Raw genomic sequence first — 143,744 nt, 5'->3', positions numbered from 1 at the left:
GAGACCTGGAAAGTTCTGTCCGACAGATAGTTTCCGATGATTTTGACGAAGAAGATTGGGAAGTTGGAGGCTTTAACACGAGACTATTGTACCAGACATTGTCGAACACTTTTTCGGCATCTAGCAATGCCATGGTAGATGTTTTGGGTACGGACTTGTTCCGCCTGATGATGTTCGGCGGCCTTCATGTTTCGTGTGCTACGGATCGCAGCTGTCGCCTGATCGGTCGTTATTTTCGATTCCTCGGGGAGAACAATGGAGGTTTCAGAGACACTTGTCATGATCTTCTCGACGACAGGCTCATGGGGACTCACCATGTAGCGACCAAGATTGTGAGAATCTACGAAGTGTTGACCAAGCGTATTCGCCTTTTCGGCAGATGTAATTAGCAGAGATTGGTTAAAATCCGATGGTCTGAGTGGAGGAATGCGACGCGTTTATTTTTTGACGTAGGACTACGTCTTTGATTTCTATATAGGGGGGTCACATTAGATTGATATTCAGGTTGCCCAATGAATTCGTGCTCAATTCCATTTTTCATCGTGTAGGTCTCGCTACTAACAATTTATGTAATTGTGGTCCAGGATATCATGATATCGAGCATGTTGTTTGGTAATGCGATCGGTCATTTAAGGCTCGATCTTGTCACTTCTTGACAATTTATAGCCGCGCTGAAACTCTTTCCAGAATTCAAATCACTACTTCGAGGCACCCGTTTTAAGTCCTTGGAATACGTCAAGAGAATCCTCGGATAGAATTGAAATTGATTCCGGAACATGAAATTGAAAAATATTTTGATAATTGGGTTATCCGTTACATAAGTGTATCATTTCAGAGGGCGATACAATAAAATGGATGATATAAAATATGGTTTATTGACCGATCTTTTGACAGAGTACATTCCATTTTCCTTGTTTTTAAAATTCTAATGTTGCATCGATCCTTTTCAATATTTTTTTCAAAATTATTATCATCTCGCAGCTCGAAATTTCCCCGGCTAGTAAAAATGCTCGTAATTCTCGTTCGAAAAATGTTATCCTTGTGAGTGACATTTTCAACTATAAATAAAAGAAAATTGAAAGAGCACAATCATAATATTTCACACAAACCTCACACAGCGATGCCGATTGGATAGTTTTCTTGTTGTGCACTTGATCATAGTGCTGTTTGAAATGAATCCTCTTTTTAAAGTAAATCTATAATGTATGTTGATAAAAGTAGTGCAATAGAATACTCATAGATTCTTCAAACTTGTAGGAAGCTTACCCCACAACACTCAATCACCTTATCTTCGAAATCCTCCTTGGGTAACGTGCTGAATTTCTGCAAGAGTTCAACCAACATTCCACGAAGATAGCTCAATGCGTGCAAAAATAAACTGCGGTAGAGTTCCTTGTGCAAGACAACTGAATCGTACTCCGTCAAGAATTTTCTCGATTCCTTAATCAAATCCGATAGCTTGAAACAACATTAGCGAGAACAATTAAGTACAGGCTTTTTATGACCAAATTCTACTATGTACCAGAGTTTGCTGCAAATCATCCACTGCTTGAGACTGTACCGCCACCATTTCGGGGTGAAAAAAGCGTAACCCGATCCGAATGCTTCCGAAGATCGTAATGAACTGACAGAGGTTTGGCTACATTGCAAACGCTCGGTGGGAAGATAGCTGAAAGCATTCGAATGCGAACGAAGAACAAATGAAGCATCTGAAATGTTTTACTGTATGCTGGAAGCTTCCCATCAACAATGCATATGACTGTTTGCATCGAATCGATTAAGTTTTTTCCACAAATTAGCACATTTTGCATGTAGAACAAAAGTTCTTATATTTCAGCATCAATTACTATTCGCCTGAAAAGAATCAGGACTCGTTGCTGTTTTCAGTAGAATTTTTTAAACAATGTTTGATGACCTATCTTTCTTCATCACCATTTTTGATCTTTAAGAGTGTATTCATTGGAAACTTTTGATGTTTTCTCATCTCTTATCACTGCTCCTAGCATAAAGATCAAGACACAACAAAACATCCTGAACAACTATGTTTAAACGAGTTTTAGAAACAGGATTATTGCTACTTATTGAATTGGAACAATATAAAACAAGCTGTTATTTTAAATAATCTGTTTCGATAAAGCTGGACGAATTCGTTTCTGCATGATTTCAAGGGTGTTTATCATCGTAAAGCTTTAAATTCGTAGAACACATTGCGGAAATATTCGCTTCAGATTAATGATAAAAATAACCACAAACTGATCGCGTGTACTGTTCGTCAAGCAATCGTGCCCTGATTGCAAGTATCAATGAATTGGTGCAGCTCTAATTGGCAGTAGTGCTCACGATGTCGACAATGAAAGATTTTTTCTTGCGGCCCTCATTTGATTCGGCCGAAGAAGCTCACCAATGGGACAAGGTTCAGTGACAAAAATTGTCGACAAATCCGGTAGATTTTTAAAATGGATTTATTTTTCAGTTGCAGAAAACTGTCAATCAAACTAAACAATTCTACGAAGACTTTGATCATCTCGTTCTACACAAGGATCTATTTGGCACGTTCTATTATTATTACCTCCAAGAAATTCGCTTCCGGATCATACAGATTCTAACTGATTTCACGATCGTGGAATGGAGAGAGCCAAAGCCGGATCGCGAACCGGATCCATTCGCGGGGTTTGGTCCACCTGCAAGCAGTAAAGCCGTGGAGAAGGAGAAGGAATTCATCATTCCAGAGCACGGAATTCGGGTCAAAGGATACAAGGAAAAGCTTCCCCTCGAATGCTGTGGCCAGCAGTTCAAAACACTCGAAATGCTCCGGAAGCATTACTATTCGGTGCACGAGAAGCATTATTTGCATGAGGCTACCACCTGTGAGGTACGAAACACGAATTGTATTGAACGATGATGGGATGTTAAAAACATTAACTCTATTCATAGATCAAGGCTGCTATCTTGAAAATGTGTGTCTTCCGACACTTGCTAGATGAGTTCGTCCGCAGTGGCATCAAATCAAATGGAACATTAAGCTTTTACTTGTTGAAAATTCTTAGGAAAATTATACCTGTGATACGATATTGATTGGCCTTGTTAAGTGTAGGTTCAGTGTCACCTAAACTGCAATAAATATTTTGCTTCTTTTTCTTTGTTCACGGAGATTCTAAATCTTAAGATTCATTCGTGTCCGAAAATAAATATTTATAAACGAGAACGCTTTGTTATTTGTATTGTTCTGGTATGATGATTCTAGGTATTCTTTTCTATGCCGTGTAACCTCTAAAATATCCAAGCTGTGCCTAATTCTAATGTACCTAGTATAGCCTAGTATAGTATACGTTCTGTCATTCGTTTGAAAATTTATAACTTGAAAACAAAATGAGATGAAAAGCAAAAATATTTTTTTATAAAAGTATCTACAGCTAACATTGCAAAATTATTCGAAATGGTCAACCCTCTTCTTCACACAGAGTCCTAAACCCTTGGGTCAATCGTCAATCGCTGCATGGATTGTTGTAAGTGGAGGCTCGCGAGCTGCCTTCTCGATAGAAATCTCCAACAATTGCAAATGTCGATGATAAATCCAATGAATTGAGATCTGGGTTACTGGATGACAAATCATCTGCGGAGATGACGCCTGTTAAGTTTGTTGCTAGTATGGTTTCTGAACATTTTATTTGAGTATTTTGTATCGCTCCAATCGTATTTGTTTCAATCTGGACACCAAAAAAATGACTCACACATCGCCTGTACGCACCAAGTTGTAAATCTTCACGCAAAATGCGACTTATGATGCGCACGTTCAATTCGACTGCTAGACGCTTCTGTTTACGTAGAAGATTGTGCCGAGCGCTACGAATTCAGAAATCGTAAAACAAAACCATCGTCTCGTTTTGAACGATCGTAAAGTGAAGTTACGCGAGTTAGCTGAGGCCGTAGGCATTTCAAAATAATGAGTGGGCTACATTTTGCACGAAGCTTTGGACATGAAAAAGCTATCCGCATGATGGGTGCTACGTTTGCAGACCGTCGACCAAAAACCGAGGCGCGTTGGTGAGTCAACAGCCGATTTGGCGTTCTTGAAGCGTAATCGAGTGGATTTCTTTCGACGTTTTGAGACAATAGATGAAATGTGGATCCATTACTACACTCGTGAGTCCAATAGACAATCTGCAGAGTGGCACTGAGGCATATTTCGAAGACTTAGACGTTTCGTACTACAGGGAGGGGATCGAAATGTTGCAAACTCTCTATACCAAGTATATTGCCATCGAAAGAAACTATGTTGATGAATAAATGCAGCTTTGCCCAAAGAACGATTGTTCTCGTTAAAGAACCTGGGACTTTTCAGTCAGTGCACTCGTGGCCGAGTGGTTAGCGTCTCACATTATCATGCCGAGTGTTTGGGTTCGATTCCCGTTCTGGTCGAGGGATTTTTCGTCAAAGAAATTTCTTCCGGCTTGCACTGTGGTCACGCGTATTCTAGAGCTTGTCCCTCGGAATACATTCAAGATGTGTTATTTGTAGGGATTGTTAACCGGTTTTACTGGTAATACTGGGTCATTTTTCATTGCCGAATTACCGGTAATTTTACAATCAAAAATTTCGGTAATTTTCATTTTTATACCATAAATAACATTGGCCTTTATGCCACTTCAAAATATTACTCGAGAATCAAGACAAGATCGAAAAAACAGAACTAAAGGGTGTGTCACATCAAATTGCATCACGGAAAAAACGCTGTAGAATTTTAATTTTTAGGAATTATATCTTCAGCTTTCGCATATAATCAGATAAGATTGTATAGATCACGTTGGCCATGCTTCACTGTCAATTTTTCGTAAACTTGGAAAAATGTCGTCGAACGAAAAAGAGCGTCGTGAATTAATCCTGCGCACTCATTTCGAGAATCCGGAGTTGTCACATCGGGACGTCGGTAAGATGCTGGGAATCGTCCAATCCACGGTCAGCAGAGTACTAAAACGATACTTCGAGAACCTAACCATCGACCGGAAGGTGAAGAACGGCAAAAATGGATGCTCCGTCAGTGAAAAAGATCATAAGCGCGTAGTTAAGCAGTTTAGACGTGAACCGAGAAGTTCGGTCCGGGATGTCGCCAATAAGCTGAATTTGTCAAGTTCATTCGTCCAGCGGACCAAGCAGCGGGAGGGCCTGCGTACATACAAGTTTCAGAAGGCTCCTAACCGCGACGAAAGGCAAAACATGGTGGGGAAAACGCGAGCCCGGAAGCTGTACACCGAAATGCTGACGAAGCCGCATTGCCTGGTAATGGACGACGAAACCCATGTCAAAGCGGACTTTCGTCAGTTGCCGGGCCTGTTGTTCTTCTCCGCAGAGGACAAATTCAGCGTTCCGGAGGAGATTCGCAAGCAGAAACTATCCAAGTTTGCCAAAAAGTACATGGTGTGGAAAGCGATCTGCTCTTGCGGAAAGCGGAGCGCCCCCTTCGTGATGACCGGCACGGTAAACGGGCAGGTTTACCTTATGGCGGGTTTACATTAGGGAGATCTATAGCTATAGATGGATTTATTCACGAGAAAATAGGTGTAAACGGGTGAGAATAAATATGATACACTTATTCGAGGTATATATAACATGAATAAATTCAGCATATGTAAACGCTTGTAAATTTCTCACTGGTTAGAAATCATTAAAGCTGGATGCAGAATATATCACTAGTCTAAACCCACCCTTAAGGAGTGCCTACAGAAGCGCTTACTACTATTGAAGCAGCACGAGGGCCCGACCATCTTCTGGCCGGATCTCGCTTCGTGCCACTATTCAAAGGACGTGTTGGAGTGGTACGAAGCCAACGGGGTCACCTTCGTGCCAAAGAAAATGAACCCGCCCAACGCGCCGGAGCTTCGCCCAATAGAGAAATATTGGGTGATTATGAAGCCGGCCCTCCGGAAGAACCCAAAAGTTGTCAAATCGGAGGCGGACTTCAAGAGAAAGTGGGTTTCTGTTAAAAAAAAACTACAACCTGACGTTGTACAGAACCTTATGGACGGGGTAAAGTGGAAGGTGCGAGCATAGGGGCTTGGGCTCGAAGTATGAATAAAAAGAAAATGCCAAAAGTTGTTTAATAGTTTTTATTTTACTGTCTAAAATTTTCAAAAGGATCGGTCTACTGGGCGAATTTCTACAGCGTTTTTTCCGTGATGCAATTTGATGTGACACACCCTTTAGCAGTGTTGCGTCGATTTTACGATCTCTGAACTTCAGTTCAAAAATCGCTACTCGATCTGAAAACGAAACACAGCATAAGCTTCAGCGATGAAGAACTGACAGCGGTGAAGGAACTGGTTGATGTCCTTAAACTAGTTCTGGTCGATGTTAAACTGCTATGGCGGAAGAACCGCACCCTTCATGAAGCTGATGTAGGATTGCAATTTATGCTAGAACAGCTATCGGAGCCACCATCATAAATTTCGAAGCAGCTGCTTGAAGCCATGATTGCAGAAAAACGATTTGTTTTAATAAGTTCCGATCTAGATTAGAAGACGACAAAATTAACATTGTTTGTGTTTTAAGTGTTACTTTAATCAACAAACTAAGTAGCAAAAACTTGAAATTTGTTGGACCTTAAGTTAGACTTGAGTTTGTTGGACCTTAAGGATTTGCGGAGCCCATAGTAGGCACCACTTCCATTGACTATGCGTCTTCGAATTTGTTGTTGTTGTTGTTGTTGTAAGTTGTTATCAACGAGCCAATGTAAATAAATTCCTCTACGAGCTCGTCGCCGATCACAAAACTACTTCCAAGAAGAATTTTGTTGCGATCAGTCCCTCCTGCTAGCATGTATTTTGTCTTAGACGCATTGATCCCAAGCCCAATCAGCCCTGCTTCGTGTTTCAGTCGGGTATACAAGTCGGCTACCGTCGCATGTGTTCTTTCGATTATGTCCACGTCGTCGGCGAAGCAAATAAACCTACTAAACTTGTTGAAAATCGTGCCCCGCATATTGAAGCCCGCTCTCCGCATAACACCTTGTCGAAGTCCTTTGTGATTCTCAAACGATTATTAAACAATAACTATTTGTACTACAGTTAAGTATCATACATTGGAAGTAATGAGAATATGTCTCCTACTAAAGGGTTCACAGCTTTAAAGAGTATTCGCTATATTTGTCAAGATATTACAAATAGTAGCTTTCTCCGTTTCTGGCCCAATCTCACCCTCATCGACGGTAGTATAAAGTATCAAATTGAATCACGGAAAAAACGCTGTAGAAAATAATACATTGGGTATTTTCTCATGGATATTTTCAAAAATATTCCAATCTGAAGCATTCGAATTCACTCAGATGGTTTGTGGTTTAAGCTTTAATATATTCTGTAGAATTCATTTGTTCTTTTTGGGCTGTGCGAAAGATAACTGTGACATCTTTCAATGAACACTTAATGTAGGTAGGAATTTTAGTAAAAGCCTAGCCGACGCATAGCGGTAACGACTGAATATGCTCACAAAGATTGCTCCCCACTTAAACGGTTGAATTCGGATGGCATTTTTGGAACAGCTGAGCCACCTATCATGACTTCGTCGTCGCCATCAAGTCATTCATTCGTAACTTACATATAATCTATCCAATCCTTGACAAATGCACGAACAATCATATTGTAAGTTGATTTGTGATCTGCGTTGTGCAACTCGATAGATCTATAGAATGTATCTTCCACCTGAAACTCTTTTTCGTAAAAAAAATTATATAATACCGAAGTGTATATCGATATTATGAAGAACCAAATGCTTCCCTGGATGAAGTCCAACTTTCCTGAGGATCAATGTGTTGACCTACAACAGAATGGAGCACCATGTTACACGTGAAATCGGACCCAACGATGACCGCCGGAAAACATGAAGTTTTGGCCGAAAGTCTGAAGTCTGCCATAACGCACACATGGCAGTCTATGTCGGAGGATTACGTTAAAAAGGTATGTTATAGTTTCCGGGTCCTTGAGGATATTTCAAATTTGAAAGTACTTCAATGCAATCGGTCCATTAGATTACATCTAGCGACTCGTGCAATGATTGGGATTTCAAAAATTAATTTTGAAAAAAAAATACCACAACCCATAACTAACTACATCCGGTTGGAAAATATTGGTCGTTAGTCAGGTGAGTGGTGATACCGCAATGGAACTCACCGACAGTGTTGCCACATTTAAATCTGTACCAGAGGGGTTAAAAATCTTCCTCATCTGTACTTTTTTTTTTCAAAAATCTGTGCCATCGAAAATATTTGTTGCAGAGAAAAAACTATTATTAAAAAACCTCATTCATTTACTACAAATACTACATTTATATTTGCATATCATTCGAGTGTTTAATGATGCTTATTGATGTTTTCAAGTTTGAATACTATAATTTATTAAATCCTCGAGCTGCCGCCACGATGTTTAATCAATTTTTTGATCTCAAAATAGCGTTCATCGTATCGTTGCTGAGCCGATTTCGAAGCTTATTTTTGTTCTAATTATATTCAGAAAAAAATCACTCGACAGCTGCCGAGGAGTGAGGCACAGTGAGAACGTTACAAACAAGACATCGAAGCGCCGAAAATGCGAGCGAACCGTCATTTCTTCATAGACATCCAATTCCTGTCCGCCAATCCTGCACATGCTCGTTTTCTGAAAATGTGATTTCCTTACGGAGTAATTTTATCTTTAGGGTACAAAATCAATCCGCCAGATCTTGTATATTTCCATTGTAGAATCCTGGAAACGTTTCTAACACAACGTTAATGCTGGTCAAATTGGAAAAGTTTCTGGGATTTAACATTGCCACAGACTTGAGCGTTGGATCAACAAAATCGAATCTTTTTCTCATTTGCTTAATCATCTCCACGGAGAAACTGCGATTAATATCCTTAAAAATGATCTGCCTTTCGATGTCCATTGTTCTGATAGTTTCTTCTGCTGCTATTCCAACCTAAAAATTCTTTTCGTTTTTCAAATGATCTTCATATTCATATGTTTTTCAAATGATCTTCATTTTTAATAATTGGATATTGAAACAACGTTAGATTCCTCGCAGATATTGGTGAGAATGATTAAATAAGATTGTTCAGCTCTTCATGTAGCATCGTCAATTCAGGTTTTTTCAGGTTTCTGGGGATCCTTGTAAGAAATTCTGTCCTTATGAAACTGATCAACCTTTGTAAATGCTTTCACAATCTGCAGCACCAAGCGATACTGCGGCGTAAAAGTCATCATGTACCTTAGTGTTGTTTTGTTAAAATGTACGAAATTTTACAAGCGGAAAAAACTGTACCAATCTGTACTGTATTCTGTACCGTACAGAATCTGTATCAAAAATAACGAAAAAATCTGTACCATTCCAGATAAATCTGTACGTGTGGCAACACTGTTCACCGGGCAAGAGGGAGTGGAGGTTTCTCAGATCAAGGAAATTATCAAGACCCGTAACCGCAGTGTAATATGGTCTTTGTAACAATACCACTTGTATTGTGCCCTGGCAGGACTGAGGGTAATAACTAACATTGTAATAGGCGTAGCGTTCAGGTTTGACTCGCGCAAAATGTCAATACAAATTAACCTTGGGTAGAAAATTCCAGAATTGTGTAACAATGAAACAATTGGTGTGTTTTGTTTGAAAATACCTGTCACGAGTAAGTTACAAACAAAATTGCAGTTAAAGAACATTTAATAGTAAAAATAAGTTTTCCCTTTATTAATCGTAAGGTATAATTTCAGGTTAATAATATGTCGTTAAATTATTGTAGTTGCCTTTAAGGGGTTCCCTTAGAACTCTAGGACTGGGACAAGATCGTGTTCGTTTTCCGCAACAGTCGCCTCAGCAAAAGTAACAATTTATCATTGACAACTCTTCCATCTCTGATATACCTTTTGCAGGCTTTATGATATGCACGAATTTCGTCCATCTGAAACAAATAACATTGAAGCATTCTCTGTTGAATCTATTTTCTCTCATACCTCTGGCAATGAAATTACTTTGTCGGCCTTCCTATGTGCCTCCTTGTAGTGCACAGCGAATTCCTCGTTGTTCAACATTTCTTCCTGCAATACATAAAAACATTCATTGCCTCTGTTTCAAGTAAGTTTAAAATTAAATCTGATCGCTAAAAATAAAATTACAATACGGTTTCATCTCTAGCGAGTTCAATGGTAAACATATGATTCACGTAGTCAATCATCAGATAATAGCACATTTCATAATAGATTTTATATCTTACCCCACAACATTTTATGTGTTGATACAGGTAATCATCTCGCGGTAACTGATTAAGTATAAACTGATGCAACAGAGTTATCAGTGTTCCTCTGAACCGATTCAGGTGTACCAGGTACAACGTTCGGTACTTGGTCCTATTCTCTACCATTCTATCGTACTGATTCAAGAAGTCCTTTGTCACTTGAATGAATTCATGATACTGGAAGAAATACCTTATGAAAATTAGTTTTCATTGAACAATCACAATCCAATACCAATTCAAATTTAGTTTTATATGTTTCGGTTTCCTCGTCGGCGGATTCCTCCTCCGGTTCCTCTTCGCTTTCTTCTTTGGGCTCCTCTTTCACTTCTTCTTTGACTTCCTCATCAGATCCGGTTGGCGAACGATTTTTCTTTTTCATCACCATTTTAGGAACGGGAAATGATCCTTCTCTCCGATATCAGTAGCACAAAATTATTATGATACGAGAAACCTGGGACTAATCGTGTTCAGCAGATGGTTGAACTAATAATGAGGTTTTCAATTTCTAGACAACTGGTAAAGCTTAATGATGATGAAAACCTTCTCGATGCACGATTGGCAGACGAGATGTGTCATGATGTAGTGCATTTCGGATCATTTGTCGTTTTGACGAGACGAATGACGATCAACTACGAGCAGCAAGCGAATGATGTTGGTTCTAATTTAGTCATAGGGGAGTTATTTTACGTTCGTACTCAACTAAATGTAATTTTCAATGTCATTCGAAATCATAGTTATGAAGAAAATTTGTTATTTTAAAACGGGCATATTCAACTCCACAATTATTTATTCCAATGAAATTTTCGGGAGATCTTTGAATGTTCATTGGTGGCGATGGTATACTTCTCGTGGCTCCAGTTTGCAAACAGAGTACTGGTGAAATCACACATTGAGTATTTAACTCCATGGTTATGAATGACTACAGTTTTCTGTATGAAACACGAAAAAAATTCGTTCTCGCAGAACCTTTTCGTTCTTGCAGATCCTTTCTCATACGAAAAAAAACCAATTTGAACTTGAAACATTTAGTGTAATGATCATGATGTGTCCACTCCAAACGCGTTCATGTTCAAAAGATATTTCAACAAATCATTCTGTTGTCATTCTGATTCTGTTGTGTCTGTCTGTCCGGACCGTGGTCCCTTGGGCATTGCAAAGCTTTGATGCAAAAATGAATATTTAACAAAAAGCCAACATTAAACTCTATTTTCAAACTGGAGTCACGAGAAGTATACCATCTCCACCAATGTATAATCAAAGATCTGCCGTAATCTTCATTAGAATAGATGAAACTGGACTTGAATATGTCCATTTTAAAAGAACAAATTTTGTTAAAAATCATAAAATAACTATGATAGCTATGATCGAATTCATTATATTTCATTTTTAGAATAAAAAACATGTAGAGTTGGCCAAAATATGTGAATCATAAATAAAAGGCCATAGCTTGATATCACATTCTTGCTTTTAAGGTTCCTTCACAAACATACAGGTGAAATCAGGATAATACCGACACCCTTTATTTTTTCTAATTAAAAGTTACGTTTGCAAATTTGTCCTTTGTACACACTTGCCATTTCTTACGTTTCGAGGCACCCTACAGCTGCTGAAGTCGCAAAATCCGTGTAAAATTTCTCCAGTATTATTTTTTTAGTGTTTTATTCGGAAAGTTTGGTAAAATTCGATACTTTTTGTGAGTCGATTGAGATTCATCTTAGATCATTTTTGCTTATCGATGTTTCAAAGCTGCGTTTTGAAATTTCGCAAACGACTCAGTGGTTGTCAGGGAATATGATCTTATTTATTTCGTACCCAGACACTTACACACGCGTACACAGACATTTACTGATTTTATCGAACCGAGTCGAATAGTGTATGATACTCGGTTTTCCTCGCGATTTGTAAACTCTTTGTTTTACATGTATAAATTGAGTGGAATGGTAAATACAAAAAATGTGTGTGTCTTCTATGATCAATCCAATTATGTAAAGTACAAGATTGGTCCCGAAAAAGTTAATTAAGGGATCTTGAAAAGATACTAAATGTCATGTTAAAACTTTCTACAGAATACAATTTTCCCCTTCAATAATCCTGGTTCACCATGACTGCTGACATAAAGGTGATCACAGCAAACGAGAGCTGGCCCCTTTCTTTCAGCTTAACAACACTGCAAATTGTCAATTTACTTCTTGTATGGCACTAACGTTTCCAGAGGAACTTCCGCCGTCTCGACGCAGGTAATACTGGCGTACACGCCCTGAATGTATGCAAGCTCTATAATGCGCGTGACCACAGTGCAAGTCGGGAGACATTTAATAGACGAAAAATCTCCCAGTCAGAACAGGAATCGATCCCGAACCCCCAGCATGATAACGTGTGACGCTAACAACTCGGCCACGGGTGCAAAAATATACCGTCAATATACTGTCGCAAGCTATTTTCATGTAAGTCATTCGCCTAATTTAGCTATACTAAACCTGCGGTCCACCGATCTATTATGGTTGGACCGTCTGGCCCGTATTTTGTGTTACACGAATACTTGAGAAATCATCTAGAAAGCATGAGATGAGAATAATGGAGTTTGACGTAAGGAGTGTATCGAACAGTAGTCTTAAACGCTCAAACATCAAAATAAAATCTTAAACGTTCAGAAAGTGTATACAAAAGTGAGTTGATTAAAGAATATTAAGTTTACATAGCAATGAAATGAAAAAATCGTGCTTATTGTTGATTTCTAAAAAATGATCGAACCTTAGATTTGACTCCACTCATCAAAATCTGCACAGTAGTCTTTGTGCACTTTCTGGACACTGAAGACCAATTCTTCATGAAGTCTGACATATTAGGCTGTCAAAAAAGTCCTGCGGTATTTCCGCGAGGTGTCGTTGTAAGCGCGTGGTTCTAGTTGTATTCATTGTATCGAGTCATACAGGGTGGGCCATTTAAAGTGGAAGCATCTGGCAACCCCATAACTTTTGACAGAGATGTCAGATTAACAAATGTCATACCGCGTTGGAAGCGTCATTTCAGTACAATTTTAACCATGGAACAATACACACCTAAACAACGCGCTGAAATTGTTCAGCTGTACATTCAAAATAACTTCTCAATTGTGGTAACTAAACGTGCGTGGAAAAATAAAAACAAAGTTAAAACATCGCCTGGAGACAATACTATACGTCGATTATATGCCAAATTTATATCGTCTGGTAGTGTTGGTAATGCCAGTCATCTGTCCAGACAACGACCAAGACGTTTCGACGAGAATATTGATGCCGTTCGAGCCAGTGTTGCAGAGACTCCATCGACAATGATAACCGATTTTTTATTGCCATTTGTTCGTGAAAATGAATTGGACAATTACTGGTTCCAACAGGACGGCGCTACATGCCATACAGCGGCTGCCACGACCAAATTATTGCGCGAAATGTTCCCCGGAAGATTAATATCGAAAAACGGCGATTATGACTGGCCACCGAGATCACCTGATTTGACGCCTCCTGACTTTTTTTTATGGGGATATTTAAAATCCAAGGTATACACTGGTAAACCAAGGACCCTGGCTGCGCTGAAAGACAATATCCGACAAGAAATTGCTGCCATATCGGCCGAAACATTGGGCAAAGTGATGGAAAATGCCGAAAAAAGGGCACATTTTGCGGTCAAGGCCAGAGGCGGTCATTTACGAGATATCATAATCAAAAAGTAGTTAGAACAAATCTCCTTGGACCAAAATAAATGAATTTCAAAAAAAAAATTTAAAATTCCACTTCTTTACTTTGCTATTGCAAAAACAAATCTTTCCACTTTAAATGGCCCACCCTGTACTATAGCTTGTTGGAAAGGTTTTTTTTGCGCGCTATAATATAGTCCTTGACAGTGTTTTGTTTGGTTAAGTCGTTCGTGAGTATGGCAGCAATTTCTTGTCGGATATTGTCTTTCAGCGCAGCCAGGGTCCTTGGTTTACCAGTGTATACCTTGGATTTTAAATATCCCCATAAAAAAACAGGAAGTGGGTTATATCTATGGTATAACCGCAAGGGTGACGTAGGACTATCGTTGATTTAGAGATCATTTGTTTGAAGTTGAATCTAAATCCATTCTGAATGAATGAATAAATGAATATTTGGGGGACTTCGTAAACAAGAGCGTTACGTTGGAGGCACAAGGTTTTATGCATCCAATATAGGATACGAAAAACCTTGTTCTGAAGAATAATCTTCAGAAGCTTTCCTGCTAACTGTACTTGATTGACAAATCACAAACCCAAATGTATTATATGGATATTTTATGGATAGAAAACATTAAAATAAACTCTTTCGCTTGAATGTAATTTTCAATTCCAAGGGGAACTGGCAGATTATTTTCAGTAACGATTAGATATTTCCACATTTTCCTCGATACTGGAGGCCCACCAGTGGTTAATGCTAATTCGATAACCATCTGTTAATAGCACTTGCTTGAGACATATTTGATCACAGTGTTACATGGATAGAAAACATTCAAATAAACTCTTTCACATGAATGTATTTTAAAATTCCCAGAGGAACTGGCAGATTATTTTCAGTAATGATTAGATATTTCCACATTTTCCTCGATACTGGAAGCCCACCAGTGGTTTATGCTAACTCGATAACCACCTGTTAATAGCACTTGATTGAAACATATTTGGTCATAGTGTTACATGGATAGAAAACATTCAAATAAACTCTTTCACATGAATGTATTTTTAAATTCCTAGAGAAACTGGCAGATTATTTTCCGGATCTTTCTCGATGCTGAATGGCATCCAAACGGAAAAATTTCGGGCGTGTATGTGTATGTGTAGCGGCTGCTTCGATGGTCACCTTCTCTTCTCCTGAAGGATCGGCTTCTCTGTGCTCCCTCACAGTTTCAAACAAACTGCTCGCGTTTCAGGGCAGATCTCGATCCTTCGCCGTCCAGCATCCTCAGCAACGATGTTGTCTTGTCGATGTCCTCACGAAAAATGAATGCGTCTCACCACCAGAATATCGCTTAAGTATGCTTTTGTGCGTGATTGAATCGAGAGAAGGCGTGGTTTACGATGGCAATTTGGAAGGCAAACTAGAGGGGAATGAACTCTCTGAGCTCGGAACTTTCGGCGACTGAGCAATAATCGATTGCGGGCGCATACAATATTGAATACGGAAATATCCTACTGATGAGGAAGAATAATCTTCAGAAGCTATCCTGTTAATTGCGATTGATTGAAAAATCACAAAACCAAATGTATTTGGTCACAGTGTTACATGGATGGAAAACATTCAAATAAACTCTTTCACATGAATGTATTTTTAAATTCCCAGAGGAACTGGCAGATTATTTTTAGTAATGATTAGATATTTCCACATTTTCCTCGATACTGGAAGCCCACCAGTGGTTAATGCTAATTCGATAACCATCTGTTAATAGCACTTGCTTGAGACATATTTGGTCACAGTGTTACATGGATAGAAAACATGCAAATAAACTTGTTCACATGAATGTATTTTTAAATTCCCAGAGGAACTGGCAGATTATTTTCAGTAACGATTAGATATTTCCACATTTTCCTCCATACTGGAAGCGCACCAGTGGTTAATGCTAACTCGATAACCATCTGTTAATAGCACTTGATTGAAACATATTTGGTCACAGTGTTACATGGATAGAAAACATTCAAATAAATTCTTTCACATGAATGTATTTTTAAATTCCTAGAGAAACTGGCAGATTATTTTCAGTAATGATTAGATATTTCCACATTTTCCTCGATACTGGAAGCTCACCAGTGGTTAATGCTAATTCGATAACCATCTGTTAATAGCACTTGCTTGAAACATATTTGGTCACAGTGTTACATGGATAGAAAACATTCAAATAAACTTTTTCACATGAATGTATTTTTAAATTCCCAGAGAAACTGGCAGATTATTTTCAGTAACGATTAGATAATTCCACATTTTCCTCGATACTGGAAGCGCACCGATGGTTAATGCTAACTCGATAACCATCTGTTAATAGCACTTGATTGAAACATATTTGGTCACAGTGTTACATGGATAGAAAACATTCAAATAAACTCTTTCACATGAATGTATTTTTAAATTCCCAGAGGAACTGGCAGATTATTTTCCAGCAATGATTAGATCTTTCCGGAACTATCTCGATGCTGAATGGAAAGCCAAACGGAAAGAATTCCGCGCGTGTATATGTGTGTAGCGATGTCTTCCCGGGGAACCGTTTGTGGCATCACTCTCCTCCTGATGGATTCCCTTCTGGGCTAGGGTGCACAAACAGGGGACACCGTTCATCCGCGCTTTCATGATAAACGAAGAGCTTCACCACAACAGCGACAACATGCTCCCATCGCTGTTCAATTAGAACTGAGTGGATTTCCGAGCGGCGCTTGCTTATATACCGATTGGTGATTTCAATAGCTTGTTTTGAAAGCAATTTTAAGACTATTGAAACAAGTTTTTGGATCAAAAAGTAACAAGTATAGAACGCGTAGACATTTTATTTTTCGAATGAAATGTTTATCATACCATTTCGTTCAGTTGTTTAAGAGCTATTAACGCTCAAAATCTCGGTCTCCGGCGTAACGCTTTCGTTTTCGAAACTTTGATTTTACACCCCGGTATAGAAATGAAAGACGTAGTCCTACGTCAAAATGTACGAGTATACGAGTATATGAGTTATGACATTGCGCGTGAGTACAGGAGGGTTAAGTGATATTGGTGGATTGAACACATTTTCCTATCATATTTCAGTGGCCGAGTAAGAACAGTGTTAAAATATCACTGCTAATCAGACAAGCGCAAATCGGTCGCTCGAAATGCAAATACAGCTTTCGTTCTACGGACAAAGCTCAGCCGTATTCTATTCATTGAGTATAAACAAGCCGTTCGCGATTTCTAATTACTGAATACTGTAATTGCAAGTTTATTAGTCTTCTAGCTACCGACCGGACGACAGCGAGATTTTCTCGAGGCCGAGTGTTGAATTTTTTCCCTGTTGGATGTGAACCACTGCGTCCATTATTGTGAACTATTGTGGTATGCCCTATTTTTTGCTACTACACTCCAAGTTTACCTACTGCTTATTGATGAAGAAGTAGTCTAAAAGCTATAACGAGACATGTGCCAATCGGGAATAATATGTTTGATGAAATTTATATTCCTGATCGACGACACAACTAAATTGGTCTTTTTCAAGACTAGAGGCAAATGTACTGGCGCATTTTAAAGCTTCTATAATTACAAACATCATCATCATCATCATCATTCAAGTCGTCTTGCTATAGCTATCAAACAGCAGTCTTTCTTGATGCGGTTTTGCGGTTTTGCTCTATTCTAGGAAAGAATAAAAGATAGATATCGCACAGTGTGGTGCAATTTTTGTTCGGTGCAGGCACCGCGTCGATTTGCATGCCATCTGATGAAGAATGCTTTTGTATTTTTGCATCACATCATAGTTGAATCTATATTGAGGTGTAACTTTCAAATTTCTAAAACGAGAGCGCAACGTTTAGGGTGCAAAGTTTTGAGCGTTAATACATCTTCGTCGGTTGAACAAAGCGAGAATATTCATTCGAAAGATAAAAGGTGCAGAAATAATGCAGGTTACTTATTGACCCAAAAACTTGTTGCAATTGCTACATATTGTGCTCGCCCTGACCAATCGCGAGTACGAGAAAAATGTCGCGATGCATACTGAGTGCATTACGTGTATTGTTCTGAGTGCGTGTATTGTTATCGCAAGAACAAGCACGAATCATGAATAGGCTGACTAAAACGTACCGTTTTGAACGGGACGTTACCGTTTTTTCGACCATGATTGATTGTCGTCACGTCTTTTTAGCAATTTGTACCGTATTTTCAGAATGAAGAAAAAAAATTTACTTTACTTTTCATTAATTTCAAATAATTATTTTAAAATGAACATCTTCAGTATGTATTCAAGAGCTTGGTATATCGATATTTGCAGATTCGCTGTGAAAGTTAATGACTATTTTCACATCTATAAGGTTCGTGCAGAAACATTGAAGATATTTTATGATTTTGTTGGTTAACATTATGCTAAATTGCTTGAGCATGTCAACAGACGATTCTTTCCTATGGACCAACTACCGATAGATTTTTTGTTTTTTTTTTTCACGGATTCCGCTCCTATTTTCCATCACAACAAAAATGCCCTGTTGTACTATGCGATTTATTTCACAACCCTTGCCTCAAATTATGGTCACTTTTTTCCAGAGACCAGTTAGTAACCTTTCAAACATTTATTGTCCATATTGAAAGAGGTGATGTATTTGTTACTGAAGTTGCAATTCTGATGATTTTATTAGAATTCTTCAACATAAAAGGGAAAACGTATTTTTGGTTAGTGAAGTGGAAAGTGTTGTTAACATATTGCGGACCGCACGTTTTGAGGCGAAATTGTACGCTTCATTTGTTCGAATTCCACGAATGAGATCGTTTACTTCGGTGTGGATGAGACGAAGGTGAGCCATCGGTAGGCCTTGTTAGATTCCTGGCAAACCATCCGTAACAGACGGAACGCGAAACACGAGAAAACTCGTGAGCGGTTCGTAATATGGTCAAAGTCTTGTTGATTCAGATGAAATACGTCAGGCTTAATTTCTTAAATCGGTGGACAAATTTTAAGAATTTGTTGGGGTACATTGAAAAATGAAAGGCTTTAGGAGATGTCTAGGAGAAGCACATCAGCAAATAAATGGACTGTTGGATTGGAATCAAAAAGCATTAGTATAATTCTTCCTGTTCACATATATAAAAATATTTTGTTTGATGTGTAAACAATGAATAAATGAATTATAATCAATGAGATGAAAAGAAGAAACAAAGAATTCGTGCAAGTTACAAATCGATGGGTTGGGTATATTTAGGAACAAATTTCTAGAATGTAAGGAATTTGTGAAACTTACTGACTATATTTTGTGTCTGCCTAAAGGGTGTGTCACATCAAATTGCATCACGGAAAAAACGCTGTAGAAATTTAATTTTTAGGAATTATATCTTCAGCTGTCGCTTATAATCAGATAAGAGTGTATAGATCACGTATAGAATGTATAGAATGCTTCACTGTCAATTTTTCGTAAATTTGGAAAAATGTCGTCGAACGAAAAAGAGCGTCGTGAATTAATCCTGTGCACTCATTTCGAGAATCCGGAGTTGTCACATCGGGACATCGGTAAGATGCTGGGAATCGTCCAATCCACGGTCAGCAGAGTACTAAAACGATACTTCGAGAACCTAATCATCGACCGGTAGGTGAAGAACGGCAAAAATGGATGCTCCGTCAGTGAAAAAGATCACAAGCGCGTAGTTAAGCAGTTTGGACGTGATCCGAGAAGTTCGGTCCGGGATGTCGCCAATAAGCTGAATTTGTCAAGTTTATTCGTCCAGCGGACCAAGCAGTGGGAGGGCCTTCGTACATACAAGGTTCAGAAGGCTCCTAACCGCGACGAAAGGCAAAACATGGTGGGGAAGACGCGAGCCCGGAAGCTGTACACCGAAATGCTGACGAAGCCGCATTGCCTGGTAATGGACGACGAAACCTACGTCAAAGCGGACTTTCGTCAGCTGCCGGGCCTGTTGTTCTTCTCCGCAGAGGACAAATTCAGCGTTCCGGAGGAGATTCGCAAGCAGAAACTATCCAAGTTTGCCAAAAAGTACATGGTGTGGCAAGCGATCTGCTCTTGCGGAAAGCGGAGCGCCCCCTTCGTGATGACCGGCACGGTAAACGGGCAGGTTTACCTTAAGGAGTGCCTACAGAAGCGCTTACTACCACTATTGAAGCAGCACGAGGGCCCGACCATCTTCTGGCCGGATCTCGCTTCGTGCCACTATTCAAAGGACGTGTTGGAGTGGTACAAAGCCAACGGGGTCACCTTCGTGCCAAAGGAAATGAACCCGCCCAACGCGCCGGAGCTTCGCCCAATAGAGAAATATTGGGCGATTATGAAGCAGGCCCTCCGGAAGAACCCAAAAGTTGTCAAATCGGAGGCGGACTTCAAGAGAAAATGGATTTCTGTTCAAAAAAAACTACAACCTGACGTTGTACAGAACCTTATGGACGGGGTAAAGAGGAAGGTTGTAACGTTTTTCCGCTGTCAATATTAAAAAAAAGAATAATTGCCGAATATTTTTTTAAAAAAAAAAACAACAACAACGACATCTATTAGGGGTCCAGTTTTCCTCAGGTATCCATTATCGATAATGACTATCGATAAGGGAACGACGTACAGTTTCACGGCGAAATCGTTTGCAAGAAACTTTCGGGCGGAAATAAGTCGCCATTTGGCATGCTACGGCCTCGGCCTACTATTTTCAGGAACTCTCGGCCATTTCGTTTGCGGAGCGGTCGGAGAGTGGAACGATTTTTTCCTAAAGTGAAAGTACAAAAGGTACTTAGTGGAGATGTTGTTTCGATAGATAATAGAAACGGTAGTTTTCAAAGTACGTTTAGTTTATATAGATTTATTTATTTTTTGTTTCATTAGTGAACTGAAATTACAAAGAAAATATTATTGTGTTCCGCTTGAATTTTATTATACAAGGATAGCAGGTAATTCCGCTTCTCTCATTCCCATTCCCAAAATTATGAGTTTCCCTTACCGTTGAACAGAAAGCCTGTTCAACAGGCGGCATACGTGGGACGGAGATATTCCCCGATTCAATGAGCTCTTTCGGAGCACGATAGGTTTTTATTCCAACCGCAACGAAACGGATGTGTGACATTAAGGATCATCCTACCGGCATTCGACGAAGTCGCAGTGTCCCCCAGCGACCGCCATTACACGCTGGGCTTTTTGATTTGTGACCCGACCGCAATATACTGTGAGGTAGTTGCTGGAAGAAACATACCGGTGGCATACCGACGATAAATCGGGCTTCATCTGTATCCAGCCTGTATCAGCGCACACAGCATAGCACGCAGCCAGTCAGCAACGTCCGGTAAAACCCTGCGCGCAGGTAGGTGCTAACTTTACGCATGGCCATGTCGTGAAACGTAACACGTTACACGTTACGTTAATTTATGTTGAATTTCTTAACTTGGAGAAATTTGGGAAGAGAGAAGGATAAAAGGGAGAATTAGGGTAGGAAGAGAAGAAGGAGAGAGTAGGTAACAAGTAGAAAATAAAATTGTAAATAGGGTTCTAAACACTGTTTTCTTTCCTTCATTGAGATAACATTTCCTAATAGATTTTATTCATTTCTCGAAGATTGGTGATTGATTCGCTCTCCCAACGCTTTCATTCGGTTTGGTGAGATTTTTGAAAGTGTTTCTTTGTGCGTTCGTGAAATCCGCGCATTGGTCGGACATGATTTCTTGCAAGAGAGTTCACCTGTAACTACGTGACCTCTTACTGGAATCGTACGTGATCGTTCGAGGCTAACTTGACCCTGAGCTATTCTTGTAGTTAGTCGGGCATTAATTCAACACGACAGGTGGTCTCCCTACTGGGAGTGGCGCTAAAGCCACCGTGTTTCACTACACTCGCGTGTCGGGACTTCGAACGGTTACATTGGCGCCCAACGGAAATTCGTTTCCTTAACTCACAGATTTCTACGTTATTCACCATTACAAATTATAATCACATATATTAGAATATTACAATCATTTTAGTTCTTAGAATATTATATGATTTTACCTTTTCCAATATTGCGTTATTTTGTACATAAACATAGTTATAAGCTTTCTCATTTTTCTTTTTTTAAATCTATTATTCTATTATTTTTAGCTTTAAGAATATATTTTTTCCTACGTTCTGAATTATTTTCCAAAGAGTAAATTTTAATTGGATTTCTAATCGTTTGAACTGAATTTTTGAAGTGTCCAAGATGAGTGGTCCTTATATTTTACCAGTAGCGGATCATCTCACTGAAGATGAAATTAATTTTGAGCTTCGTCTTAGACGACAAACTATCGATCCTCGTGAACATCTAGAAGATAAAAAGAGACTTTTAAGAAGATTATTTATTGAAGAGAAAAAAGAGCAAATAGAACATCGTGGTACTTACAATATTAGAGATGAATCTAAAACAATCGAATCCAATGTCTGTTCAATAACAGAAACGTTGAAGAGGAAATTTGACCGTGCGCTTATCTCGAGATTGCGCCATTATCTAATCCGGGCAGCATGTGCCTCTACGAGTGATGAGAGCCAAGAGACGCTCAAAAACAAGCTATGCAGTGTCATTGAAGAAAGTCTGAAAGAGTTTAATCAAAAGATACATATTAATTCAGGTAGCATAAATGATGAAGAAGAAATAGAGAAAGAAGAAAATGCTTCAGCACAGGCATCATTAGAGGAAATAGCAGAAGGGAGCATTAGTAGTGGCATTCAACAAATGAGATTATTAGAAGAAATTTCGAGACCAGAAATAAAGACGAAATTATTACAAGCAAATGTTAGAAATGTTGGGCATAAAGGAGCTATTCCAAAAGATTTATATGTACGAGATCAAGAGAAACATGTTAGAACTGTTCATGAAATCGCGCCTCGTGAGATACTAAGTCGTAATAGAGAATATAACAGGAACGAAGAAAAACGTTATGATGATAGAAATGAAGAAAAACGAGTAAAACATGATAGTAGGGAAAATGAACGACATACCACGCGCTACGATCGGACAGAGAATAAACATTCTCACCGAAGAATAAAGCAAACTAAACATCGAAGATCAGACATATCTAGTAGTTCGGATAGTGCAGAGACAGAAGGTCGATATTCCTATCCCAGCTCATCAGATAGTGAGCATGAAACCCGCAATAGTAGACGATATAAAAAGGAAAGAAATCGAAGAGATAATCTTAGATCTAGGCGATATTCAAGAACACCAGACAGAAGTTCGAGTAGAAACAGGAAACAGTACCGAAAATCAAGAGTAGAAAATTGGGATCTCACTTTCTCAGGTGATAGTAGATCGATACAAGTTGAAGATTTTTTGAACCGTGTAAAAAAATTGGCACGTCATGAAGGAGTTTCAGATAAAGAACTGTTACAAAACATTCATAACCGTCTGAAAGGTGAAGCTTTCGACTGGTGGTTCACCCGTGAGGACAGGTTCACTCATTGGCACAGATTCGAAGAAGAAATTCGTTTTAGGTATGGAAACCCAAATAGAGACCGTGGTATTCGAGCTCAGATTAGGGAACTGAAACAAAAGAAAGGCGAAACCTTTGTAGCATATGTTACTGAAATGGAAAAATTGAATCAGTGTCTTCAACGTCCTTTTTCGTCCAGAACAATTTTCGAGCTAATCTGGGAGAACATGCGCCCACATTACCGCTCTCGACTGTCCGTTATGGATATTCACGATCTAGAACATTTGATAAGAATAAATCATAAAATAGATGCGAATGACCCGAACTTCTTTAGACCTTTGAATACTGTCAGAAATGAAATTCACAACATCGAAGCTTATAGTTCTGAGAACGAATATTCAGAGGAAGAAAATATACAGCTTAACACGTTACAGAGAAAACAGAAAGTCTGGAAACCGCAACAAATGGCAGTAGAATCCGGCCAGTCACAGCAATCCAGTTCCAAGAACATTTGCTGGAATTGTCAGAAAAATGGACACTCGTGGAGATCTTGTAAGGAGCCAAAACTGGTCTTTTGCTACGCGTGTGGTAATTTAGGACGAACTACTAAAACTTGCGAGAAAAATCACCCAAGTTTTAGCACGTACAATGTTTCTGAAACGCGCCCATCAACAAACTGAATGCGGGGTGTTTGCCTGGGAATTCAGTCATCTCGCATATAGAACCAATTCCCAAATTTCGCAATACAATGATTGAGGAAATAACATCAATTTTAGAACTACGTGTTAACCCTAACGTCTGTCCTCATATAAAGATTAACGTGCTCGGGACGGAAATCGTAGCCTTACTCGATTCTGGAGCAGGAGTCAGTGTTACGAACTGCATGAATTTAATAGAAACACATGGTTTCAAAATTTTGAAGTCCAACATAAAAATATGCACTGCTGATGACACAGAGCATACATGCCTTGGTTACGTCAATATTCCTTACACCCTTGGAACCGAAACCAAAGTTATTTCAACTCTAGTGGTTCCTCAAATACGAAAGCCTTTAATATTAGGAATGGATTTTTGGAGAGCTTTTCAAATTCGTCCCATGATAGCTTCTCAAAATAAAATCGAAGATTTGGAACTCACGTGGACATCAAACATGGCTGAAAACCCATCAATTAACTATCTACGAATCGAACAAAATATAGCTTCGGAAAAAGCAGAGCTAATTTCATTATCAATCCATTTTATGGAAACAAACAATGAGGGAGAAATTGTAATGAAGTCTCATCCTGAAGAAGATGATTCACTCGATATACCCACTTTAGATTTACCGGACGATACAGACCATGTAATCGATACAGTAGAAACTGAGCATATACTATTAAATAAAGATAAGAATAGGCTTAAAGAAGTTTTGAAATGTTTCGATTGTACAACAGAGCATCGCCTAGGACGCACATCGTTAATCACACATGTAATAGAGCTTAACGAAGGTGCTAAAATAAGGGAGTTACCTATGTACAAATACTCACCCAAAATGTGGGAGAAAATAGAACCAGAACTGGAACGCTGGAAAACTCTGGACGTTATTGAAGAGTGCACTGCAGAAATGGCAAGTCCTCTAGTGCCCGTCAAGAAAGCCAATGGGAAGATCCGCGTTTGCCTCGATTCACGTAAAATAAACTCGATCACGAAGAAAGACGCTTACCCTATGCGTAATATGACCGAAATATTCCACCGTCTGCAAAAATCGAAGTACTTCAGTATCGTTGACCTTGAAGACGCGTATTTTCAAATACCTCTCGAAGAAATATCCAGGAACTATACAGCATTCCGAACACCCAAAGGGTTGTACAGATTCAAGGTTGTTCCATTTGGACTCAAGAATGCACCTTTCACTATGAGCAGGTTAATGAACCTAGCCATAGGGTTTGATTTAGAGCCAAACGTTTTTATTTATTTGGACGATGTTATAATTGCTACCGAAACGCTTGAAGATCACTTCCGTTTACTACAGATTGTAGCTTCCAGACTTAAACATGCTGGACTGACTATTTCCGTTGAGAAAAGTCGCTTCCTGCGCAAACAAGTTAGGTACCTTGGATATTTACTGAACGAGAATGGCTTGTCCATTGAGAGTACAAAATTGGAACCAATTCTAAATTATCCTCGACCTAAAAGTATACGAGAAGTGAGAAGATTATTAGGTTTGATTGGATTTTATCAAAAATTTATAAATAAATACAGCCATATTACTTCACCTATCACCGATTTGTTAAAAAAATCTAAGAAATTCGCGTGGTCTGAAGATGCAGAGAAAGCACTTTGTGATTTGAAGTCAATATTAACATCGGCACCGGTTTTAGCAAACCCGGATTATAGCCGCCCGTTTCTCATCGAAACAGATGCATCTCAATTAGCTGTTGGTGCTGCTCTTCTTCAAGAGCATGACGATGGTAAACGCATAGTCGGATACTATAGCAAAAAATTGTCAAGTACTCAGCGTAAATATTCAGCTACAGAAAAAGAGTGTTTAGCAGTTCTGTTAGCAATTGAAAATTTTCGACACTACGTTGAAGGAACCACGTTCACTGTGATAACCGATGCCAAAAGTATCACTTGGCTATGTTCAATTTCAGCGGCAAACGCCAACTCCAGATTGTTGCGTTGGGCCTTGAAATTACAATCTTATGATTTCGTGATTCGGTACCGAAAAGGCAAAGACAACGTACTGGCAGATTGCCTATCAAGAATAGAGTCTATTGAACAAGTTGACCAAGAATATGAACATCTTACGCAACAAATAAAACAGAACCCTGAGAAATTTAAAAGTTTCATGGTTTCTGGTAATAAAATATACAAGCATGTCGATGAAAACGGAAAATTTAAAGACAAGCGTTTTGAATGGAAGTACTACCCAACGACATTGGAACGTACTGAAATCATTCGTTCTATACATGAACCTTCTCATCTTGGGTATGAGAAAACGCTAAACAGGCTTAAGGAGAAATATTTCTGGCCGAAAATGGCAACAGAAACGAGGAAATATTGCAAAGATTGTCTACCTTGCAAAACATCGAAAGCGATTAACATAAACCCGACACCTCCGATGGGCTCACAGAAGAAATTTTGTGAGTACCCATGGCAATTCTTGACACTCGATTACCTGGGACCTTTCCCATCTTCTGGCAAGGAAAGATACACTTGTTTACTCGTGTTAACCGACGTCTTCACGAAATTCGTCCTGGTAGAACCATTCCGCCAAGCAACGGCTTCTTCACTGGTAAAATATCTCGAGCAATCCGTATTCCTCCTATTCGGTGTCCCAGAGGTTGTGTTGTCAGACAACGGAACGCAATTCTGTTCAAAAGAATTCAGCAATCTACTGAAACATTATGGAGTGAAGCATTGGCTCACACCCTCTTACCACCCACAGGTGAATAATAGCGAGCGTGTAAATAGGGTCATAACGACTGCAATTCGAGCATCCATTAAGGATAATCATAAGCGATGGTCCGATAATTTACAACAAATCTCTAATTCGCTTTGTAATTCAGTGCACGAATCAACAAAATACTCACCTTTTTACCTAATGTTCGGTCGTAATCAGATTATAAATGGAACCGAATATGAGAAAATAAGAGAGACCAATCCCCAAACAAGTGATAGCGAAGAACAGGATAAACTTATGTCGGATGTCAGGAAGAACTTAGCCGAAGCATACCAAAAACAATCCAAATATTATAATCTACGATCAAATAAAAACGCACCAACATATCAGGTGGGGGAGAAAGTATTAAAAAAATCCACAATACTATCAAGCAAAGCCAAAGATTACTGTGCGAAACTCGGACCAAAATACACGGTAGCATTTGTGAGAAAGTGTTTAGGAGATAGCTATGAATTGGTAGACGAGAACAATAAAAACCTTGGTATATTTCATGCCAATTATTTAAAAAAGTTTTAGATAAAGTTGATCAAGCTATGACATTATCCAAAGATGGAAATGTACGAGAAAGAAAGAAAATATGTCAGGTAGATTGAGCGAATTAGATTTGTAAACCTATGTTAGCCTTGTTTGTTTACATAGCCTAACCTTATCGATGTCATCACCGAAGCGGAACATCGTTACAATATCAATCATGCAAATCTAATCTCATCACTTTTTTAGCATCGCTCACCAACCTGAACATAAAAACATAACAAAAGTGTCGATATAGTCGATGTCAATGTTTTTTTGTTCCTAGTGTCGATGTAGTCGATATTACACCATCCTCTTTGTTCTAAACCTGAAAAAAAATATGGAGAAAAAACCTGAAAAGAGAACCTGAAAAGATCTGGAAAATAACGCAGATATTAGTAAACAGAAAAAAACAACAAAATGATACAGATAATCAAATAGAATTCTTACCTTTTTTTTACAATATTTCTCAAATTTTAAAATTTCCTAATCGGCATGTGCATCACTCCAGAGCTCCAAATACTTTTCACGTAACGCAATGACAGTTGTACCGATGACAGTTCGTATTTCGATCACAGGGTATAGCGTTATGCTGTCAGTTCAATTCGATGTTTTTATTCCGCGTAGAGCGGTGCGGTATTATATATTAAGTAGTACACTATTATATGAAAGCATATACTCTGATGTAGGTCAAATTGGTATTTGATGAGCAGAATTATTTTTTTTTGTATTAAAATATATCAGATTTATGGACAAGATAAAGTCTTTTGCAATTCCTATTTCGGTAACAGAGTTTCCAGTGGGTCGAAACATCAGCGATGAAATATTTCGATGAGGAGAAATTCAGTTCAAACGAAGCATAGCAGAATTTTTTAGTTTGGTCAAGTTTACGTAATTGAGTATATCAATTGAATTGTTGTAGCATACATCTTGTGATTGATCTGACATATGTGGTTGTAGAAAAAAATATCTATGATCTGGATTATGAAAATTTGATCAATTAATTGATCAAATTTTCATAAAACTGTGAGGGGTGATGTAACGTTTTTCCGCTGTCAATATTAAAAAAAAGAATAATTGCCGAATATTTTTTTAAAAAAAAAAACAACAACAACGACATCTATTAGGGGTCCAGTTTTCCTCAGGTATCCATTATCGATAATGACTATCGATAAGGGAACGACGTACAGTTTCACGGCGAAATCGTTTGCAAGAAACTTTCGGGCGGAAATAAGTCGCCATTTGGCATGCTACGGCCTCGGCCTACTATTTTCAGGAACTCTCGGCCATTTCGTTTGCGGAGCGGTCGGAGAGTGGAACGATTTTTTCCTAAAGTGAAAGTACAAAAGGTACTTAGTGGAGATGTTGTTTCGATAGATAATAGAAACGGTAGTTTTCAAAGTACGTTTAGTTTATATAGATTTATTTATTTTTTGTTTCATTAGTGAACTGAAATTACAAAGAAAATATTATTGTGTTCCGCTTGAATTTTATTATACAAGGATAGCAGGTAATTCCGCTTCTCTCATTCCCATTCCCAAAATTATGAGTTTCCCTTACCGTTGAACAGAAAGCCTGTTCAACAGGCGGCATACGTGGGACGGAGATATTCCCCGATTCAATGAGCTCTTTCGGAGCACGATAGGTTTTTATTCCAACCGCAACGAAACGGATGTGTGACATTAAGGATCATCCTACCGGCATTCGACGAAGTCGCAGTGTCCCCCAGCGACCGCCATTACACGCTGGGCTTTTTGATTTGTGACCCGACCGCAATATACTGTGAGGTAGTTGCTGGAAGAAACATACCGGTGGCATACCGACGATAAATCGGGCTTCATCTGTATCCAGCCTGTATCAGCGCACACAGCATAGCACGCAGCCAGTCAGCAACGTCCGGTAAAACCCTGCGCGCAGGTAGGTGCTAACTTTACGCATGGCCATGTCGTGAAACGTAACACGTTACACGTTACGTTAATTTATGTTGAATTTCTTAACTTGGAGAAATTTGGGAAGAGAGAAGGATAAAAGGGAGAATTAGGGTAGGAAGAGAAGAAGGAGAGAGTAGGTAACAAGTAGAAAATAAAATTGTAAATAGGGTTCTAAACACTGTTTTCTTTCCTTCATTGAGATAACATTTCCTAATAGATTTTATTCATTTCTCGAAGATTGGTGATTGATTCGCTCTCCCAACGCTTTCATTCGGTTTGGTGAGATTTTTGAAAGTGTTTCTTTGTGCGTTCGTGAAATCCGCGCATTGGTCGGACATGATTTCTTGCAAGAGAGTTCACCTGTAACTACGTGACCTCTTACTGGAATCGTACGTGATCGTTCGAGGCTAACTTGACCCTGAGCTATTCTTGTAGTTAGTCGGGCATTAATTCAACACGACAGGTGGTCTCCCTACTGGGAGTGGCGCTAAAGCCACCGTGTTTCACTACACTCGCGTGTCGGGACTTCGAACGGTTACAAGGTGCGAGCATACGGGCTTGGGCTCGAAGTATGAATAAAAAGAAAATGCCAAAAGTTGTTTAATAGTTTTTATTTTACTGTCTAAAATTTTCAAAAGGATCGGTCTACTGGGCGAATTTCTACAGCGTTTTTTCCGTGATGCAATTTGATGTGACACACCCTTTAGTAGTATCGCATCAGCTGCAAGGATTTTTTACGATAAACGATTTTGTTTACACAATAAATCTTTTTACCAAATATTATGTCTTTTTGTAGATTGTTTTTGGCTTGCCTTCTCCGTTTTCAATCTTGAATCAACCATCTTCAGCTGCGTATACAAAACAACGCAAGCCCATCGATCCTTTTCAGGGACTCTAGAAATTTTGACTCAAAAGTTATTCTAGAAATTTCGATGCATTCTAAAAATTTATTTTATATTTATGTTCTGGCTGGATAAACCTTTTGTAAGTTTAGGAGTATGTACGGATTTCTTGAAGATATTCCTTTGATTTATAGTGGCTCTAAACTTTCTCAGCTCAAACGCGTTTAGCCTTGAGAAAGACCATTTTGGAAAACTAAAGAAACTTGAGAAATACTATTCCGAAAGTCTCGCTGCCGTCCGGTCGCTAGCTGGATGACTGATAAAACGTGCGTGACTTATTTGTGTTTTTTTGACGTAGGACTACGTCTTTCATTTCTATACCGGGGTGTAAAGTTTCGAAAACGAAAGCGTTACGCCGGAGACCGAGATTTTGAGCGTTAATAGCTCCTAAACAACTGAACGAAATGGTATGATAAACACTTCATTCGAAAGATAAAATGTCTACGCGTTATATACTTGTTACTTTTTGATCCAAAAACTTGTTTCAATAGTCTTAAAATTGCTTTCAAAACAGGCTATTGAAATCACCAATCGGTATATAAGCGAGCGGCGCTCGGAAATCCACTCAGTTCTAATTGAACAGCGATTGGAGCATGTTGTCGCTGTTGCGGTGAAGCTCTTTATTTATCATAAAAGCGCGGATGAACGGTGTCACCAAGACCCTGTTTGTGCACCCTAGGCCAGAAGGGAATCTATCAGGAGGAGAGTGATGCCACAAACGGTTCCCTGGGAAGACATCGCTACACACACATACACGCGCGGCTATTAACAGGTGGTTATCGAGTTGGCATTAACCACTGGTGGGCTTCCAGTATCGAGGAAAATGTGGAAATATCCAATCGTTACTGAAAATAATCTGCCAGTTCCTTTGGGAATTTTCAAAATATATTCATGTGAAAGAGTTTAATTGAATGTTTTTTATCCATGTAACACTGTGACCAAATATGTTTCAATCAAGTGCTATTAACAGGTGGTTATCGAGTTGGCATTAACCACTGGTGGGCTTCCAGTATCGAGGAAAATGTGGAAATATCTAATCGTTACTGAAAATAATATGCCAGTTCCTCTGGGAATTTTCAAAATAAATTCATGTGAAAGAGTTTAATTGAATGTTTTCTATCCATGTTACACTGTGACCAAATATGTTTCAATCAAGCGCTATTTACAGGTGGTTATCGAGTTGGCATTAACCACTGGTGGGCTTCCAGTATCGAGGAAAATGTGGAAATATCTAATCGTTACTGAAAATAATCTGCCAGTTCCTCTGGGAATTTTCAAAATAAATTCATGTGAAAGAGTTTAATTGAATGTTTTCTATCCATGTTACACTGTGACCAAATATGTTTCAATCAAGTGCTATTAACAGGTGGTTATCGAGTTGGCATTAACCACTGGTGGGCTTCCAGTATCGAGGAAAATGTGGAAATAACTAATCGTTACTGAAAATAATCTGCCAGTTCCTTTGGGAATTTTCAAAATATATTCATGTGAAAGAGTTTAATTGAATGTTTTCTATCCATGTAACACTGTGACCAAATATGTTTCAATCAAGTGCTATTAACAGGTGGTTATCGAGTTGGCATTAACCACTGGTGGGCTTCCAGTATCGAGGAAAATGTGGAAATAACTAATCGTTACTGAAAATAATCTGCCAGTTCCTTTGGGAATTTTCAAAATATATTCATGTGAAAGAGTTTAATTGAATGTTTTCTATCCATGTAACACTGTGACCAAATATGTTTCAATCAAGTGCTATTAACAGGTGGTTATCGAGTTGGCATTAACCACTGGTGGGCTTCCAGTATCGAGGAAAATGTGGAAATATCTAATCGTTACTGAAAATAATCTGCCAGTTCCTCTGGGAATTTTCAAAATAAATTCATGTGAAAGAGTTTAATTGAATGTTTTCTATCCATGTTACACTGTGACCAAATATGTTTCAATCAAGCGCTATTTACAGGTGGTTATCGAGTTGGCATTAACCACTGGTGGGCTTCCAGTATCGAGGAAAATGTGGAAATATCTAATCGTTACTGAAAATAATCTGCCAGTTCCTCTGGGAATTTTCAAAATAAATTCATGTGAAAGAGTTTAATTGAATGTTTTCTATCCATGTTACACTGTGACCAAATATGTTTCAATCAAGTGCTACTAACAGGTGGTTATCGAGTTGGCATTAACCACTGGTGGGCTTCCAGTATCGAGGAAAATGTGGAAATATCTAATCGTTACTGAAAATAATCTGCCAGTTCCTCTGGGAATTTTCAAAATAAATTCATGTGAAAGAGTTTAATTGAATGTTTTCTATCCATGTTACACTGTGACCAAATATGTTTCAATCAAGTGCTATTAACAGGTGGTTATCGAGTGGGCTTCCAGTATCGAGGAAAATGTGGAAATATCTAATCGTTACTGAAAATAATCTGCCAGTTCCTCTGGGAATTTTCAAAATAAATTCATGTGAAAGAGTTTAATTGAATGTTTTCTATCCATGTTACACTGTGACCAAATATGTTTCAATCAAGTGCTATTAACAGGTGGTTATCGAGTTGGCATTAACCACTGGTGGGCTTCCAGTATCGAGGAAAATGTGGAAATATCTAATCGTTACTGAAAATAATCTGCCAGTTCCTCTGGGAATTTTCAAAATAAATTCATGTGAAAGAGTTTAATTGAATGTTTTCTATCCATGTTACACTGTGACCAAATATGTTTCAATCAAGCGCTATTTACAGGTGGTTATCGAGTTGGCATTAACCACTGGTGGGCTTCCAGTATCGAGGAAAATGTGGAAATATCTAATCGTTACTGAAAATAATCTGCCAGTTCCTCTGGGAATTTTCAAAATAAATTCATGTGAAAGAGTTTAATTGAATGTTTTCTATCCATGTTACACTGTGACCAAATATGTTTCAATCAAGTGCTACTAACAGGTGGTTATCGAGTTGGCATTAACCACTGGTGGGCTTCCAGTATCGAGGAAAATGTGGAAATATCTAATCGTTACTGAAAATAATCTGTCAGTTCCTCTGGGAATTTTCAAAATAAATTCATGTGAAAGAGTTTAATTGAATGTTTTCTATCCATGTTACACTGTGACCAAATATGTTTCAATCAAGTGCTATTAACAGGTGGTTATCGAGTTGGCATTAACCACTGGTGGGCTTCCAGTATCGAGGAAAATGTGGAAATATCTAATCGTTACTGAAAATAATCTGCCAGTTCCTCTGGGAATTTTCAAAATAAATTCATGTGAAAGAGTTTAATTGAATGTTTTCTATCCATGTTACACTGTGACCAAATATGTTTCAATCAAGTGCTACTAACAGGTGGTTATCGAGTTGGCATTAACCACTGGTGGGCTTCCAGTATCGAGGAAAATGTGGAAATATCTAATCGTTACTGAAAGTAATCTGCCAGTTCCTCTGGGAATTTTCAAAATATATTCATGTGAAAGAGTTTAATTGAATGTTTTCTATCCATGTTACACTGTGACCAAATATGTTTCAATCAAGTGCTATTAACAGGTGGTTATCGAGTTGGCATTAACCACTGGTGGGCTTCCAGTATCGAGGAAAATGTGGAAATAACTAATCGTTACTGAAAATAATCTGCCAGTTCCTTTGGGAATTTTCAAAATATATTCATGTGAAAGAGTTTAATTGAATGTTTTCTATCCATGTAACACTGTGACCAAATATGTTTCAATCAAGTGCTATTAACAGGTGGTTATCGAGTTGGCATTAACCACTGGTGGGCTTCCAGTATCGAGGAAAATGTGGAAATATCTAATCGTTACTGAAAATAATCTGCCAGTTCCTCTGGGAATTTTCAAAATAAATTCATGTGAAAGAGTTTAATTGAATGTTTTCTATCCATGTTACACTGTGACCAAATATGTTTCAATCAAGTGCTATTAACAGGTGGTTATCGAGTTGGCATTAACCACTGGTGGGCTTCCAGTATCGAGGAAAATGTGGAAATATCTCATCGTTACTGAAAATAATCTGCCAGTTCCTCTGGGAATTTTCAAAATAAATTCATGTGAAAGAGTTTAATTGAATGTTTTCTATCCATGTTACACTATGACCAAATATGTTTCAATCAAGTGCTATTAACAGGTGGTTATCGAGTTGGCATTAACCACTGGTGGGCTTCCAGTATCGAGGAAAATGTGGAAATATCTCATCGTTACTGAAAATAATCTGCCAGTTCCTCTGGGAATTTTCAAAATAAATTCATGTGAAAGAGTTTAATTGAATGTTTTCTATCCATGTTACACTGTGACCAAATATGTTTCAATCAAGTGCTATTAACAGGTGGTTATCGAGTTGGCATTAACCACTGGTGGGCTTCCAGTATCGAGGAAAATGTGGAAATAACTAATCGTTACTGAAAATAATCTGCCAGTTCCTTTGGGAATTTTCAAAATATATTCATGTGAAAGAGTTTAATTGAATGTTTTCTATCCATGTAACACTGTGACCAGATATGTTTCAATCAAGTGCTATTAACAGGTGGTTATCGAGTTGGCATTAACCACTGGTGGGCTTCCAGTATCGAGGAAAATGTGGAAATATCTAATCGTTACTGAAAATAATCTGCCAGTTCCTCTGGGAATTTTCAAAATAAATTCATGTGAAAGAGTTTAATTGAATGTTTTCTATCCATGTTACACTGTGACCAAATATGTTTCAATCAAGTGCTATTAACAGGTGGTTATCGAGTTGGCATTAACCACTGGTGGGCTTCCAGTATCGAGGAAAATGTGGAAATATCTAATCGTTACTGAAAATAATCTGCCAGTTCCTCTGGGAATTTTCAAAATAAATTCATGTGAAAGAGTTTAATTGAATGTTTTCTATCCATGTTACACTGTGACCAAATATGTTTCAATCAAGCGCTATTTACAGGTGGTTATCGAGTTGGCATTAACCACTGGTGGGCTTCCAGTATCGAGGAAAATGTGGAAATATCTAATCGTTACTGAAAATAATCTGCCAGTTCCTCTGGGAATTTTCAAAATAAATTCATGTGAAAGAGTTTAATTGAATGTTTTCTATCCATGTTACACTGTGACCAAATATGTTTCAATCAAGTGCTACTAACAGGTGGTTATCGAGTTGGCATTAACCACTGGTGGGCTTCCAGTATCGAGGAAAATGTGGAAATATCTAATCGTTACTGAAAATAATCTGCCAGTTCCTCTGGGAATTTTCAAAATAAATTCATGTGAAAGAGTTTAATTGAATGTTTTCTATCCATGTTACACTGTGACCAAATATGTTTCAATCAAGTGCTATTAACAGGTGGTTATCGAGTGGGCTTCCAGTATCGAGGAAAATGTGGAAATATCTAATCGTTACTGAAAATAATCTGCCAGTTCCTCTGGGAATTTTCAAAATAAATTCATGTGAAAGAGTTTAATTGAATGTTTTCTATCCATGTTACACTGTGACCAAATATGTTTCAATCAAGTGCTATTAACAGGTGGTTATCGAGTTGGCATTAACCACTGGTGGGCTTCCAGTATCGAGGAAAATGTGGAAATATCTAATCGTTACTGAAAATAATCTGCCAGTTCCTCTGGGAATTTTCAAAATAAATTCATGTGAAAGAGTTTAATTGAATGTTTTCTATCCATGTTACACTGTGACCAAATATGTTTCAATCAAGCGCTATTTACAGGTGGTTATCGAGTTGGCATTAACCACTGGTGGGCTTCCAGTATCGAGGAAAATGTGGAAATATCTAATCGTTACTGAAAATAATCTGCCAGTTCCTCTGGGAATTTTCAAAATAAATTCATGTGAAAGAGTTTAATTGAATGTTTTCTATCCATGTTACACTGTGACCAAATATGTTTCAATCAAGTGCTACTAACAGGTGGTTATCGAGTTGGCATTAACCACTGGTGGGCTTCCAGTATCGAGGAAAATGTGGAAATATCTAATCGTTACTGAAAATAATCTGTCAGTTCCTCTGGGAATTTTCAAAATAAATTCATGTGAAAGAGTTTAATTGAATGTTTTCTATCCATGTTACACTGTGACCAAATATGTTTCAATCAAGTGCTATTAACAGGTGGTTATCGAGTTGGCATTAACCACTGGTGGGCTTCCAGTATCGAGGAAAATGTGGAAATATCTAATCGTTACTGAAAATAATCTGCCAGTTCCTCTGGGAATTTTCAAAATAAATTCATGTGAAAGAGTTTAATTGAATGTTTTCTATCCATGTTACACTGTGACCAAATATGTTTCAATCAAGTGCTACTAACAGGTGGTTATCGAGTTGGCATTAACCACTGGTGGGCTTCCAGTATCGAGGAAAATGTGGAAATATCTAATCGTTACTGAAAGTAATCTGCCAGTTCCTCTGGGAATTTTCAAAATATATTCATGTGAAAGAGTTTAATTGAATGTTTTCTATCCATGTTACACTGTGACCAAATATGTTTCAATCAAGTGCTATTAACAGGTGGTTATCGAGTTGGCATTAACCACTGGTGGGCTTCCAGTATCGAGGAAAATGTGGAAATAACTAATCGTTACTGAAAATAATCTGCCAGTTCCTTTGGGAATTTTCAAAATATATTCATGTGAAAGAGTTTAATTGAATGTTTTCTATCCATGTAACACTGTGACCAAATATGTTTCAATCAAGTGCTATTAACAGGTGGTTATCGAGTTGGCATTAACCACTGGTGGGCTTCCAGTATCGAGGAAAATGTGGAAATATCTAATCGTTACTGAAAATAATCTGCCAGTTCCTCTGGGAATTTTCAAAATAAATTCATGTGAAAGAGTTTAATTGAATGTTTTCTATCCATGTTACACTGTGACCAAATATGTTTCAATCAAGTGCTATTAACAGGTGGTTATCGAGTTGGCATTAACCACTGGTGGGCTTCCAGTATCGAGGAAAATGTGGAAATATCTCATCGTTACTGAAAATAATCTGCCAGTTCCTCTGGGAATTTTCAAAATAAATTCATGTGAAAGAGTTTAATTGAATGTTTTCTATCCATGTTACACTATGACCAAATATGTTTCAATCAAGTGCTATTAACAGGTGGTTATCGAGTTGGCATTAACCACTGGTGGGCTTCCAGTATCGAGGAAAATGTGGAAATATCTCATCGTTACTGAAAATAATCTGCCAGTTCCTCTGGGAATTTTCAAAATAAATTCATGTGAAAGAGTTTAATTGAATGTTTTCTATCCATGTTACACTGTGACCAAATATGTTTCAATCAAGTGCTATTAACAGGTGGTTATCGAGTTGGCATTAACCACTGGTGGGCTTCCAGTATCGAGGAAAATGTGGAAATAACTAATCGTTACTGAAAATAATCTGCCAGTTCCTTTGGGAATTTTCAAAATATATTCATGTGAAAGAGTTTAATTGAATGTTTTCTATCCATGTAACACTGTGACCAAATATGTTTCAATCAAGTGCTATTAACAGGTGGTTATCGAGTTGGCATTAACCACTGGTGGGCTTCCAGTATCGAGGAAAATGTGGAAATATCTAATCGTTACTGAAAATAATCTGCCAGTTCCTCTGGGAATTTTCAAAATAAATTCATGTGAAAGAGTTTAATTGAATGTTTTCTATCCATGTTACACTGTGACCAAATATGTTTCAATCAAGTGCTACTAACAGGTGGTTATCGAGTTGGCATTAACCACTGGTGGGCTTCCAGTATCGAGGAAAATGTGGAAATATCTAATCGTTACTGAAAATAATCTGCCAGTTCCTCTGGGAATTTTCAAAATAAATTCATGTGAAAGAGTTTAATTGAATGTTTTCTATCCATGTTACACTGTGACCAAATATGTTTCAATCAAGTGCTATTAACAGGTGGTTATCGAGTTGGCATTAACCACTGGTGGGCTTCCAGTATCGAGGAAAATGTGGAAATATCTAATCGTTACTGAAAATAATCTGCCAGTTCCTCTGGGAATTTTCAAAATAAATTCATGTGAAAGAGTTTAATTGAATGTTTTCTATCCATGTTACACTGTGACCAAATATGTTTCAATCAAGCGCTATTTACAGGTGGTTATCGAGTTGGCATTAACCACTGGTGGGCTTCCAGTATCGAGGAAAATGTGGAAATATCTAATCGTTACTGAAAATAATCTGCCAGTTCCTCTGGGAATTTTCAAAATAAATTCATGTGAAAGAGTTTAATTGAATGTTTTCTATCCATGTTACACTGTGACCAAATATGTTTCAATCAAGTGCTACTAACAGGTGGTTATCGAGTTGGCATTAACCACTGGTGGGCTTCCAGTATCGAGGAAAATGTGGAAATATCTAATCGTTACTGAAAATAATCTGTCAGTTCCTCTGGGAATTTTCAAAATAAATTCATGTGAAAGAGTTTAATTGAATGTTTTCTATCCATGTTACACTGTGACCAAATATGTTTCAATCAAGTGCTATTAACAGGTGGTTATCGAGTTGGCATTAACCACTGGTGGGCTTCCAGTATCGAGGAAAATGTGGAAATATCTAATCGTTACTGAAAATAATCTGCCAGTTCCTCTGGGAATTTTCAAAATAAATTCATGTGAAAGAGTTTAATTGAATGTTTTCTATCCATGTTACACTGTGACCAAATATGTTTCAATCAAGTGCTACTAACAGGTGGTTATCGAGTTGGCATTAACCACTGGTGGGCTTCCAGTATCGAGGAAAATGTGGAAATATCTAATCGTTACTGAAAATAATCTGTCAGTTCCTCTGGGAATTTTCAAAATAAATTCATGTGAAAGAGTTTAATTGAATGTTTTCTATCCATGTTACACTGTGACCAAATATGTTTCAATCAAGTGCTATTAACAGGTGGTTATCGAGTTGGCATTAACCACTGGTGGGCTTCCAGTATCGAGGAAAATGTGGAAATATCTAATCGTTACTGAAAATAATCTGCCAGTTCCTCTGGGAATTTTCAAAATAAATTCATGTGAAAGAGTTTAATTGAATGTTTTCTATCCATGTTACACTGTGACCAAATATGTTTCAATCAAGTGCTACTAACAGGTGGTTATCGAGTTGGCATTAACCACTGGTGGGCTTCCAGTATCGAGGAAAATGTGGAAATATCTAATCGTTACTGAAAGTAATCTGCCAGTTCCTCTGGGAATTTTCAAAATATATTCATGTGAAAGAGTTTAATTGAATGTTTTCTATCCATGTTACACTGTGACCAAATATGTTTCAATCAAGTGCTATTAACAGGTGGTTATCGAGTTGGCATTAACCACTGGTGGGCTTCCAGTATCGAGGAAAATGTGGAAATAACTAATCGTTACTGAAAATAATCTGCCAGTTCCTTTGGGAATTTTCAAAATATATTCATGTGAAAGAGTTTAATTGAATGTTTTCTATCCATGTAACACTGTGACCAAATATGTTTCAATCAAGTGCTATTAACAGGTGGTTATCGAGTTGGCATTAACCACTGGTGGGCTTCCAGTATCGAGGAAAATGTGGAAATATCTAATCGTTACTGAAAATAATCTGCCAGTTCCTCTGGGAATTTTCAAAATAAATTCATGTGAAAGAGTTTAATTGAATGTTTTCTATCCATGTTACACTGTGACCAAATATGTTTCAATCAAGTGCTATTAACAGGTGGTTATCGAGTTGGCATTAACCACTGGTGGGCTTCCAGTATCGAGGAAAATGTGGAAATATCTAATCGTTACTGAAAATAATCTGCCAGTTCCTCTGGGAATTTTCAAAATAAATTCATGTGAAAGAGTTTAATTGAATGTTTTCTATCCATGTTACACTGTGACCAAATATGTTTCAATCAAGTGCTATTAACAGGTGGTTATCGAGTTGGCATTAACCACTGGTGGGCTTCCAGTATCGAGGAAAATGTGGAAATATCTCATCGTTACTGAAAATAATCTGCCAGTTCCTCTGGGAATTTTCAAAATAAATTCATGTGAAAGAGTTTAATTGAATGTTTTCTATCCATGTTACACTGTGACCAAATATGTTTCAATCAAGTGCTATTAACAGGTGGTTATCGAGTTGGCATTAACCACTGGTGGGCTTCCAGTATCGAGGAAAATGTGGAAATAACTAATCGTTACTGAAAATAATCTGCCAGTTCCTTTGGGAATTTTCAAAATATATTCATGTGAAAGAGTTTAATTGAATGTTTTCTATCCATGTAACACTGTGACCAAATATGTTTCAATCAAGTGCTATTAACAGGTGGTTATCGAGTTGGCATTAACCACTGGTGGGCTTCCAGTATCGAGGAAAATGTGGAAATATCTAATCGTTACTGAAAATAATCTGCCAGTTCCTCTGGGAATTTTCAAAATAAATTCATGTGAAAGAGTTTAATTGAATGTTTTCTATCCATGTTACACTGTGACCAAATATGTTTCAATCAAGTGCTACTAACAGGTGGTTATCGAGTTGGCATTAACCACTGGTGGGCTTCCAGTATCGAGGAAAATGTGGAAATATCTAATCGTTACTGAAAATAATCTGCCAGTTCCTCTGGGAATTTTCAAAATAAATTCATGTGAAAGAGTTTAATTGAATGTTTTCTATCCATGTTACACTGTGACCAAATATGTTTCAATCAAGTGCTATTAACAGGTGGTTATCGAGTTGGCATTAACCACTGGTGGGCTTCCAGTATCGAGGAAAATGTGGAAATATCTAATCGTTACTGAAAATAATCTGCCAGTTCCTCTGGGAATTTTCAAAATAAATTCATGTGAAAGAGTTTAATTGAATGTTTTCTATCCATGTTACACTGTGACCAAATATGTTTCAATCAAGCGCTATTTACAGGTGGTTATCGAGTTGGCATTAACCACTGGTGGGCTTCCAGTATCGAGGAAAATGTGGAAATATCTAATCGTTACTGAAAATAATCTGCCAGTTCCTCTGGGAATTTTCAAAATAAATTCATGTGAAAGAGTTTAATTGAATGTTTTCTATCCATGTTACACTGTGACCAAATATGTTTCAATCAAGTGCTACTAACAGGTGGTTATCGAGTTGGCATTAACCACTGGTGGGCTTCCAGTATCGAGGAAAATGTGGAAATATCTAATCGATACTGAAAATAATCTGTCAGTTCCTCTGGGAATTTTCAAAATAAATTCATGTGAAAGAGTTTAATTGAATGTTTTCTATCCATGTTACACTGTGACCAAATATGTTTCAATCAAGTGCTATTAACAGGTGGTTATCGAGTTGGCATTAACCACTGGTGGGCTTCCAGTATCGAGGAAAATGTGGAAATATCTAATCGTTACTGAAAATAATCTGCCAGTTCCTCTGGGAATTTTCAAAATAAATTCATGTGAAAGAGTTTAATTGAATGTTTTCTATCCATGTTACACTGTGACCAAATATGTTTCAATCAAGTGCTACTAACAGGTGGTTATCGAGTTGGCATTAACCACTGGTGGGCTTCCAGTATCGAGGAAAATGTGGAAATATCTAATCGTTACTGAAAGTAATCTGCCAGTTCCTCTGGGAATTTTCAAAATATATTCATGTGAAAGAGTTTAATTGAATGTTTTCTATCCATGTTACACTGTGACCAAATATGTTTCAATCAAGTGCTATTAACAGGTGGTTATCGAGTTGGCATTAACCACTGGTGGGCTTCCAGTATCGAGGAAAATGTGGAAATAACTAATCGTTACTGAAAATAATCTGCCAGTTCCTTTGGGAATTTTCAAAATATATTCATGTGAAAGAGTTTAATTGAATGTTTTCTATCCATGTAACACTGTGACCAAATATGTTTCAATCAAGTGCTATTAACAGGTGGTTATCGAGTTGGCATTAACCACTGGTGGGCTTCCAGTATCGAGGAAAATGTGGAAATATCTAATCGTTACTGAAAATAATCTGCCAGTTCCTCTGGGAATTTTCAAAATAAATTCATGTGAAAGAGTTTAATTGAATGTTTTCTATCCATGTTACACTGTGACCAAATATGTTTCAATCAAGTGCTATTAACAGGTGGTTATCGAGTTGGCATTAACCACTGGTGGGCTTCCAGTATCGAGGAAAATGTGGAAATATCTCATCGTTACTGAAAATAATCTGCCAGTTCCTCTGGGAATTTTCAAAATAAATTCATGTGAAAGAGTTTAATTGAATGTTTTCTATCCATGTTACACTGTGACCAAATATGTTTCAATCAAGTGCTATTAACAGGTGGTTATCGAGTTGGCATTAACCACTGGTGGGCTTCCAGTATCGAGGAAAATGTGGAAATATCTCATCGTTACTGAAAATAATCTGCCAGTTCCTCTGGGAATTTTCAAAATAAATTCATGTGAAAGAGTTTAATTGAATGTTTTCTATCCATGTTACACTGTGACCAAATATGTTTCAATCAAGTGCTATTAACAGGTGGTTATCGAGTTGGCATTAACCACTAGTGGGCTTCCAGTATCAAGGAAAATGTGGAAATATCTAATCGTTACTGAAAATAATCTGCCAGTTCCTCTGGGAATTTTCAAAATAAATTCATGTAAAAGAGTTTAATTGAATGTTTTCTATCCATGTTACACTGTGACCAAATATGTTTCAATCAAGTGCTACTAACAGGTGGTTATCGAGTTGGCATTAACCACTGGTGGGCTTCCAGTATCGAGGAAAATGTGGAAATATCTAATCGTTACTGAAAATAATCTGCCAGTTCCTCTGGGAATTTTCAAAATAAATTCATGTGAAAGAGTTTAATTGAATGTTTTCTATCCATGTTACACTGTGACCAAATATGTTTCAATCAAGTGCTATTAACAGGTGGTTATCGAGTTGGCATTAACCACTGGTGGGCTTCCAGTATCGAGGAAAATGTGGAAATATCTAATCGTTACTGAAAATAATCTGCCAGTTCCTTTGGGAATTTTCAAAATATATTCATGTTAAAGAGTTTAATTGAATGTTTTCTATCCATGTAACACTGTGACCAAATATGTTTCAATCAAGTGCTATTAACAGGTGGTTATCGAGTTGGCATTAACCACTGGTGGGCTTCCAGTATCGAGGAAAATGTGGAAATAACTAATCGTTACTGAAAATAATCTGCCAGTTCCTATGGGAATTTTCAAAATATATTCATTTGAAAGAGTTTAATTGAATGTTTTCTATCCATAAAATATCCATATAATACATTTGGGTTTGTGATTTGTCAATCAAGTACAGTTAGCAGGTTAGCTTCTGAAGATTATTCTTCAGAACAAGGTTTTTCGTATCCTATATTGGATGCATAAAACCTTGTGCCTCCAACGTAACGCTCTCGTTTTCGAAGTCTCCCAAATATTCATTTATTCATTCATTCAGAATGGATTTAGATTCAACTTCAAACAAATGATCTCTAAATCAACGATAGTCCTACGTCACCCTTGCGGTTATACCATAGATATAACCCACTTCCTGTTTTTTCAATCGGTCATTCAATTTTAGTGATTTTAATTATTGTTTTCGGGTTAAAAGTGACGTAATGTATTTTTCAGCATTTAGAGTTGTGTTCTTGGGTGGAAAACTGAAAGTAAAAATTTGTTTTGATGCAATTGCTTTCGCTTCTGACGCCAACACACAATAGATTCTATTTGAATTTTCTGTTGCCGTTCTGCGTGTTCTGAGATGTTTAGTTCCGCGTTGGAGAGGCAATTTTGCTGAGAGACACTGATAAACTACTTAAATTTTCAAGAAGTTCAGTGCTCCAGTGTTCTAGATAGCGAGCAATCAACAGTACATGTTAATGTTTAAATGTAAATTTGACAACCTACTCAAATTGAACGCTTATCATTCATTGGACTCATTGGAAGCATTCATATATCGACCCCTGTCATTGCTAGCAAATGTTTGTATCAAAAAGTTTTATTATTGATTTCCTTTAATGTTTGTTCTCGCCGGCAATAATTTCGTAGTTCTATGTATACAATGCGTCTTGGACAACACCCCTCTTTATTATTTTTTTGTGGCCCACGACACCATGACTAAGATGTGTTTAAAATGAAAAAAAGGTTGAGTACCGCTGGGGTAAATGCACTCCAGGATTATTATCAACTGTTTGGGGGCGGACACAACGATAAGAATTTTTTACACTGATGACATATTAAATATATTTGATACTTTAATGGATTTATAACATCGTTTTTCTTCATCGTAATACATAGCTCAAGTTTTAACATACTTTTCATTATCCGACAAATAGTCAAATGACGAATTGACATTGGTAGCTCGTATACTTGGGATAACATCGTGTATTAACAGATTAACGAAGTCCATGTGTTGGTTGACTAAATTCCTTTTAAGAATACACTGCTGAAAATGTTCATTGCAATGTTCGGAACCGATGGTATGATTTTGTGTACAAAAAAGGCACTGTTTGACGGTTTCACCGCTCTGGACAACCGGACACGCCGTTTCTCTATGCCAATTAAATGGTGTATTTTTGCTGCAAATTCCGCAACGTGATTTACGCATACAGTTGCTCAAACGATGGCCGTATCGTAAGCAGTTTGAACAACGAATAGGACTTCGTATTAGCGGCTTAAGAACCAGATCTTTATCATTAATATTCAATGTTTCTGGTAGTACCGTACCTCGTATGAAGAAGAGAATCTGTGATTTGTTCTCAGAAATTAACTTTTCTTGTTTGCGTAGTATTTCATGGTGCGTAATAATTTTCAGGGATTCGGTATTGGAAACTTTGCAAATTTCGACTGTACCTGCAACGGCGACGAATATTATAGGAATAAATGCACGAAATTCTGCGAATTGTGTTGAGACGAATTCATTAGCATGTTCCCAGTTATCGAACATCACAATGCCCTTCCAAAAAGCTGTACGACGAAAATACGGTCTTTTCTTGCGTTTCGGTGTTCTCGGATTTATATCAGGTTGTATATCCGCTGCATATCGATCCATGAATTCATCCACCCTATTTTTAACTATAGCGGTGAATTGCTTAGTGGAGTGTCTTATATTACGGTTTCCTGAAAATTTAAGAAATAAAACACTGGAATTCTCGCCACATAAATTCCAAGGTTACTTACTCAGGTGAATCATTGTCCCGAACATTGGTAAATCGGCGTTTTTGGGTCCGTAACGTGGTGGTTCATCCCGAATTATCGCATAGTTTACTACCCCCGGAGGATTCATCCTGATAACAATGTTTATGTTTATGATTACAGGAAACAATCGACCCAACAGTAATGCACAACCAATTCAATAAATTTCCCTCTGTTTCCGACTCGAATCTGTACTCCGAAACAATAAAAATATGACAAAAGATTGCGTTTGTATAGGGTTTGTAAAATCTATTAATTTTATAGCACCGCTGCTCATTCGATATAATCGATGAAAAATCGACATTTTTATCTCGATTTTGATTTATTACATTCTAAAATTTCGACGTAATACTTATGACAGACATACAACTGTACTAGCGTTGTACTTCGAAAATTGTATGTCTGTCGCCATATACAGCGCTAGAACCATGCAAGTAACCCGGTACAATCGCTGTACCTGTACCGACCTGTTTTACCGCTGTACATGGCTACAGTTGTACTGTGCGCAGCGCCATAGACGGTTAGTGGTGGGTAGCATGAAAAAACCGAATCAAAATACTTGGTAAACCTTCTTTTCATTGACTTTCTCTTGAGTTAATAATTCAGATCGGAAACTTGTTTGTTGTGTTTGATAGTGTAGACGCTAAATAAAAACCTTTTTCATTGAAATATGTGATGAAAGTTAAAAAAATTTCTGATTGTCAGTTTGACATGCGGTACAATGTACAACCAAAGTATGTCTGTCATGCTACGATGATATACCTGTACAACGTACAACGCTAGTACAGCTGTATGTCTGTCCATCATATAAGTTGATCAAACATTTTCTAATTACTAATAATGGCATATCCATATTGTATAGTCGGACTTCTGGTATTTGGTATAACAGGCGACCCATTGTTCGTTATCCGTGTCAAGCCTAGGGTTGTATCTCACGGGTTTGCGTTGTTCCTCCATCCTAACCCCGTCTTAAAATCCTTGAATACATATTAACCCTATGCGGTCGTAATAAATATGGGTATGGGTGTCGAACTGGTCGGAATTATTTTTTCTTGAAAAAGCAATGATACATGCAAGATTATGAAAAATAAACATTTTTTTAAATTTTTTTTTGTGAACTGTATATATATATATATATATGTCTTAACTTAACAATGTATTTTATGTGATGTTTTATATAAAAAAGATTTTGTCACTTGAGACACTTAAGCGATTATTCAAATAACATGAAACATTTATGTAAACAGTAGTTCTGATAGATTTGTAGATTTGCTTGGATTCTTGCTGTAGTGGTTGAGATCAGACAAACGACCAGAACGGTAAAAAATGAATGGTGACTGAGAGCAGACAAATGACCACAAAGAGTTAATGGAACGTAATCGGAAGCTTGCCGTACATTCTATTTAGATACAGTCATAGCATCATATGAGAGTAAAATAGTGTTTTCAGAATACTGGTTTTTATTTCTTTGAAAATGGCGATTGTATGTATGAATGTATGAAAATTAGCTCAAACTTATAATATATTCGTACGGTATTCGAAATGATTTGAATTCGACTCCGAAAGTGTTGATCAATTTTATGATTCAATATTTTTATGGTAAACCTTGTAAACCTTGCTTCATATTTTTAACATCATGTAAGAATGTTCAAGTCAACATTTTGATTGTTTCTGTGACCTGAACGAGATCGACTTGTAAAATGCATCCGAGATTCAACCCCAATCGACATATGCCACAGTTGCTCTATTGCTTTGAGACGAAACAATAGTGTGTGATAGTATATTAATGCTATAGTTTTAGCGAAAATATTTACTTGGAAAATTATAACAAAAATAGTTAAGTTAGGGTGATAAATACGTGTTCAAAGCATTCGAATAACACCAACTAACAATTTTTATCCATATTTCAACAATTTAAAACTGCATTGAGGCATGTTGATGTGATAGAGACTAAAAAGCTTCACAAATACAGCTTGGGTCAAGGCAATGCAGCCATTTTTGCATATGTCGAATGGGTTTGTATCTCGAACGGATTTTAGAATGCAAAAGTCGATTTCATTCGGGTTGCAGAATGAAAATTCGATCTCGGCTCCTGTCGGACCCATTTTCTGATCTTCTGGATCTTTCCCTTGGTCTTCCAACGTATGGAGATGGCTTCTTGAGTCACATTCAGCTGATCCGCGAGTTGTGGTTGTGTTTGAGTGACATCTTCGTTCAAAAGTGCACGTAGTTCACTATTCTCGAGTTTTGTCGGAGGTTTTCTGCGATATTCGTATCTCTGGTCAAAATCATTGTTTCGAGGGTTGTGTCCCATTCACCCGAAACACGTTTACCCGAAGCATATTTACCCGAATGTAACACATACCCGAATGTAACAAATACCCGAATACAACATATACCCGAATAGACATTTACCCAAATGGGCATTTACCCGAATGCGACGCTTACCCGAATGTAACAAATATCCGAATGCGCCATTTACCCAAATAAAATGTTTACCCGAATTAAGAAGGAAAATTTCCGACAAATTAGATTATGAGTTTGGTCGATTTTCTTGTTACGAAGTTTCGAAGTAAAATGAGAAATTGTAATGAGGAGATGTTGAAGACTTCGCTGTGTCATTTTTAGAAATTAGTGTAGGTACAAGGTTTTCCAACTTTAAATTCCAAAAGTAAATTGAAATAAAACACACTTAGAATTCGAATTTCGATGCTTTTCGAAACTTTTTTCGAAACTTTTATTTCAAGTTAAAGTTTGGTTTATGCCATTATGTTTGAAATACAACATCATTCAAATGTCCACCTAGGGCTTCCTCGCACACCTTGATCCGGAACAGGTAATTTTCGATGACTTTTCGGCACATATGGGGCGGTATCTCGGTCATAACTTCACGAATGTTGTCTTTCAAATGTTCAAGAGTTTGCGGAGAGTTGGCATAGACACGGTCTTTCGCATAACCTCACAAAAAAAAAGTCTAGCGGGTTCAAATCGCATGATCTGGACGGCCAATTGGCATCACCAAAACGCGAAATTATGCGTCCCTCAAATTTCATTCGCAATATGGCCATGTTCGGTCGTGTTGTGTGGCACGTGGCGCCGTCCTGCTGAAACCACATGTCATCCGTATCCATATCTTCAATTTGTGGCAAAAAAAAATCGGTTAACATGCGGGCATAGCGCTCACCATTCACAGTTACCGTCTCGCCGTACTCATTTACAAAGAAATACGGCCCGATGACTCCACCAGACCATAATGCGCACCAAACAGTGACTTTTGGCGGATGCAATGGCCTCTTAACAATCACGTGTGGATTTTCTGAGCCCCATATACGGAAATTTTGGGTGTTCATATAGCCACCGAGCTCGAAATGTGCCTCATCGCTGAAGAAAATTTGATGCGAAAATTCAGCATTTTGCTGCTGTTGTTCGTTCACCAAATCGACGTATACCCGACGCATTCCATGGTCACCACGCTCTAATTTTTGTACCAGTTGGACTTTATATGGATGTAGGTGCAAGTCCAAAAGCTAAATTCGCCACAATGATGTGTTTGACAAGCCCGATTGCTGAGCACGCCGTGGAATCGAAACATTCGGGTCATCCTCCACACTGCCATAATCTCGCGAAGTGACGCAAGCGCCAGAGGGAGAAATTTTCAGTACGAGACTTTTCGCAAAATTGTATGTATAATGTACAAATTGTTTACAATTGATGGAAAAACATTGCCATCGGCTCGATTTTTGAAAACATGTAGTTTTATTTAAGCTATGTTACCAACGCCAGTTTGTTGTGAAAACAGCAAATTTTAATCGCTGTTTCCACAACCGATTGGCGTTCATCCATCAAAGTATGGGAGAATCTGTTTCCAAATATTTTCTACAACATGCCACCGTTGAGTGGAGCATAAGGTAGCATCAGAGAGAAGAGTTCTACACATTTTCCGTCTTTGTAGCGTGTGTCGAGCGGGCCAACGTAGTTGAGAGCCCGATTGTAACAACTATGGACAGCATCTTCTATTCCAATCCAAAATGCAATTGAAAACGTGTTGAATAAGATAATTCCGTCCGAAATTATCCGATGTAAAGCAAATACAGTTTACGCGAGGATGTTCTGAGTTTTGTTATGCGTTTCGATGGAGATTTTAGACATTACCCTTCGATCAACTCTCAGCTTCAATTCATCCGGAAAAGACATTGAGCAACTGAGGTAAGTCAACATCGTCAAGATGCTTTGTCCCTTGATTGATGTTGTTATTTGAAATTTGTTGTCCCTTCTCGTTCATTCTATGCCATCAGGACGGATTAAAAATCATATCGCATCAGATTCCAAATTACGTCACATTATAAGGGAAGTGGCGCTTGCGCCACATCACAGTGGAAACGGCGCTTACGCCATTCCGTTTTCAAGCTTTTACGGGGTCATTTTTCCACATTTCTATAAAACTTCGGAGTCGTTTGAAAGGATTTGGTATTCTTTATCGATTTATAACATAAAAAGTAAAATGTCAATTTTGGCGCTTGCGTCACTTTGCGAGATCACGGCACACTGGCAGGAACAGCAGCAATATATTCGGCTGAACGCACATTACGATTATGCACAGGTTTCACAATACCCACTACGGATCCAGTTTGTTCGAATTTACGCTCTACATTAGCGATTGTGTGCTCTGTAGGCCGTCCATGACGACCAAAATCCGTAGGTAATGCTCGAAAAACATTTGCCGATTTTTCATCATTTTTATAGTATAATTTAACAAAATTTACACGTTGTGCGATGCTAAAACGATCCATATTGTAAAATGGCAGACATTCATCTAACGATACGACGCTTTGGTTGACAGCTATGTCAAACGGTTGTCAGCTCAGGGCTGTATACTTTCGGAAGCCCGAAATGGAAAACCCTGTACAATCGACATGCCGTCTTCTTTCCTTTCCGTATCGCTCTTTAAGGCCAAGAGATCATTCAGCAATGAGCATGGGTAATGGAATATTCCGAAAACTAAGCAGGTAACTTTAACATAAAAAATTTAAATGAAAATGTGAAAAGAATAGATGAGAAAAAATTGTACTTACTTATCGCATCGCAGTTTATATCATGAATTTATTATTTCGTTATTTATTCTGAAATGAATGTAATGGGAGCGAAGTCTCCATTTAACGAGGATAAGGAACCGACGTGGCACCAAGCCGCCGATGTGATGCAATATGAGCCGTCCGCCGCTTCCACTTCTCGCAGGCAAACCTGTGTTCCACCGATTGCCCGGTTTGTTTGAACTATAGGAGACGATCCTTTAGTCAGGTCCGTCAGATTATTCGGACGGCATACGTTTACCTGGTGCATTACGTTTGCCTGGTTAATTATGCATGTCATGCATTTTGATTGCCTGGTTGCAAACACCAGATAAACGTATGCCGTCCGATGCTCGCTAACGCTCGGTCGGACCTAACTAGATGATCGTCTCCTATGTTGCAAACTAACCGGGTAATTGGTGGAACACAGGTTTGCTTGCGAGAGGCCGCCGCTTACGACGGCGGCCAACTCGAATTGCGTCACCTCGGCGGCATGAGGCCGCCTCGGTTCCTTGTTCTCGTTAGATGGGGACTTCGCCCCCATTACAGTGATCTCAGAATTAATTTCATTGCAAAAAAATAAATTCATAATCAACATTGCACTTCAGTGCCATAATACGTATGTACCAAAATTGGCAGCTTTCTTTTAAGTAAACGGGTTGCGTCATCCATATGAATGTATAAACTTCATAATACGTTATAATACTGTATTCTTTTACTTTTCATTATTGTGAAAAGGATTTTATTTAACGCCACTGTTTCTCAAATTGAACTACCCACAAAAAATACTTTTTGAATAGAAATGAACGTGCGAGACAAATATGATCTTTTTATAACACTGATCAGAAATAAATATACAAATACTGTCTAATAATAAAATTTGCGTATTATTCGAATATATCCTTCTTTCGGGTAAATGTCAGTTCGGGTAGATGTTACACTCGGGTAGCTGTCGCATTCGGGTATTTGTTACGCTCGGGTGAGTGGAATTCAGGTGAATGTCTTTCAAGTGAGTAGGTTTCGGGTAAATGTGACACAATCGTTTCGAGTTGTTTCAACCACTCAAAGCACTGCGAATTTCATTAACTTTAAATGGTAGTATAGAACCAATGCTGACCGCAAAACGTACTTTCCAGGCAAAGTCGATTCAAAGCTCTTCAAACCTATTATGCAGACTTGTTTGTTTTGTTTTGAGTTATAAAACTTTCGAGATCTTAAAACATGGCAACGATGCCAATAATGCATTATGATGAAGAGAAGATTGACAGTTAGAGCCATTTGTGTGCAAATTTCGGTTTCTTATATATACCTGGTTAACGGAAAATTTGGATGGGATGATTCATGCTTGGTTTAGCTCCTATCGACATGCTATAGATGAGCTGAAAATCTAAACAAATATTTTTTGTTGGATCTTGTAATCCGTGCATAATACGAGGGTCGAATGAGAATTCCCCGATGACACTTCTAGCGCATATAGAGGTTATGTTTAGCCGCATTCAGCAGCGTAGTGTGTGGGTGGCAAACCCGGCATTTGCCAGGGGCGCTGACTCTTTGCGCCAAAATCCAAGAGTTTTCAATAGCAATTTTTCCCCCGTATTATAGTTTATCTTTCAGTTGAGTAAAAAACATTCATCATGAGTAGTTGCTTCTATCCGTACATGAGGCCACAAACCTCTCCTTGATTTCCGCAAAATTGAAATACCCAACATCACTTGGACGATTTTCCGATTTCCCGATTTTCCGAATAAGAACCGTTTTTTCGGATTGCGGAAAATGATTTAACCATTGGAAGCACCTAAATCCAGCCATTCGACCTCACGAAAATCGATCAACTCACTGAAAATGTTAAGTTCTGTGAAAAGATTATGAGAAGAGGATGTTCTCAGGAAAAACGATTGGTGCTGACTTTTTGGATGGGTTACAAAAAAAGACATGAAAATGTATGTGTGGATTGCTGCCTAACCAATAACGTATATTTTGCTTATTGACGAAGCCATTCAGTCAGAAATGAGCCTCATCGCTGAAAATGATTTTTCGATGAAAATCCGGATCATTTTCAAGTTGTTGCTCAGCCTAATTCACGAACATTCGACGCTTCTGGTGGGCAAGCGGCTTCAGTTCTTGTGTCAATTTGATCTTGTAAGGATGTAGGCCAAGATCTGAGATGACCAACGCTTGAGAATGACTTGTAACATACTGATTTGGGTCTTCCTTAATTGATGCGCTAGCGTCAACAATATTCTCCACACTCGACAATTGTTGATCTGTCAGGACGATTTTGACGACCATAAATTGGATGTAGCGCTCTTAAAGTTGAGACCATTGACTCCGAATTTCGGTAGTAAATTTTGATAATCTCGACTCGTTGTTGGATCGTATATCTTTCCATTATGAAATGGGAAACCTTACTGAAGAGAAATGTCAAGAGAGCGGGAAAACATATGACTTCGTTTGCTGTCTGTATTGGTCTACTTTTGTAGTGTCCCTATTAAAATACCCGTTATTAAGCACCTTATGCTATTGTTCGATCATTATTTAACTGATTACTTCAATAACAGCTAATGCTTTTTTGTTGGGTGACACATAACTAAAACTTTGGTATTTCATATTACTAATATTTATATTTTAATATTATTTCCGCTAGTAGTAGGTCTTATATCTCGCGGTATTTGAGAAATATAATACTTTATTTGGGTTTTTTTGTGGAAAAAAAACTTCTAACATTCTCCGATATTTAATAATAGAATTTAAAGAGAATAGTATTTCACTTATCAATTATTTAGAAACCAATATTTTTTTATTTATATATTTATATATGTTTGTTTTATAATTTCACATTAAATTTATTATCTAATAATTCGTTAATACAGTCAACGTTGGTAGACCACAACCTGACATTTGAATAATAAGTCGCACATAATGACCATAATTCAAAAAAAAAACTGCAGTGAGCATAACTAACGACTGAACTGTTTATAATTACTCAAATATATCACATGTAACTGTCTGCAATGTTGTATCATATCCGGTAATGATTGTTTTATTTTGTATTTTCGATGTGGTGAACCTGTGCCAAAAATCTAATCGACAATTCATCAAACGAATCGTCGTCTCAGTAAGAATCACACCATACCAAAATAGTTTGTTTCTCCCGTGTAGAACATAGCAAAACTTGTGATCATTAGAGCAGTAACTCTTTCAGCTATCAGAGCTGATCACCCTCGAACAGTTCAAAACAGTACGAAAAGTTATGAGACAATACAGACCGTTTTATCGGAAGCGAACGTTGGATTATAGTGATAAATATCGCAATGTGTGACCACAGAGAACCAACATTGTAGGATAGAAACTTATGGGTCTTACTGTTTTACAGCTCGCAAAGTTTTGTGCTGATGTGGAACATTTCTTGGAAGAGTATGAGAATATCGTTGAGCAGCGACTTTTATATCGACGTGACTTCAAGCGGCATCTGAGAGAGGTTGAAACCAATTTGAGTTTGCTGCTTTCTAAGTTCCGACAAATCAAACGTGAAGAGTGTCACAATCAGTTTTTCAAAGAGTTATTTTGTTGTGGGGTAAGTAGATTTTTTTGTTATAATAATACATACACACATTCAAAAGTCATGTTTAAATTTCTTGTATTCATAGAAACTTTTTGAAAATTGTGATGAGTTGAGGGAACACTACTTTGCTTTTCACAATGCACCAAGGTTGGTGCATCCGAATATTGTTGAAGTGAGTATACATGTGAGGACTGAAAGTAATTCCATGCTAATAACATTAAAATATAAAACTTGTAGTTGAAATCAGGTCGCGCGAAGCTGGAGCATTTTCGCAATCGTCTCGAAGAATACTTGAACTACGGTACCGAGTGCACCGCTGCCTTAGTGATCAACCTGCAGAAACTTTTAGCAAGTGTAAGCCGCACACTGTACATCGATAGTACCACGAAGAATGAGGCTTCCTACGAATCGGATACACGAATCTATCGTTGGAGGGTTCTCACTAAGCCGGACGGTTGGGAATTGAACTTTATCCATAACTTATTATCGAAAAAGATTTATGTATAAATTAAGATAGATGAATGAATATAAGATTATTATTCTAGATTATTATTGAAGACTATTCATTGCTCAGTGTACATTAGGGTGCCAATGAAAATGGTCATCTCGAATTTCAAAAAGTTACCCAATAAAAATGTTCACCACCTCGAAAAAACACCCTATGCAAAATATCAGCTCAATCGGACTTAAGGAAGATTGGCGAAAAGCGGTCAAAGTTTGAGTTTTTTGAAAATCGAAAAATCACCCACGGGGGGAGAAAGAAAAACGGGGTTTTTGAAAAAAAAAATTCTGATGCCAAATGTTACAAAATGGCATAAAACGTCTATAAAAATCTAGTGTCATCTCGAAAAATTTTTTGTTGTCAAAAATCGGCACTCTGGGACATAGACTTTTCGAAATACGAAACGAAAAGTACGGTTTTGGGCACCAATAAAAATAGTTATCTCGATTTTTCATTCGGGATTTGCTACGAAATGTTGATGCACGATAATATACCCTATGCAAAATATTAGCTCATTCGGACTTCATTTACTGGTGTCCCAAACGTTAAAATTTGAGTTTTTTTGAAAAACGAAAAATAATCGAAAATCGAGGTTTCAAAAAAAATGGATGCCAAATGTCTTAAAATTGCATTACTTGTCGAGATTTACAGTTATCTCGAATTTTTTATTCTCAAAAAAAAGCTTTTTTGGCACTGAAAATACATTTTTGCCAAAAAAATTTTTTTGAGATAACTCGACGTGTTATACAATTTTAAGACATTTGTCACCAACAATTTTTTTAAACCCCGTTTTTCGGTGATTTTCCGGTTTCAAAAAACTCTAATTTTAACGTCTGCGACACCAGTAGATGAAGTGCGAATGAGCTATTATTTTGCAGGGTATATTATCGTGCAAATCAACATTTCATAGCAAGTTCCGGATGAGAAATCGATATAACTATTTTTATTGGCACCCAAAACCATACTTTTCGTTTCGTATTCCCAAAAAAAATCTCAGAGTACCGATTTTTGACCCAAGATGACACTAGCTCTCGACGTTTCATGCCATTTTAAGACATTTGATAACAATTTTTTTTTTCGAAAACCCCCATTTCCTTTACTTCCCCCTTGGGTGATTTTTCGATTTTCAAAAAACTCAAACTTTGACCGCTTTGTGCCACTCTCCCTCAAGTCCGATTGAGCTGAAATTTGGCATAGGGTGTTTTCACGAGGTGGTGAATATTTTGTATAGGGTAACTTTTTGAAATTTTAGGGTCGATTTTTCCCCATACCATTCATTGGCACCTTAGTGTACATTCCCCCATTTGTTTTCATTCAAGATTGTACTTCGTACGTACTACGTGGACTGAAAAGTCCCGGAATTTTTTATGAAAACTATTGTTTTTTGGGCAAAGGTATATTTATTCCTCAACCTCTCGTCCTCTCGATTACGCTTCAACAACCCCAAACCGGCTGTTGAACTATCAATACGTCGCTGTTTTTGGTCGACGGTCAGCAAACGCGGCACCCATCGCGCGTATAGTTTTTTCATGTCCGAAATGTCGTGCGAAATGTATCCCACTCGTTCTTTTGAAATGCCTAGGGCCTCAGCTAACTCGCGTAACTTTACGATCGTTCAAAACGAGTCGATGACTTGTTTTACGATTTCTGAATTCGTGGCCTCTTTTGGTCTTCCAGGTGCAGGTGCTTCCGAGGTGTATCTGCGGTGGTTGTACAACCCATTTTAAATTTACTAAACCACCGATAAACTGTTGTTCTCGAAGGAACGGAAATGGAATAACATTTCGTCAACCACTGCATTGTTCAGAAGTTTTTCCCACCAAGAAACAATGTTTGAGCATGATATGATAATCCTCCTTTTCCATTTACTATACGAATGCTCCAGTAGTGACACTTAAATAATTGTAGTTTGTGAACAAATAAACGAAATGTCATGAAACTTCACACATAAGCTAGTGACAGATGAACCTCTCGAAATGAATCTTGTTCATTTTTTGATGTCGCCACCTGTTGAAAATTCCCGGGACTTCTCAGCCCATGTAGTATACCAGATGTACGAGTTGAAATTATCCGTTTTCGTCGATGAAGGTAACAAATAATTTTCAGGAGAATGTCGAAATATTTTTATTCGAAGCAATCTCCGAAGCTACACGTTTCATTCATCTCTCAGACAAATCGTGGATTCCTTTCCAATGAATCTTTTTTTTTTCGAAAAAATACCACCTGTCGACCCATCTTTCGACATCTTTATATTCGACGAATTGCTGGTTTGCAACCGCATGTCCCATTGAAGCAAAAAGATGATAAACTAACGGAGCCAGGTCTGGAGAATATGGTGAGTGTGTTAAAGTTTCCAAATAAAGGGGTTTTGATGCACCTTTCAAGGCATGAGCGGTGTGCGACGATGGGTTGTCATGCTGCAATATCACTTTATTGTGTTTTCCGGTCCATTGCGGTATTTTCTCCATCAATGCAAAGTTTAAATTTATCATTTGCTGTCGGTAGATATCTGTATTTATCTTTCCTCCAGATTTTAATACCTCTAGGTACATAACAAACTTCAAAATGTTATGTCAACGCGAAAAAAAATGACATATAGGTATGTCAAATCGAAGGAATGCATAAAACCCTGATAGTAACATCTGAAACATAGACCGGACAATTTCAACTTGCACATCTAGTCGTGTGCTCCCGTGGCCGAGTGGTTAGCGTCATAACTAACATGCCGGATGTTCGGGTTCGATTCCCGTTCTGGTTGGGGGAATTTTTCGTCAAAGAAATTTCCTCCGACTTGCACTGTGATCACGCGTATTCTAGAGCTTGCCACTCAGAATGCATTGCAAGGCGTGTCATTTGGCATAGAAATCTCAACTAAGTACTAATAAAAATGACGCAAGTAATACTACGTTGAGACGGCGAAGTTCCTCTAGGAACGTTAGTGCCATTAAAGAAGAAGAAGAACCTAGTACAAAGGTTTTACCAACTATCTGCCGTCAAGTGATAACTCAATTCAACTTCTGTCATTTGTTCACTTCAACGGTTTCATTTGATCGTTCCGACGTGCAATTCGCTCTGGTTGATCTACAATGTAATGATTAGCTAACTATGAGTTCCCGGTCCTGTTGCATGTAGTCTGTTGATTTATTTTTGTTGCTCACTCAAAAACAGTCCGCTGTAACCATCGAACACAATATCGTTTTCAACTATCCGAGTGGCGGAAACAGACAGCAGTGAAATGGTGGTCCCAACGACGGTTTACATTCGATTTCCTTTGTACAATTACAGTCATAAATATAAAAATGTAAGTACGCTACACGACTTATTCCGGGGAAAGATTAATCCATGTATGAAATGCGTAATTGCAGTTGGATAAAATCATTGACGTCGTAAAACATTTCCTAGAAGAATATGAACAAATAATCCTGCACAAAGATTTGTATCGGGGTGTTTTCCATAGTTATTTGCGGGAGATTCGAATGAAGGTGAAACATCTGTTGGCTAAATTTCAAGCAGCGCCATATGACGATGGAAGTTGGAGAGCAGACAAAGAGTTGTTTTGCTGTGGGGTGAGTGGGAGTGTATTATAATGGATGCGTTAACTTTTGCTAACTCAACTAGTGCATTGAAAAATAAAGTATGTTATCAGAACCAGATAAAACAAACTCAAAATATCATTCTATTGAAGCTTGCCTTTGACGACGCTGGGGACTTGCGAAGACATTATCGCGCTGTACACAATGATCCTTTCGTCCGATACACTAATACTTTAGAGGTGAGTATTCTGTGAAACCACATTTATCACGCAGGAGGTTCGGATTCGATTGTCGTTCTGTTTGGGGGTTTTTCGTCAAAGAAATTTCTACCGACTTGTGCTGTGGTCACGAGTTTTCTAGAGCTTGCCACTCATAATACATTCAAGGTGTGTTATTTGACAAAAGAAATCTCAACTGAATAATGACGCAAATAATACTACGTTGTGGCGGCCGGAGTTCCGCTTAAATAACGAGTTTTCAATTAACCGTTGTAATCTAGCTGAACAGCGCTGCAATTCTTATGAAGATATCCTTGGACAGCCCAAAGAGGCGTGTCGTTTTTTCGACATGGAATTCAAACTGTTAGTAAGATGCGAAAATGTAGTGGTAGATGAACAATACATTCAATCACATTATTTCTATATTTTTCACGAAAACTCAGAGAGAATTTCAATTAAGTTCCTAATAATTACTGAAAAATTACTCTTCTATTCTTAGTTCTGTTTGATATAAATAAATTCTGGCGGAATGTAATCCGCTGAACAGATTTTCACAGTTTTCCAAAATATTTATAGTAAAATTATATATTTGAACCAACTTCGATAATATGTTTTTTTTTCATTTTCAGCTCAAATCATCACTGGCAAAGCTGGACCACATGAGGCATCGGTTGGATGAGTATATAAACTTCGGTCGAGAATACAATCTAGAATTGCTGACCAATTTGAAAAGAGTTCTTAAAAAAATATCAAACACTCTAAAATTTTAATCAAAGAAAATAGCAAAAAAAAATTATGTGACGAGGTGTCTTAACAACATAAATATACGCTTAAGAAAAAAAAGTAAATGAACAAAAAAACATCTAAAAATATTGCTTTCATTTGTCCGAAAAAAAACTGTGGTAGATCTATTGTTAAGATGTGTATTTGATACAAAATGAATGTATTCATTTTAAGAAAATATTGAATGCTATATCACTAACAGACTTCCTTAAGTGACTTTTCGCTTCCCACACAGATTATTTTTTTGTATTGGGGACAAATGAAAGGCGAGTAAACCAGATTTGACGAATAGGGTGGATATTCCAAGCGTACGTGCCTTCATTCGATGCACGAATTTACGAAAATTGAAAGATCGATCTGAATGTCAAGCACCGCCAAAAAGCTCGATAACCCTTCTAAATTCAGACAGGCTCTCCCCCGGGAAACAAATGATATTTTTTTAAATTATTTTGGATATTACTTTAGAATGCATCGAATTGTATCAAAATAACTCTTTAGTGAAGGATTGAGTGGCCCTGAAAATCTCCAATGGATTCATTCTTGTTTTGTTGTCCTTATTTTGCCAATGCACTCTTCTAGACAAACTGAATGCAGCCACAGGCAATTTTGCATCATCTGCTGCTACCGCTACCCGTTACTAGAGATGGGCGAACGCTCACGAGCTGCTCATTTGAAGTGGTCCGTCAGAACGAGCGTACGATCCACGGTTCTTTACAAAATGAGCCACGGCTCTTGAACGAACCACGGTTCTTGAATGAACCTCGGTTCTTAGTTGAGCCGCGGTTCCTAAATGAACGCCTTTCGAGCAGCTACTTCGAGTTCCAGCAAGTAACCAGCCTCCAATACCTCGGTAAAAACCGTCTTCAGTGCCTGCGTCAGTACAGTGGTGAACCAGTGGAAAATAAGAAGAAGCTTCAGGTCTTTGTCAATCGATGCCGAAGGTACATAATACAGGCCTGATGGTCACAAAACAGGATCTTCACAATCCATCAGAAGTTTCGCTCTTGAGGGAGAGTTGTCATACACTACGCAAGGGCAGAACTGTTCCAGCAGCACATTTCATATATTGTTGGCAAAGCTTCCAGAAGTCTGGGCTTTTTGTTTCGAATCGGTAAAGATTTCAATGACATATATTGCTTGAAGTCTTTGTACTGCTCGCTGGTACGTTCGACTCTTGAGTACGGCTGTCAAGTTTGGAGTCCTTACTACCAAAATGGTGTCGACAGAATTGAAGCTGTACAGCGCAGGTTTGTGCGCTCTTCGACGCTTGCCGTGGAGGGATCCTTTTCGGCTACCCAGCTATGATAGTAGATGCCTTCTAATCAATTTAGACACCTTAGCTGTTTTTTTGTGTTAATTATTATTATTATTATTATTATTATTTATTTCTTTGTTCATCTGACAAATGTCTTAATGGATATAAACATAAAAAACAAATTTTAAAATTCAAACATTAAAAACAAAACAAAACATTAAAAAACATGAATGCGTCCAATCCTTTGACGAAATCTGGTAGATGACTCTCCAAACTCGAACAGATGTTCTACTATCGAGAAAGCACGAATCATTCCCGTTACGGGTTCATTTTGACCAAAACTAGAACGGTGTGTCGCGGGCTGTAAAAGGCTTGTTGAGCGAAGAACTCTGGATGGCGCACGCATATTGATGCGGGAAAGCAGCACGGGTGAGTCAATTTCATCGTTGAGTATCTTGGCGACGAGCGTACATTGTTGATGTTTCCGTCTTCGCTCAAGAGTATCCAACCCTAGCAAGAGACATCTGTCAGGATAAGGCGGAAGATTCTGAGGACAGCGCCATGGCAGGGAGCTGAGAGCACGACGAATAAACATTTTCTGTACTCGTTCAATACGTAGGATCCACGATAGTTGATAGGGCATCCACACTACAGAAGCATTTTCCAAAATAGGGCGCACACAACAATATAGCGCCTTCAAACAATAAGGATCCGTGAATTCTCGGGAGATCCTCAAGATGAATCCAAGTTGACGGTAGGCCTTGGAAGCTAACGTCGAGCGATGTATGCTGAAAGTAAGCTTCGGATCCAGTATCACACCGAGGTCGTTCACCTGATTGACACGGGCCAGCACATGGTTTTCCAGAGAGTAGTCAAAGGATATTGGTTCCTTCTTGCGATGAAATGTCATGATAACACATTTGGCAATGCTTACTGTCATTTTGTTCAATTGACACCACACCCAGAAGCTGTTGAGCAAGCTTTGTAACTGACGGCAATCCTCAATGCATTTAACGGTGAGGAAAATTTTCAAGTCATCTGCGTAGATGAGAACACAACCTGGTTTCAAAAATGTGGTGACGTCATTGTAAAAAATGGCAAACAATAGAGGTCCCAAGTTACTGCCTTGAGGAACTCCGGAAGCGGCGGTGAACGGTATTGAAAGATGGCTTCCAAGCTTCACTCGAAGTGATCTCCCGGAAAGATACGACGACAACCACGAAACAAAACGGTCTGAAGCACCCAGGCGACGCATTTTTCCAAGTAGAATCTGATGGTCGATGCAATCAAACGCGGCTTTCATGTCAGTATACACTTCATCAACCTGAACCTTGTTCTCCAACTGATTGATGCACGTAGAGGTAAATTCCAACAAGTTTGTTGTCACAGAGCGCCCGGGCATAAAACCGTGCTGTGCTGGCGATATATAATGTTTAACGTGGAAGAATACCGCATCCTTTACGATCATCTCAAAAAATTTCGAAGCTGCAGATGTCGCCGCAATGTCGCCCGTGCTATGCTAGTGTCTGATGTCCTGACGTCGAAAACAGAGTGTTGCTCCGTTCATTCCAACTACAGGTGCCTCCAAGAAGTCTGCGGAACCAAAATTTGCTGCGTATACCGGTCCGGCGAACAAATTACGCGACCTACGGTAGGATATCCGGTCTGCTCAGAATGTTCAACAGAGTTGCAGAGGGCTTTGATTTCAATTTATGTAGGGTAGCTATTAAACGTAACTTTAAGAGAATATTAACCAACTTAAATATCATTAGGGCATAGATTCTGCCTGTTGATTATTGTAATAAATAAATATACTTTGAAATGGAAAAAAGGAACATCTTGAAAAATCATCTTTTGTAAAGCACGAATCGGTTGGAGTCGGGAATGAAATAGCCGACTGCTGACTTTTTGTTCTAAAAGAATATCAAAACCAGGGTTTGCCTCCAGTTCCGTCCAATAGAAAAGGAGTATGGCAAGATTGGCTTTTATGGGCTAGATATCAATTGTTGAATTTTTAATACAGGGGAACTTCGATATAACGTATTTTCAATGTGTAAAAATCTTTTCGGAAAAGGTACTGAGAGTTTCATGTCAATCTCACAGGTTCAACAAATGTCATTTGGTGGCCTGGGCATAGGTTCCCGAATTTCAATGAGAGCATTGGAAATCCCATAAAAACAATCTATCAGTACATTATGCATTGTCTATAAGGTGATTATTGCCTCATGTCTGAAACCATAGTCCATAATCGGGACATTCATATGAAATTTGCATTTTGACATTGCATGCTGTGCAATATGGATTGAACACTTCTGTGAAAGAATAAAGGTGCAAGAAGTCATTTTATCTATCCACCTTTAAGATTTGATTCAGTTGAAATTAGGAATCACTGTAGTAGGCGTATCTTAAGTTTTCTAACAGCAAATTGTTGGAAAACTGTAGCTTCCGATGGTGAAAGCTTCAGTTGATCCTTTTTGTTTTGAAATGATTGTGCAGGATGGATTCCAAGAGAAGAAATTGATTTTGGGCACCCAATTAAAAAATCTTGCGTGGTCAGATACTAAAATCGCGAAATGGTTGGAAGCGGCTAAATCGACAGTGTATGATGTGCTGGAGCGTTTTCGCGAACGTCCAACTATTGTTCCGTTGGATCAGAGGACGCGTTTTAGTGGAACATACGATCGGAAGCTGAAGTTGAAGGTATTGAGATAATTACAAACCCGCTCGCAAACCCGGGACTTTCGGACTACGATATCGCCACAAACACAACTCTAATCAAACTACCATCCAGAGAATCCATATATGAGAAGGTTATCGAAATTTATGTGCATGTAAGCAACCAAACTGGACACTGAATCAAAATCTGGTGGCCGAAAGACGCGCTCGGAAAATGTACAACAAGTTTTTGACGAAATACGAAGGATACATGCTGATGGATGACGAAACGTAAGTGAAGATGGATTTTGGACAGCTCACTAGCCTGAAATTCAATAAGACCACTGCTAGAGGAGACGTTCAGAGCAAATTTAAGTTCGTTTTCGCTGATAAATTTGCCACGAAGTTTTCGGTTTGGCAAGAGATTTGCTGCTGTGGACAGAAAACCAAGGTTCTCGTCACAAACATGACAATGGACTCGAAAAAGTATGGGAGAGAATGCCTGCAGAAACATCCGGTGAAGCTTTGGCCAGATTTGGCAAGCTGCCACTACATTCGAGCGGTGCTTTAGTGGTACCGTGACAATGGGATCGATTACATTGAAAAAGACCTCAATCCTCCCAATTGCCCCCAATCACCCAATCGAAAAATATTGACCAATTATCAAACGGAATCGAAGAATGGTGCCAAAGTAACTAGGAATGCTGCAGATATGAAAAGATCGTGAAATAAAATGACTGATAAGGAGGTATCTGAAGAAAAATACAAAGTTCATCAAAACTGTGACGGAATAATTTTCTAATATTTTTGAAAGAACAATCAATTATCTGTATTTTGATATAGCAATATGTTTTGTACCTTTAATCAATCCCGAGATGCAGCTAGTTTGTTAATTCCGGATACTTAATGAATCAAACTTCTGTGAACAGTATGAAGGAAAACATCATGAAAAAGGTTGGCTTCATCTTCTAGTTGAACTATTTCATCATTATTTAGTAACCTTACTCAAACAGCAACACAATAAAGTAATATAAACTATGTTCCTAGATTCTTTATTATGCTACGATATGACGTACAATTCAATACAACGTACAGTTTTGAAAACGAAATGTACGTTATATCGAAGTTCCCCTGTAGTGCCTTTCCAATTAATTTATTTAATTAAATTATTCCATGACGGCACAAGATGAATCCCTTGAAAAATATATGTTTTCTGGACTTTAAAGTTTTTTTGTGGCTATGAAAGCTGAACAAAACCCAATGCTTTTGATGTTTGAAAAGAAATCTGAAATTTTTATTCCCTGTATGAAGAAAAGAGTTTTTGGAACCGATTTTATAAGTATATCGATGCCTGCGTAGACTGACCAAATAGTTCAGGAATAAAAACGGGACTTGTAAGCAAAAAAAATTATGGTATCATATTTTGACGTAGGACTACGTCTGGCAGGACTTCATGAGGGAAGTATGAAGAATGTATTGGTCTACATAGTTTGACTACAAAAAAAGGAAAGATTTCGAATGTTTATAACTCGAGCCTTTCTTAATAGATCGCAAAGGTGTTTACATCAATATTTCTACGCATTTATCACAATGAATAACATTTGATTTTTTTTAGCTAAACAATTGAATAATTATATATGTCAAGCATTATTCAAACGTGCCACGTTTCGGTCGGTCCAATTTGTGCTTCTCAAATGGTTCCGACCCAAAGGAGCAGCCAGAGTAACAGCGGAATATGATTTGAATACAAGCGAAACATTGAATCGTAAGCCCCTTCCCTCCTGATTCTACCGCCAGTCCCATCAAATAAATTTGCAATTGCAACATTCTTCATTTTCTAACCTCGAAGGAGTTAAGGCCACCGTTCCAGCATATCCAAGAATATCATTGTCAGCAGCGGATAGCGGTAGCAGCGGCCAACGAGTTTTGATTTTGTTACCATCCAACGGATAAACGCCACTCTTGGCTTTTGTGTAATCGACCCAGCACACAGTGATGACAATGTTGCAAAATTCCCAGTGGTTGCATTCAGTTTGTCTAGAGGAGTACATAAAATTTCTCACATTCCAGATCAAAGTTCTGTTGGATAATTATCATGACTTTGATTGTTTTCAACATTGAGTCGTGACTTTTCCGATATCCAAATCGTAGAAATCGTAGTAGAAGTACCGGTAAGTTTCTTCTTTTTTTTCCAAAAATAATACTTTATTCTGCAAAAATGGTTACAAATTTTATATTCAAAGTATTGCCCATCGCTAGTCACAACTTTTTCCCATATTTCTGGAAATTCACGGATCCCTTTGCGGAAATAATCGGCCGGTTTGTCGGCTAACCACGAATCGAACCACGAAAAAATTAGAGAAGTGCTGGTCAACCAGGCCATGTTGCATCGATCGAAAAAGGTAGTAATCGGACGGAGCAATGTCTGGTGGGAGAGGACATTCCATTTAAGCTTTTCCAAATATGTTTTGACCGGTTCGCGACATGCGGCCGAGCATTGTCATGCTGCAAAATAACTTTATCGTGTCTTTGCTCGTATTGTGGCCGTTTTTCCTTCGGTCGTCGGTAGAGGTCCTCCGTAATGGTTCCTTTGGTTTTAGCACCTCATAGTACATCACACCCAGCTGGTCCCACCAAATAGACAGCGTAACCTTCTGGTCGTGAATATCCCGCGCGGCCGTTGATGTTGATGCATGGCCAGGGTATCCATAGGTCGCCCGACGTTTGGAATTGTCGCAATGGAATCACTTTTCATCGCCAGTAACGATTCGATGCAAAAAAAAAACCTTTCTTTTATGCCGTTTGAGCAATTGTTCGCAAGTGAGAAACGGCGTTCGACGTATCGTGGCTTCAATTCATATTGAACTAATGAAGTAACAGTCCCCGCAAAAACACTTTCGTTGGAACGAAATTCGACATATTCGAAGTGGTAAAAAACTTTGTTGTTTACGCTTAAACTTTTTGACATATACTGAAAAAGACGCGCAATGACAGTAGCGTCCCAACGAATGTCTAGAAATTTAATTCACTGGAATAATAATCAAGTTACGTCATCTGTTGTAAAACCGAAGAAGCTTACAGTTTGCATCTCATCAGTCAAAAATACTCTCTTTTATGTAGAAGAATTCTAATAAAATAATCCAACTTCAGTGTTTTAACAAGACCAATGTATGTTTGAAAGATCACTAAACTATCTCTGGTGAAAAACAACCAGGATTTGAGGCACGGGATTTCAAATAAGTCGCGTAGTACAACAAGGCATTTTTCTTGTGAAAGAAAATAGAGAGCTAAAATATAAAAAAAAACTAAGAATCCTCTTGATGGAAAGTCCAAGTGAGAGGAATAAAGTGTTTCGTGATGTGATGTCGTGAATTTTTCGTGATGTTCACCAACGAAATCACAAAAACTGCTCCGATTGTTCTCCATGAACGAACAATCGACAGAAAAACTCTCTATCTGCGAATATACTGAGCAAAATTTAACTCCATGTTCCAATCAGAATTTCATTCGAAGAAAAATATTGAAAATAATGACGAATGAATACGTTTTTCTCTGTACCCGAAATACAGTACAAATTGATAAAACGACGGGACAATCAATGGTCGAAAAAACTGTACAGTCCCTTTCAAAACGGTACGTTTGGTCAACCTATCCCTACGCAATTTAGAAATTCTATTCCTTAAGATCGATCTTTTTTATAAAAATCCCCCAATCCCAGTGGAAACGGCTGACCAAGGCCGAAGAAGGTATGCGAAGGCTGATCAGTAATATCAACGATAAAGTGAATTTTCATTTTTTTCATGAAATATAATATCGTTACCTTTGTAACCTTTGTATCCTTACAAAGTGTTTCGATTGAAAGAATGGTTGAAGATATACACGCATACGGAAGTGTCCCTGAATGATCTAGGCTTTAGGCACTTCTGAAAATCTTTTCAAATTATTTCGTGTTTCGTGTGTAACATGTCTCACTATGTGTAGATTTGGGGAAAATGAACGAATTAGTTCAAATATTAACATTAATGCTTTCGCAAGAATAATCAAACACATCGCTTCTCTAGTTGTGATAACGCGTAAAACTGTCCCCACGCTTCCCTCCGCCGAACACTCGGAAAGCGCGTTGGTCGAAGGAAAAGGTGTCCTTCATCCGTTCACATCCGTTATTGGAAATGCCGAAATCGTTCACAGCGTTCCGCGGCTGATGTCTACCTCGAAGGGTGAAAATTCGCGACTAGCGCAGTTCGGATCTAGCTTTCGCTCGGCTCTGACACGGCCAAAACGACATCCAGCGGAACATTCCAGTGATTTGAGAAGATTTCCCGCGCCGAAAAAAAAGAATCTGAACGAGGTGAACCATGCAGCAAATCATCGATAACAAAGATGTGAGTGATAGGATAGAATGAAAGTGATACTGATTACATAACAATGTGATTGATCTTGCAGGTTGAAAAATTCATCTCTGAAACGAAATATTTTTTGGACGAGTACGACTCGATCATCAGCCATTGGGATTTGTCGGGAAATTTCTTCCTGCACTATCTGATTGAAATTCATGAAAATATTATTCAGTTGATATCGAGGTTTACCACACTTTCGCTGGATGGTGTAGGTGCGCGGAAACACGAACATTTCTTCAACCTGAAATGTTGTGGGGTAAGTTTCGATGCGCCGTGGCGGAAAAAATAGCAGATCCTTTCCTTCAATCGCCTTTGGCAGTACGAAAAAAAAACCGAACTTGATCTTGAAAGATACGAAATGTATATTTAGACCATAGTCTCAAAGCTCTCGAGCGAATGGTATTTTCGCCTTCCTGAATGCATTGCCAATCGAACTCGTGGGTGGTGTTAATTATAGAACGCCAATCGAATCAATGATAACATTGTTTGTTGTTTTTATTCTCGGAACATCGACAGCAAGAGTTCCACAGTGTTGCAGATTTGCGGCGGCATCATCATTCCTGTCGCCACCGAAACTCGGCCTTTCAGGAAACCAACAATTGTGAGGTAATGATGAATTCGTCTATCCAATCTCTATTATTTACGATTTCTGGTAAAAACAATTGTTGTCTTTGTAGCTTAAATCGGCTTTGGTGAAACTCGCTTTCTTCAATCGAAGGGTTAACGGATACTTGCAGTACGGAACGGTAGCCGATCGCTATTTGTGTCTTTATCTGAAGAAGATTCTAAAAAAATAATGATTACATTGGATACCTTTGCGCTATAGGATCTCTGAGAATTGTATGAATGAGATAGAATGAATGTATTGAAATGTTCGTCAAGCTTGCTCGCTCTGAAAAATAAATTAATTATATGGCAAAAATAAAACGCTTTGTCTCGTGATGACCACCAATTCCGTATGCTCGAAATCATTTGTCACATTACTGGTAGTTAGAGGATAACTTAAACCCAATCTTGGGTTGAGAGTACCATTGAGTAAAATGATTTTGGAGGACACGGTCAAGTATTTGCGTAGTGCGAAAACGCCAGAGGATGTCGCCAACTGGAAACTGGTTGGTATTTCTATTCGATGCGGCTTCACGGAGTGACAATCAACAATAAAAGCGTTCACTTATCTAGGTATACAATTTCATCATCGAAACGAAATACTTTCTGGAACATTATGACAGCATCATCGAAACGTGGGATTTGTGTGACAAGGAATTTCTAATGCTTTTATGGGAGATTGAAGAGTTGCTCACCGAATTACTGTATAAATACACCACTGTTTCAACGGAATATCTCCGGCCTATTACGTTACCAACGGTGGAAATCAAATGTTGTGATGTAAGTAGCATGTTACTTCGGTTTCAGAGGCATTTATAGATCGTAAAACAAAACATTGTTGGAAAATATTCTTTTCTTATTTTTTATTGTGACAAAATGCGGAGACTTGATCCCATGTAGTATTGAATTTTTATTAGATACTAACTGTACCCTGCCACGCTTTGCTGTGGCCCATTGAGGTTGCAAGATTGAGTTGAATTTTCCATTTTTTAAGTTGTAATAACAATCCTAGATGTGTTTGGTTGTTTTGTATATTGTATCATAGTTTGAGCTCAGTCGGTTCCGTACTTTTCGAGTGTTTACGCGCACACAAACGAACAGAAAACTTATATATATATATATATATATATATATATATATATATATACTAGCTAACCCGGCAAACTTCGTCCCGCCCATTTACTTGATTAATTCTCGAGTAATGCAGAAATTTGTGTTTTATTTGTAAGGCAGCCACCCCTAAGAGAGGGGGGGGGGTATCTAACCACCATAGAAACATTCATTGCACCCTAAAGTTTCCATATGCCTAATTTGGTTTAATTTGCATGATTAATTCTCGGGTAATGCAAAAATTTGTGTTTCATTTGTACGGCAGCCCCCTCTAAGAGGGGGAAGGAGTATCTTAACACCATAGAAACATTTATTGCATCCTAAAACCTCCACATGCCAAATTTGGTTTCATTTGCTTGATTAATTCTCGAGTAATGCAGAAATTTGTGTTTCATTTGTATGGCAGCCCCCCTCAGAGAGGGGGGAGGGGTCTCAAAATATAACGAAAACCTTCCCCGGCCCCAAAAACCCCTACATACCAATTTTCATGTCGATCGGTTCAGTAGTTTCCGAGTCTATAAGAATCAGACAGACAGACAGACAGACAGACATCACTCCATTTTTATATATATAGATAGATATATATGTATATATATATATATATATATATATATATATATATATATATATATATATATATATATATATATATATATATATATATATATATATATATATATATATATATATATATATATATATATATATATATATATATATATATATATATATATATATATATATATAGAGAGAGAGAGAGAGAGAGAGAGAGAGAGAGAGATAGATGAGGGGAACCGATAAATTTTGAATCACTTCGATTCAGTTCATGATACATGGAAAAAAGATGTTTCCTTCACATAGAACAAATATTCATTACTGAATAGTCGATTTTCATTAGAAGCTTAATTTCAGAAACGTGCTCTGGTCATATATAAAAACATCTTTCTTCCAATTTTCCAATTTTTATGCCGTAACAACACTCCTTGAAGTGGATTGTTTATTGTGTTCAACTTTGAGCTCAATCGGTTCCGTACTTTTTGAGTTTTTGACGCGTACACAAACGAACAGAACATTTTTATATATATACTAGCTGACCCGGCAAACGTTGTTCTGCCATATAAATTACTTCTAGTGAATATTTTGACTGTTGAATAAAAAATAACTAATGTATTGCAATACATGTACATACATTCACACACATTCAAATGTTTCAACGATCCATAAAATTAATTGATTATGATCGATGAAGGATAGATTCCACGTGGATATCGAGCAGATACGTGAAGATTTGACCGTGTATTGCATTGGACCATGGGAACTTCCCGAACCTGAGTGTGATGTGGAGATGGAGATGAAATCTATGATGTACAGAGAAATGGACCGGATCGATCGGATCTCAGGATTCGCATTTTGCATTCAGAAATCTGATCATTCGTGCTATGAAATGTAGCAACCTTGCCTCGGCGCAAAATAAACTTCAAAATAAGTAATCCGTATTCGTGGAGCAATTTAATCTGTATCAGATTAGCAGACACGAAAATAATTTTAAATTACTTAAATTTGGATGAAAAGCATTACTTGATGTTGTTTAAATACTTAGAAAACAGTCCGAACTTAACGATTCTTCTATAAATCTTGTATGCATCCAGCAACATGTTGGACGAAATACGTGTAATTTTTGCAATAGAGCCCATTAAAGCATTTCTTTTGTTTGAACACACGTGCTGTCGTTTGAACAAAGGCTATGTAGGTGTTACTAGTGATAGCGTCTCGCTATCATTCCTCGAACCGCTTCTGTTGATTGTCTCATAGGAATCGCAGTCGTTCGCTCTCTATTTTTGCGAATATGTTGACCATGGATTATTGACACAGCTCAAGACATCCTAGAATGACGTTGTCCTGACTGCATCAATTCATCAAACGACACACATAAGAATCCATCGAGGGCACTCTTTTGTTTGTTTCGTCTCCTCCAACCACATAATATTAAAATATTAATTCAAAATGAGTAATGATGTTCCTAATAATTAAAGTAACTGTGGCGCATTGGATCTACACACGTGCTCTTCAATCGTTTTTTTTTATCAGGATTGACGACAATAGAGTGACAGTTATTTTGCATTCCGAGCATGAGTGTGATTAGAATAATTTCAATAATTCATTGTGTTCATCCAAAAAGGTTTCCAGCTCGCCGGCGATATTCCTAGTTTTTGTCGAATTGAGGTTACTTGCGTATGTGTAGGGTTAAATTCGATGAAGAGGACGAAGTGCCATCTGGCATTAAACAACGTAAATAAATTCGTCCTGTTTGAAAAACGAACGACGAATCAATTATTTACATATATCGCGAAAAAATTTTTTATCACGAATATCAATCAAATACATATATCGCGATAAAAAAAGGAAATGAGGGTGAAAATTGGTCAGATATGGTTATAAGTTTTTTTTTCAAGCCAAATTTATGCAATAAAAATACGAAAACAAAGTTATTCAGATTTTATTTGCATGGGACCACCCTAATCGGTATCAACTATAAAGTAATAGGTATCTTAGCGGTATCATATATAGTTTACGACCTATTCTCATGCCTACCAAGTTTTTTGAGTATAATATCATTAAAATCGGTCGAGCCGTTTCGGAAGAGTTTGACCACGAACATCGTGACATGAGAATTTTATATATAAGTTATAGAGATGATAACTATTTTACGACAATAAAGTGATACATCATTGTTTCCGTATTGATTGTTGTGAAAGATAAGCTTCTTACTTTGGCACATTTTGTCTATTTGTAAAAAAAACTATTACACTTGAGTCCCATAAAGGCTTCGGACTTTATTTATATTCCTTAGACAGAATTCTCCTTTTAGATATTGTAGGAATTACTTTTAAGTGATGCCAGAGTTGTTATAATTAGAGTTGAATGTATTGAACGCCATCTGCCAAGTGAAATTGTGTTGGCATCACCCTTCGTTCTAGGAGACATGGAGCTTATCAAACCATTAAATCAATCACATAGAACAATTGAACAAGCTATCATGGTAAACTTTTTAGTACAAATTTGTTTGTTTCACTTTAGGTTTTCTTTTTTGTGGGTTGACCTCCCATAATTTCCCAATATGTTTCATTTCCGTTTCCAATACAGAACTTACCAAAAACAAACCAGCAAACAAGCAAACCAAGCACGCTTGATTTTGATAAAACATATTTACCCCACACTGTTCTATTTTTTTCAGAAGCCTTCCCACAATTCTCACTTATTCAAAAAAAAATACGAGGCTGGTGCAAATACAAAAAAAGATAATTTTCTAAAGTCAATACAAACTTACACAAAAAAGCGGATACAAATCTGATTGTACCAAAATTAGAAATCACGCCGAAGTGTAATTAATTATCCGCAGCACCCCCAACAGAGCTGCGTGACGGTTCAACGATCCATCACAAAACAACTACCCCATCAAATAAGTCTTACGATACGAACAAATTTTGGCGATAGCCAACTCATTTCAATATTCCTTCAATCAATCAAAACAAGGAAAAAACAACTGAAGAACTAACTCCGTTCCATGTCTGTTGAAGCATGTTTGCAATAGCATAATTTATTCAGTCTTCGATTGAATTGCCAGCTTCCATGTGGAATATTTCTACAAGAATGTTTAAAAGTATTCCAGTAGTATCAAGAGATCATAAATATCATCTTTTTATGGATCAAAAATCATTTCCACGTCAACGCTAAAGAGTAAGAAAAATTCCACTCAATTATATCCAAGATGTAAGTTTTGGCTAAAATAAGGGAGATTCAAATACGAAGTAACATAAACTTTTGTTCGAAAAATATCACTGGACGTTAATTAACGATGATTAAGCATGTAAATAAGATTTAATATAAGATTTACATGCGAGAATATTTTCTCTCACTTTCCTTCACGTTGACTTTACTTTGTATGTGAATCACACTTAATCTGGCTTTTTGATAACACGGATGCGGTTGCATGAGATTGCATGATTACAAGAGACTATCAATCTTATCTACGGAATAATTTTTTGAAATTTTGTTTCAAAACTGAAAGGAATCTTTTATAATTCTGTGAACTCATGTCGAATAAAACCATCTCATTATACTCATTTTTCTAGTAGGATAAATGGTGTTGGTTTGTCCACTTTTTTGGATGTTCTAGCTCAGCGCACCTGTGGGAAATCAGGTATTCAAATGTTTCCAAACATATAAATAAAATTGCCTTTTTCGTGATTTACAGTAGTTTACAAGATTTTCAAAGTCCACCAATTTGAATAAAATTTCGACGCATGATTCAAGTTCCGAACTACATTTTTAAATGTGAAATTACTGAACTTTAATGTTATAAATAATTGGATAATGAAAACCCTGACATTCTTTGTGGTATAGGCTTCATTTTAACATCATCTACAGGTATCGATACAGTCTATCTATATAGCCATTCCATGCCAAACCGATATATGTAGTGGTTCTCAGATTTCCGTGAAAAGTGGTAGATTTGTTCTATATCGCAATTGATCAGACTCGTATTTTTTTTAGTTTTTCGTTAGGGTGACCATTTTCATTTTAGGGTGGTCCGAATTTTTTTTTTCACTTTTTTCCACAAATAACTTTTTTTGTTTTTTTTTATAGTTTACATGGTCGAGGGACCAAGGTCCCTATTTTTTCATATTTTTTCTTGAAAGCTGAGAATTTTTACACAACATATTCAAAAATCAGAGATATATTCTTTTTCATTTTTAAGATATGTTCATTCAAAGTTAACATGATTTAGTCTTCGTTCAATATTTCTATACGACTATACTGGATCTATGCAATTGGAATCCAATTTATTCGCTGGTGTGATATTTTTTCAAAGGCTTTGTGCTTGTTTTTTGGTATGTCAGTCATCTGAATCGGTACAATAGTTCGAATGCTATGGATTTTTGAAAAAAGTCATTTTTGGGATGAAGGAGAAAAATGATTTTTTTAACCATTGTTTGAATTTGAAAAATAATAACTTGAAAACGAAAAATAACACATCTCTGATTTTTGAATTTGTTATGTGAAAAAAAAAACCTCAGCTTTCAATAAAAAATATAGCGTCGTTGGTCCCAAGATCATGACAACCATAAAAAACAAATACAATACAATAATGGAAACAAAATTTAAATTTTCTGTAACTGTAGTATTTTTTAAAAAGACCAGCTAGGGGTAGTGGGGGAAAATTGGTCATGGGGGGCTAAGTGGTCATCTGCTCGTTTGCTAGTATAACTATTGACTATAGATGCCGTATTGATAGTCACCTTATGTTTGAAGAATTTAATGGATTATGAGTCACCCTGTACTTCAGTAGAGCTGTCGCATATCAAAATACAAATAAAAACAGAAATCTCTCTCGATAGCCATTCGGCCGTAGTTCTGTGCGCATGGTATCTAAGGAATTTCTCGTGAAATTTAGTTTATTCAATCTGATATGTTGGGCAAATCATCAGTTTGGACGACTATTCACATATTCTAGGAGAGGTGAACAGATATTTTGTTTAATCTCAACGATTAATTAGCATAGACAGTACTTTGATATTTGAGGGCGAAATGGTCATAGGTGAATAACAACTTACAATGTTCTGTTTACTAAAGCTGATATACCTCATCACATTCTGCTCTTGAAGAAGATCCTTTTGTGGCTTTGACCCTGGATACATATGCCACTCCTACTAAACCAACCCTCATTATGCGGAACGTTATGTGTTTCTCACTACGTTTTTGTATGCAAGAGAAAATTTAAATTGAGACACTAGCTGAGTAGGCCAAGCTTATTTCATACATGTACCTACTATAACAAATATGATTTGAACAAATTTGGACGAAAAAATCGCATAAATCTATCCCATTTAGCTTGATATATGCGGGTGACCACTTTACCTCCAAGCAAAAAAAAAGTTAGATTTTTCACCTTTTTTTCCAATTAGAATTTTTATAGTGAAAGCCGTTTGCTATCTTGAAAAACAATGAGTTGAACTATAATATTCTTCGAAAAACGGGATTTAAATCGGTATGTGGGCGCTGGAAATGGGCATATTCCTTAGGGTGACCACTATGCCCCCTCTTCCCCTAATTGGATTCAATTTGATATATCGATCATCAGTAGTTCAAAAGTTACAAATTTTTGGAAAAAGTCATTTTTGGCATAGTAATTTTTTAAACCACCTTAAAAAGGAGATGGTCACGGTGTTGTGGTTGAACTCCCCCGAAACGGCTCAAGATTTTGATGAAATTATAGACAAAAAACCTGGTAGGCATGTGAATAAGTCGTAAACTATATGAGGGGCCCAAAATGAAAAGGGTGTAGGTGACATCATCGATTTCTCTACATCGACTCTCTCTCTTTTGGTCATAACTTAGCTTAAGCCAGCGCTACACGATGCTACGAACACCCTCGAATGCTGGACGCTCGATTATTCGACGCATCGTGTAGTCGACTGACGAGCTACGAACCTCCAATGTCGAGCGTCGAATATTCGCGTTGGAAGGTAATCCGTTCGTTGTGGATTACCTTCCAACGCGAGTGGCACGAGTCAAAGGATTTTTGTTATTCGTTGATTCGGCACTCGATGCCATTCGATACACCGCTACACGATTCGTCCGAATCTATCTTTGACAGATTGGTTTGTTTACAAGCTTTAGATGAAGGAACTATGAAATTGGTTCACAAAATTCAAAATATTCGGCAAAATATTGCAGTTTAATAATGTTGATTTCAAGCATTTTTAATTTACAGCCCGATATCAGTACAATTGCTACGGCAGCAATTTCAATACTCGCATCGTCATCCAGTTTTCTAACGTTTTTGATGGTAAATAAAAACAATAAACATTCGTTCCAAATACTCGCCGAATGTTTGGACCGAGTGCATTGAATCGAACATTCACTTCACCGTGTAGCAGCACATTCGTCACAACATTTGTCGATTCATCGAGCCAAATGTTTGAGTCCAACATTCGAGTGAAACGTTGGACAAATCGTGTAGCGCCCGCATTCCCAGACATTCCCAGCTGTATTTGACAATGTGGAAGATAGGTGAGAACCTCATCGATCGGATTCTATCACAAACTCAAACGTTTTTGCAGGTTAGTTATTGACTAAAGAAAAAGTTGATGAAGAGAACTCGATCGAGTCACTTACACCTCTTTCATTCTAAGCCCTTCATATATGATACCGCTAGGGTACCGATTAGGGTTGTCCTATGCACAAAAAAAAATCTTTGTTTTGAATACATTTTTTTCTTACATTTGGCATCAAACAAACAACACATGTAACACTAAATTTTAACCAACATCCCCTATTTTTAATCACGATTTTGGTTTTTTTGAACGGGCAATATTCAAATAATTTAACCGTTGTTCGTTTTTTAAACAGAACGAATTTATTAACGTTGTTAAACGACAGACGACGCACCGTCCACTTCATCGAACTTTCGAACACACATGCGCAATCAACCTAATTGATCTAAAGCCAGGCGCTTCGCCGGCGAGCTAGAAGTCTTTTTGATTGAAAACAATGAATTATTGAATTAAAAAAATCTTTGACGAAAAATCCACCAGCCATTCCGAAGGAAAAGGACAAATATTGCAAAAACATTAAACAACGAGACCCCGCAATGTTCATTCATTATGAACACACTTCGCTCAATGGATTTTTATTTATATTATATGTACGATGTCGTGGGCTGTGCCAACAATTAATCGGTCGACATGTTCGCGAAGGTAAAGGTAAAACGAAGGTAAAACCGGATTCCGAAATATGAGTGAATGTTCGATACTGGTAATATGGATGTGTTTCGAATTTAGCATATCGATGTGAATAGTCCTCGGTTGAATAACAATGACGAAGTAATACCATTCCAAATAGGCCGGTAAATCAGCTTTATTTTCATAGCCAGGTTTATAATTAATACCACAATAACAGAACCGGGTTCCTTAAGTAACATGTCAGACTCGGTTATATACAGACTCGATTATATACAATTTTGAGTTCCTTTATATACAGTTTAAAAAAAGGTTTATATTTCAAAAAAAAAATGTAATATTTCAAAGTTAATTAAAGGCTCACCAGGAATTGTTTAAAATGATGTTGCAGCGGAATTAGAAAATATAGGAGTTAGATGTCGAAGAACAGATTATAGAGCGTTTGAAGAATTCCATAATATCTTTGTCTGATCGGAACTGCTTTACAGCCATTCCATGCCAAATCGATATAGTATTTCTAAGATTTTTGTGAAAACTGGTAGTTTGGTAGTCCATTTGCCAAATTTGGTCCCATTTGCTTGATTAGTGTTTAGTTCTCGAACTATGCAGACCGATTAATTTCGCGAAAAAGTACCATTTTGAGTAATGTTAATGGCCAACAAAGCTTAAGTGTTCGGAATTCGAGACAAAACGGTATAGCCGCTCAAGTCTAGTGCGTCTATCATCCTAAATGATAAGATACGCATAGGGGTAACAATCAAAGAAGTCAATTTGCCTCTCAATGAAATTAGAAACTGTCTTTGTTGGATTTTAAGAAAAAGTCGTTTGAATGAAGATTTAGTTTTTATTACAAAAACTTGCGACCTGAGTATTTTCGAATTCCTATTTTTTTTTTAGATATAGTCGGGCGGCTCCGTCTATAAATGGTCAATAACATATTTAGTGCCCCCTTTTTTGAAGTAGAAACCGTCGATATAACCAGTAACATTTCTCAAAGACCTTCCAATGATGCGAACATTGTCATGAAATCGTGCATACTAAAGGGTGTGTCACATCAAATTGCATCACGGAAAAAACGCTGTAGAAATTTAATTTTTAGAAATTATATCTTCAGTTTTCGCTTATAATCAGATAAGTGTGTATAGATCACGTTGACCATGCTTCACTGTCAATTTTTCGTAAATTTGGAAAAATGTCGTCGAACGAAAAAGAGCGTCGTGAATTAATCCTGTGCACCCATTTCGAGAATCCGGAGTTGTCACATCGGGACATCGGTAAGATGCTGGGAATCGTCCAATCCACGGTCAGCAGAGTACTAAAACGATACTTCGAGAACCTAACCATCGACCGGAAGGTGAAAAACGGCAAAAATGGATGCTCCGTCAGTGAAAAAGATCACAAGCGCGTAGTTAAGCAGTTTAGACGTGATCCGAGAAGTTCGGTCCGGGATGTCGCCAATAAGCTGAATTTGTCAAGTTCATTCGTCCAGCGGACCAAGCAGCGGGAGGGCCTGCGTACATACAAGGTTCAGAAGGCTCCCAACCGCGACGAAAGACAAAACATGGTGGGGAAGACGCGAGCCCGGAAGCTGTACACCGAAATGCTGACGAAGCCGCATTGCCTGGTAATGGACGACGAAACCTACGTCAAAGCGGACTTTCGTCAGCTGCCGGGCCTGTTGTTCTTTTCCGCAGAGGACAAATTAATCGTTCCGGAGGAGATTCGCAAGCAGAAACTATCCAAGTTTGCCAAAAAGTACATGGTGTGGCAAGCGATCTGCTCCCCTTCGTGATGACCGGCACGGTAAACGGGCAGGTTTACCTTAAGGAGTGCCTACAGAAGCGCTTACTACCACTATTGAAGCAGCACGAGGGCCCGACCATCTTCTGACCGGATTTCGCTACGTGCCACTATTCAAAGGACGTGTTGGAGTGGTACGAAGCCAACGGGGTCACCTTCGTGCCAAAGGTAATGAACCCGCCCAACGCGCCGGAGCTTCGCCCAATAGAGAAATATTGGGCGATTATGAAGCAGACCCTCCGGAAGAACCCAAAAGTTGTCAAATCGGAGGCGGACTTCAAGAGAAAATGGATTTCTGTTAAAAAAAAACTACAACATACGGGCTTGGGCTCGAAGTATGAATAAAAAGAAAATGCCAAAAGTTGTTTAATAGTTTTTATTTTACTGTCTAAAATTTTCAAAAGGGGTCTACTGGGCGAATTTCTAAAGCGTTTTTTCCGTGATGCAATTTGATGTGACACACCCTTTAGAAAAACCACCAGCTATCAGCTGTTTGCTTCGAGGTCTACCCAGGCGACAGCCTCGCTCCAACGTCCGCGTATCAGTGAGTAGTAGAGTTGGTCCCATATACAAATACCAGACATTTAAAATGTTCAATCTTCACGTTCACGGGCCGGCCATTAACCTGGATAAAGTAACCGACTGGTCGAAGTAGTTTTGGAAACGGATGATGCAGGAAGAGGATGGCTTGTGTTTTGCCTTCGCTGGCTTTGATCTTTCGGTCTGCGAATGCCGATCCACCTCGCTGGAGTCCCAAACGGTAGTCTTTAGGCTTCCGACCAATCACAATTATGGTACTGTCGTCAGCTTAAAGTTCCAGACCGGAATCGGCTGTCAGCAAGTCTCTGTCTCAGTCTCTGCAAGCTGTCTTGTGAAACATCGGCTGAGATAGGTTCGATTTCCGAAGAGGCATCAGCAAGGGGATCTCTGAATGTCCGGTTATCGAGATAGTCTCTAAGTATCCGCGTTATGCATCCTGGGATGTTTGCTTGAATCAATCCGTCATGCGATAGCTTTTTCAACGTCTAACAAAACCACAGCCGTGTTGTTGAGGAGAGTTAAGTTGGTGAACGGTTGAGTGTTCCTTCTCGAAGCCGAATGGTTTCAGCACGATAATATGGTATTCCTCTATACAAGGCGTCAGATGCAGGCCTCTTCTGCACCCGATGTCGATGTAAACTGTCGATGACCGTAGCAGATGGTAAAATCCTCTAGTAAGAGAGACGCCGGTTCACTCAAGAGTGAGTCGATAATTATGGCCATACTTTAGATTGATTGGTGAATCGGATATAGTTATCAAAATAAAATTAAATTTTTACAGTAGTTCAATCTACAGTAGAACCACGATTATCCACGAAATAGTCTGGCTAGGTCACCTCGAATAGCGAAAATCGCGGATAACGCGATATACGACTAAAAATGAGGTGTAAACACGAAATAAAGGTATTTCAGCATGAAAACTATGTCTTATCAATACAGAAAACATTAAACTTTCCATCTGCAAGGTCGTCTGCACCAGTGGCCAGATAATATGAAAACTATGACCAAAACAGAAGAACAAGTGCCTACGTATCACTGACAAATTTTGGAAAGCTCTATAGAATTACTATGGAACTTGCTTTCGCGAATAATCCGCACCGCGGATGCTTACTATGTCGGTTAAATTTTAGGATGATTTTGAGTAAAATGCTCCTCATTTGAGATTTACGCCTTGACGCCCCGAAAAGTGAATCCATCCAACAAAGTATCAATTAGCGGCGAATGAACTGCAAAGTTTAAAGCCTCTCTAAAACAAAGAATTGAATTGAAAGTATCAATTGCTTTTTTTAAACACAGCCACAAATTACTAACTATTGAAGTATGTCTAATTTCAGATTATGTTCGAGAAATCCTCCCAGCTCTACAAACATTACTATACCGTGCACCATACTCCTGCCCGATTAAATGGTATACGCTATTGTGAGGTATGGTTCGATTTCTCAATGATCCCTCGATGTTTGATAATACTTTCCACATGTGTCTATTCTAGATGAAAGCGGGATTGCTGAAATTAGATTTTTATCGTCGCAGTTTGAAATACTACATTGAATTTGGAACCTGGGCCAATCATGTACTCTGTCTCTATCTCAAGCGCATCTATAAAAAAGTGAATCACACGATGGATCCATTTCGGGAATGATACAATTCGGCAGATAACCTGGTCCAATCATGTGTGATAAGTTGGGAAAAGCCTTTTGACTGTGTTTTATAGCTCGTAGGATGTTCGGTAATAAGAAATTGTTTACTGAAAAAAACATGCTGTATCACAATTTTATTTATAAAAAACTGCGAATGAATAAAACAATTATTTTTCCTCACTACAATTAGATCCATAATCATAACCGTTCATGATGCTCCTAACAATTTTTAGTTCTTTTAACAACACAGGAATGTCGGTACGATTGATGTTAACTTCGTGAGTGATTTGCCTGGGAACTCCGTTTACAATTTCATTCTTGATATCTAACCGGATTTGCACACAATCAATTGTATTATTAGGGATGTTGCTTGTAATACTTCTCAGTTCGTTAATTGTCAGACTAGATTGGTGCAATTTTGTTCGGATCTGACGGACATAGCTATCTAGAACTTGGCACATAACCGTGGTGTGTTCTCTAGGTAAACCCAGCTGTTGCAGTTCAATGCCCAACACTGCACTATCTGTATTGAAACGAGCTGCACTTACCAGAAGGAAACGAATGCAGGCGAAGGCAGCCTTCGGAGTATCCATCGAACCTTTGGTGATTCCGAAGATCTTCCGGATATGATTTTCCTATAATAGACATGAAACGAGAATTAGCTGTGATTGTGCCGTTGATCAACTTGTACTCACTGGCACGTCTGTTCCCAAGATGATACACTTAACGACGCATTCAGCCACCTCTTTCAGTTGCGCTGTATTCAATACCGACAAATTCGAGTGAATTCCTGCCAGAACCCAATCTGGACAGTCGCCATCTCCGCAAAAACGAAATTTCTGAAAAAAAATATCGAAAATGGATATATTTGGCATATTATTAGTTTTCGCTCACACTAAAGCAGTACTCAATAAAAGTATGTATCTTTATCGACACAATTATAACGTCTTTGGTGACTCAAATTTAGAAGTAAAACTCTAAAACTCCAATGGTAATATGAACCGATACTTGGGGTCAATATCGGTTTCCCAGGGGTCGACATAAACGCAAGTTATTTTTGGGGGTCCACTAGCAGTGTTGCCACACGTACAGATTTATCTGGAAAGGTACAGATTTTTTCGTTTTTTTTGGTACAGATTTGTACGGTACAGAGTACAGAGTACAGTATCGCTTGGTGTTGCTGATCATAGAAATATTCACAATTCAATGATTGATCAGTTTCGAAAGGACGGAATTCCTTACAAGGAGTGTCTGAAAGGATTCGCGTCGGTGCGACGTATGTTTTGCATCAGATCAACAGATTGAATCTTTTGTTCCAGGCTGAAAAACCTGAATTCACGATGCTACATGAAAAGCTGAAGGATTTTTATTTGATAATTTTCCCTAATATCTGCGAGGAATCTTGCAGTGTTTCAATGTCAAACGCTATCAAATTTGAAGATCATTTGAAAAACGGCAATAGTTTTTAGGTTGGAATAGCAGCAGAAGAAACTATCAGAATAATGGACAGCGAAAGCAGATCATTTTTAAGGATATTTGTCGCAGTTTTTTCGTGGAGCTGGGATTTAAATCCCAGAAACTTTCCCAATTGGATAAGCAATAACGTTGTGTTAGGAGCGTCTCCAGGATTCTACAATGGAAATATACAAGATCTGGAGAAATAATTCCGTACCCTAAAGATAAAACTACTCCGTAAGGGAATCACAGTCTAAAAAGAATTGATGGTTCGCTTGCATTTTTGGCGCTTCGATGTCTTGTTTGTTACGTTCTCACTATGCCTCACTCCTCGACAACTGTCGAGCGATTTTTTCTGAATAAAATCCGAACAAAAATGAGCTTCGCAATCGGCTCAGCAACGATGCGATGAACGTTATTTTGGGTTTAAAAGATTTGTTTAAACATCGTGGCGGCAGCACTAAAATTTTAATAAAAGGTAGTATGCAATCTAGATTCAGAAAAAAAACTATGTATGAACATCATGAAACACACGAAGGACTCGCAAATGTAAATGTAGTATTAGTATTAAATAAATGAGTATTTTTTCCATGCTAATAAATAAGTTTTTTTCTACAACGTATATTTTCGATGGTACAGATTTTTGGCACAGAGTTTTGGAAAAAAAAACACAGATGAGAATGATTTTTATTCCCTCTGGTACAGATTAAAATGTGGTAACACTATCCACTAGGTCTAAAAATCGACCCCTATTAATATAAAAGTTAATGTGTTTGAGCGTACAAGTTCCTCAGTCACGTTTTGACTTGATCTGTATTTGACACATATCCGCAAATTAAGGGGGTAGTAAATTTAAAATAAAATTTAAAAAAAAATTCTGGCCTAAAATGTTCTCTGGGATGTCTACTTTACTGTAGTTTTTGTTCAAGGTTTGTCCAATGCTCCGTTCCAAAGATACAAGCCAATTAGTGGATTAAGTCTTTGCGTAAGGAGCGCGGATCAAAAATTTAAAACGCGTTTTCCCGAAACTAAGTTATACAAACTGGTGGGAGTTCTACCTACGGAACGGTTCATCCGATTTCGATGAAATAGTTTCTCTCAGACTTCTACTGAAATTCCTGTCATCGTACCTAGATTTTTTTCGATATTTTGAAAAATAAAATTTTGGTTAATGTTTTTGTCTCGATTTTTGAGGCAAAAACGCATTTTTTTACAAAAAATGTCGTCATTTCGTCAAAAATCAATGTTTTGAAAAAATCCTACGTACAGGAATGACAGGAATTATATCCAAGATTACGTAAAAAATCATTGGTTGAATCCGGTCCACTAGAAAAACTTGTAGAACTCCCTCCAGTTTACATGGTTTTGGCTGCAACAAACCGGTTGCGGTTATTCAGGGGACAGTCCAGTTGACACCAATTTATTTTTTATTTGTTAATTACCTAATCAAACTGTGGTATCAGATTAATTATAGTAATTTATTTTATCGTTGAAAAAAATCGCGCAAATCACATACTTTTTAAGATGTTCATAGTGTACTACCACCTGAACACATTGAGGACCGCTCACGAAATTTATCGTGTTACGCGTGCCGTCTATTACGAAATAACTTGTGTTTTCTACACTTGATGGTTAAATTCTTGGTCTGCCCAGAATCTAACAAGACCTACCGATGGCTCGCTTCGTCTCATCCACACCGAAGGAAACGATCTCATTCGTGGAATCCGAACCAATGAAGCGTACAAGTTTGCCCCAAAACGTAGGGTCCTTAATGTGTTAACACGAAGGAAATCATGATTAAATTCAAGTCCAAATACGCTCCTGATATTTTACTGTATAACAAGCTTGCACTTAAGTTGCATGTTCATTTACGTTCTCAAATTCGTTGTAACTTGAATGATAATACGCTCATTTACTAATTTATTTCAAAAGATTATATTAGATTGATAGAAAGTCACCAGGTTCGTCCATCACACTGAATTTTAGGTTTTTTATCTTTAAATTGGGATTTTAATGTTTCTTTCCAAAAATTAATTACCTAATTCAGTAATATGTATAATTAATTATAAATCATACTTGATATTCACTGAATTTTATGTCAATTTATTTTGTTGATTTTGTTTTGTTTTGATTTTATGTCAAGTTTACACCAATAGCAAACTTTTGGAATAGGTACAGTCAATCGCAAAATTAAGTATACACCCCGTGTTGGTTTGATATTTTTGAGTTTTTCGGGGTTAAAAAGTAAATAATTAAAACCGACCCATATTAATCGTAAAATTGATCCTTTTCACTCTCATGTAGTGATAAGGAAAAAATTGACATGGTCACATTTCTACTTCATGTTTAAAAAACAAACAAAAAATCTTCGATTCAGGCGTTGCAAATTGAGTTTACCGTTCAAGTTTTTCTTAAAAATAAAATTGAATGCTGAATCTGAAGCGCCAATCCTGGTTTCCTTCACACCATCTGTGCTTCATCCGATTCAAAGAGATTGGTTTTCATCTCATCCGTGTAAAGGACCTTGTTCCAGAACTCCTTTGATCAGTTTACATATGCCTTAGCAAATTGTAGTCGTTTTTCTAGATTCGCCTCTGAGATGAAAGACATTTCACGGTCAACACGACCTCTCAGATTGTTCCTGTATGTATCTGTACTGACAGGTCTTCCAATGATGCCGGCTACGTTAATTTAGTTAAATTAGTTAATTTAGGAATGTTTGTTTTAGAGTTCTTTCGAAATGTTCGCACAATGACTCGCTCATCATCAGAAGACAGGATACGTTTGTGTCTTCTACTCGGGATATTTTCCATGGCTCCTTCGTATTTCCACTTGTTTATGATTTTCTTTGCTCTATAGTGGGCTCTTCCGACTATATTTGCTATTTCTTGCAATGTAATATATACAATGATAATACATATGAATTGTCGTGAAAAGGACAATTCATATGTATTATCATTATACGTGTAACAATCTCTTTTTTATCTCTATTATAGTGACTTTCAACACTTTTGGCTGGTTCGTCACTTTTTACATCCATTTTTGGAAGAATGTCGGGAGTGAGAATTGAACTCGTGACCTTTGCGTGAGAGGTATGGATGTTTGCACTACGCCAGATCGCCTCCACTTTAACAATATCTATCTTTTTTTTCCTCTAACTTGCCATTTTGATCAAAACTTTTTCATACATCAGTAAAAAACAAAAACCAACACTGCCCAAGCAGTGGTTAAGTGTTGACACCAATCACTAACGAAAAAAGTACACTAATTCGCAAAGATCTTACTTACATTGCTAATTTGTTCGGAGAAATTGAAGGTGTATACTCAATTTTGCGATGCCTAGAATAGAGATTGTTTACAATTTTTAAGAATAAACAATTAGCAGAAAACTTTTCGCGGAATTTTATTGCATGTACAGCTAGTTGAATGTGTGAGTGATTAATATGCATCAAAAGAATCAATGTATTCAAAATATTTAGTACCAAATAAATGGAATTTATCGTCAAATAGCCTTTGTACACTCAATTTTGCGATTGACTGTATGTATTTTGTATGAATAAGAACAAAAAGCTAGATAGATTCTTTTAAACATTTGGCAAAAGGGTTCTGTGGTATCACTTCATTCTGGAAAAGAGGTCTCTTGCCGAAAATAGTTTGAGAATTCCTTCTGCGAACGAACGCAAGGATGCTTTTTTTCTTTTGGGGTAAAATGGTGTCACTCCCATTTGCTCTTCCCAAATTGAGAAAAATCTTCCAACATTTCTAATTCTTTCGCTTTCCACAACAACCGTTGAACGATTGTTTTGTTACATTTTGAACAAAACAAAACTATAGAATAGAACAGGAACAAAAACTGTGCGAGGAATTCCAGCTTTCAAAAATTATGTAGACATGCAGAAAGAGCAGTCAGGTGTATAATCTCAAACGGGATGAGGAAAATTAAAAATGTTACGGTTCTTATGTATTAATGGCCCCGGAGCGCAATTTTCATGAATTTATTTTTTCGCAATAAAATTTATTCTGATTTTAATGTAATGGGAGGCGCTGTCCCCATCTAACGAGGATATGGAACCGAGGCGGCCCAACATTGGTCTCAGAATTAATTTCATTGCGAAAAAATAAATTCATAATGAAAATTATGCTCCGGTGGCTTTAATACGTAAGTATCAATGCACTTAAGCCACTCAAAATGCTTAATATCGAAGCCGCAAAAATTACATTCACACGCGGAATCATATTTAGTTTTCGGTTTTTGTTTCCCTATTCCACTATTGATCATTATTCATTGTCATAGGATCGTTTAAATATTGTAGAATAACATGTAGAAGGTGTTCTCATTAACAGAAACCTAAAATTCGGAATGTAACTATACAAAAAAGAAATGTAACAACAAAAAAAAGTGTGCTCCCGTGGCCGAGTGGTTAGCGTCATAACTAACATGCCGGGTGTTCGGGTTCGATTCCCGTTCTGGTCGGGGGAATTTTTCGTCAAAGAAATTTCCTCCGACTTGCACTGTGATCACGCGTATTCTAGAACTTGCCATTCAGAATGCATTCAAGGCGTGTTATTTGGCATAGAAATCTCACTAATCACTAAAGTACTAATAAAAAATGACGCAAGTAATACTACGCTGAGACGGCGAAGTTCCTCTAGAAACGTTAGTGCCATTGAAGAAGAAGAACTATACAAATCAACCACCTGTCCATATTACCTCCCCTGTCCATATTACATCCACTGTCCGAATTACCCGCGGTTCCCCTAAATCAAATTGAAAAAAATTAAAAATAAATTCCAGTTTTTTTTAGATTTTCTCCAGCTTTTTCCGGTTCTTTTTTCGAGTTTTTCCAGCTGTTGCAAAAATTTAGTTGGCATGTCTACACATGTCAGTCAAAGCTTGTTTAGGAATGTATTTTGTACATAAAACAACTAGCTACTACTAACTATGTTACTCTATACTGAATGCCTGATCACTGCGGTGTAATGAAAAAGCCGATCTTTTAGCATGATTCCGATCTTCAACCAACTTTGTCGGGTCTGGGCCATTTGTGGATTATGTACATCATGCCTCAAATCAGAACTCAAAACTGGAAAATATCGATGATTGAAGCGATTGAAGTCTTTCAACACCAAGTCAATCCAAATTGCACCTTCATTACACCTTGTAACAGAATAACACGCAGCCTACTCAGTTTCAATGAGACAGATTTAAGCGCGTTGACCGGTCTAATGACCGGGCACTGTCCCAGCAGGTATCACCTTGAAAAAATCGGAAACAGACAGATGATAATTGTCGTTTCTATAATTTCGAAGCTGAAACTTCGGAACATTTACTGTGTCAATGCAGGGTCAGCGAAGACTGCAGATTCTTGGAAAGGGCGTTTTTATGCCCAACGGGATTTGGTCTGCTGAACCCGAAAACGTAAGTACCTTCATAAAGGAAGACATACCTTCGTGGAAGGAGGAGATGCAAAGATCTAGGGCGACTATCACTCATTCCTTGAGTGATGGAACGAACTGACCGTGCTTATATAAACTCTGTCCAACTTCTATAAGACCACGTAATGATCTTGCTGCTCTGTGTCATTGTAAACGAACAATGATTCAATTTATATTCTAGTGTATTGGTATTGGTAACTACCATACACTGCATCATTTTCATAAAAATGGGTGTGTGTGTTTTTTTTTTATAGAGGTGAGGAACGCTACTAGCCTTACCTGGGAAGGGTTAACCTAGACGTCGAGTGGGGATTGCACCCACAAAAACCAAGCCCTCTACTCGATGCCTCATTTCCCCTCGGACCACATCTAGGCGACTACTTCAGGGGGCGGCTGTGCTCATGCACTTCTCGAGTTTACAACGTTGAATAGCGTTGATCCTTCTCTTTTTCTCAATATTTTTTTTTTCTCCATTTCTTTCCAATGCGCTTATGTCCATTTCACAGGCATCCATTTACCCGTCGAGACGTGAACCGATTAGGAAGCGCCCTCCAACTTGACGTGCGCCCCGTCACAGCCACCCTCGCAGGATTTCTCCTCCCAACGGAGCGCCGATTAGGCAGTGCCCTCCAACATAACGCGCACTCCGTCACAGCAACTCTCGTCGTGTACACACCGATTCGATGATGCTCTCCTAGGCGCTTGCTCAGTCGAAACGTTCACAGTGTTCCTCCATCCAGGCCACGATCAGGCGTTGCCAGGCAGGCATTTTGCTGTTCTCCGCGGCAGTATCCGTTTACCTGTCGAGACGTGCACCGATTAGGAAGCGCCCTCCAACTTGACGCACGCCCCGTCACAGTCACCCTCGTGGCATTTCTCTTCCCCGCGGAGCGCCGATTAGGTAGTGCCCTCCAACATGACGCGCACTCTGTCACAGCAGCTCACGTGGGGTATACACCAGTTTGAAGACGCCCTCAGTCGCAGTTGTCCAATCAGCATCCGTTTACCTGTCGAGACGTGAACCAATTAGGAAGCGCCCTCCAACTTGACGCGCGCCTCGTCACAGTCACCCTCGCAGGATTTCTTTTCCCAACGAGGTGCCGATTAGGTAGTGCCCTCCAACCTGACGCGCACTCCGTCACAGCTACTCTCGTGGGGTACCATCGGTTGCAACAGCCGTCGCCGTAGTTCGCTTTGCAGTCAGGCGTTGTCAGCATGTTGATCGACTCTCCACTTTCGCTGCAGCTCCGACATTATTTGTGTGATTGCACTGGTCACGGTATTCCAGATCCTCTCGTCGCGACACATCTCCTTCACAATATTCCCGATATGAAGTGCAGGCAGCCCCTCACGCCTTAGGCCGATTACACATTATCCGGTTTCTGCCGGACCGGTTTGAAACCCAAATGGCAAATTTCGATCGGACCAACCTTTTTACGACGCCGTGATGCAGCCGTCTACAGCGACTGCAATGTCCGGTGACCGGACAAGCATTATACGCGATGACCGTAGAATAGTGTCGACGTCTGGTGGAGACATCGGTTTGGGAAAGCAAATCATTCTCTATAAGATTATCACACCTCAAGACAGTTTTAAGTTGTTTAAATTTTTAATGAAAACTTTTACTTCATATTATTTGATTGCTCAGAACCTGTGGTATTGATTCTTCCTTAACCATTTTTGTATAGTTTCCTTGATATTTTAACTAAAACTCATCATTGTAATATACAATCATTATCAGACACAATTATTGTTCAGGAGGTTTCCCAACTTGCAAAAGAACGTATTACTTTATTACATAAAGAACACATTTCATGAGAAGAAGTTAATTTTCATTCATAGTTTTTATTTTAAGATATGTGTTTAATGCACCTGAAAATCCATTATCACTATCATTTCCCAAAAGCGGAGCACGAAGCTCCATGCCATGAAAGCGAATTGACAGTTGTTTGTCATGTCTGTTAGTATTAGTACAATTCAGGCAATTTTTCGTCTAATGTAATAGTATGTGTGCACTATTGACGTTTGTTTGTTGATTTTGAAACCAGTTGATAATTTGCAAGCGATATGGATGCTGAAATTTTTATTTCACTTCTTCAACAACTACCAGTGTTGTGGAACTAATTCTGTGATGCAAGTTTCTGCTCAAAGAGAAGCAATGGTCACAGGTGCACGATGTCATCATTTAGCATATTGCCACGGACTGTGTTATTAACGGTGAGTGGTGTCTTTTGACAAGCAGATCGAGTTATTTAATTGACTTCTATTTTTTGTTCACAGGCAACATCCCTTATCTGAAATAATTATTGAACGAGTTCGGGGATGTCAAACAAATCTTCAATCGGTTCATGGAGGGGCGGATTTCGAGCGGCTTTATCGAGCTGAATGAGAAGGTTAGTTTTTGTTAATTTGAACACACTAAAAATAATTCTCTCGTCTAATATTCTTTGGGTATTCCAGTTTGACCTGACCGGCGACGCGATCGACGACGAGACCAAGGCACTCCAGCCAAAACTGTCAGATATGTGCTCTGTGGTCTAAATGTTCCAATGCCCGACGCCAAAGCATCGGTTCTGTCAGAACGAAATTCCAGCTTATCTGATTCGGTCATTCTTTGCCCCGGATCCGCGTATTGATAGCTGTGATGCGAATTGGGCTCGAGAAGCTGCCCATGCCCCAGGTTTACGTGCTCGAGGAATTGCGGCATATGTTGAGCTCGTTCTTCGACGAGGATCAGCGGAAGCAGCAATGGAATAGTGTTTGAACGAATTATGTTATTTTATTCGTAATTTGTTTACTGTATTAATGAAATAAAAAAAACTCTAGAATGAATGGATGTGTATACATTCTCTTGTAGGTAAATTCCAAAATAATCACAGGAAGTGAACACATTATACATATAAATAAATAGTGCCTCTGGCTTGTAACGGAATGTTATTATTATTGGTTCATCAAATTGCACTTTTATCAAACCGTGTTTCTGAGACTGTTGAAAAATTATGTGGCAACAGAGCGTGTGAAATAAATCATACTATTCGTGTATGCTTGGAAACGAAATAATTATGCGTATGAATGAATAAACCACAGCTGGACTAAAGTTAGTTTTTTAAACGTATTCTGAAGTGGGGCGGAAGTATTCACGATAGGTACGGTAAGAACGCCGTTATGATGCAGGATGTGTGTAATGTCCGTGAGGCCTGGTCTCACTTTGATCATGCTCATGGTGTGCTACACTCCAACATTCGGCCTTATGTGATTTCCAAGGAACATACATATGAGAACGCTCGTGGTTGCCGCAGCAGCTGTGGGTTTAAGGTTTTCCGTCTGCACTCAGCTGCATGTAACCGGAATATTTGAAGCAATGTTTACCTGTCAAATCCACATATGAATAAATGCATATATGTGTTTGTGAGAGATGTACGGTTTTGTGTAGCGCGAGGTCTCTTTCACATTGTTGTCCGGTTTTCCGTCCAAACCCAGCGGCGCTTTTTGAAACCGGTCCGGCAGAAACCGGATAATGTGTAATCGCCCTTACGGTGAACCTGGGACAGACAAAAACGACGTGCTCCGGTGTTTCCTCCATATCTCCACACTCCGGACAGAGGGGTGAGACTGCGGGTCCGAACCGATGTAGATATTGCCTGAAACAGCCATGTCCAGACAGAAACTGCGTCAAGTAGAAGTTAACCTCACCGTGCTCCCTGTTCAACCAGGTCGATAGTACCGGTATCAGCCTGTACGTCCATCTACCGTTTGTAACGACTCCGCTCTCATCAATTTCCGGATACCTCTGGTTCCCCGCCGCTTGTAGCACTCGCTGTCTTCCGCCAGGGTGATGCAGATGGGAATCATACCGGCGATTACACACACAGCTTCTGTCGAAATGGTCCTGTACGCGCTTACGACTCGCATGGCCATGAGTCGGGATGTGCTGTTCAGCATCCTCCGATTTCGGTGAGTTTCCAGAGCCGCCAACCAGGCAGGACCACCATACCTCAGTATCGACGAAGATATGCTTGCCAATAGGCGCCACCGCGTTGATGGCCTTTGCCGCCTTCCCGCATGCATAATCGACATGCTGATTGAAGTTAAGTCGGTCGTCGATCATAACTCCGAGGTATTTCACTGCTCGCCTCGAAGCGATGGTATGTCTTTCAACCGAGACTTCTGCCCGCAGCACTGCTTTGCGATTGCTCACTAACAGCACCTCGGTTTTGTGATGTGCCACCTGGAGCTTTACCCTGTCCATCCAGCTACCGATCGTGTCTACTGTCTCCGTCGCCAACATTTCCACTTCCTGAAGCGTCTCGCCGATTACCGTTGTTACGATGTCGTCTGCGAAGCCCACGATCTCCTCACCTTTGGGTAACTTCAGTCTTAGTACACCGTCGTACATCGTGTTCCATAGCGTTGGTCCAAGGATGGAACCTTGTGGAACTCCCGCCGAGATATTCTTCAGTATCTGCCCGCTGTCTGTGTTGTATCAGGATCCGATTCTGGAAATTACTCCTCAGAATCCTGTGCAGGTAGCCAGGGACCTTCAATCTGTTTAGCGCCTCGGCGATGGCCTCCCAGCTGGCATTCTTCACGTCGATCAAAATCACCGCGCAGTAACGATCACCTCTTCGTTTTTGATTAAGCGAGACCTGAGCTTTCTCGATAACTGTTTGAATAGCGTCCACTGTCGACTTTCCTTTCCGGAGCCCAAACTGCATTTTCGACAATCCGTGATCACCCTCCGTGCATTTCACCAGTCTGTTGAGAATAACCCTCTCCAAAAGCTTTCCTAAAGTATCCAGCAAACAAATAGGCCTATACGATGCTGGATCTCCAGGTGGTTTTCCTGGAGCAGCAACAACTTTTGGACCTTCCATTTCGCAGGGAAGAGACCGTCATCCAGGCATTTCTGCAGCACCATCCTGAACATTTCGGGGAAAGCAAGGATCGCCGATTTCAGGGCCACATTGGGGATTCCGTCGGGGCCGGGTGCTTTTCTCACCTTTAGACCTTTTGCCACCGCGATGAGTTCTTCGTTGGTGACTTGTGCGTTTTCGGCTTCGTCCTCACCGTACAGTGTGGGTGGCCACGTCGGTGGGTCGTGCTGCGGAAAGAGTCCATTCACAATAACCTCGAGTTTTTCCGGACATAATTCCATGGAAGTCAACAAGTCAACAAGAGATCAACCTAATGGTCGCTCCTACAAAAGATGATTTAAAATCGTTTACCTACAATGACCGTGTTTGGTTTAATCTATGGAACTGTTTTAATTTTATATGAAGGCAACACAATAATGGCCTTCATATAAAATTAAAATAGTGAGTTCCACAGATTAAACCAATTTCAGCAGTTCTGTGATATCTGTACCTGACCAAGTCGGATTACCACTTAGCTGCATATTGATTATCTTCAATTTAAAATAATTTTCAGGTATTTATGTATAATATGTATATGTATGATATGGTTCGCTACAATTTGCCTTCATTATTCACGCATTGAAAATGTATATTATCCTGACCCTGATTTGTAGAAATATCACGACTCGAATTTATGTTTCCGAGTGGAAGTAATTAATTCGAGATAAAATTTACCGTATTTCATTTACCGGCATTCATGCCTCTGGGCAATTGATCCGAATCACGCCACTAGTTAAACGGGGGAATATTTATATCAAACAGCGAAAGTAACCATTCATCAATTATTCACAGTTCAGCCGTTCGAGTACGAAAAAGCTGCCTGTCGTACTGATGAGATACACCTCACCGGTGGCTCGAGAAAACTTTTCTTGCCGGCCATTTCTTGTCTCCCAACAATGCGCCTTTATCGAAATGCTCCATGAAATGAAAGCGTACCTTCTTCCGCCCTCGAACGGCTTCAAACAGTCTTACATTCAAATGAAGCATGCTTCTGCAGCAGAAAGAATAATATGCCGAGGGAGGGGCCCTCGTGATCGGCTCTTCTCAGACTCACTGTTACACTAAATGAGCTATTAAGGATACGAATTATTATTCGTCCTGATTCGTTCACAAGCAATGGGGAGTTACTCTCCGCTGGAGGTTTGCTTATAAAAGAGGCTGCATCAATCAACAGGTATTCCAGTGGATATAGTGTACTGATACGTCGAACATGTGATTTTGTTACGTCCAACGAACAAGATAATTTTGAAGAAAAATGACAATGAAAATACGATTCGTTCTAGTTCTACTGGCAGCAGTTGCTGAAAGTTGTTGCATTGATTTTGATGGGAGTGAATATGGGTTGACTAAGATTATCAACGGCTGTGAGTGGATAAATAGACAAAATGTAATATCCGAGATTCTACTGGATCGCTACCGTAAATACGTAACGAATCAGTTCTTCCTGATGGAAGATGTGTGTGCCGTATATGAGCGGAACAAGAACTCACGGGATTCTGAGACTTATGGAAATGAAGTGGAAGAAGAAAGTGAGTTTGGAGACAAACTAGTTTTGTATATTATATATAATTTTGTATTTTGCAGAAGTGATCCCCGATGAAAATAACAGAGATAATGTTTCGGGAGAGAGACCGTCCTCCTCATCGTCCGGGGGCACAGTAAATTCTACCTGTACCAGAAGCGCCAGAGATTTCTTTGTGTGTATCATCGAACAGCTGAACGATTCAACGCTCAATTCATTGATATTGGATAATCTAGAAACAACCTGCGAACCACGTTACTCAGCAGTGGCTGCTAATAAACGCAACTCCAAATACGTCTCCAAACAAAAGTTTTACTCCTGGGGTGGCAAACGAAACGTTTTCTACCCATGGGGCGGTAAACGTAATGATGGTCGCATTCATCGTCAGCCCAAGGTTGTCATTCGTAATCCATTTCATGCGTGGGGAGGAAAACGGAGTGAAGATTACAGTCCGGACATCTAAGAGCAACATTCTCTTCCGTTGTCTGTAGTTGGCCTAGGTACATCGTGAAACACAAGCAACTTAAAAAATTTCCTCTTGCAATACAACATTGATTGCCAGTGCATGTTCCAGTTTCATCCATAAATGTAGTAAATAAAAGCTAAGTGAACATACTGAAAAAAGATTCATTCATTATCAGTTGAGCTACCGAAACGCATTGTTCTATTTTGAAAATAGATCGATGTAACACCATTTTCATCTTGAATTGGACTTTGGATTGCGAAGCATTTGCCTTTTTCGACGCTTCTCTCGTTGCTAGCTTCGAGTTCCGCTTGAAAAGACTCACTACCTTCGCGTGTGTTTTAGGATCCGCTGGCTTTGCTGGTCTGCCATTTTCGGGTTTCCAGCCGACTTTTTCCGACCCGTTTCAGAATGTCACACACCGTGGGTTTCGGAAATTTCGAAGGGGCTGCTAACTTTCGAGTGAAATGAGCGAAATTTTCAATATCCATTGAACCACAATGTGTCATCCTAATTACCATTCACGAATATATAACCGAAAATGATGATTTAGATACTTAGACTGAATGAGAGTATTAACTTTTGTTGCACTACGTGAATAAACGAACAGGGAACGAAAAATGTTGATTGCATATCCGAGCTTATGCGGGCGCTACACAATTCGTCCAACGTTTCACTCGAATGTTGGACTCAAACATTTGGCTCGATGAATCGACAAATGTTGTGACGAATGTGCTGCTACACGGTGAAGTGAATGTTCGATTCAATGCACTCGGTCCAAACATTCGGCGAGTATTTGGAACGAATGTTTATTGTTTTTATTTACCATCAAAAACGTTAGGAAACTGGATGACGATGCGAGTAATGAAATTGCTGCCGTAGCAATTGTACTGATATCGGGCTGTAAATTAAAAATGCTTGAAATCAACATTATTAAACTGCAATATTTTGAATTTTATGCATCAATTTCATAGTTCCTTCATCTAAAACTTGTAAACAAACCAATCTGTCAAAGATAGATTCGGACGAATCGTGTAGAAGTGTATCGAATGCCATCGTGTGCCGAATCAACGAATGACAAAAATCCTTTGACTCGTGCCACTCGCGTTGGAAGGTAATTCTCAACGAACGGATTACCTTCCAACGCGAATATTCGACACTCGACATTGGAGGTTCGTAGCTTGTCAGTCGACTACACGATGCGTCGAATCATCGAGCGTCCAGCATTCGAGGGTGTTCGTAGCATCGTGTAGCGCTGGCTTTAACCTAACAACGGACAGCACGTTGAATGATTGTATACAGCTTTGAATCGCACAAATCATCTCTTTCCAACTATCGTGAATTATTGTTGCACAGACGAGTACAGAGCGATGAACTACAGATAAAGAAATACAAGCGTCATCATTCTTTCGTCATTCTATCATCATCAGCGGCGAGCGGCGAATGAGAGAAACACTAAAGAACTAAAACGGAATAGGTTTTAGTTCTTTAGTGTTTCTCTCTGGGTCGGTGTTGCTGGCAGGTATGGGCGAAATCGCATCGAAATTCGTTTAACAACACTCATTCACAGATAAAACTCACCCTTCTATTCTCCGTTTATGGCTCACTTTATTCGAGACCGAAAACATTCACCTATCCTCTTCGCAAAGTTTATTCTCGATTAGAACGGAAAAATACATTCTCGATTCCGCTCTCCTATTCTCAGAAATTTTTGCATTCCCTCATTTGCCTCATTTGCTTGAGCCAGCGAGTGTCTCTGTAAAATCATTCGTTTTTCACTCAAATAGCAATCATTGAGCCTCAATCGCGGTAGTAAAATATAGGTAGATAGTTGAAATCGAGTTGTTTCCTGTGCACTATTGCCAGGACATTTTTTTGTTTCTAGTATGAAACAATCTAAGCCAATGCAAAAGACCATATTAACGCAAGTTATTGATGAGCGGGAAGGTGGATTTCATGTGCACTTGAATGCTGACAAGGAAAAGAGTACAAGGGAAAATAAAATCATACATACACGCAGATTCAATCTATTTTGACTCACTTGTTATTTTGTTTCGTGCGATCCTTCCAAAGGAATATTCATTCATTGAATGTTGTTTTCTACTCTTTGTTTTGTTATGTTTTCTATTAGCCCCGAATGACGATGGTCGGAGAGTGTGAAATGATGCATCGTGCAATCTCACGATTGTTTGCTGCATTCTTTTCGCCATGATTATTCCAAGCAGATACAAGAGTGATTTATAATCAGGTGTGGAGAAATGAGCGAATGAATTTTTCTATACTTGGTTGCTGGTAACACTTTGCGATCTATATTGTTGTCGGTGGTTCTATTGCCTGACACGCGAAAGTTAAATTTATTTGCGACATACAATCGCGTGTAAAATTGATTTTTGCTAGTGTTTTCTAGACAGCAGCACACTATCAATGACACAAATGGAGTTATTCGTTGTTTTCGTTCGCGATTATTTAACTTAAACGTATATTCGACGCCAGCGAGATATAACTGATTCCGCTCTGAAGAGCATTGTGAAGGGGAGACGAGCCATAAAAGTAAGTAGAGTAGGAAAACGCAAAGGAGAGCAGCGTTGAGAATAAAAATATTATCTGACTACCCTTCCCTTTGTATACAGCCATTCCATGTCAAACCGATATAGTGGTTCCCAGATTTTCGTCAAAAGTGGTAATTTTGATCTTTATCGCAAAACATTAGACCCGTATTTTTAAATTTTTTTAAGGGGCTCATTTCCATTTTAGGGTGGCCCAAAAATTAAAATTTTTTCCACTTTTTCCCAAAAATTACTTTTTTCAAGAGCTCAAAACTTTTGAATCGCTGAACCGATTTAGATGATCGACATATCAAATTGAAGAAATATGTTATGCAAAAAAATCCTCAACTTTCAAGAAAAAATATAAAAAATATAGCACCCTCTAGTCCAAAGCCATGAACACAATAAAAACGACTACAATCAATAATAATGAAAAAAAAATTCTATTTTTTTGCATGTTCAATATTTTTTGATAAAAGGCTAGGCTTCAATCTGATACATCGAACATCTAAATCGGTTCAGTGGTAGTAGAAAAAAAGAAGAAAGGTCTGAGCCTAGGGCACGGACGGAAGTTTGACGTAGGACTGTGATTGTTCAGAACACTTGGTTATTTTAAATGTAATTCTTTTCATTGTTCAGAAATCTGTTAGTTTAACTTTTTTGAACTTTTTGGGCACCCTAACAAAATACGAGACTAATATTTTGCGATAAAAAACGAAATTACCACTTTTGACGAAAATCTGAGAACCAAAATATCGGTTTGGCATGGAGTGGCTGTATAATAATAATAAAAGTATTATGCTTCCAATTATGAGGAATTCAAGATACACATGATGCATCGATTCATGTGTATTGAACATTTTAAAAAGAATAATAATAAATAAAAAAGTTTATTCAACAGTAATACAATAATAATATGACAAATATGTACGGAAAAACCGTACAAATATTATACAAAACAAGAACATATTTTTATACTGTTGAACTCTTTATCAAAAAAAAAAATTTAAAAAAACAACGCTAATACTAGGAAAACTAGCAGTCTTACGACCCAATTTTAGGGAAAACTCTTCTAGTTTCCTCTAAAACTCGTTGAGTAGGGGGAGATGCAGCGACCCCATAATAACAGACGGGTGTAGTTCACCCAAGTGTATGATAGGGCCCAATCGAGGCAAAATCGAGGGATTGCTAAGATGGCCGCCTTTGTATAGCCAGCATAAAAAATCATGAGCATAGAAATCATAACCTAAAATTAAAAACAGGAAGTGGGTTATATCTATGGTATAACCGCAAGGGTGACGTAGGACTATCGTTGATTTAGAGATCATTTGTTTGAAGTTGAATCTGAATTCATTCTGAATGAATGAATATTTGGAGAACTTCGAAAACGAGAGCGTTACGTTGGAGGCACAAGGTTTTATGCATCCAATATTGGATACGGAAATATCCTACTGATGGGGAAGAATAATCTTCAGAAGCTATCCTGTTAATTGCGATTGATTGAAAAATCACAAAACCAAATGTTACATGGATAGAAAACATTAAAATAAACTCTTTCACATGAATGTAATTTTAAATTCCCAGAGGAACTGGCAGATTATTTTCAGTAACGATTAGATATTTCCTCATTTTCCTCGATACTGGAAGCCCACCAGTGGTTAATGCTAACCCGATAACCATCTGTTAATAGCACTTGATTGAAACATGTTTGGTCACATTTGGTCACAGTCACATGGATAGAAAACATTCAAATAAACTCTTTCACATGAATGTATTTTTTAAATTCCTAGAGGAACTGGCAGATTATTTTCCGGATCTTTCTCGATGCTGAATGGCATCCAAACGGAAAGAATTTCGCGCGTGTATGTGTATGTGTAGCGGCTGCTTCGATGGTCACCTTCTCTTCTCCCGAAGGATCGGCTTCTCTATACTCCCTCACAGTTTCAAACAAACTGCTCGCGTTTCGGGGCAGATCTCGATCCTTCGCCGTCCAGCACCCTCAGCAACGATGTTGTCTTGTCGATGTCCTCACGAAAAATGAATGCGTCTCACCAGCAGAATATCGCTTAAGTATGCTTTTTGTGCGTGATTGAATCGAGAGAAGGCGTGATTTACGATGGCAATTTGGAAGGCAAACTAGAGGGGAATGAACTCTCTGAGCTCGGAACTTTCGGCGACTGAGCAATCATCGATTGCGGGCGCATACAATATTGGATACGGAAATATCCTACTGATGGGGAAGAATAATCTTCAGTAGCTATCCTGTTCATTGCGATTGATTGAAAAATCACAAAACCAAATGTATTTGGTCACAGTGTTACATGGATAGAAAACATTAAAATAAACTCTTTCACATGAATGTAATTTTAAATTCCCAGAGGAACTGGCAGATTATTTTCAGTAACGATTGGATATTTCCACATTTTCCTCAATACTGGAAGCCCGCCAGTGGTTTATGCTAACTCGATAACCATCTGTTAATAGCACTTGATTGAAACATATTTGGTCACAGTGTTACATGGATAGAAAACATTCAAATAAACTCTTTCATATGAATGTATTTTTAAATTCCCAGAGGAACTGGCAGATTATTTTTCGGATCTTTCTCGATGCTGAATGGCATCCAAACGGAAAGAATTCCGCGCGTGTATGTGTGTGTGTGTAGCGGCTGCTTCGAGATCTTCCCGGGGAACCGTTTGTGGCATCACTCTCCTCCTGATGGATTCTTTTCTGGCCTAAGGTGCACAAACAGGCTCTTGGTGACACCATTCATCCGCGCTTTCATGATAAATGAAGAGCTTCACCACAACAGCGACAACATGCTCCAATCGCTGTTCAATTAGAACTGAGTGGATTTCCGAGCGGCGCTCGCTTATATACCGATTGGTGATTTCAATAGCCTGTTTTGAAAGCAAATTTAAGACTATTGAAACAAGTTTTTGGATCAGAAAGTAACAAGTATAGAACGCGTAGACATTTTATGTTTCGAATGAAGTGTTTATCATACCATTTCGTTCAGTTGTTTAGGAGCTATTAACACTCAAAATCTCGGTCTCCGGCGTAACGCTTTCGTTTTCGAAACTTTGATTTTACACCCCGATATAGAAATGAAAGACGTAGTCCTACGTCAAAAAAGTGCTCCGCGCGATTCTCCAGCTTCTCCAGTGATTTTAATTGCAAATCGCCAAGGAAGCTTCCGGATGGGTATCCAAACATCGCTTGCCATAGGAAACTATCCAACGTAATCAAATATTAACATATATGAATCCAAACATTTAACAATACGTGAGCCCACTAAGTGCGAGCCCTGTTTTATGCTGCCTACGCTCAATTTGCATTGGTTGGGATAGGGTTGCCAGGGCCCCGGGCAAAATAAACACCTCTCTTCACACGATCCCTGTTTGCGTATCGTTTACCCAAAATTATCAATAGGTTCGAGCCTAAATAAATACATATTTATCGCAAAATCCTTACATCGGACCGTGTGAGTTAGGTCGGGTCGATTCCGAATAAACAAACACGTCACCCTCGCATGATCCTTGTTTGCGGATTGTGTTATTCATAGTTCGTTTTATTTCAGATTAGTTTTACAATAGGGTTTTTGTTTATGCATTGGTGTTACTTATCGTGTTACTATTAGCTTATCGGAAGTTCGCTTACTCAACATATTCTAAGGTGGTATTAGATTATGAGAAACACATGTTTGTATATATTCTACGATTTAAAATAAAGGGAGTTGAGTTTTGAGACACGTGAGAGAACGGTCATTGTCTCTTGTTTTTTGTAGTAAGGAAATTCCAGTGCGCGTTTTGTCGTCGTCGGTTCAGTATCGTCGGTTCTGTTGTTCTCTTGTAAGATAAAGATTTTTGGCGTTGTGAGCTAAACACTTCCTCCCCCCAAGGACTATTGTTGCTGCTGCTGCTGTGTTTCATCATAAGGGACGATAGTCTGTGCTATATTGCGAGTGGATGGTAGCAGAGGTTTTGAGTTTTATAGTGAGCTGTCACAATCGAAAACGAAGGTACAAGAAGTGAAGATAGGGAACATATCGAAATGGAAAAAGAGAATCTCTAGAGGTCTAGAGAATAACTGTCGAGCACTAAATGCTAATCTCCATTTAAATGCACCTCCTGGACCATTGTGCAATGGAGGTCACCAAAAAGAAAATTCGGTACATTTTACACTTTCTTTTTATAGAGGCCAGAAGGCAAGTCAGGGCGCTAAAATTATGAATGGTGTTTATGGTGCCGATACTGAAAGAGTAAATTACGTGCAATTTATTCTTTTCTTCAATTTTTATTGAAATTCATTTTTGAATGATTTTTTTAGTGCAATAAACTAAATCTCTGCTTTCAACTAATGGACCATTTGAAGTTAGCGATTGACCAGAAACGACCAGGATTGTCCAAAAAAAGAGGCGTTGTGTTCCATAAGGAAAACGCATGGCCACACAATTCTGAGAGCTTGATTGAGATGGTTTAATACATCCACCATATAATCCAGACCTGGCAACAAGCGATTACCACCTTTTTCTTGCATTGCAAAATTTCCAGAGTGATAAGAAATTGGGTTCAAGGGAAGATTGTAAAAATCTATTGCTAGAGTCAGGGCTCTGCATAGTCATAGTCAACTGAGGATAGTCAGCTGACTATCTGACTGACAATATCCATAGTCAGTTAGTAATGACTTTTGGCTTCTTCACGCAGTTTCTCCGCCAAAATGACTGGACAGTCAGTCGGGCGTTTGGTCGCTATCTCCCTCTACCGACTCGACTATATCATTTCATTCTTCCCAGTCAAATTGTCCTCTATGCATTTTGAAGTGACTTCCCCCAAAACGAATTCGTTCCTCTCTTTCTCTCTCCCATGTACATATGCATGCATCGATGTTTGAGTTCATCGTGGTTTGACATACGCTACAGGTGAGCTAGATTCTTTTGTATCGTACACGAAAATTTCTTACACGTATAAAATAACGTGCAGTGTGTGTGCGCTATTTTGCACGCCTAATACTAACTAATACTAACGCGAGAACCTTTATAGCATACTTGATAAATGTCTAAGTTCGTTGGTTTGAGTTCACGATGGGTAGACAATAAACCGTCCAATGATGGGGTAACTTCTTTTTTGCATCAGAAATCAAGTTTTCGTTCCTCTTTATATGGACGTGAAAATAATATTGCGTACGCGGGTAACAATTTGGTTCCTAGTGGGGTAGAAATGTGGATTGAAGTCAGTTGAATGAAGAGGCAGATTTGTATTCATTAGTCGAGTCAGTTAAAATAACCACTGAATGGACTAGTTCATTAGTCATCCTCGCTAGTCAACGCTAGTCAATTCATTTTCTAGTCAAGTCACTTCTTGTTGGAGGCGACTGCCGAAGCAGTTCTAGTCGAAGCGAAGCTGCTGAGAGTAGAGACGGTCCTCATTCTTCACCTTCGAAGATTTCGGGCTCTGGCTAAAGTATTTCGCCAATAAGGACCAAGACTTTTATGATAGAGACATTACGAAGCTACCTTTAGAATGGCAACAAATTTTACAACAAAACGAGGAATATTTGACCCAAATCGGACAAACCGCAGCATATTAAAAATGGTTTTGAATTTCACCCAAAAAAATGGATAGCTTTTTCCCCGACCTAATATACGAGGGCAGTCCGATAAGTACTTAGCAGACAAAAAAAACAAAAATTTTGGAAAAGTGGCAAATTATTTCTCAACATAGTCTCCTTTTAGCTCGATACACTTGGCCAAGCGATGCTCCAACTTTAATCCATCTGAAAAATGTTACTTTTTCAAGTTTGGGAACAAGAAAAAGTCATAAGGGGCCAAATCTGGAGAATACGGTGGATAAGTAATCTCTCTTGCGATACTGACACCATCGGGCGATGAGGCTAAGTACTTATAGGACCGCCCTCGTATATCTCTATAAATAAAAATGATTTGGTGTCCGTTCCTCACGATTTAACTCAAGAACGAGGCAACGGATTTAACAGTCAGTATCAGGTTTGATGCATCTTAGTCTGCGTCAGGTTTATACGCTTAAAAATTTATGAAAACCATTCGGAAAGTTCGAGAATTGGAAAGTCATTTTTTCAACAGATGTTGCATATCTATATAAATAAAAAAGATTTGTTCCGTTCCTCACAATTTAACTCAAGAACAGAGTAATGGATTTAAACAGTCAGTATCAAGTTTATTGTGTCTTAGTCTGCGTCAAGTTTATACGTCAAAAAAGAAATTATCTATTGCGAGTATAGATCACGCACATAAAAATAATTTCTGTGGAAACTTGAGTGTACGAAATCATTTACATCATATATCAGTTGTGGGAGGAACGTAGTTCGTAGTAGCTTTTTAGAGGCATCTCGCACAAATTGACAATATCGTGCAGTTGTCAGGGCAGGTCGGTGTAAATTTTAGAGTGTAAAAAAAGTTCACTGTTTACATTAAAACGGTAGAGATGTCTAAATTTTTCGTTTATTCGATTATCGATTAATCGTCGGATCATTTTTAAATATTCGATTCATTCGAATAATTGTGTTTCGGTATTCGATTAATCGAGCGAATATTTTTTTCTTGTAATAATAATGAACAGACATTACATAATAAAGAAGATTACGATATTATAATTTTAAAAGTAACATTAAATATAATTGTAAAATAAACAAGGCTTAGAATCATGGTTTTTGAGTGAAATGATATTTTATTATATTGATAAATTTACCATTTCACTTTTTTTTTATCACGTTGTTTGTCGGGTTGTCGATGTTATACCAGGGACAGACATACAGCTGTACTTGCGTTGTACGTGTACAGCGTTGTACAGATACCATCGTACCATGACAGACATACTTTGGTTGTACATTGTACCGTATGTCAAACTGACAATAAGAAATTTTCCCAATTTTCACCACATATTTCAATGAAAAAGGTTTTTATTTAACGTCTAAACTATCAAACACTACAAAGAAGCCTCCAATATGAGTTATTAACTTATGAGAAAATCAATGAAAAGAACGTTTACCAAGTGCTTTGATTCGGTTTGTTCATGCTACCCACCACCAACCGTCTATGGCGCTGCGCACAGTACAACTGTAACCATGTACAGCGGTAAAATAGGTCGGTACAGGTACAGCGATTGTACTGAGTTGCTTGCATGGTTCTAGCGCTGTACATGGTGACAGACATACAATTTTCGAAGTACAACGCTAGTACAGTTGTATGTCTGTCATAAGTATTAGATGATCGCTGTTGGAAAAAAGCCATAGCCTAACTCTTGACCTAAAACAAGAGACGAATGAACTCTCAGAGTTTAAAGTCTCTCTAATTCAATACCTTCCTTCCCTTGACCTAAACATGTATTAACTTTGAAAATGGTTCCTTTTTCATTAATCGCGATTACTGTGATAACTATTCGATGTATTCATATTTTGATTTTTCATTATTCGTTACCAAATTACTCGATTATAATTGCAGATATTCAATTATTTGAATTAATCGAACGATTAACCGACGTCTCTACTCATCGGTCCCCATTTTTCGATTCCAGTTACTATCCCCCGATAACATCGAGTTCAAAGCTAAGCAGAATAAAGTGTTATTTTTTGCGATAGCAATTTAGCTCAAATTTTGATGGAAATAGTTCCGGAGTCATGTCGACTGTGTCTGTCTTCCGATGGGCCAACCTTTCCCATATACGAGCGATTGAGCCTAATAGAAATTACCGAGCTTCTCCAAGATATACTGGGTATACAAGTAAGTCTCTATAGTCATCATTTGCTGAAAGTGATTCTGATCCCATTTATTACTTGCAGATAAACTATTCGGAGGAACATATCAATATTTGTAACGGATGCGAAGTGAAAGCAAAACTTATGTACAGCATTGTGTTCGAATTTCGACAGTCCGACAAACTGTTCTGTTTTTTTCTAGAGTATGAGAAAATAACTTGGTATTTAAGAATGGTACTAATATCTTCATTCCAGACAGAAGAGGGCAATTGAAGGAATACCGCTTATAGAGGAAGCGAAACATACCATCAGCATAGTGGCAACAGATGTTAATATTTCCCCATCATCCACCGAGCATGGAAATGTTGAACATGGAACCGAGCATAACATTAAAGAGGCTATTCATTTCTATGCCGGAGACGAGGGTGATGAAGATCCTGAGTATGCTGAGGATTTTCTCGAAGTTCGGGACTATTCTAGCGATGATGACAAACTCGGTGAACCGAAATTACTGTTATGCTTTATTTGCAAAGGATTCAATGGAAACGAAGAAACACTTCATATTCATTTGAAGGAACAACATGGATCCGTAGCTCCATACTATTGTCACAAATGTTTAGTTAGACTGGAAGATGTTGTGTCTATCAACTATCACTATCGATCCCATGAATTTCCCTTTGGATGTCTGTACTGTGAAGAGGCTTTCACGACGGAAGCTGAATTGTTAACTCATCAGGAGTATTGTATTGGGTATTACTGCTCTCACTGTACCAATCAATTCCACTTTCTGCATTCCTTCAAAGAGCATGAATGCAAAGCCAGTAAATCGGCCCGAATGCGTAATGTGAACGCAATGATTGGGTCTCGTCGGGACCAATCAAGGTTTATACCACAAGTATGCGCGATATGTAGCGAAGATTTGGGAAACAATAATCGCCTGGCTCAACATTTCGAACGAGAGCATGAGGACTTCCCAGTGCATCTATACAAATGCGATATTTGTCCACAAAAATTTACTGAGCTGCTTGCAGTTAGGTTCCATCGGTTGTCACACAAAAAGGACAGTACCGTCAAACAACGAAAAATATCAGCCGTTGAACGAAATGATTGCACTATCTGCTCGCAGGTCTTCAAGTTTAACAAAGAGCTGCTGGCACATATAGAAGCTGAACATGCCGATTCAGGTCTGGAGTTTCACCAGTGTCTCAATTGTATTGAAAAGTTCACATCGGAAGCAGAACTTTTGAAACACGATTACAACACCCATCAAGGCAAACAACCACAATATTCCTGCTCTTTTTGTGGGCGAGTGTTCAGCGAACGTCTTGGCTTGCGGGGCCATGAAAATATTCATCGAGGAATCAAGGAGTACCACTGCAAAGACTGCAATAAAGTAAGCGATATATTGATCATGTTGATATAATGCATTTATACCCGAATACTTTACAGGATTTCACCTACAAAAGTACCTATAAACGTCATATGAAAGTGGTACATACGGACACGAAACAATTCACCTGTGAATATTGCCATAAGAGGTAAATATAGGAAGCATAAACATTGTATAGAAGCCTTTAACTCTCGAATATCGTAAATGTTACAGTTTCAAACGCAAACCAACTCTCAAAGTGCATCTAAGATTGCACACTGGTGAGAAACCCTATCAATGTGAGTATTGCAGTCGAAGATTTGTGGATCCCAGTTCGTTCCATAGGCACAAGCAAAAAGAGCACGGATGGAAATCAATTAACTATTAGATACTATATAAACAAATTACTATAATTAGCAGTTGTCTGAATCATGTGAAATCGCCTTATATTGAAACTGAAAAGGTGGATACTTTTCCAACGCTATTACAATTTCTCGTTGATATCACAAATTGCATAAACCCACAAACTGCATTAAAAAACCACCCACAAATGCACAAAAAAAAAGCGTTCTTTCCAGAACTATGTTTTGTAGTCTGACACATAGTTGTAGCATCCCATCTAGTCTCCCGTGGTGGATTATGGTGTATGCTGGAATTAGTCATAGCCAAATCTCCCCTCAATAGTAAAGTAGTTCTCAGCCCTAATATGCATGCCTATATGGGTGCCGTAATCACCGACTCTCAGTGTTGGAAAAACGAGTTTTTCTTTTTTTTTTATTAAATCGTTTATTTTTACAGGCTCAGTTACATAAGTTTAAAGGAGCCAAACTCCTGACTGTATTGTTACAAGTATATATAAACATTTTTCCTTAATTCTAATGTTAATGGTGTAGAAAACCGTTTACTCGCGGTCTACTCGAGTTTAGAAGGGTGACATATTTTCTTCAGGAAAAGGAAGGGATAAAAGGATATGTTGACAATGTTCACTCTCACATTCACATTCACATTCATTACACTCAATTCTTAAGCCTATCTTATATCTAATATGTATTTACATTTCACCTTATTCTATTGTTAATAAGAAGGGATTTGATTTCTCGCGAAGGAAAAGGAAAAGGAGAATATAAGGATATAAGGACAATCAGACACGAAGATCGATAACTTTTGGGAAGACATATATTTGGGACATGTAATCAAGGTCTAATCCAGCCAACACATCTCTCACCGGCACATTGGGCTGCCTTCCTCTAGCCCGAAGAGAGTTTTCTAAATTCGATCTGGCAACAAGATACTCCTCGCACGACCAAACAACGTGTTCGATGTCGTGGTAACCTTGGCCACAGGCACAGATATTGCTGTCGGCAAGATCAAAACGAAAGAGTAGCGCGTTTAACGAACAGTGATTGGACATGAGTCGAGAGAAGGTGCGAATAAAGTCCCAACTCAAGTCCAGACTTTTGAACCATGGTTTAAGGCTAACCTTAGGGATAATTGAGTGGAGCCACCGGCCCAATTCATCTTCGTTCCATTTGCGTTGCCAGTTAACGATGGTATTTTTACGAACTGAAGAATAAAAATCATTGAAGGCGATTTGACGCTGATAAATTTCACCTTCAATTGCACCTACCTTTGCTAATGAGTCAGCCCTCCCATTACCCGGAATTGAGCAATGTGAAGGGACCCAGACAAAGGTAATGACATAACAGCGTCTGGTTAAAGCACTCAAAATTTCTCGTATTCTCTCAAGGAAGTACGGCGAGTGCTTTTCCGGCCTCACTGAACGGATAGCTTCGACAGAGCTAAGACTATCCGTTACAATGTAATAGTGTTCAACAGGTCGTGAGGCGACGCTGTCCAGCGCCCAGTGTATTGATGCCAATTCAGCAATATATACTGAGCAAGGATACTGAAGACTGTGTGAGGTGCTAAAAAATACGTTGAACACTCCGAATCCTATGGACTCATTCATAGAGGACCCATCAGTAAAATACATATTATCACAATTGATACGCCCATACTTTGCATTGAAGATCGTAGGAACGATCCCCGATAGAAGGTAATCTGGAATATCATGGATTTTCTCCTTCATGAACAGATCAAAAGAGGAATTATACAGAGGAATTGATGTAGTCAGGGAAACAAACACGGTTGGGAATATACGAAGAAGGATCAACCTGCATGGAGATGAATTCATGATATGAGCTCATAAATCCAGAATGGAAATTTAGCTCGCTCAGTTGCTCAAAATTTCCGATCACCAATGGGTTTCATAACCTTACACCGGATGAGGAACCGAGGAGATAATAAATTGAAGCGATCTTTTAGTGGGAGTACGCCTGCCAAAACCTCGAGGCTCATGGTATGCGTTGAGGGCATACATCCCAACGCAATACGGATACAAAGGTACTGAATTCGCTCGAGTTTAATGAGGTGTGTTTTGGCAGCTGATTGAAAACAGAAACTGCCATACTCCATCACTGAGAGAATAGTTGTTCGATACAACATTATAAGATCTTCGGGATGGGCTCCCCACCAGGTGCCGGTAATTGTACGGAGAAAGTTTATTCTTTGTTGGCATTTTTCACTCAGATACCTAATATGGGCTCCCCAAGTACATTTGGAGTCGAACCAGACCCCAAGATACTTGAATGTCATAGCATGAGTGATCGGTTTACCCAAAAGTTGAAGCTTTTGTTTTGCTGGTCTATGCTTCCTAGAAAAAAACCACCATCTCTGTTTTCTCCGTGGAGAATTCGATCCCTAGCCCAATAGCCCAGGTTGAAAAATTGTTCAAAGTATCTTGTAAGGGTCCTTGCAGGTCGGATTCGTTTGATCCTACGACAGACACCACTCCGTCATCTGCAAGTTGTCTTAGGCTGCAATTTTGTGTAAGACAATTGTCGATGTCGCTTACATAGAAGTTGTACAAAAGGGGGCTTAAACATGAGCCCTGTGGGAGGCCCATGTAAGAGAACCGACTTACTGCCGAATCTCCCTGAGAAAAGTTCAAATGTTTCTCACAAAGCAAGTTATATAACATATTATTCAATAGAGACGGCAGACCCCGAGAGTGTAATTTGTCTGACAAAACCTCTATTGAAACAGAATCAAAGGCCCCTTTATGTCCAAGAATACTGAAGCCATTTGTTTTTTTTTTTTTGGCGTAAGCCATTTGAATTTCTGAAGAAAGCAACGCAAGACAATCACTCATCCCCTTGCCCCTGAGTTTTTCTTGTTTTTAGCTAAATAATCATGACTGTGAACAATTTATGTAAAATAATCTCTCCATTTAATAAATATCAACGGTCAAAAGTGGGCATTTCTCAAGGCTAGAGACGAATGAACTGCAAAAGTTTAAAGTCTCTATAATACAAGACCTTCCTTCCGTAACGATCATTCTCATTCAAACCGTACACCACATCGGTTCGCATCACAATACGTCAACAAACAAACCCAAGCAGCCATGTCTGGAGATGGCAAAGGAGGAAAAGTGAAGGGAAAGGCAAAATCCCGCTCGAACCATGTTAGTCTGGAGTTCCTCGCAAGGGTAGTTAGGCCGAGCGCATTAGTACCAGTGCACCAGTCCACCTAGCCGGCGTTATATAGTTTCGGCCGCCGAAGTGATCGAGTTAGCTGGCAAAGCTACTCGCGACGATAAGAAAACCCGCATTCGGAACAGAACACATTCGGTTCGGTGGACATCAAGACAACAACAGGCAGTTGCAGCGAGTGGCGAGTGGCAAACGCAATCGCAAAACGGCAGCTGGTAGCAGAAGAAAAAAGTTTGTTCTTTATACAATCTGCTTTGGTGGCAAATCCAGAACAAGGCGGCATCGAGGGCGTTCGAAATGGTTTTTTTTCAAAACCACGAGTACTGAGTTTTCTAGAATTCCATAAAACACGGCGCTTATCAGGGCCATTAATCCTTTCAAAAAAGAGTTTACGAAATACAGTTCAATGCTTTCTAAAATAATATCCAAAATAATAATAAAACACAAATTGATTTTTTCATAATTTGTTTGCCAGTATATGATGAGTATGTGAATTTGGCAGTTGTTCTGAGCTTATTGATGGTTGGGGACTTTCCCGATTATTCAATTTTCATTCGTTTTTAAATTGCTTCTAGATTGAAAGTACAGTAATTTACATTTAGCTCGACATTCAGCTAATTGGACGGACCTGTAATGCAACATATTTAGTTGGACATTTTTGTAAACATAAAGTTCGAGGTCCAAATTATGACCCCACATTGAAAGTCGACACTATACCACTGTCATCGCAAAAGTTCAATTACAAGTTAAAATCGCCTCCAATGCGACACTGAGTGGTGCTTCGGCACGTCGCATTAAATATAATTTACTGTACAACATGTCACAAGCTGGATGGGAAGAAATTTTCCAACTGTGAAAGCTGTGGCGAGTGGCAAACGCAATCGCTTAAAAGGAAGGTTCAGCCGAACAAGATGGGGATATCGAGTGATAACAAAACAATAAACTCTTTAGATTAAAGATAATTTTGTGATCCTGAAAAGGACCCTTTTTAGCCTGCATGTGAATCCAACGAGCGAACAAATCGTAATGAATGTATTTTTTTACCATCGCTGCTTTTTAACGCTCTTTCGTTCGTCTCGTTGGACTCGCCCCTTTGGCTGAGTCTGCCGATTTGTCTCTATCCTGTGAGCGTGTACCGCTAGAGTACAAAAAGCGCGGATCCGCTGAAAAATATATCATTCTCTTTCAAACTGTAAATCAGTGTGGTTGTATGGCATCGTTTCACATCACATCGCATCAACGGATTGGTGCCGGAGCAGTATACCTAATAGCGGTTATAGAATTTCGACCGCCGGAGTGCTCGAGTTGGCTTGCAAAGCTGCTCACAACAATAAAAAAAAACCCGCCTACAGAACAGAGCACATTCGGTTCGGTGGCAACAACTAGTTTCAGCGAGTGGCAAACGCAATCGCAAAACGGAAGCAGGTAGAAGAAGGAAAAAGTTTGTTTATACAGACTGCTTTGGTGGCAAAACCAGCCACCGTAAAACACGGCGCTTTTCAGGGCCATTAAACCTTTCAAAGAAGAGTTATTGAAAGTTTTTCACAATACCAATGCATTCTAAAGTGACATAATATGACATATAATATAAACTGATTTATTTTGTTTATCTTGTTCTTGAACTTATTGGTGGTTGGGGTCTTTTAAATTGATCATTCAGTTTTCACAAACCCATGCATGGTTTCCGAATTAAGAGTGGCTTCAAATTACAACACATTGTATGCAGGATGGCATTAACGAATTTCCTCGGTAGCAAGAACTGCTTTCTTTGGTTGATAACTGATGTTGAAAATTGACTGACGTTACATCTGCATTGTATAGAAAAATAACTAAGGAGCAACATGATGAGCTATGTATTTCCTGCTGCTCTGTTTTTATTTTAAAGGACTTTAATCCGAAGGTCATCCGTCCCTGTATTTACTGTTGGTTTTTCAGAACGCTTATAGCTCGTTTATTTCTCGACAGATCGTAGAGTTCGTCTCCAAAACCTCAGTTCTTTTTCATTTTTATTTACTTTGTTTGCGGAAACTACAAATCTTACAATTAATTCGTCTCCGAAACACGGAAACAGTTTAAGGTACGGTAATGTGCTCAATAGTGAAATTTATGATAGTGAATGAGCCGATGACCAGCTATGCATCCCCTATCACAGCCATCATTTTGATTGTACGATATGTGCATACGCCGAAAGATGCCCGGCGTTGAACATTTAATAAGTACAAAGCCTTCGGAAAAAAATCAAGAATCAACTATAAGACAGTGAGAAAAAATTGAGAAAGTTTGTAAAAAAAAACGCAAAAACACAACACCAAAGGTTCTTTTCGGAACCACCAACATGTTCATAAAGAGTAAACAGTAAACTAATCCATTTTTCAGGTAGATAGGTAGGTATTCACGTAGGAGAAGAAAATAAAACAATATATTTAAAATACATATTTTGCAAAAGCTGTCCCCTTTGTATAGTCCTACGTCACTCCGGTTATGTCCCCGACATTACCCACCCGTCTTTTTTTTACAATTCTTTCTCAAATCATGATTCCAAGCACGTCATTATGTGGCTCGACAATTGCGCACGACAGAACAAAAATTCTGATGGTCTTGCTATCCTGCTTATCAATTCTTTAGCAATCGAAATCCAATGAATTACTTTGGAATATTTGGAGGCGAAATGCACTTATGTCAATTGATTCATTCCACGCGTCATTGGTGAAAATGTTGGATTGTGGTGAAACCAGTTGAGTCTAATAAAAAAAGTGAAGAAACAAGTAAAATTTTAAAAACTAAATTAGATCCCAAAATACACAAATTAGCCAATTTCAAGAACGGAAAAGATGGCTCGATTATTGTTGAATGTGCGGAAGGGGATAATGTAGAAAATGTAAAACAAAGAATTGAAAGCAATCTTGGAGAGAGGTTTAATACGTTTATACCAAAACAAATTAAACCAAAATTGAAAATTATTGGGATGAGCGATCAATATTCCTCTGAGGTTTTTATCGATTATTTAAAAAGTCAGAATGATAACATTTCTATCACTGATGTTAAAGTTGTTGCGAAGTATGAAACGCTTGAAATATAATAAATATAACACGATTATTGAAGTTGATCATGACACTTATGGCCACCTGATGACTGTTGGTAAAGTAAGTGTTGGGTGGGATAAATGTAATGTGATTGAAGCCTTTAATGTTTTGCGATGTTTCAAATGTGGAGAATTTGGACATAAGAGCACCGACTGCAAAAAAGAACAAACATGTTCAAGATGTAATGGAAAACATAAAACATCTGAGTATTCATCAACAGAATGGAAATGTATAAGTTGCTTGAAAGTCCTTGAAAAGCGTCCTCAGATGGTTTTTCTTTCTGAAACTCACATAATTAATGAAGAATCATTTGACCAGTACAACATACCGGGTTACAAAGTTGTTTTTTGTTTGTCGCACTCTAAACACACAGGAGGTGTTGCAATTTATGCAAAAGAATCAGTTAATTTCAACATTCGGTTCAACGAAGCTGTTGAAAATAATTGGTTCTTGGCTATTTCAGTTGAAAGGGGCATGCAGGTAGGAAATTATGGAATTGTATACCATTCCCCTAGTTCCAGTGACCAGCGATTTATTGAAATTTTGGAGAACTGGTAGGAAAATATCGTTGATTGCAGTAAATTAAATGTAATTGCTGGTGATTTTAATATTGACTGGCTCAATGTACTAAATTCGAATCAAACAATTATCGCATTATTTCAACTTGAAACAAACGATTCTCGAAGCTACTAGAATTTCTAAACATAGTAGAACTCTGATTGATCACGTCTTTTCAAATTTTGCTACTGTTCATTCTTCGACCGAGGCCAAATTTAAAATAACTGACCATGAGACAATTTTTGTTTACATTGAGAATGGACAGCATGACAGTGATGGAAATAAAGTAAAGATCAAATGTTGGAAACGATATTCTAAAGAATCCATGTCTCAGCTTGTGTCGGCAAGCCTGGATTTTGTGGCAATGACTGGACATCTGAATGATAAAGCAGCTGTTCTAACTAATATTTTGAGAGAGTGTACGAATAAATTAGTAGTTGAAAAACATATTGATTTGAGCAATTCGAACAGCTGGTACTCTTTGGATCTGATGCGCCTCAAACGCAAAAGAGACAAAAAGTACAAAAAGTTTTTGAGAACTAATTCAGAAAACCATTGGAACATGTACACCTTAGCGCGGAACATATATTCACGGGCCTTGAAAAAGACTAGTTGTGAATATATACAGAGGAAAATCGATGAACATCAAAATAATAGTAAAGGACTATGGAGAATATTAAAAACATTATTAAATTCGAAAAATAGTATACCGCGTTCCGTAGTTTTCGGAGGGTCAGCAGAACAGTCAGACCAAATTATTTCAGAGAAATTTAACAGTTATTTCGTTAATAGTGTTCTGCTGATCAACCAAAGTATTGCGTTGGTCAGAGAACCTGACGAAATAATACAGCCGATTACTATCAATAGCAGACTAGATTTTTTTTCACCTATCACTTTTGTTGAATTGAAAGGTATCTGTTTTTCATTGCAAAAATCGGCTGGTACCGATAATGTCAACGCGAAAGTGATTCAAGATTGCTTTCACATCATTGGACACGATCTGCTGGACCTGATAAATGACTCTTTACGAACTGAGCACGTGCCAAAGGTTTGGAAGGAATCCCTTGTAATTCCAATCCCCAAAGTTAATGGGACGGATAAAGCCGGAGAGTACCGTCCTATTAACATGCTGCACATATTAGAGAAACTGTTAGTACTTGTTGTGAAAGGTCAGCTGATACATTTTATAGATAATAACAGTTTGCTAATACCAGAACAGTCGGGATATCGAGAGGGACACTCTTGTGAAACCGCGCTGAATCTGGTATTAGCAAAATGGAAAGAGAATATCGAGGCGAAAGAGACTATATTTGCGGTATTTCTGGATCTTAAACGCGCTTTTGAAACAATTTCTAGGCCCTTATTGTTGCAAACACTGAAGCGCATTGGAATTGTAGGGATGGCGTACAAATGGTTTAAAATATATAGAACTCAAAAGAACGATAGAACTCAAAAGACTCGTTTCAACGATTCTGTTTCCGATCCCATTGGCAACTCACTCGGGGTGCCACAGGGAAGTGTTTTAGGGCCCATTTTGTTTATTTTATACATAAATGATCTGCGACGAGTTTTACGATACTGTGACATTAATTTGTTCGTGGACGATACTGTCCTGTTCATCGCAGCTAAGGATATAAAAGAAACCGCGGAACACATAGACGAAGATTTGCATTCTCTGGCTCAGTGGCTTAAATTTAAACAATTAAAGTTAAATGTTGGCAAAACAAAATACATGCTCATTTCTGCAGCAAACTCCAGTATTGACGTAAATTTTGAAATAGATGGTGAGACATTAGAACGCGTGAAAGAAATCAAATACTCAGGAGTTATTATTGATGACACGTTAACTTTCAAGTCTCACATCAATAATGTCATCAAAAAGATTGCCAAGAAGTACGGCGTTTTGTGTCGTTTGAAGAAAGAGTTGACAATAAACAGTAAAATTAAATTGTATAAATCATTGATTTCACCGCACATAGATTTTTGCTCGTCGATCCTCTTCCTTGCAAATAATACACAATTAACGAGATTGCAGCGTTTACAAAATAAAGTAATGCGTTTGATTTTAAGATGTAGTAGATACACTTCCTCTAGTTTGATGTTGGACGCGCTACAGTGGCTATCTGTGAAGCAGAGAATTTATTACATGACAATGGTGTTCATCTTCAAAATTTTGAACGATATGCTGCCGCGATATTTGTGTGATCGAATTGAAAGAGGAAGTGATGTTCATAGATACAATACAAGAAACGCGAATGATGCAAGAACACCCAACTTTATGTTTAGTAGGTCGCAGAACTCGTTGTTATATCTATCTATCTATCTATCTATATATATAAAAATGGAGTGATGTCTGTCTGTCTGTCTGATTCTTATAAACTCGGAAACTACTGAACCGATCGACATGAAAATTGGTATGTAGGGGTTTTTGGGGCCGGGGAAGGTTTTCGTGATATTTTGAGACCCCTCCCCCCTCTCTAAGGGGGGGCTGCCATACAAATGAAACACAAATTTCTGCATTACTCGGAAATTAACCAAGCAAACGAAACCAAAGTTGGCATGTGAAAGTTTTAGGATGCAATAAATGTTTCTATGATGGTTAGACAGTCCTTCCCCCACTCAAAGGGGGGGGGGCTGCCATACAAATGAAACACAAATTTCTGCATTACTCGAGAATTAATCAAGCAAATGAAACCAAATTTGGCATGTGGAGGTTTTAGGATGCAATAAATGTTTCTATGGTGATAAGATACTCCTTCCCCCTCTCTTAGAGGGGGCTGCCATACAAATGAAACACAATTTTTTGCATTACTCGGAAATTAATCAATCAAACGAAACCAAAGTTGACATGTGAAAGTTTTAGGGTGCAATAAATGTTTCTATGATGGTTAGACAGTCCTTCCCCCACTCAAAGGGGGGGCTGCCATACAAATGAAACACAAATTTCTGCATTACTCGAGAATTAATCAAGCAAATGAAACCAAATTTGGCATGTGGAGTTTTTAGGATGCAATAAATGTTTCTATGGTGTTAAGATACTCCTTCCCCCTCTCTTAGAGGGGGCTGCCGTACAAACCCTCTCTTAGAGGGGGCTGCCGTACAAATGAAACACAAATTTTTGCATTACCCGAGAATTAATCAAGCAAATTAAACCAAATTAGGCATATGGAAACTTTAGGGTGCAATGAATGTTTCTATGGTGGTTAGATACCCCTCCCCCCTCTCTTAGGGGTGGCTGCCATACAAATAAAACACAAATTTCTGCATTACTCGAGAATTAATCAAGTAAATGGGCGGGACGAAGTTTGCCGGGTTAGCTAGTAAAGGTATAAATTTCTTCAATTCGATGCCCAGAGAAATTAAACGTGCGGCAACAATGGCAGAGTTCAAGAAAAAGTGTATTTCACACGTAAAATCTGTTTTGTAAACAGGTTTCATAATTTTTTTTTCCTAAATCATTCATTTATGTTTTCAATTGATAAAAATTAATAAAATTTATTTACAGGTTAAACTACCATGTTCGTACTGATGATGATGATTTTTTTTTGGTTTTGTTTATGTATATTGTAAAAAAAAAGTAATAAGCGTTGTATACGAGAGTTTGAGCCTCGCGCGCGTTTGGTCGGCCTGGACTATGTTAATGGAACACTGGCAGACCACTGACACATAATGAAATTTTGTTGTGGGTCTGAAGTGGAAACTGGAATGGGGATAGCTCATTCAGAATTGTCGTAAACTATCTTATCATAAGATGGTTATATCGAGTATTTGTGAATGCGGCAGATCTCTATCATGTTCTAAGTATACACTTTTAGATATTGGGTTCGATTCCCAATCTGTCAAGGATCTTCCCGGGTTGGAAATTTTCTTGACATGCCTTAAAAAAACTTTGGGTCTGAAGTTGGGATTATCATTATGATAATGTCGATAAGGATAGGACCATTGTTTTTGACGTAGGACTACGTCTAACCGGAAGATATAGGGGGTGAAATGAAAATCTAGGCACTGAACAAGTAGGAAAAAATGCAAGATTTGGAACGCTTATTACTCGAGCATTTCTCAATAGATCGCAAAGGTTTTTGCATCAATTGATAGGAAATATATCTACGCATCTATCATAACGAATAACATTTCATTTTTCTTGAGATAAATAATTGAATAATTGTGAAATATCAAGCATTGTCAAAATGCACTATGTGCCCATTTTTGATTGGTCCATTTTGTGCTCCTCAAATCGTACCGACCAATACGGGCAGCCAGAGCAGCAGCGAAATAGAATGAAGCACGATTGGAAAGGAAAAAGAAAAAAATGAACGAAACATTGGTCGCAGTCTCACACATGCGTAATTCTCGAGCCAGCCAGTCAGCTTAAAAATCCCCGCTCCGCTGCCGTAACGATCATTCTCATTCAAACCGTACACCACATCGGTTCGCATCACAACTGTAGCTCTTAGGATTCGGGGATAGGGTTCTCAGGGTCGCTTATTCCCTAGCCGGCTACCTTCAAAACCCTCTTTTCACAAACAGAAGTTCCTTCGTATTTTTCGCAACTCCAGGGGACCTCCCGCACCTATTGAGGCCACCTGCTAAGCCCCCTCACTGAATGCGCTCAAAGGTTGTGCAGTGCTGACCCATCTCTTCCGACCGATTGAGGACGAGGGCGGAAGACTCCTTCAGAGTCCGAAGGACGATAATAGCGAAGGGATAGTGGTCGTAAAGGAGCACGATTATCTGTTTTATGTACAACGTTGCTTCTTTCTTTATTCTTTCTATTCTCTATTTCCTTTTCATCTGTCCCTAAACTCTCCTACCTATCGTTTCCATATTTATCCTGTATGTGACGTCACAGTTTTTCATGCATGATATACTTGCGGTACTTGGGGGTGAATTCTTTCTTTCTCTTGATCAGTGATCTAGCACTGTGAATATTTCAGCTGCTCTGTGCAACTTCCTCGGGGAATTTCCGCTCTTCACAGTCTCTTTGACGCCAATTCGCGATGGCGTATACGGATTGTCGTCTTCGCTTAAAATGGCTGGTAAAGCTGATCAGCTTGTCGAGCTGTGAATTACGTTATACGTAAAAAAAGCCCGCTGGACGGGCCTGTCCAGCGTATTAGTATCTGGGCTAGATATTCCGGAAAGACCATACCACATTACCTTTTTTCCAGATTTTTCTTCTCTCCTCTTCCTAGTTTTCTTATCCTTTGTTCTACGATCCTATCTTCTGTGAAACGGAACTAAACGTTACTACCTTTATTCCCATTTTCAATTTCCAACTAACCTTACATCTCTTCTATCGCTTTTCCTCCACCACCTCTATTCACAAAATCAATCTTTTACTAATTTCAAATTTAACTTTCCGTCGCGCACTTCTTACTTCCTTAAGCGGTCTCAGTCGTTTGCCGGCACTGCTCATTCACCGAGCTTTTCTTTTTTTTTCAGCTAATGTGCGGGGAAAAAAATAATTTTTTTCTTTGCCTAGTTGGCTACCCCGTTCGATGACGGTAGGCCAACTGGATAGTGTGTCGCGGTGGGTATTATTTACCCAGGACTCCAACCATTTGTGTATATCTAAAAATCATCCAGTAACCGGCGGCTTGGAATAAATTTAATTTATTTTTCATACCTTTCTGTGAATTTGGGTGGAGCTCAAATTGCGTTTTTGAACCAACGGTTACACAACACATCAACAAACCAACCCAAGCAGCCATGTCTGGACATGGTAAAGGAGGAAAAGTGAAGGGAAAGGCAAAATCCCGCTCGAACCGTGTTGATCTGGAGTTCCCCGCAAGGGTAGCTAGGCCGAGCGCGTTAGTACCAGTGTACCAGTCCACCTAGTCGACGTTATATAGTTTCGGCCGCCGAAGTGATCGAGTTAGCTGGCAAAGCTGCTCGCGACGATAAGAAAACCCGCATTCGGAACAGAACACATTTGGTTCGGTGGACATCAAGACAACAGGCAGTTGCAGCGAGTGGCGAGTGGCAAACGCAATCGCAAAACGGCATCAGGTAGCAGAAGAAAAAAGTTTGTTCTTTATACAAACTGCTTTGGTGGCAAATCCAGAACAAGGCGGCATCGAGGGCGTTCGAAATGGTTTTTTTTCAAAACCACGAGTACAAAGTTTTCTAAATTGGAACGATTCCATAAAACAAGGCGCTTTTCAGGGCCATTAAACCTTCCAAAAAAGAGTTTAGGAAATACAGTTCAATGCTTTCTAAAACATTATCCAAAATAATAATAAAACACAAATTGATTTTTTCTTAATTTGTTTGCCAGGATCTGATGAGTATGTGAATTTGGCAGTTGTTCTGAGCTTATTGATAGTTGGGGACTTTCCTGATTATTCAATTTTCACCAATTCTTAAATTGTTTCCAGATTGAAAGTACAGTAATTTACAATTAGTTCGACATTTAGCTAATTGGACGGACATGTAATGCGACTTATTTAGTTGGACATTTGTGAACATAGAGATCCAAATTATGACCCCACATTGAAAGTCGACACTGTCCACTGTCATCGCAAATGTTCCATTACAGGTTAAAATCGCCTCCAATGCGACACTGAGTGGCGCTTCGGCACGTCGCATTGAATGTAATTTACTGTACAACATGTCACAAAGCTGGATGGGAAGAAATTTTCCAACTGTGAAAGCTGTGGCGAGTGGCAACAAATCGCTAAACAGGAAGGTTTAGCCGAACAAGATGGGGATATCGAGTGATAACAAAACAATAAACTCTTTAGATTGAAGATAATTTTGTGATCCTGAAAAGGACCCTTTTTAGCCTGCATGTAAATCCAACGAGCGAATAAATCGTAATGAATGTATTTTTTTGCAATCGCTCCCTTTTAACGCTCATTCGTTCGTCTCGTTGGACTCGCCCCTCTGGCTGAGTCTGCCGATTTGTCTCTATCCTGTGAGTGTGTACCGCTAGAGTATAAAACACGCGGACCCCAAACAAATATCTTATTTTCTTTCAAACCGTAAACCCGTGTGGTTGTACGGCATCGGCATCGTGGACGTAACAAAGGAGGACAAGTTAAGGAAAGGCAAAGTCTCACTCGAACCGTGCAGGTCTCCAGTTCCCTGTTGGTCGCATTCACTGATTGCTCCGCAAGAATAACTAGACCGAACGGATTGGTGCCGGAGCACCAGTATACCTAACAGCGATTATAGAGTTTCGGCCGTCGGAGTGCTCGAGTTGGCTTGCAAAGCTGCTCACGACAATCAGAAAACCCGCATCAAGAACAGAGCAGCTTCGGTTCGGCGCTCATCAAGGCAACAATTAGTTTCAGTGAGTGGCAAAGTGTTTCTCCGGCACGTCGCATTAAATGTAATTTACTGAACAATATGTCACAAGCTGGATGGGAATAAATTTTCCAACTGTGAAAGCTGTGGCGAGTGGCAAACGCAATAGCTAAACAGGAAGGTTTAACCGAACAAGATGGGAATATCAAGTGATAACAAAAACACAACACCAAAGGTTTTTTTTTCAGAACCATAAACATATTCATAAAGAGTAAACAGTAAACTAATCCATTTTTCAGGTAGATAGGTAGGTATTCACGTAGGAGAAGAAAATAAAACAATATATTTAAAATATATATTTAACAAAAGCTGTCCCCTTTGTATAGTCCTACGTCACTCCGGTTATGTCCCCGACATTACCCACCCGACTTGTTTTATTTTAAAGTTTTTGTCTATTTATGATGTTCGATTAATAGAAATTCATGCCTGCAACAGAGTCAGTTCGCTGTTTTGTTTTATAATACTGATATCTTAATTTGGTTAAATATTAATATTATCTATTAGATAAATCGGCCAGTTCAAACCTTTGTAGGGGTATGAGGTGGGTCATCATCATCATCTTTTATGTCAGTAGAACTGTCGTCGCAAGGATCACGATTTGCAAGCTTGATTCATTGCATAGCGGTAGAGCGTGTAGATAAACCGCACTCTATAATTAGTGTACAGGAAAAGTATCATAAACTACTCTGGCTAGCGATAACCAGTAAAACAAAATAATAAGTAGATAGCACAGAATAGCTCATTGCACCATATGCGATGAGTGCAATATATATTTAGCCTATCTCCGATGGCAAATAACGAAGGGCAGGATAAATCCCAGATAGCTCACTTTAATAGGTCCAACGAATGGACAGAAAATGGTATCGCTGCACCAAGAATATTTAGATTGCAAGACGAGTGCAATAAAAACAACAAAACAGGGGATAAGGATATTTCCGCCTGCGTGCGTATAATCTTCCCGTCCTTCGCCCGTCTGGCTAGGAATAAATCATTATTTTTCCGTCTCTTATGCTCCACTCTTCTGGAGTAGATAAGACCTCACAAGAAGGCAATGTAGGGGAAATTACTGTATAAAAAAGCAAAATGTGCACTGAATAAAAGACGAAAATATCGAAGCAACAGTCAGCTTTATTTAAACTGCAGTGATTGAGGTTTGGCAAAACAACTTCCCAGAAACGATTCAGGTGAGTGACTCTAATATTCTCAAAACTAAGTATAATCCTGTTCCTCCTCTTCTTCAATCTGATAATTCAGAACGATTGAACACCTGCAGAAAAGGCTAATGAAATTGGCAACCATTTCGCTAGTTCACACAATTTCTGCCAACACATCCGGCCTGATTATACGCGGCGTGTGAGGTGAGATGACAATTGTCACGTATGTCACGCGATTCCACCAAGCGTATGCCGTGAGAAAACTCACTTGAATGAACTCTCACCATATTCCCGCTCTCAAATCTACGTGACAATTGTCACATGAACTGAGATTCCTATGTTACAATCATCGAAATGTCTTAAGATGTCGACAGAGAAATATTTAGAGGCGAAGAAAGAGTTTAAAGCCTATCGAAAACGAAGAAATAAGAAAAAAAGAGAAATAGTAAGCGTCGTTTTGGTCGTATAGAATAGTGATGATAGTGATGATATTGTATGTAACAATAAATTCAATTTATCTTCAATTTTCACAGTACGGGTGGAATTGCAAGTAGTTTGAATTTCTTGTGAAAGCGGTAGTGAATCTTATTCGGACGAATAAGCACTCCGGAAATATTTCCATTACATGCAATCAATTTATTTTCTTTAAAATATATCTATTACATGGATCATGTGTTTCATCTGTCTAGACGCGAGTCATCAACACCGAGCTATATATCCATTTCAGAAGCCGTGGTATACGCCGGAGCCGGAGCCAGAGCGACAATTAAATACTGAGAGCGCAGAGAGCAGCAGGAATTACGACCAAAACAAACGAAAATGTAAAACTTTACAGGATACGAACAACCGTTTCACTCTGCTTGTTGAACAAACTATATCACAATCAAATACCTGCAAATTCGGCAGAATGTCCAAGTACACAACCAAAATGTTTATGCTAACGGGCCAAGTAAAATCTAATCTAAAGATATGGCACTGACTGTAGCAAAACAAATATCTGACCTCTCTGAGCGAAATAAATGAAATTCTGGGATACCAGATGTTTTTTTCTCAAATATATGCGATAAAAATCTGATATATCTGAAAATATGTGCTAAAGTCTGCGAAACTGGCCGGCTTCGTTTATTATTTGGAACCAATAATATTGACGTAGGACTACGTCTTTCATTTCTACACCCGGGTGTAAAATCAAAGTTTCGAAAACGAAAGCGTTACGCCGGAGACCGAGATTTTGAGCATTAATAGCTCCTAAACAACTGAACGAAATGGTATGATGAACACTTCATTCGAAAGATAAAATGTCTACGCGTTATATACTTGTTACTTTTTGATCCAAAAACTTGTTTCAATAGTCTTAAAATTGATCTCAAAACAGGCTATTGAATACACCAATCGGTATATAAGCGAGCGCCACTCGGAAATCCACTCAGTTCTAATCGAACAGCGATTGGAGCATGTTGTCGCTGTTGTGGTGAAGCTCTTCGTTTATCATGAAAGCGCGAATGAACGGTGTCACCAAGAGCCTGTTTGTGCACCTTAGGCCAGAAGGGAATCCATCAGGCCGCAAATGGTTCCCCGGGAAGAGATCGGAGCAGCCGTCACACACACACATACACGCGCGGAACTCTTCGTTTGGATGCCATTCAGCAAAATAATCTGCCAGTTCCCCTGGGAATTGAAAAATACATTGATGCGAAAGAGTTTATTTTAATGTTTTCTATCCATATGACACTGCAACCAAATACATTTGGTTTTGTGATTTTTCAATCAATGGCAATTAACAGGAAAGCTTCTGAAATTATTTTTCCCCATCAGTAGAAAATTTTCGTATCCAATATTGTATGCGCGCTCAACGGAAAATGTTTCGCATCGCGAAAATTATATAATTTTCAATTCATTATTGCTCAGTCGTCGAAAGTTTCAAACTCAGAGAGTTCATTCCCCTCTAGTTTGCCTTCCAAATTGCCATCGTAAACCACACCTTCTCTCGATTCAATCACGCACAAAAAGCATACTTAAGCGATATTCTGGTGGTGAAACGCATTCATTTTTCGTGACGACATCGACAAGGCAACATCGTTATTGAACGAGCTGGACGAGCTGGACGGCGAGAGATCAAGAGATTCATTACCTGGCCTAACCTGACTTAAAACACATACAGTTTGTTTGGAACTGTGAGGGAGCGCAGAAAAGCCGAACCATCAGAAGAAGAGAAGACGACCGAGAAGTTATCAGCACCGAAAAACGATTCCATTTGAGATTTCGAAGCGGCCGCCACAACACACACATATATATATATACGTGCGGAACTTCTTCCGTTTAAATGCCATCCAGCATCGAGAAGATTCCGGAAAATTATTATCGTTACTGAAAAATAATCGGCCAGTTCCCCTGGGAATTGAAAAATACATCCATGAGAAAGAGTTTTTGACGTAGGACTACGTCTTTCATTTCTATACCGGGGTGTAAAATCAAAGTTTCGAAAACGAAAGCGTTACGCCGGAGACCGAGATTTTGAGCGTTAATAGCTCCTGAACAACTGAATGAAATGGTATGATAAACACTTCATTCGAAAGATAAAATGTCTACGCGTTATATACTTGTTACTTTTTGATCCAAAAACTTGTTTCAATAGTCTTAAAATTGCTTTCAAAACAGGCTATTGAAATCACCAATCGGTATATAAGCGAGCGGCGCTCGGAAATCCACTCAGTTCTAATTGAACAGCGATTGGAGCATGTTGTCGCTGTTGCGGTGAAGCTCTTTATTTATCATGAAAGCGCGGATGAACGGTGTCACCAAGAGCCTGTTTGTGCACCCTAGGCCAGAAGGGAATCTATCAGGAGGAGAGTGATGCCAGAAACGGTTCCCTGGGAAGACATCGCTACACACACATACACGCGCGACTATTAACAGGTGGTTATCGAGTTGGCATTAACCACTGGTGGGCTTCCAGTATCGAGGAAAATGTGGAAATATCTAATCGTTACTGAAAATAATCTGCCAGTTCCTCTGAGAATTTTCAAAATATATTCATGTGAAAGAGTTTAATTGAATGTTTTCTATCCATGTTACACTGTGACCAAATATGTTTCAATCAAGTGCTATTAACAGGTGGTTATCGAGTTGGCATTAACCACTGGTGGGCTTCCAGTATCGAGGAAAATGTGGAAATATCTAATCGTTACTGAAAATAATCTGCCAGTTCCTTTGGGAATTTTCAAAATATATTCATGTGAAAGAGTTTAATTGAATGTTTTCTATCCATGTAACACTGTGACCAAATACATTTGGTTTTGTGGTTTTTCAATCAATCGCAATTAACAGGATAGCTTCAGAAGATTATTCTTCCCCATCAGTAGGATATTTCCGTATCCAATATTGTATGCGCCCGCAATCGATTATTGCTCATTCGCCGAAAGTTCCGAGCTCAGAGAGTTCATTCCCCTCTAGTTTGCCTTCCAAATTGCCATCGTAAACCACACCTTCTCTCGATTCAATCACACACAAAAAGCATACTTAAGCGATATTCTGGTGGTGAGACACATTCATTTTTCGTGAGGACATCGACAAGACAACATCGTTGCCTAACGTGCTGGAGGAGGTGGACGGCGAAGGATCGACACATACACGCGCAGAACTCTTTCCGTTAGGATGCCATTCAGCATCGAGAAAGTTCCGGAAAGATCTAATCATTGCCTTTGGGAATTTTCAAAATATATTCATGTGAAAGAGTTTAATTGAATGTTTTCTATCCATGTAACACTGTGACCAAATATGTTTCAATCAAGTGCTATTAACAGGTGGTTATCGAGTTGGCATTAACCACTGGTGGGTTTCCAGTATCGAGGAAAATGTGGAAATCTAATCGTTACTGAAAATAATCTGCCAGTTCCTTTGGGAATTTTCAAAATATATTCATGTGAAAGAGTTTAATTGAATGTTTTCTATCCATGTTACACTGTGACCAAATATGTTTCAATCAAGTGCTATTAACAGGTGGTTATCGAGTTGGCATTAACCACTGGTGGGCTTCCAGTATCGAGGAAAATGTGGGAATAACTAATCGTTACTGAAAATAATCTGCCAGTTCCTCTGGGAATTTTCAAAATATATTCATGTGAAAGAGTTTAATTGAATGTTTTCTATCCATGTAACACTGTGACCAAATATGTTTCAATCAAGTGCTATTAACAGGTGGTTATCGAGTTGGCATTAACCACTGGTGGGTTTCCAGTATCGAGGAAAATGTGGAAATCTAATCGTTACTGAAAATAATCTGCCAGTTCCTTTGGGAATTTTCAAAATATATTCATGTGAAAGAGTTTAATTGAATGTTTTCTATCCATGTTACACTGTGACCAAATATGTTTCAATCAAGTGCTATTAACAGGTGGTTATCGAGTTGGCATTAACCACTGGTGGGCTTCCAGTATCGAGGAAAATGTGGAAATATCTAATCGTTACTGAAAATAATCTGCCAGTTCCTCTGGGAATTTTCAAAATATATTCATGTGAAAGAGTTTAATTGAATGTTTTCTATCCATGTAACACTGTGACCAAATATGTTTCAATCAAGTGCTATTAACAGGTGGTTATCGAGTTGGCATTAACCACTGGTGGGTTTCCAGTATCGAGGAAAATGTGGAAATCTAATCGTTACTGAAAATAATCTGCCAGTTCCTTTGGGAATTTTCAAAATATATTCATGTGAAAGAGTTTAATTGAATGTTTTCTATCCATGTTACACTGTGACCAAATATGTTTCAATCAAGTGCTATTAACAGGTGGTTATCGAGTTGGCATTAACCACTGGTGGGCTTCCAGTATCGAGGAAAATGTGGGAATAACTAATCGTTACTGAAAATAATCTGCCAGTTCCTCTGGGAATTTTCAAAATATATTCATGTGAAAGAGTTTAATTGAATGTTTTCTATCCATGTAACACTGTGACCAAATATGTTTCAAACAAGTGCTATTAACAGGTGGTTATCTAGTTGGCATTAACCACTGGTGGGCTTCCAGTATCGAGGAAAATGTGGAAATATCTAATCGTTACTGAAAATAATCTGCCAGTTCCTCTGGGAATTTTCAAAATATATTCATGTGAAAGAGTTTAATTGAATGTTTTCTATCCATGTAACACTGTGACCAAATACATTTGGTTTTGTGGTTTTTCAATCAATTGCAATCAACAGGATAGCTTCTGAAGATTATTCTTCCCCATCAGTAGGATATTTCCGTATCCAATATTGTATGCGCCCGCAATCGATTATTGCTCAGTCGCCGAAAGTTCCGAGCTCAGAGAGTTCATTCCCCTCTAGTTTGCCTTCCAAATTGCCATCGTAAACCACATCTTCTCTCGATTCAATCACACACAAAAAGCATACTTAAGCGATATTCTGGTGGTGAGACACATTCATTTTTCGTGAGGACATCGACAAGACAACATCGTTGCCTAATGTGCTGGAGGAGGTGGACGGCGAAGGATCGACACCAAGGGATTGCTAAGATGGCCGCCTTTCAGTAGCCAGCATAGAAAATCATGAGCATAGAAATCATAACCTAAAATTCAAAATGAAGTGCTCCGCGCGATTCTTCGGCTGTGATTTGAATTGCAAATCGTCAAGAAAGCTTCCGGATGGGTATCCAAACATCGCTTGCCAAAAAAAAATATCCAACGTAATCAAATATTAACATATATGACTCCAAACATTAAACAATACGTGAGCCCCCTAAGCGCGAGCCCTGTTTTATGCTGCCTACGCTCAATTTGCATTGGATGGGATAGGGTTGCCAGAGCCCCGATCGACACATACACGCGCAGAACTATTTCCGTTAGGATGCCATTCAGCATCGAGAAAGTTCCGGAAAGATCTAATCATTGCTGGAGAATAATCTGCCAGTTCCTTTGGGAATTTTCAAAATATATTCATGTGAAAGAGTTTAATTGAATGTTTTCTATCCATGTAACACTGTGACCAAATATGTTTCAATCAAGTGCTATTAACAGGTGGTTATCGAGTTGGTATTAACCACTGGTGGGCTTCCAGTATCGAGGAAAATGTGGAAATAACTAATCGTTACTGAAAATAATCTGCCAGTTCCTCTGGGAATTTTCAAAATATATTCATGTGAAAGAGTTTAATTGAATGTTTTCTATCCATGTAACACTGTGACCAAATATGTTTCAAACAAGTGCTATTAACAGGTGGTTATCTAGTTGGCATTAACCACTGGTGGGCTTCCAGTATCGAGGAAAATGTGGAAATATCTAATCGTTACTGAAAATAATCTGCCAGTTCCTCTGGGAATTTTCAAAATATATTCATGTGAAAGAGTTTAATTGAATGTTTTCTATCCATGTAACACTGTGACCAAATATGTTTCAAACAAGTGCTATTAACAGGTGGTTATCTAGTTGGCATTAACCACTGGTGGGCTTCCAGTATCGAGGAAAATGTGGAAATATCTAATCGTTACTGAAAATAATCTGCCAGTTCCTCTGGGAATTTTCAAAATATATTCATGTGAAAGAGTTTAATTGAATGTTTTCTATCCATGTAACACTGTGACCAAATATGTTTCAATCAAGTGCTATTAACAGGTGGTAATCGAGTTGGCATTAACCACTGGTGGGCTTCCAGTATCGAGGAAAATGTGGAAATATCTAATCGTTACTGAAAATAATCTGCCAGTTCCTTTGGGAATTTTCAAAATATATTCATGTGAAAGAGTTTAATTGAATGTTTTCTATCCATGTAACACTGTGACCAAATACATTTGGTTTTGTGGTTTTTCAATCAATTGCAATCAACAGGATAGCTTCTGAAGATTATTCTTCCCCATCAGTAGGATATTTCCGTATCCAATATTGGATGCATAAAACCTTGTGCCTCCAACGTAACGCTCTCGTTTTCGAAGTTCTCCAAATATTCATTCATTCAGAATGAATTCAGATTCAACTTCATACAAATGATCTCTAAATCAACGATAGTCCTACGTCACCCTTGCGGTTATACCATAGATATAACCCCCTTCCTGTTTTTTTAAATGTTTTCTAATATATAACACTGCGATCAAATACATTTGGTCCTGCGATTTTTCAATCAAGTACAATTAACAGGTGCTTATCGAGTTAGCATTAACCACTGGTGGGCTTCGAGTATCGGAGACTATCTGGGAAGATGTTATTGTTGCTGAAAAATAATCTGCCAGTTCCCCTGGGAATTGAAAAATACATTCATGCGAAAGAGTTTATTTTAATGTTTTCTATCCATATAACACTGCAACCAAATACATTTGGTTTTGGGATTTTTCAATCAAGTGTGATTGGCAGGAAAGGTTCTGAAGAGGATTCTTCCCTATCAGTAGGATATGTTCGTTTCCAATATTGGATGCGCGCGCAACGGAAAATGTTTCGCATCGTGAAAAACATAATTCTCAATCGATTATTGCTCAGTCGCTGAAAGTTTCAAACTCAGAGAGCTCATTCCCCTCTAGTTTGCCTTCCAAATTGCCATCGTAAACCACACCTTCTCTCGATTCAATCACGCACAAAAAGCATACTTAAGCGATATTCTGGTGGTGAAACGCATTCATTTTTCGTGACGACATCGACAAGGCAACATCGTTATTGAACGAGCTGGACGGCGAGGGATCAAGAGATTCATTACCTGGCCTAACCTGACTTAAAACACATACAGTTTGTTTGGAACTGTGAGGGAGCGCAGAAAAGCCGAACCATCAGAAGAAGAGAAGACGACCGAGAAGTTATCAGCACCGAAAAACGATTCCATTTGAGATTTCGAAGCAGCCGCCACAACACATATATATATATATATATATATATATATATATATATATATATATATATATATATATATATATATATATATATATATATATATATACGTGCGGAACTTCTTCCGTTTAAATGCCATCCAGCATCGAGAAGATTCCGGAAAATTATTATCGTTGCTGAAAAATAATCGGCCAGTTCCCCTGGGAATTGAAAAATACATCCATGAGAAAGAGTTTTTTTTAAATGTTTTCTAATATATAACACTGCGATCAAATACATTTGGTCCTGCGATTTTTCAATCAAGTGCAATTAACAGGTGCTTATTGAGTTAGCATTAACCACTGGTGGGCTTCGAGTATCGGAGACTATCTGGGAAGATGTTATTGTTGCTGAAAAATAATCTGCCAGTTCCCCTGTGAATTGAAAAATACATTCATGCGAAAGAGTTTATTTTAATGTTTTCTATCCATATAACACTGCAACCAAATACATTTGGTTTTGGGATTTTTCAATCAAGTGTGATTGGCAGGAAAGGTTCTGAAGAGGATTCTTCCCTATCAGTAGGATATGTTCGTTTCCAATATTGGATGCGCGCGCAACGGAAAATGTTTCGCATCGTGAAAAACATAATTCTCAATCGATTATTGCTCAGTCGCTGCAAGTTTCAAACTCAGAGAGCTCATTCCCATCTAGTTTGCCTTTCAAATTACCATCGTAAACTACACCTTTATTCTAATGTTTTCTATCCATATGACACTGCAACCAAATACATTTGGTTTTGTGATTTTTCAATCAATGGCAATTAACAGGAAAGCTTCTGAAATTATTCTTCCCCATCAGTAGAAAATTTTCGTATCCAATATTGTATGCGCGCTCAACGGAAAATGTTTCGCATCGCGAAAATTATATAATTTTCAATTGATTATTGCTCAGTCGCCGAAAGTTTCAAACTCAGAGAGTTCATTCCCCTCTAGTTTGCCTTCCAAATTGCCATCGTAAACCACACCTTCTCTCAATTCAATCACGGACAAAAAGCATACATAAGCGATATTCTGGTGGTGAAACGCATTCATTTTTTGTGAGGACATCGACAAGACAACATCGTTACTGAACGAGTTGAACGAGCTGGACAAGCTGGATGGTGAGGGATCAAGAGATTCATTACCTGGCCACACACATACACATACAAACATATATACATACGGAACTTCTTTCGTTTAAATGCCATCCAGCATCGAGAAGATTCCGGAAGAATATTATCGTTGCTGAAAAATAATCTGCCAGTTCCCATGGGAATTGAAAAATACATTCATGCGAAAGAGTTTATTTAAATGTTTTCTAACCATATAACACTGCGACTAAATACATTTGGTTTTGTGATTTTTCAATCAAGTGCAATTAACAGGTGGTTATCAAGTTAGCATTAACCACTGGTGGTGGACTTCGAGAGGAATCGAGAAGAATCCAGAAAGATGTCATCGTTACTGCAAAACAATCTGCCAGTTCCCCTTGGGATTGAAAATAACATTCAAGCGGAAGAGTTTATTTTAATGTTTTTTTTGTTTTTCTGCGACCAAATACATTTGGTTCTGTTATTTTTCAATCAAGTGCAATTAGCAGGAAAGCTACTGAAGATTATTCTTCCCCATCAGTAGGATATTTTCATATCCAATATTGGATGCATAAAACCTTGTACCTCCAACGTAACGCTCTCGTTTTCGAAGTCCCCCAACTATTCTTTTATTCTTTCATTCAGAATGGATTCAGATTCAACTTCAAACAAATGATCACTAAATCAACGATAGTCTTACGTCACCATTGCGGTTATACCATAGATATAACCCACTTCCTGTTTTTTGTCAATATTTTAAGTAGCCTGCAGCAGGAATAAAAAGTTGTGACAAAAGTTAAAAGTCTGCAAATTAGTGAACATATGTGCGAATCCTATCAGATTTGGCAAACAGCAGAATGAACGCCTTGTCACTTGCTGTTCATCCTCTCACATACATAAAATGAACCTCTCACGGCATCCGATACGACTGTAGTAATAGAGTGAGGAGAGTTGCGTGATAGTGATGTGACAATTGTCATCTCACCTCACACGCCACGTAGAATCAGGCCAATCATATGTCCTTCTGAAGATATGGTGAATGATACTGTAACGGCTATTGACAATATCCATTTTACTCCACAAGAGAATGATCATATCAGCTGAGGAGGTTATCCCAGTTATACGCTCGTCGAAGAATATGAAGGCCCCCGGCTTCGATAGTATATTTAACATTCAGTTGAAACATCTCAGTAACAACTTATATGAAACTATGACTTCTGTCTTCAACAGATGTCTATCACTTGGTTACTTCTCCTCGAGTTGGAAACTAGCAAAAGTGATCCCGATACTAAAACCCGGAAAAGACGCCTGCTCCCAGAATTTTCGAAGGTATTCGAAAAAAATATATTGATGCGCATTCTTGCTTTCGCAGATGAGCGCAATATATTTTTGGATGAGCAGTTTGGATTCCGAAAAGGCCACTCTACCATTCACCAGCTTTGTACGGAACAAACAAGTCAGTTTCAAAACAGTCAGTTGAGAAATAAGTCAGTTTCAAAATCATCTGCCATGGCACTTCTTGATGTTGAAAAAGCGTTTGATAATGCTTAGCATAAGCGTTAGCATTTACAAACTTCAGAACATTGGTTTTCCCACATACTTGAATAAAATTATAAAAAATTATCTTGCTGGTAGAGTATTTTATGTTTCTATAAACAATATTTCATCAGAGAAATTCATTGTGAAAGCAAATGGAGCCGAATTTGGCATGTGGAGGTTTTAGGGAGCAATAAATGTTTCTATGGTGGTTTGACACTCCTTTCTCCTCTCTAAAGGGGGGGTTCCCATACAAGTAAAACACAAATTTCTGCGTAACTCGAGAACTAATCAAGCAAATGGAACCAAATTTGGCATGTGGAGGGTGCAATAAATGTTTCTATGGCTGCCATACAAATGAAAAACAAATTTCTGCATAGTTCGAAAACTAATCAAGGCAAATTTGTCCTGCGAATGTTTTAGGGGACACGAAACGTTTCCAAGGTTAACAGACACTCTTCCCCTCTCTCTGAGGAGGAGGCTGCCATACAAATGAAACTCAAATTTCTGCATAACTCTAGAATTAATCAAGCAAATGGAACTAAATTTTGCATGTGGAGGTTTTAGGGTGCAATAAATGTTTTTACGGTGGTTAGACACTCCACCTACCTCTCTAAGGGGGAGCTACCATACAAAATTAAACGGAGTCGATTAGAAGATCAATCAATGAACAGTTCTGCGATTGGACCCATGAACTTGCTCATAGTATGGAAACATGAATGTTTGAAAGTATTGATAACAAAAAAGACGGGTGGGTAATGTCGGGGACATAACCGGAGTGACGTAGGACTATACAAAGGGGACAGCTTTTGTTAAATATATATTTTAAATATATTGTTTTATTTTCTTCTCCTACATGAATACCTACCTATCTACCTGAAAAATGGATTAGTTTACTGTTTACTCTTTATGAATATGTTGATGGTTCTGAAAAGAACCTTTGGTGTTGTGTTTTTGTTATCGCTCGATATTCCCATCTTGTTCGGTTAAACCTTCCTGTTTAGCTATTGCGTTTGCCACTCGCCACAGCTTTCACAGTTGGAAAATTTCTTCCCATCCAGCTTGTGACATGTTGTTCAGTAAATTACATTTAATGTGACGTGCCGGAGAAACACTTTGCCACTCACTGAAACTATTTGTTGCCTTGATGAGCGCCGAACCGAAGCTGCTCTGTTCTTGATGCGGGTATTCTGATTGTCGTGAGCAGCTTTGCAAGCCAACTCGAGCACTCCGACGGCCGAAACTCTATAATCGCCGTTAGGTATACTGGTGCTCCGGTACCAATCCGTTCGGCCTAGTTACCCTTGCGGAGCAATCAGTGAATGCGACCAACAGGGAACTGGAGACCTGCACGGTTCGAGTGAGACTTTGCCTTTCCCTTAACTTGTCCTCCTTTGTTACGTCCACGATGCCGATGCCGTGCAACCACACGGGTTTACGGTTTGAAAGAAAATAAGATATTTTTTGGGGTCCGCGTGTTTTATACTCTAGCGGTACACACTCACAGGATAGAGACAAATCGGCAGACTCAGCCAGAGGGGCGAGTCCAACGAGACGAACGAATGAGCGTTAAAAGGGAGCGATGGCAAAAAAATACATTCATTACGATTTGTTTGATCGTTGGATTCACATGCAGGCTAAAAAGGGTCCTTTTCAGGATCACAAAATTATCTTCAATCTTAAGAGTTTATTGTTTTGTTATCACTCGATATCCCCATCTTGTTCGGCTAAACCTTTCTGTTTAGCGATTGCATTTGCCACTCGCCACAGCTTTCACAGTTGGAAAATTTCTTCCCTTCCAGCTTGTAACATATTTTACATTTTACATAAATTATATTCAATGGCACGTCGCATTACCACCACTCAGTATCGGATTGGAGATAATTTTAACCTGTAATTGAACATTTGCGATGACAGTGGTACAGTGTCGACTTTCAATGTGGGGTCATAATTTGGACCCCGAACTCTATGTTTACAAAAATGTCCAACTAAATATGTCGAATAACAGGTCCGTCCAATTAGCTAAATGTCGAGATAAGTGTAAATTACTGTACTTTCAATCTAGAAGCAATTTAAGAATTGGTGAAAATCAATAAGCTCAGAACAACTGCCAAATTCACATACTCATCATATCCTGGCAAACAAATTATGAAAAAATCTATTTTTAGTATAACACTAAAAAATAAAAGTGTTTTATTATTATTTTGGATATTGTTTTAGAAAGCATTGAACTGTATTTCCTAAACTCTTTTTTGGAAGGTTTAATGGCCCTGAAAAGCGCCTTGTTTTATGGAATGGTTCCAATTTAGAAAACTTAGTACTCGTGGTTTTGAAAAAAACCATTTCGAATGCCCTCGATGCCGCCTTGTTCTAGATTTGCCACCAAAGCAGTTTGTATAAAGAACAAACCTTTTTCTTCTGCTACCTGCTGCCGTTTTGCGATTGCGTTTGCCACTCGCCACTCGCTGCAACTGCCTGTTGTCTTGATGTCCACCGAACCAAATGTGTTCTGTTCCGAATGCGGGTTTTCTTATCGTCGCGAGCAGCTTTGCCAGCTAACTCGATCACTTCGGCGGCCGAAACTATATAACGCCGGCTAGGTGGACTGATGCACTGGTACTAACGCGCTCGGCCTAGCTACCCTTGCGGGGAACTCCAGATCAACACGGTTCGAGCAAAACCTTTTCCTTCACTTTTCCTCCTTTACCATGTCCAGACATGGCTGCTTGGATTGGTTTGTTGATGTGTTGTGATGCGAACCGATGTGGTGTACGGTTTGAATGAGAATGATCGTTACGGCAGCGGAGCGGGGATTTTTAAGCTGACTGACTGGCTCGAGAATTACGCATGTGTGAGACTGCGACGAATGTTTCGTTCATTTTTTTTCTTTTTCCTTTCCAATCATGCTTCATTCTATTTCGCTACTGCTCTGGTTGCCCGTTTTGGTCGGTACGATTTGAGGAGCACAGAATGGACCAATCAAAAATGGACACATAGTGCATTTTGACAATGCTCGATATTTCACAATTATTCAATTATTTATCTCAAGAAAAATGAAATGTTATTCGTTATGATAGATGCGTAGATATATTTCCTATCAATTGATGCAAAAACCTTTGCGATCTATTGAGAAATGCTCGAGTTATAAGCGTTCCAAATCTTGCATTTTTTCCTACTTGTTCAGTGCCTAGATTTCCATTTCACCCCCTATATCTTCCGGTTAGACGTAGTCCTACGTCAAAAAAAATTGGACGGGACGAAGTTTGCCGGGTCAGTTAGTCGTCCATAAATGACGTAGTTGTTCCAATATTGGGCCCTATTTTAGAAATCGAATCGAGGATTCGATACAATCACTATCACTATCACACCGAGTAAAATCTGGAATTATAGAAATCGAGGAAAATTGCTCGATTCGTTAGCAAGCTCGAATGTCAGCGGTTGTGATGAAATATTTTGAAACAAGTTTGAAATGTTTCATGAAGCACTATAAAAAGGATGCAAAATCTTTTTTGAGGCATCTGCTTTCCAAAAGTGTTAATATGTTCAAATTTGCTGTTCAAAAAATATAATTATTAGAAAATCTATGGAATGCCGTAAAGAGTCATGCACGAATTTCACTTTTTTTTAGTAAAACAATTTTTGTTATTTATGTAATGCAACATGTTATTCTCTTTAAGCGTTGATTTCTTGTTGTAGCGGCGTCGATAGCTTTATTGTATTGGGGCCACCACCTGTTGCTCTAAATTCTCGCTTGTCGTGTGCTAGTGTTTTCTTTACCTTTCCCCTCATGTCAATCCAAACCTGTAACTGAAATAAAATCATTATTGTTTTGCAGGATAGCTTTAGCAAATGGTATAGAGCATTATACCACTCCGACCATTAGTTTGATCTATTGTAGTGAAAGTGGTATAGTTTGGCATAGTATAACAATAAAAAAGAAAATTGCTGCCAAAAATAACGTACTAATGTATGCTAGTAGAAGTAAGCAATTTTTAGGTAGGAAATTCGGTTGAAAGAAATTCAAAGAGTATGATAAAATTTATTTATGAAAGTTATGTGTATCATAAAAGAAATACTTACTTTCTGCTATTCTGAACCTAGATGCATTGGAGGTCTCAGTGCATTAAGCTCCTCTCTGAATTCCTCCAACTTTTCCTACACCAGGATTATATTAGAACTGCCTCCACAAAAACCTCGAGCAATGTCTACATTCGCTTCCATTGTTTCAAGGAGCCGTTCAAACTGGTGGTGATTTGGTTTTTTTTCTTCCGCCACTCATTTTCAGCCACTGAAATATGCACTGGAAGTAAATTCTGCATTGTAAGTTATAACATGATTAATATAAATAATACTGGATTGAACACTTACCTTGTATAGACTATTCTGGCAGCACCGTAAAACAAATGCTGATCAAAACAAACGAACATGTGTTGCAAATTGCATATATTGAAGCGTTTCTGAAATGTTTCCCAAAAGGATGCAAGCCAAAACAAAATAATCCTCTGAAGATATGCAACAAGTGAACCAAACAACTCGAAAAGTTCTGACACTTGCATCGATATATAGCTATCACTCGCTCGGTGCTATCGAATTGCTCGATTTCAGTAAAAGTAAAATAGAGCTAACGAGTAAAATTCTTATCGCCTCGATTTTTATAATAGGGCCCATTATCGTGCTACACACGCCGCACTGATCCGCAGGCCATTGGATAAGGCCAACATTGCTCGACAAAACCAATTATATCGTAAAAAGAGACTCTCCAATAAGCAAGAACGATTGACTTGTATCATGTTGAAAAGATGGAATTCCGCCTTAACATTCTAGTTGTTGCCTGTTTGAGTAGCAACTGCGAATTTGGGTAGATATATTTATTTTCAGGTAGACATGCATGTAATTTAAGTAGGGCCGATGTACATAATTTAGATAGGATGTTTCATAAATTAGGATTATGTAAAAAAGGACAGCAAAACTATAAACGTTTAGGTATAATTTCACAACAGGAATATGGAACAACAGAACGTATAATGTGTATGATAAAAATCATATACAGAACTTGATATTGCAACTTAAAGATGTAGAACCTATAATGAATATTATAATGTAAACAAAACAGAGAAATAAAAAGAATTTAAGTAAAACAAATCTGAATAGAACACTTCCAACCAAGTCACGACGCAGAAGCATTGGCGCGAAAATGGTCATGTAGAATTTCAAAAACCGACCAGGTACATTTTGTTTATTGGCCCCAAAACAATGACCTGTGCAAAATTCAGCTCAAGCGGACATGCTTCAGGGGTGCCTCAAAGCGCTCAAAGTTTTAATTTTTTTACTTTCGAACATGAAATCGGGATTTTTGGCAACCGGTCGTTTTTCCGCCTGAAAAGTAAATTTTTGGCATTTGTTTTAAGATAACAGTAGATCTCGACGTTTCACGCTATTTGAAGGCATTTGTCATCCAAATATTTTTTCTGGAACTTTTTTCCATGCATTCATTGCCACCCTAATATACATGTTAAGTTGAATTAAGCTAGTGGTTGTTGAAATCGAAGGAAATAAAAAATGCTAGAAGCAAAAATGAGTGCCTTTCTTATATTTTCATATGTATCTTACTCGCAAACAAAACTTTGCTACGAACAAGATGAATTTGAGAAGTGATTAGAGTAGTAACCCTATTTACTGAGAAGATTTGGCAAAGTGAACAGAGTGAAAACACATTTGGCTCGTTTGACATACTGATTTGCAAAGATTTATTATACCGAGTAATACAATTATGGGCCCTATTCTAGTTGACGAGAGTGCACCCGTGGCCGAGTGGTTAGCGTCTCACATTGTCATGCCGGGTGTTGGGGTCGATTCCCGTTCTAGCCGGAGGATTTTTCGTCAAAGAAATTTCCTTCGACTTGCACTGTGGTCACGCGTATTCAAGAGCTTGCCCCTCGGAATACATTCAAGGCGTGTTATTTGGCTTAAGAAATCTCAACTAAGTATTAATAAATGACGCTAATTAATGCACACGTTGAGACGGCAAAAGTTCCACAGGGAACGTTAACGCCATTCAAGAAGAAGAAGTCTAGTTGACGAGACGAACAATTCGACTCGTCTCGGTTCCAGTCACTGACGAGTCGAGCAAAATATCATAATCCAGTACACGAGTTTCAATGAAAGACTTCTGTCATTTTTATAGATATGATCAGGGTTGTCAGATGTGAAGACATGTTTTCATTTTGAGAAAAAAACAACAAACACAGAGCAAACATTTTTAAAATTGACCAAACGAAACTCTTATCTTGATGCAAAAATCCTTAAAAAATCAAAAAAATTGTTATCGAAAAATGCTCAGAAATCGAGTTATGAATCATACTTTTTTGTTCAAAATGACTGTGGATACACTTCCCGTGCCGTGTAAATATCATTGGAACAATCATCTAGCATCCCTGGAACAGATGTTCAATGTTTACATTTGGTTGTGTTGTTTGGAAAATGCCCATTTGAAAATATGTAAGATTTTCCAATTACTGAATGCAATGTGATGGTTGCAGTTGAAAACATACATTGCTTATGAAATTCTAGTCAGTCATGAAACAATTCCTGAAAATGAAGGCGTAACAAAGGGATACCGATGTTTTAAATCAAACAAGGTGAACAAACACATCAAAACAAACTAAACGACGAATCGACTGATTCAGCGAGCGCGGCCGAATGATTGAATCAAACGAGCTACTCGTCTGTTTTGAATCGAGCTCGGCTTCTGGAATGTGAAAATCTCGTCTCGTCTTCTGGAATAAGGCCCTTTCAAATAGTTCAAGGACTATCATTGATTTAGTGTTCATTTGATTGAAGTTGAATCTGAATCAATACTCAATGAATAGATGAATATTTCGGTGAATTCGAAAACGAGAGCGTTTCGTTGGAGGCACAACGTTTTGAGCCTCAATACATCATTGTTGACTGAACGAAGTGACATGATTATCACTTCGTTCGAAAGATAAAATGTCTAAGAGTTACATTCCTTGCAAGCAAACTATCGATAGAGTCGAATAAACTGAAGAAGTTTTATGTCTCTATAATTCATGACGACAATAACAAATTATTGAAATCACAAAAATCTATAAATATGGATACCTGCTTGCAATTTCACCGTCATGATTGAAATTTTCATAGGTGGGTGGTGCAAGACAAGACTAGCAAAGCAAGATTTTCGTCGAACAACCTGTATGTAGCGAAGGCAAAATATTCAGCAAAAGAAGCAATCACGCAAAATTAGTGCAAAATTCAATCTCCGCTTTTTTGACGTAGAACTACGTCTTCCATTAAGGGTGCCAAATCAGAAAACAGGTCTCGTTTTTATGAAATAAAGTTAACATTAATCGCCGTGAACGGCGATTTACATACCAAAGGAATAGGAAATTCTCTAAGATTTGTTTGATATGCTATACATTACAATTCCAACGTCTGTATATGGTGCAAATTGATGAAAATTGGATGCATTCCCATTTCCTCATACATTTGTTCTGTCCATTTGTGTGCTTTCCCGAACAGAGCTGTCAATAACGAGCAACTTATCGACGACAAACGAAGGGGAAATCGTAAGATGTAAAGTCTCCGTGAACAAAAGAAAAGAAGAAGAACGAAGCGGAATATTTACCTAGAGTATAAGCTATGGAACTCGCTGAGGCAAACTTCATTCTTCGTGAGGACACCAACTGGACAACACCGTTGCTGGGCGAGCTGGACGGCGAGGGATCGAATGGTTTTCTCAAGGCAAGGGGGTGGAGGAGTAATATGAGGAAAGAGTAGAGTTTTCCAAGGGCCTTTTTGAAGGCTAGAGACGAATGAACTGAAGAAGTTTAAAGTCTATTTGAAAGTAAATGTCGTTGTCGTAAAAATGTTCTTTTGTATGTGATTTGGTTTCGCTTGTTTGTTTTTTTTTGTTGATTCTACAATAAAAAAAAACATTTCAGGGCAACCAAGTTATTTCAAAATTTTCGTAGCATTATAAAATAATATCCGCAGTTATAAACAAGCGACTTGAATTAAACTACAGCGTAGTTCTACGTCAACAATGCGATCGTGTCTTGAACACAACCTCCTATATTTTTTTGTTTACCCTATACATAATACATAATACATTAGTTGTCATTTATTCCCATACAAAAATTATGGAAAACTAAATAAACTCTTTCGCTTTATTATTTCAATTATGATTCATCTGATATCTGTGGTCTTAATGAATAGAATATCTATAGCTAGTCAAAAACGATTACTTTAGGTGCTTCAAGATCATCTCAAATTTAGGGGTTGGGTTAGGGCCAACTTCCCCTATTACTTACTGACAATATTCATTGCGACAAAACTCACATACACAATAAACACAAATTTCACAATTAACTACTTCCCTAGCTGCAATCACATTCGAATAACTCCCGTAGTAACGATTTGACTTACCATTGCAGAGAAATATCGAAATTACAATCTTGCAACTCTTAATTCCAAGGAAAACAGATTTGATATTTTACGAAAGGCGACGTTCCCAATCAAAACAACTTTGAAACAGTGTTCCCAAGATACTGCTCCTAAACAGCGTTGCAATGCAATTTTTCGATGTTTTAAGGTAACATTTTTGTTGCATGGGTTTATTTTCAACGAAAATAATCAAATGAAAACATAAGCAGAAAAGTCAAACCAAATCTACATAGCATCGAAATTCAAAGCCAAGCAGAATAAAGTGGAGTACTGCTGCTCTGGAAATTCAGCGCAAATTTTGATGGAAATAGTTCCAGAGTCATGTCGTCTGTGTCTGTCTTCCGATGGGCCAACCTTTCCCATATACGAGAGGTTGAGCCTAATAGAAGTTACCGAGCTACTCCAAGACACACTGGGTATACAAGTAATTCTCCACATTCATCATTTGTTGGAAGTGAACATGATCCCATTTATTACTTGTAGATAAACAATTCGGAGGAATATATCAATATTTGTAATGGATGCGAAATGAAAGCAAAACTTATGTACAGCATTATATCCGAATTTCGGCAATCCGACAAACTGTTCTGTTCTTTTCTAGAGTATGAGAAAATAACTTTGTATTAGTAACTATAGTACTAATGTCTCCATTCCAGACAGAAGAGGGCAATTGAAGGAATACCGCTTATAGAGGAAGCAAAACATGCCATCAGCATAGTGACTGTGATGCCTCTCAAATCGGCTGTTGACGAAAAACCAGATGTTCATATTTCCCCATCATCTACCGAGCAAGGAAATGTTGAGCATGGAACCGAGCAAAACATTAAAGAGGCTATTTACTTTCATGCCGAAGACGAGGGTGATGAGGATCCTGAGTATACTGAGGATTTTCTCGAAGATCAGGACTATTCTAGCGATGATGACAAACTCGGTGAACCGAAATTACTGTTATGCTTTATTTGCAAAGGATTCAATGGAAACGAACGATCACTTCATTGTCATTTAAAGGAACAACATGGATCCTTATCTCCATACCATTGTCACAAATGTTTAGTTAGACTGGAAGATGTTGTGTCTATCAACTATCACTATAGATCCCATGAGTTTCCCTTTGGATGTCTGTACTGTGAAGAGACTTTTACATCCGAAGCTGAATTGATAACACATCAGGAGTATTGTATTGGGTATTTCTGCTCTCACTGTTCCAATCAATTCCACTTTCTGCAATCACTCAAGGAGCATGAGTGCAAAGCCAGTAAATCGGCCCGAATGCGTAACGTTAACGCCATGATTGGGTCTCGTCGGAACCAATCACGATTTATACCACAAGTGTGCGCGATATGTAGCGAAGATGTGGGGAAAAACAATCGCTTGGCTCAACATTTCGAACGAGAGCATGAGGACTTCCAAGTTCAGTTGTACAAATGCGATATTTGTCCACAAAAATTCACCGAGCTGCTTGCAGTTAGGTTCCATAGGTTGTCCCACAAAAAGGACAGCTCCGCCAAACAGCGAAAAATACCAGCCGTTGAACGAAATGATTGCACTATCTGCTCGCAGGTCTTCAAGTTTAACAAAGAACTGTTGGCACATATAGAAGCCGAACATGCCGATTCAGGTCTTGAATTTCACCAGTGTCTCAAGTGTGATAAAAAGTTCACATCGGAAGCAAAACTTTTGAAGCACGATTACAACACCCATCAGGGCAAACAGCCACAATTTTTCTGCTCTTTTTGTGGGCGAGTGTTCAACAAACGTCTTGGTTTGCGGGACCATGAAAATATTCATCGAGGAATCAAGGAGTACCATTGCAAAGACTGCAATAAGGTAAGCAATATATTGACCATGTTGATACAATGCAATAACATCCGAATATTTCAAAGGATTTCACTTACAAAAGCACTTACGACCGTCATATGCAAGTGGTACATACGGACACGAAACAATTCACCTGTGAATATTGTCACAAGAGGTACATATAGAAAGCATAAAAATTGTTTGAAAGCCTTTAACTATCGAATATCGCAAATGTTTCAGCTTCAAACGAAAACCAACGCTTAAAGTACATCTGAGATTGCACACTGGTGAAAAACCCTATCAATGTGAGTATTGTAGTCGGCGGTTTGTGGATCCCAGTTCGTTTCATAAACACAAGCAAAAAGAGCACGGATGGAAATCAAATAACTATTAGATACTCTGTATGGATTATCACTTTTTGAAAAATATAAATAAACTAACTGTACCTCACCACGCTTTGCTGTGGCACATTGTGGTTGCATGGTTGAGTTGAATTTTTAAATTTTTCATGTTGTAACAACAATCCTAGATTGTATCATAGTTTTAGCGGTTCCGAAATTTTCGAGTTTTTGAAGCGTACACAAACGAACATTTTTATATATATACCAGCTGACCCGGCAAACTTCGTCCCGCCCAAAATTTGTTTTTTATTATCAATACATTCAAACATTCACGTTTGCTTACTATTAGCAAGTTCATGGGTCTAATCGCGGAACTGTTCATTGATTGATCTTCTAATCGACCCCATTAAATTTACCGTTTACTATAAAATTCCTAGTATTTCTAACCAAACTCATCATTATAATATCAGATTATTTCCAGACACAATTCTCGTTCAAGATTTCTCAACCACTTGCAAATAACATGTTTCTCCGTTACATGGAATAAATGAATTATACAGAAAATATGATAGAATAAAGACAGCCCTAAATCGGACAATTCCTTCCTCGATTTCTGCTCTTATCAACACATTCGGCGATATTTTTTTTATTGGTATAGATAGAAGAAGATATATGAGTGCGTTTCATCGTGCGTAGAACATATGGGAATTTAATTTTCCGAATTTTCCCTTTTTCCTTCAGAGTTTTCCGAAAATTTTTAAAACTGAAACCACATATCACACGGCTTATATACTTACTGCACAGTAGAGATGTGCCAGCTGCCATTCTGAATTTTCCCTTTTTCCTTCAGAGTTTTCCGAAAATTTTCAATTGTCATGTTTGGTTGGAATATTCTTGGTTGAACTATGTATAATATTTTTATGGGACCCGTTCTCCATTCCAGAGGAGGGAGGGGTGTCATACCATCATAAAAACATTTCTCATATCC

At 38.4% G+C, this 143,744-nt stretch overlaps 12 protein-coding genes and 2 long non-coding RNA genes across 17 annotated transcripts; 9 read left to right on the top strand and 5 right to left on the bottom strand.

The window, feature by feature from the left end:
- Nucleotides 1-852: 852 nt before the first annotated feature.
- On the bottom strand, nt 853-2,246 carry LOC129776820 (uncharacterized). 2 transcript variants are annotated; one of them, XM_055782689.1, is made up of 5 exons: nt 1,724-2,246; nt 1,523-1,669; nt 1,267-1,458; nt 1,110-1,196; nt 853-1,058 (listed from the first exon to the last, which is right to left on the bottom strand). In XM_055782689.1, the coding sequence occupies exons 2-5, from the start codon at nt 1,568-1,570 to the stop codon at nt 918-920; spliced, it is 468 nt and encodes a 155-aa protein (XP_055638664.1). In that variant the 5' UTR covers nt 1,571-1,669; nt 1,724-2,246; the 3' UTR covers nt 853-917. The 2 variants fall into 2 exon arrangements, with proteins under 2 accessions (XP_055638664.1, XP_055638663.1); XM_055782688.1 differs by having other exon boundaries at nt 1,523-2,246.
- On the top strand, nt 1,756-3,205 carry LOC129776819 (uncharacterized). Its single transcript, XM_055782687.1, has 3 exons — nt 1,756-2,413; nt 2,474-2,872; nt 2,935-3,205. Exons 1-3 carry the CDS (start codon nt 2,342-2,344, stop codon nt 3,073-3,075), a joined length of 612 nt encoding a protein of 203 aa, XP_055638662.1. The 5' UTR covers nt 1,756-2,341; the 3' UTR covers nt 3,076-3,205.
- A 6,471-nt stretch (nt 3,206-9,676) lies between these two features.
- On the bottom strand, nt 9,677-10,803 carry LOC129779431 (uncharacterized). Its single transcript, XM_055786907.1, has 4 exons — nt 10,482-10,803; nt 10,229-10,426; nt 9,969-10,052; nt 9,677-9,916 (listed from the first exon to the last, which is right to left on the bottom strand). Exons 1-4 carry the CDS (start codon nt 10,632-10,634, stop codon nt 9,785-9,787), a joined length of 567 nt encoding a protein of 188 aa, XP_055642882.1. The 5' UTR covers nt 10,635-10,803; the 3' UTR covers nt 9,677-9,784.
- An 11,169-nt stretch (nt 10,804-21,972) lies between these two features.
- On the bottom strand, nt 21,973-27,599 carry LOC129778616 (uncharacterized). Its single transcript, XR_008743467.1, has 4 exons — nt 27,506-27,599; nt 25,120-25,494; nt 24,853-25,061; nt 21,973-22,488 (listed from the first exon to the last, which is right to left on the bottom strand). It is a non-coding gene; the product is annotated as an uncharacterized LOC129778616 (long non-coding RNA).
- Nucleotides 27,600-44,248: 16,649 nt separating this feature from the next.
- On the bottom strand, nt 44,249-45,450 carry LOC129779603 (uncharacterized). Its single transcript, XM_055787171.1, has 2 exons — nt 45,192-45,450; nt 44,249-45,131 (listed from the first exon to the last, which is right to left on the bottom strand). Exons 1-2 carry the CDS (start codon nt 45,295-45,297, stop codon nt 44,311-44,313), a joined length of 927 nt encoding a protein of 308 aa, XP_055643146.1. The 5' UTR covers nt 45,298-45,450; the 3' UTR covers nt 44,249-44,310.
- Nucleotides 45,451-53,409: 7,959 nt separating this feature from the next.
- On the top strand, nt 53,410-54,389 carry LOC129779913 (uncharacterized). The gene is made up of 4 exons (XM_055787684.1): nt 53,410-53,588; nt 53,649-53,849; nt 53,923-54,009; nt 54,075-54,389. The coding sequence occupies exons 1-4, from the start codon at nt 53,526-53,528 to the stop codon at nt 54,342-54,344; spliced, it is 621 nt and encodes a 206-aa protein (XP_055643659.1). The 5' UTR covers nt 53,410-53,525; the 3' UTR covers nt 54,345-54,389.
- A 2,990-nt stretch (nt 54,390-57,379) lies between these two features.
- On the top strand, nt 57,380-58,938 carry LOC129779365 (uncharacterized). The gene is made up of 4 exons (XM_055786783.1): nt 57,380-57,640; nt 57,705-57,905; nt 58,025-58,111; nt 58,720-58,938. Exons 1-4 carry the CDS (start codon nt 57,575-57,577, stop codon nt 58,858-58,860), a joined length of 495 nt encoding a protein of 164 aa, XP_055642758.1. The 5' UTR covers nt 57,380-57,574; the 3' UTR covers nt 58,861-58,938.
- An 8,055-nt stretch (nt 58,939-66,993) lies between these two features.
- On the top strand, nt 66,994-68,116 carry LOC129776704 (uncharacterized). The gene is made up of 4 exons (XM_055782501.1): nt 66,994-67,165; nt 67,227-67,436; nt 67,697-67,786; nt 67,858-68,116. Exons 1-4 carry the CDS (start codon nt 67,139-67,141, stop codon nt 67,975-67,977), a joined length of 447 nt encoding a protein of 148 aa, XP_055638476.1. The 5' UTR covers nt 66,994-67,138; the 3' UTR covers nt 67,978-68,116.
- Nucleotides 68,117-68,130: 14 nt separating this feature from the next.
- On the top strand, nt 68,131-80,801 carry LOC129776703 (uncharacterized). Its single transcript, XM_055782499.1, has 4 exons — nt 68,131-68,292; nt 68,360-68,566; nt 80,313-80,402; nt 80,468-80,801. Exons 1-4 carry the CDS (start codon nt 68,221-68,223, stop codon nt 80,615-80,617), a joined length of 519 nt encoding a protein of 172 aa, XP_055638474.1. The 5' UTR covers nt 68,131-68,220; the 3' UTR covers nt 80,618-80,801.
- LOC129776702 (COMM domain-containing protein 4) lies at nt 80,738-140,719 on the bottom strand. Its single transcript, XM_055782498.1, has 3 exons — nt 140,601-140,719; nt 81,311-81,454; nt 80,738-81,250 (listed from the first exon to the last, which is right to left on the bottom strand). The coding sequence occupies exons 1-3, from the start codon at nt 140,601-140,603 to the stop codon at nt 80,783-80,785; spliced, it is 615 nt and encodes a 204-aa protein (XP_055638473.1). The 5' UTR covers nt 140,604-140,719; the 3' UTR covers nt 80,738-80,782.
- LOC129776705 (uncharacterized) lies at nt 88,909-90,257 on the top strand. Its single transcript, XR_008743150.1, has 3 exons — nt 88,909-89,723; nt 89,787-89,899; nt 89,967-90,257. It is a non-coding gene; the product is annotated as an uncharacterized LOC129776705 (long non-coding RNA).
- On the top strand, nt 93,583-94,548 carry LOC129776701 (leucokinins-like). The gene is made up of 2 exons (XM_055782497.1): nt 93,583-93,948; nt 94,004-94,548. The coding sequence occupies exons 1-2, from the start codon at nt 93,675-93,677 to the stop codon at nt 94,402-94,404; spliced, it is 675 nt and encodes a 224-aa protein (XP_055638472.1). The 5' UTR covers nt 93,583-93,674; the 3' UTR covers nt 94,405-94,548.
- On the top strand, nt 100,369-106,488 carry LOC129776699 (zinc finger and SCAN domain-containing protein 2-like). Of its 2 annotated transcripts, XM_055782495.1 has the most exons (7): nt 100,369-100,625; nt 100,738-100,971; nt 104,501-104,706; nt 104,766-104,884; nt 104,937-106,074; nt 106,131-106,219; nt 106,285-106,488. In XM_055782495.1, the coding sequence occupies exons 3-7, from the start codon at nt 104,584-104,586 to the stop codon at nt 106,436-106,438; spliced, it is 1,623 nt and encodes a 540-aa protein (XP_055638470.1). In that variant the 5' UTR covers nt 100,369-100,625; nt 100,738-100,971; nt 104,501-104,583; the 3' UTR covers nt 106,439-106,488. The 2 variants fall into 2 exon arrangements, with proteins under 2 accessions (XP_055638470.1, XP_055638471.1); XM_055782496.1 differs by having other exon boundaries at nt 100,369-100,971.
- A 73-nt stretch (nt 140,720-140,792) lies between the features above and the next one.
- On the top strand, nt 140,793-142,909 carry LOC129776698 (zinc finger protein 883-like). 2 transcript variants are annotated; one of them, XM_055782493.1, is made up of 5 exons: nt 140,793-141,042; nt 141,102-141,220; nt 141,275-142,445; nt 142,502-142,590; nt 142,656-142,909. In XM_055782493.1, exons 1-5 carry the CDS (start codon nt 140,920-140,922, stop codon nt 142,807-142,809), a joined length of 1,656 nt encoding a protein of 551 aa, XP_055638468.1. In that variant the 5' UTR covers nt 140,793-140,919; the 3' UTR covers nt 142,810-142,909. The 2 variants fall into 2 exon arrangements, with proteins under 2 accessions (XP_055638468.1, XP_055638469.1); XM_055782494.1 differs by having other exon boundaries at nt 140,890-141,034.
- The last annotated feature ends 835 nt before the right edge of the window (nt 142,910-143,744 follow it).

This window comes from Toxorhynchites rutilus, chromosome 3, assembly GCF_029784135.1.
Source record: "Toxorhynchites rutilus septentrionalis strain SRP chromosome 3, ASM2978413v1, whole genome shotgun sequence".
NCBI lineage: Eukaryota > Metazoa > Arthropoda > Insecta > Diptera > Culicidae > Toxorhynchites > Toxorhynchites rutilus.
Note: the sequence above shows the minus strand (reverse complement) of the source record. Positions and strands in the feature narration are given on the sequence as shown.

Coding starts and splice junctions, on each gene's coding strand:
- LOC129776820 (XM_055782688.1), bottom strand. CDS start 1,570: ATGGTGGCGGTACAGTCTCAAGCAGTGGATGATTTGCAGCAAACTCTG. Junction 1,197..1,266: donor AGGTGATTGAGTGTTGTGGG/GTAAGCTTCCTA, acceptor CATACATTATAG/ATTTACTTTAAAAAGAGGAT. Junction 1,059..1,109: donor AATCGGCATCGCTGTGTGAG/GTTTGTGTGAAA, acceptor TTTTATTTATAG/TTGAAAATGTCACTCACAAG.
- LOC129776819 (XM_055782687.1), top strand. CDS start 2,342: ATGTCGACAATGAAAGATTTTTTCTTGCGGCCCTCATTTGATTCGGCC. Junction 2,414..2,473: donor AAGCTCACCAATGGGACAAG/GTTCAGTGACAA, acceptor TTTATTTTTCAG/TTGCAGAAAACTGTCAATCA. Junction 2,873..2,934: donor ATGAGGCTACCACCTGTGAG/GTACGAAACACG, acceptor CTCTATTCATAG/ATCAAGGCTGCTATCTTGAA.
- LOC129779431 (XM_055786907.1), bottom strand. CDS start 10,634: ATGGTGATGAAAAAGAAAAATCGTTCGCCAACCGGATCTGATGAGGAA. Junction 10,053..10,228: donor AACACATAAAATGTTGTGGG/GTAAGATATAAA, acceptor TATGTATTGCAG/GAAGAAATGTTGAACAACGA. Junction 9,917..9,968: donor AAGTAATTTCATTGCCAGAG/GTATGAGAGAAA, acceptor TATTTGTTTCAG/ATGGACGAAATTCGTGCATA.
- LOC129779603 (XM_055787171.1), bottom strand. CDS start 45,297: ATGAATCCTCCGGGGGTAGTAAACTATGCGATAATTCGGGATGAACCA. Junction 45,132..45,191: donor CGGGACAATGATTCACCTGA/GTAAGTAACCTT, acceptor TTAAATTTTCAG/GAAACCGTAATATAAGACAC.
- LOC129779913 (XM_055787684.1), top strand. CDS start 53,526: ATGAGACAATACAGACCGTTTTATCGGAAGCGAACGTTGGATTATAGT. Junction 53,589..53,648: donor ATAGTGATAAATATCGCAAT/GTGTGACCACAG, acceptor ACTGTTTTACAG/CTCGCAAAGTTTTGTGCTGA. Junction 54,010..54,074: donor TGCATCCGAATATTGTTGAA/GTGAGTATACAT, acceptor TAAAACTTGTAG/TTGAAATCAGGTCGCGCGAA.
- LOC129779365 (XM_055786783.1), top strand. CDS start 57,575: ATGGTGGTCCCAACGACGGTTTACATTCGATTTCCTTTGTACAATTAC. Junction 57,641..57,704: donor ACAGTCATAAATATAAAAAT/GTAAGTACGCTA, acceptor GCGTAATTGCAG/TTGGATAAAATCATTGACGT. Junction 58,112..58,719: donor GATACACTAATACTTTAGAG/GTGAGTATTCTG, acceptor TTTCATTTTCAG/CTCAAATCATCACTGGCAAA.
- LOC129776704 (XM_055782501.1), top strand. CDS start 67,139: ATGCAGCAAATCATCGATAACAAAGAT. Junction 67,166..67,226: donor AAATCATCGATAACAAAGAT/GTGAGTGATAGG, acceptor TTGATCTTGCAG/GTTGAAAAATTCATCTCTGA. Junction 67,437..67,696: donor TCAACCTGAAATGTTGTGGG/GTAAGTTTCGAT, acceptor GAACATCGACAG/CAAGAGTTCCACAGTGTTGC.
- LOC129776703 (XM_055782499.1), top strand. CDS start 68,221: ATGATTTTGGAGGACACGGTCAAGTATTTGCGTAGTGCGAAAACGCCA. Junction 68,293..68,359: donor ATGTCGCCAACTGGAAACTG/GTTGGTATTTCT, acceptor TCACTTATCTAG/GTATACAATTTCATCATCGA. Junction 80,403..80,467: donor ATGGTATACGCTATTGTGAG/GTATGGTTCGAT, acceptor TGTCTATTCTAG/ATGAAAGCGGGATTGCTGAA.
- LOC129776701 (XM_055782497.1), top strand. CDS start 93,675: ATGACAATGAAAATACGATTCGTTCTAGTTCTACTGGCAGCAGTTGCT. Junction 93,949..94,003: donor AAATGAAGTGGAAGAAGAAA/GTGAGTTTGGAG, acceptor TGTATTTTGCAG/AAGTGATCCCCGATGAAAAT.
- LOC129776699 (XM_055782495.1), top strand. CDS start 104,584: ATGGAAATAGTTCCGGAGTCATGTCGACTGTGTCTGTCTTCCGATGGG. Junction 106,075..106,130: donor ACTGCAAAGACTGCAATAAA/GTAAGCGATATA, acceptor AATACTTTACAG/GATTTCACCTACAAAAGTAC. Junction 106,220..106,284: donor TGTGAATATTGCCATAAGAG/GTAAATATAGGA, acceptor TAAATGTTACAG/TTTCAAACGCAAACCAACTC.
- LOC129776702 (XM_055782498.1), bottom strand. Junction 81,251..81,310: donor TCTTGGGAACAGACGTGCCA/GTGAGTACAAGT, acceptor TGTCTATTATAG/GAAAATCATATCCGGAAGAT.
- LOC129776698 (XM_055782493.1), top strand. CDS start 140,920: ATGGAAATAGTTCCAGAGTCATGTCGTCTGTGTCTGTCTTCCGATGGG. Junction 141,043..141,101: donor AAGACACACTGGGTATACAA/GTAATTCTCCAC, acceptor TATTACTTGTAG/ATAAACAATTCGGAGGAATA. Junction 142,446..142,501: donor ATTGCAAAGACTGCAATAAG/GTAAGCAATATA, acceptor AATATTTCAAAG/GATTTCACTTACAAAAGCAC.